General features: G+C 38.4%; 1 protein-coding gene across 3 annotated transcripts; it reads left to right on the top strand.

The window, feature by feature from the left end:
• Nucleotides 1-342: 342 nt before the first annotated feature.
• On the top strand, nucleotides 343-65,675 carry SLC39A12 (solute carrier family 39 member 12). 3 transcript variants are annotated; one of them, XM_087815865.1, is made up of 12 exons: nucleotides 343-603; nucleotides 7,887-8,168; nucleotides 14,669-14,876; nucleotides 21,138-21,313; nucleotides 24,680-24,851; nucleotides 28,749-28,921; nucleotides 32,031-32,183; nucleotides 34,358-34,468; nucleotides 36,661-36,727; nucleotides 40,640-40,798; nucleotides 42,700-42,887; nucleotides 65,547-65,675. In XM_087815865.1, the coding sequence occupies exons 1-12, from the start codon at nucleotides 343-345 to the stop codon at nucleotides 65,673-65,675; spliced, it is 2,079 nt and encodes a 692-aa protein (XP_087671991.1). The 3 variants fall into 3 exon arrangements, with proteins under 3 accessions (XP_087671991.1, XP_087671992.1, XP_087671993.1); XM_087815866.1 differs by having other exon boundaries at nucleotides 34,361-34,468; XM_087815867.1 differs by lacking the exon at nucleotides 34,358-34,468.
• Nucleotides 65,676-122,958: the final 57,283 nt, after the last annotated feature.

Below are 122,958 nucleotides of genomic sequence, written 5' to 3' on the forward strand. Positions count from 1 at the left end.
CTTATTTTCTTAATTTTTGACTCTAGGTTTAGTTCAGAGAGAGGCACTATAACAAAATTCTTGACTTTCCTACAGTTTGAAAGTCTACAACCACGATAGTTTCCTGGTGTTTGGGGTCAGAAATGACCTACAGACCCGGCCCCCCGTTGTTCAGAAACAGCTTGTCATTGCAAATCAGCTTAGCCACCCAATTAATGAATCTTTTCAAACATGTTGTAGGCATAATAATTAAAGCCTTATTTTGCCCTTCGAAACAGAAATTCCTCTGGTTACAAGTTCACACCGTGAACACTAACCCACCTACGCCATCAAAGACTGACTCCAGGTAAAAAAAGAGTGGAAATGTGCTTTTGGACAAGGCTCTCAGTATTCTGGCTGCCACTGTTCCTTCTCTTCAGCCTTGTTCCCTCTACTGAGACAGAAAATCCCTCCACCCAGGACAGCAGCGGCACTTGGAGTCCTGGCCAACTGACAGAAGTACTCCGAGTTCTCTCTGCTGGCGACCACCCACCCCTGAACCACTCAAGAAGCCTCATCAAAACATTGTTGGAGAAAACTGGCTGCCCAAGGAGGACAAATGGAATGCAAGGAGGCTGCAGTCTGGTTAGTGCCATAGAATGGGATCAGGTACCAGGGCATGTGCAAAAGGGAGCAATGGATTCCCTAGCCCCTTCTGTAAATTACAGTCAACGGGAACCTTCCAGAAACCAAGTGCGCAGTGCACTGTAACGTAATACTCCCCCCCATTTGGGAGACAAAAAGTCATTCAGCGTTCTGCCTAGAGCATTTAAAGACAGGGAGACTTTTCTTTTTTATTAAAATGGCAATGTTTATGTAAGCATTTCTAGAATCCTCCAGCAGGCTGGGAAGTATTGGTTTGTGAGTGTGTTCAGTTCTCTGTTCTTTCTGATTTACTAATCCCTTTTGTGAGTTTGCAGTGAACTTGTACATCATTGGTTAGATAGATGCTCTCTGTCTCATGTTGAATTTTTAAGTACTTTTTCCTGGATATAAATTAGCATTTTCTAATATTTTGCATGGTGGGTAATGAACTGGATAATCATCTTCTTAAAAATACAGAATCTGAGCTGGGGAATAGAAGTACCATGTATGAAGCTAAAATGAGGCCTAGGGCACCTGAGGTCCAATTCCCAGCCTTCTCTTAGTCTAGCAAGTGACTCAAACCCTGGATTTACACCAGTGTGACCGGGGCAGATTTCACAAAATACCCCTGTGGGGTTTCCTCTTCTAGAGATTGAGATTGAATTTGCATATGATGGAATTTTAAAGAATTTCTGCAGGCTACTTTAATGTAAAATCAGCATTAGTGTGAGCTCAAAATGTCCCTACTAGGGTAGGTGGGTGGAGTGGTGGAGGAATTGACAGGAGCAAGACCCATGTCTTAAAATAACCACGAACAAAAACATGAATCACCATTCCTTTCCTGACTGATGAGATTCTTCCAAATGAACTGGCAAATAAATAAATAAGTGAAGATGCCAAACAATCAATAAGAGAAGCAAATAACTGCCCCCCAAAGTAAATTTTGGCAGACTTTCTCAATCCTACTTGGTTCTTGGGGAAATATTTCTGCCAAGTGCTTTGCTTTTCATGACAGAACAGTCTTGCTCATAGAATTTTTCTCTGCTCTGTGCAAACAATAAATAATTCGATAATTATACTATTCCCAAGGGCTCCCAGAGAAAACATGTGTTCTAATAGGCAACTCATCTGTGATGACATTAATTTATATATATAGCAACATAAGACTTCCCACTGGAAATAAGTAGGAGTCATATCTTATTAAATTCCTCTGAGACTTTGCTTCAGGGAAATGTTCTCTAATGATGACATGCCTTATTAAGGCTGGTTGAATATTAGTTTAGCTAGGGGGAATGTCAACATGCAAAATCATTTTGCACTTTTTGGTTCCTGTGACATTATTGAGAGTTTGGCTAAGTTAGCTTCCGTTTGAATTAGTTCCATTTCTAGGAAGTAAAACACTGTCTCTAATAGTTCTGCTCTCTTGCTGCTGCTATTTCTCTTTGGATGAGACTGAGGTTAAAAAAAAAAAGATGAATTTCAGATTAATCTTCTCAGGGGGCTACAGTTCATTTGAAGGAGCCACGAAATCTCCCCGTGTCATTCTTAATAAGTCAGGGAGAAACAGTGTCTGTTGATTTCACAAACATCCACATCCTGGTGCAAATCACAGGAATCAGTTGTCATTGAATTTTTTTTGTCTTTTTAGGGAGTTTGTCCACTGAGAGGAAACATTCATATTAGAAATTTTGTGCTAAAAAAAAAAGGCAAAAGGGTGAGTTTATTTTCCCAAATATCTGAAAAAAGAGGAAAGGGGGGAGGAAAACAGTGTTCCCAATTTTACTTCAGGCCTAGGTACAGATTGAATACTTTTAAAAGAGAAACTGAAGCATTTGAGAGCACTGTGCATTTAAAAATGAATTTATTCAAGCTGCAGCCTTTGAAAATGGATAGTCTTGCCTGATTGTGGCTTTTTCTTTTTTTAATGAGAAGGGTCAGAATGGAGTTTTGATGAATTTAATGAGGGATTAAGTAACTCCAAAAGAATAAGTTCCACTTCAGTAATAATGAAAACCGTGACCCTACATGGGTTCCAGGTGCAGCGAAGGGAAAGGAACCTGGTGGTGTCTGAGCCAGCCAGCAATGATCTGGCACCTTCCAGCTGTCGGGACGTGCAGAACCTCAGCTTTCTCACCTGTAGGACCAGGGACCAAGGTGGTGTTTCCTTCCTCGGGCTGCTTTCTGTGGGGACCACATGGCCATGTAGGAAGGAGCTTGGACACAGGATCTCAGGCTTTCCCTGCCCCCTGACATTTCCTGTACCTCATGGAAATGTCCCATCCCCCTGTCCCAGGGACACTGGAGCAGTGTTTGTGGGTTACCTACAGTGCTGCTGAGAAATGAGACATGCCTCAACACCCCTCTCCTGCTGGTCCCCGGCCCCCCTCAACTGTCCCTGGAGCTTGGAGTTTCTAACCAAAATCTCCAGGCTATTCTCAGACCAATTCAGGGAACAGATTCTTTACGGATCTGCATTTAACTCACACCCCTCCCTCCATTTATCTAACTGTCGAGTGAAAAGTGTGAAAAGCATCAAGCTTTATCTTGTTTACCTAACAAGTTTATCTTAATTCTTCTCAGTTAAGACTTTTCTTTTTGGCAGTGAGAAATGCCACTAAATCTAGAACAGGCCCACACAAAGCTGGTGCCTGCCATCAGCTGACATCCTTTCTGATCTCTGTTTGGGAGGAATAAAGAGAAATACAACTTCCCTCTTGTATTTTATAGTCAATTGTTAGCATCGCCCTACCCCTCTAAAAAACACCACCTTATAAAAATCTAAGAATTTAAAAGAGGTTAGTAGGTTTAGTCATAATTCCAAATCAAATTCTAAATATCTTTCAGCCTAAAACCCTTAAAGTTGATCCTGCAGGTCTGACAACTGCTTTGTTCATGTAGAAGAAGAAAGATTTCATGTAGCTTTTCGTCACCGAGGCTTTACCTGGAAGACATAAACAATGAACGAAGCTGAGTTAGGGGAAGGCAGTCTGATTGGGCTCCGGAGTGCTACAGAAGATAAGTGCCCAATATCTGAGTAGTCCATTTAGCTTAGTAAGGAGGGCTTCTCACATTTTAAACAGTCTTTTCCCAAAGTTTGGGCAATTTTTAAAACTAATTCCCAGAATCTGTTACCCCCTTACACCTTACGCCTCCACCTGATAACATTAAAAGAAAAATCAATGGATTATTCCTGAAGGAATTCATTCTCCTTTAACAGAGTTATTTCACTGGAGTCAGAGCTTTGGACAGATCTTGATGCCTATGGGGTGCCAGTGTTTGCAAAATTTTACTAAACATCCTTTACAAAACTCAACTGAGCCACTGAAAAAATGTAACAGCTAAAACTTGTGGTGATGAACTGACAATTCCAGTCCCCCCACAACTCCCCTCCCCACAGTGTTTTTTGTCACATCCATGCTCAGAAGGAAATTCACATTTTCTTTTCTTTTTTTATAGTACATTTTAATGTTCTCCAACGCCAATCTTTTATTATTTATTTTTAAATATATCTTCACTGATTTCAGAGAGAGAGAGAGAGGGAGAGAGAGGGATAGAAACATCAATGATAAGAGAGTCATTGATTGGCTGCCTCCTGCACACCCCCAACTGGGGATCGAGCCCACAACCCGGGCATGTGCCCTGACCGGGAATCGAACCGGGATCTCCTGGATCCTAGGTCGATGCTCAACCACTAAGATACCCCGGCCAGGCTGGAAATTCACATTTTCTTACGTTAGCTCTTCTGATGCTCCCTACGACTCCTTTCCTCAAGCCATTACCTTCTGAATTAAGGGAACTTGTTTAAGATTCAAATATCACAAAAGAGCACAACGTTTTCAGCCCATAGTTATTTGATTCAAAGTCAAGCTTCCTTTCAGCGGGCTTAAAAAAGGGGTAGGCGACATCTGTTTATTCAAGATGACCAAAAGCTCTAGTCTGACAAAATGAGCTGCTTCCACAGCTATTTAAAACTTTTAGGTCATAAACAGATTTACTTTCCAAGTTGTATGCTTTTTATAAACCATTTCTGGAGTGAACGTCTGCAGGGTTATAGACCTTACCCTATTCTCTGCTGCCCCAGGTCACACCCCTCCTATTCCAGCCCTGTAAATACACAAAGCAAGAGCACTGAGGAGGAGCTCAAGTGGACAGGGCCTCAGGCACCTCGGCTGGGATGATGGATGGACACACACACTGTGTGCTGCCAACCAGGCCCTGGCCACATGGGCATGGTCTGAGGGCCTCCTGGAGGTCCTGTTCCTCATGCTCTGGATGTTCTTCATCCTACCTACCCGGCCCTGAACAGCCTGAACAGCACTTGGAAGTCTATGAACATGACCTCATTCAACCCTCCGGTTGTAAATTATTCTCATTAATAGAAATTAGAGCTTTACCAATCTGCTAGCCATTTCATTGACCAAATTTCTTCCTACTAAACAGGAGGGAGAGAAAATTATTGGGTGAGGGGCTGCATAGCAAGTAGGTAGGTGGTGGGTCCACAGCTTATCTTCTCCATGGCACAAAACAATGGAATAAAATCTATCATCAGCAGAGCAGGAATTAAGATTGGTCAGGTGCTATTAGCTGTGTGGCTTTAGGTATGTTACTTACCCTCTCTTACACTTAGTTTTTACATATGTTGTAGGTATACCTCCCTCAGATGGAAAACATAATTTATACTTGATTCTGTGTAGTATCCTTGCATACTGCATATAAATGTACCCACTAATTCATTATGCATTAAGTAACTGGGGAATTGGTATTCTAAGTGCTTTACTCTATGCAGAAATATTTGGTGGATTTTTACATAGACTGTGGGGATTTTGGTTTGGTTTGTTTTTTTTTGTTTAAAATAATGAAATGAAGTCCCCACCATCCAAAAAAGTAATACCTGACACCTTTTCCAGAACCAATTAGACTTATACACTGAGCAGTGCCTAGATACATAAGTGCTTAGCACTGCCTTGGACACATGGCTTCTAATAACTGGTAGCTAATACCATCAATAGTTTGGTTTCAGGTTATTTGGTAAAAAGAATGTCTTTATTACACCTGTTTCCACTGATTCACCTCCGTGGGTCTTGGTGTGATCCGTGCCAACAGCAACCAACCCATGGACTGTTCTCGTGGCCTACATCAGGAAGAGAACCACCGTGCGGTTTCAGTGATGAAGCTTAATATTCATCTGAAGAGTTGGTCTTGTTGGGAAGCCTGTCCCTCTGTTTGCTGAGTTCTAGTCCCTTGCAGTTGAGCTGGGGAGAGAGTGGAGTCTGTGGCTAGTGAAGGTGTGATTAATGCTTTCCTTTGGAGATGGCTGACATGTTTCTTTGTGACTCAGACACTTTATATCAGATGTTACCAGTGGGAGGCACAGCAGGCATGGGATTAGAACCACCCAAACTGCCACCTCAGAGAATAGTTTAAAAGATATTGTAGTAGCCTGGTCAGAGTGGCTCAGTTGGTTGAGTGTCGTCTTGTGCACCGAAAGGTTGCCAGTTCAGTCCCCAGTTGGGGCACATATGGAAGGCAACCAATTGATGTTTCTTTCTCACATCGATGTCCCCCCCCCACTCTCTCTCTTCCCCTTCCTCTCTCTAAGCATGTCCTCTGGCAAGGATTTTAAAAATATATATTGTAGTAATATGATACTGTAATTATAGTGAGGGAGTGGGCAGAATGGGTGAAGGTGGTCAATGGTACAACCTTCCAGTTATAAGTCTTGGGGATATAATGTGGTGATCACTGTGCAATATATACAAATATTGAAACATTATTGTTATATACCTGAAACTAATATGTTATATGTCAATTATACCTCAATTAAAAAAAAGATATAATAAACTGTCCCACAGTGGGGCAAATTCCTCTGGGGCTCAGGCCTTGTATCCCTTGATGCCTTCAGTCTGAGGCTGGTGCCCTGTAATGGGCTGCTTCTGGGATCTTGGGGGAATTCTCAGGAGCTCCCCAACTGTCTCAGGAAAGGCAGCCCCTGTCTTGCTGGGAAAGCTTCCCCTCAACAACCTCTAGGTCTATCTTTTTCCTCAATGTTCCGTCACATTACCCCAAAAACCTTTTGCCAGATTAAATGAGCCAGGTGTCTATGTATAGGCCATGAAATGAATAAAGCATCATGGAAACATTTTTAGCAATACTCTTAGGTAGGATAAAAGGCAGATGGCATTCATAAATTCCATTTTCACCTTCTAAGTGCCAGGCATTGTGCTAGATGCTGAGGCTGAACTGTGCACAAAGCAGACAAAGTCCAGACTTAACGCAACAATTGCCATCAAGGGGAAAGGGGGGAAAAACAAGAAGATAATGTAATTTTAGAATCCTAGTGCTATGAAGAAAATAAAAAATGCTGTGTGCCAGGTTTGCCACCAGCTGCATGTGGCTCTTGGGCACTTGATATGTGGCTCATTTGTATTGTCATATACTGGTCACTTCAGAATACATGTCAAAGACTTAGCATGATAAAAGAATGCCAAATAGCTCATTAATAATTTAAAAAAAATTTTAGTTACATGTTGAAATGACTCAGTTACACATAGAAATTTCAATAAAATATATTACGAAAATTAATTTTACCAGTTCCCTTTTACTTTTTAAAATGTGGCTACTAGAAAATTTGAAATGACGTGTGTGGCTCATATCTGTGGCTTGCATTCTGTTTCTATTGAACAGCGCTGTGCTGGAGAACACAGGATTGCCGAGGGGTTTTCAGCTTCGGACAGTGTGTGCTGGAGACATCTATGAGAGGGTGGAACTTTAAGCTGAGACCAGAGAAGCGAGGGGAACAAGACAACCTGAGAGATGGTGGGAAAGAGCTTGGTGAATTGACAGAAAAATCACAGAGGCAGAAGCTTGGTGAGAAAGGTAGAGAGAAGTTAATATAAGGTAGGGGAAGTAAGATAGGCAGGAGCCAGACAGACGAAGGAGAAAATTATAAGGAGCTTGGGTTTCATCCTAAATGCAATGGGGCATTGTTTTCAAAGGCAAAGAGCTTGTTTAATTCAAGGTATCAAATGGACAACTTGTGGCACTGTAGCTGGAGAGAGAGAGACTACTCTTAGGGAATAAGGACTTTCTGGGGGGGACATCATCGTTACATAAACATCCAACCATGAGTTTCTTCTTTGGATCTGACTATTGGGCCTTCCCACTTTCCCCTCCTACTGATACAGTTATAAACAGTGGAAACTGTGGTCATTAGTGTCCTGGGACTATTTGTTAACCTTTGTTTCTGTTTTTGTCTTTGGTTTTTGCCCTTTTTTTTTGCCCAGTGCTTTGAACCAGATGCCCTGTTGCTAATAGCTGGAGGAGATTTCGAAGACCAGCTCAGAGAGGAAGTGGTCCAGAGAGTTTCCCTTCTTCTCCTCTATTATATTATTCACAGGGAGGAGGTCTGCTCTTCAAAGCTCAGCATGAGAAATAAGGAGTATGCATTTTACCTGCACAGCCTCCTAAGCCTCAGGCAGGATGAAGACTCCCACTTCCTTTCACAGAACGAGACAGAAGATATCTTGGCTCTCACCAGGCAGTACTTTGACACTTCTCAAAGCCAGGTAAGAAAGGCAAAATCTCTAATGGACTCTGCCACTAAGATGCAGTCTCAGAGCCTTATTTTTCATTAATTATTTGTTGTTAAGACATTCAAGGACCTCTAAGAGAGGTAAGTATTTGTGTGTTTTTAGACATGGATGTTAAGACATGGACATCATTTAAAAATCTGAGTCTAAAATGGGAAATGTAGTGATAATTATTATAAGATGAATTTGAGCCAGAAGTTGGGTGGGTGGGTGGGTGGGTGCGTGGGTTGGCAAGCCAGGTGACAGGGCAAATCTCTTCTCCTGAGCCCCCACATTGAGCACGGAAGTAAGTGTGACTTACTGCTTTGGATCAATCTCTAGGGACTGACCCTTAGTGGTCAGGGAACTGTGTCTATTTACCTTGCTTTCTGGCCAGGGAAGGAGAAGGCAGACCAGTTTGAGAGAGATAAATTTATTAGTGAATTTACCAAAGAAGCAGCTTGTAAAAAGCATGATTCATGACAGTCAGCACAGACGGTATGTCTTTTGTGACTTTCAATTTGCGCTGCCTACGTTCGGGGATCCCTTCAAGAGCTTTTCTTCATTCACAGTTCCTACTGTTAGGAAACGGGCCCCTGGTCTCTTTCTGCCTTCATTACTATCCCAGCAAAAGCTGGCCTTCCAATTACCTTTCTTCTTTCCTCTTTGCAGTGTGAGGTTTCAGTAGATAAAGTTCTCTGATCATAACAAAGATTTTCAAAAACATTTTTTCTGAAAAATCTAGCTGAGAAGCTACCACGACATTTTGAAGAGTGTGAGGAAACGTGTTTGTCTCTTGAAATACTCATTGACATGTGTCTTAGCCTGTTTGAGCTGCTATAACAAAAATGTCATAAACTGGGTGGGTTATATACAACAAAAACTGTGAGGAATCACAATTTTTGATGGTGGTAAGTCCAAGATCAAGGAGCTGGGCAGATTCAGTGTCTGGTGAGGAATTCTTCCTGGTTTACAGATGCCATCTTCACATTGTATCCTCACATAATGGAAGGGGCAGGAAGCTCTCTGGGTACTTTTTAGAAGGGCACTAATCTCATTCATGAGGGCTCCACCCTCGTGACCTAATCACCTCCCAAATGCCTCAACTCCTAATACCATCACATTGGGGATTAGGATTTCAACATATGAATTTTGGGGAGACACAAACATTCAGACTGCGGCAACATATATAAGTGAATTTAATTTTTGGCCTCAATTCTGTCTTTTAGGATCCCAAAGGTATCAGTGCAATCATGCTGCAGTTTAATGTCCAGCAAATATGTCTCCAATTTGCTGTAAATAAGTTTAATTTCTCTTGTTACTGGCAGAACAAAAGGAAAAAAATTTTACTAAGGACTTTGTGAACATCACTTCAGTAACAAATTTCATGAATCTCAAAATTTGACCATATATATATATATATACTTTTATTTCTAATCGAGAAAATAGGGTTTCTTCATATAATTCAGTTTTGGGCTTTTTGCTTGTTTGTTTGTTTATTTGTTTTTTGCTTTAATAAGGAGGTGTTCCTACATATTATTTCTTCACTGCAACATCTGATTGATTCAGATTAGCCACTAAGATTTTAGTCATCCAATCTGTTACAGCCTTTTGATGCAGATTAAATGGAAATGGAAGCCCTGCACTTCAAAAGCAGGCGATGTGTGTATATTTAATATAGATTTCCGGTTTTTCCAACACTTATTGCATATACCTGGGCTTCCAAGTGTTAGTGAGATTAACCATTCCTGGAGCAGAATAAAATAATTCAATATTATGTGTAGACCTACTTTATCCCTCTATTCAGTCAAGAAGAATTGAACTCTTGTTGAGTCATAATCCTTTGCTAGGCCTTAGACCAATTATGTCCTGTAGGAAACCACTGTTTCCAGTTCCCAGGAAGGGTTCTTTAGCCCATTCTCCTGGGCTGGGATTCCTTTAGGAAGTCAGTTAATTCAGACTTTAACAGGAGGCCTGTTGGCACTTCACTGCAGGAAGCTGCTCTCTCCAACTAGAGGGTGTGAGGTCACAGAAGGTGCTGGCAGACGAGGCTCACCACTACTAGCATATCCAGCTTTTGACCTGCACAGAACTCAACTTCCATAGGTCAAGCCACTAATAGCTGCTCCAGGTGTGTTTTAACCAGCTCCCCAAGAGAAACAACTTTACATCATAGCACTCTAATCCAGCCATCCTCTGCAGTAGCCCAGAGGGTAAAGGTCTCTCCCCTTCTTCATTCTCTTTTGTCCAACTACTCAGTTTTACCTTCCAGACTCAATCTTTTAATGCTCACACCTCTCTCTGTTCTTCCCATGGTTTGCCTTTTCCATGGTAGATGAACAAGGATCGAACCAGTTCTCCACTAGCCCTGCCTCTTATATGGGGGATGGGCAACATGACCACATCCTAAGCAATGGTGGTTGGAATTCTTTCTCCCCAATGTCACTTTGAGACTGTTAGTCTTTACAACCTCTGTGAAAAAAGCACACCTTATGAGGTTCATACTATCTGTTATTTCAGCTTATTGTTTTAATCCATGGAACTTCTGGCTTCTTCAAATTTATCAGAAGTTTGGTTACTGACTCATCCTTTCTGTTTGCTCTCCACCACAGTGATGAATATGCTCTTGCCAAGCTCAGCAATTACAAACTTAAAAAAAACAGATAGCACTTTTCACTCTTTGTCCTGTGTCACAAGAATGCAACATAGACACAATAATCTTCTCTTGATTCCTCTTTTGATGAACCTACATCTCCTTCTCCTTATAACTGAGCTTCTTGAGAGAACTATCTGTCTGTCTTCTCTCTCATTCTTTATTCCCATACATTTTATTTTATTTTATTTTTTTTAATCCTTATCTGAGGATACCCTTTTCCATTGCTTTTCAGAGTGGAAGGGAGAGAGAGAGAGAGAGAGGAGAGAAACATTGATGTGAGAGAGACTCATCAATTGGTTGCCTCCTGTACACGCCCTGGTCAGGGCTGGGGATGGAGCCTGTAACCGAGGTGCCCTTGGCTGGAATCGAACCTGGAATCTGTGGGCTTACACTCCGACCACTGAGGCAAACTGGCCAGGGCTATTCCCATACATTTTGTTTCTCAACAATCTATGTTCTGCTTTTTGCTCTCACTTTTGTCCCATCCTGCCTCCATGAAACTTTGTTTGTTTGTTTGTTTGTTTCTTTCTTCTTCTTCTTATTTTATTTTTTACTGTTGACAATATTACAGATATCCCCCATTTTTGACAGACCCATGCAAAAAATGGAACTAGACCACAACTTACACCATACACAAGAATAAACTCAAAAAGGATAAAAGACTTAAATATAAATCATGAAAGCATAAAAATCCTAGAAGAAACCATAGACAATAAAATCACAGACATCTCACTGATTTTCTACGATACATCTCCTAGGGCAAGAGAAACAAAGGAAAAAATAAACAAATGAGACTACATCAAACTAAAAAGCTTCTGCACAGCAAAAAAGAAACCATCCATGACACTTTCATTCATTGATTTCTATCATCCCATATTTCATGTTTTCTTTTTTTTGTATTTCCATCAACCCATATCTCCTGGTTTTCTTCTCACTTGTCAAATATCAAGTTCCTCTGGAAGATACGCTTGATTTGCCATCCTTTAAATCTTGGTGTCCTCCACGGCCCCACCTTCAGTTTTTCCTCTACTCACTCTGCATACTCTTGCTGAATGATATGCTCTTGTGGACTCATGCACAACTAAATACTAATTGCTTTCAATTCTGCTGTTGGCCCAGATTCTTCTTTTGAGCCATAGACTCATATATGCACCAAGCTGGGAGAAATCTCCATTTGGATATCTCCCTGGCAGTTGAAACTCATTGTTAAAATCTAAGGCTTATTTTTATCCCTGAACCTGTCCTTTTTTGATGTTGCTTATGTAGCTCTTGAAACAGTCTCTACTTTGGTTTCTATAACACTGCACAGTGCTTGTTTTCTTTTTCTCTTCCTCTCTCTGGTCCATATTTTCACCTATATAGTTTCTAATTTCTCTGTGCAGCTTTTAAGCATTAGTTTGCTCTAAGGCCTGATCTCAGATTCCTATTATTCCATATGCTTTCTCCAGGCTAGGGCAACCATACATAGAGAGGATTCACAAGAGTGTATCTCCATTCCAATCCTCTCCTCTGGATTCCAGACCCATGTATCCTACATAGCATCTTTTTTTTTTTTAAAGGATATTGTAAAGGTACTTCACACTTAACATATCCAAAATTAAAGTCATAAATGAACCTGCTCCATATGTTTCTCAATTAGAAATTTCTTTTTCTAAATTTCTTTTCCTTTCATGTCTAATCCATCTCCATGTCCTATTGCTGTTACTTCCTGAAGATCTCCTTAACCTGTTGGCTTTTCTCCATTACCATTATTGCCATCTTCTACCTGGACCATTGCAATAGCCTTCTAACTGTACTAGTAGTTATCAATTTGAGACTGTATCTAATATTTATATTCTCCACCATGTAGCCTGAGTGGACTTATCAAAATACAAATCCAATTATGTAACCCCCTTTCCCATCCCTTGCTAAAAATCCCCCTTTGGCTTCTTATTGATTTTAGGGTAAGGGGCAAACTCTGTTACCTGCCAAGAGACCAGCTTTCAGCATGTTCACCTCACTCTACCTGCTCTAACTACTACCCTCCTTCCAGCCTGTCATGTTTGCCATCATCCCTCCTGCCACAGAAGCTTTGTCCACACTGTCACTTTTGTCTAGAACATTCCTTTCTCCCACTCCTTCAGGTCTGTCTGTGTGTCACAATCTCAAAGAAGCCTTCCTTGATCTGTCCGACTAGGTCAAATAGTTGTCTGTTTTTACCCTCCTTGTACCATGTGCCTCTCCTTCAAAGCTATTGCCACAGCTGTCATATTTGATTACATTGTTATTTTATTAGCAATACTAAACTTTAAGCTCTAGGGCAGGGAAAGCTTTTGGTTTTGGTCACCATTACATTTCCAATACCTAGAAAAGTAGCAGACCTATATTGGGTATTTAGGAAAAATTTGGGGGATAGCGGATAGAATTACCATTATATAGTTGTCAAAACCAGGGACATGAGTCATTAACTATGCACTCCTTCCAATTTTCTCCAAGTTCTTTAGTCTACCTTCATAATATTCCTCAGGTGCATCTCCTTTTTTTTCATCTCTAGCTCTACTATCTTAGATCAAGAAATATCTTGGACTAATCAATAACTTCTTAGCTAGACTTCCTGCACTTAAATTCTACCACTGTCTATCTATTCACTACTTTGCCACCAGAGTAATATTTCTATAAAATACCTTATTGTATTATTTTTTTGTTTATATCCTTCAGTGGTTCCTCTGAAGTCTTCAGGGGAAATTTTTTCATAGCATTAAATATAAGGCCTTTCTTGATCTGGGTCTTGTCACCTTCTCTAGCCTACTATCAGGTGGACTCCTAGACTCTGGGAACAACAATAATAGTAGCTGAGATTCGCTGACTGTGTCCTAAATGGCAACTACTATCTTGTTTTGCATGCACTATCTCACCTAACCTTAATGTTGGATGCCTTTTCCCTTTTTACAGATAATGAATAGGAAGGTTAGCAAGGATAATCATTTTGCCCCAGTTTACCCAGTTAGAAATAGCAGAGATAGTATTTAAGCTGTATCTGCCTGTCCCAAGTCCTATGCTATGGAACTTGCTTTGATGATATAAAAGTCCCATCATCATCCTGGGTTTCATTCTATTTCTACGTATTGAAGAGCATAGGCTGTGGAGTCAGATCTGAGTGCAAACTGGAACTCCGCCTATTATTGGTCAGGTGATCTGTGAAAAAGAGTTTTGGGAGAATGAAAAGACAGTGTGTATGTAATAGACTTAGCATAGTGTCTGGCGCATGGTAGGCACTCAATAAATTCTTAAGTAAATGAACAGGACTGTTATTGGAATGCAAGGTAAAATTCAAGCCCTTCAGGTGCTCATATCTTAAATGAGGAAAATTGCTGTATACATGGAAAAGGTCCTACATCCTATGTCCGATGACCTATGGTAGTTCAAAGAACACAGACACTATGCTACCTTTGATTTGTGATCGGCACACATTGAGCTCGAGACTAAAGGCAAGTGTGAAAGGGGATGTGCTCTGTGATGGTACAAGGCAGCAGAGCCAGTGCGAAGTCAAGGTCGAGAAGATAGATTTGAAAGTCATTACTGCAGACTCTACTTGAAGCTGGAGAGAAACAGTCCACCAAATGAAAGGATGTAGGCAGAAGACACATCTTTATGGGAGTAATAAGAAACACTAGATAAACAAGTATTTTATAAATAGAGGTATAACCCCGACTAGAGAACAATGGTAGCCATATTTCCACAAACAATTTAATCCTGTTTTAGATGAAGAACTATTCCTTGTCCTTGGGGAAATCCTAGAGACCTTTCAATCAAAATAACTTCAGAGGTTAAAGTGTTCTTCTTACTTTGTATCTGTTTTCAGTGTATGGAAACCAAAATGCTACAGAAAAGGTCTGGAATACGAAGCAGTGATGGTGCTGATGAAAATACACTTCCTCAGTTGGCAGCAACGATCATTGCTTTGTCTCTTCAAGGTGTTTGTCTGGGGCAAAGAAACTTACCTTCCCCGGACTATTTTACCGAATATATTTTCAGTTCCTTGAATAGTACGAATACTCTTCACCTATCAGGTAAGGATGTTTTTCATGAATTTAACTCCAAGTCACACCTATTAAATAAATTGTGCCAAAAGAAAGACTGGCGCTTTTCTATGACTAAATTTGTTTAAATACATTTTATACACCATTTTATCTTAGCGTGTAGTTAGATAGCTCCAGTGGCCCTCTTAAGGCAAACATACTATGATGGTATTTATGTGATGCTGGAGCAAAAACACAGACTCTGTCCATGTCAGTGATGATGAAGTCATGGATGTAGAGCCAAAGGGAGGGTTTTTAATGGTCTACCACAGTACTAGCTGAACACTTTCCTATTTAGTACATAGTGCTAAGCCAGAGGTGGTAAAATATTGTGTAGTATGATTAAATACTAGGCCAAATGGTGCAAAAGCATTGGTAGAAGTCTGCTTGTAACCATACAAGTAAGTCATTTAATTTTAAATAAAAGTAATATGAAATATCTATTTTGGCTACATTCATGACTGCCAGATATTTGGGGCTCCAAGATGAAATGGGATGCCAAGAATAGAATCAGAATATCTGTTTTGCACATTTCTTTGTTCTTGACAAGACATTAAAAGTGAAATGACTTATTTTTTTTAATCTGCGTCAAAATGCCCAACTTTGCACACCAAGGAATCCTGGCGTGTTGCATAATAGCTGGTCTTGCTGCCAACACACTTCCCCTTGGGAAGTCACAACATAAAGGGAGATATGAATTTACCAAGGGACCAGCAATACCCTCATGATCTGGATAAGGCTCCCAGTTCTGAAAGAAGGGATTAAGAGCAGGTAGCCATAGAATTCAGTGTCAACATTTCTCTGGACATGTTTGCACAACAAATTGAATGACAGATATGTTTTTCTACAATTTATTTGTATTTTCTGTTAAGACGAAAGTTTAAACTGTTACCTAGCTGTTATAACTAGGAAAGAAGCCAGGGAAAGGCATGTTATCCTGAGGATAATTTTGATAAGGGAACTAGAAGTTGAGAAATTTTAGCAGTAGATTTTCCATTTCAGGGGAAGGCATGCAATGATTCCACTTTTCAAGTAATGTAAAAATCTATGTGACTGGAAGGCATGAACACTAAGAAATTGGAAGAGACATCAGATCACAATACAAAATGCAGTTAGAGGCAAGCCACGCTGTAAGGTCAAGGCCAGTTGTTTAGATATCAGTCATCATGAATCCTGGTTAAAAACATAAATAATTGTTTGTAAAAGATGTTCAAAATTTGGGCAGAAATCAACTTTTTTTCCCCTAATCCCTTAACCTTTTTCAACCATCCTCCCAACCCTCCTCCCATCTGGCAACCATCAAAATGTTCTCTGTATCTATGAGTTGGTTTCTGTTTTGTTTGTTCATTTATTTTTTAAGATTCAGTTGTTGATACATATGTATTTATTGCCATTTTATTGTTCATATTTTTAACCTTTTTTCTTCTTCTTAAAGAAGACACTTCAACATTTTGGGTAATACTGGTTTGGTGGTGATGAACTCCTTTAGCTTTTTCTTGTCTGGGAAGCTTATATGTGTACATTGATTCTAAATGATAGCTTTTCTTGGTAATCTTGGTTGTAGGTTCTTGCTTTTTATCACTTTGAATATTTCTTGCCACTCCCTTCTGGCCAAAATTTTCTGTTGAAAAATCAGCTGCCAGTCTTATGGGAACTCCCTTGTAATACCTAACAATTTTCTCTTGCTGCTTTAAGATTCTCTCTTTGTCTTTAACCTTTTGCATTTCAATTATGATGTGTCTTGGTGTGGGCATCTTTGGATTCATCTTGTTTGGGACTCTCTGTGCTTCCTGAACTTGTATGTCTATTTTCTTCACAGATTAGGGAAGTTTTCTGTTATTATTTTTTCAAATATCTTTTCTTTCTTTTTTTAAAAATTGAATTTATTATTGGGGTGACATTGGTTAATAAAACTATATAGGTTTTAGATGTACAATTTTATAATGCATCATCTGTATATTGTATACTGTATTGTTTATTCACCACCCCCAAAATCAGCCATTTTTACATTTGAGAATTCAATTCCACTTCAGAGTTCTATTACATCTCAGTGCAATTAGATACCTATCCCAAGAACCATGAAGCATTTGAGCTATAGCTCCACTGCAACTGATTGCATTTTGGGTGGGAAAAAAAGAAGTATGCTAGTTATACGTGTTTAAAATTTTTTTTTATTATAAAGATTCTGAAATATAAACAAAAGTAGAAACAATAATATAACAAACCCCCATGTGGACAGTATCTAGCCTCAAAAATTACCAGTTGGATAATCTTATATTTGTCTCTACCCTCTCTCATTACTTGATTATTTTGAAGCAAATAATCAATCTTAAATATTTCTATATGAATCTTTATAAAAAAAAGAATTTTTAAAGAACACGTTGTTATCAATATCACACTAATGATTCCTTAATATCATAAAAATTTCCATTAATGTAGACATTTTCCTGATTTAAACTTTTAGTTTGTTTGTTTCTTTTTGAATCAGGATCTAAATAAGTTCTGTAAAATGCAAATTTTATATATGTCTCTTCAGTTTCTTATTAGGAATCATGCCTTCCTCTTTCCAACACCACCCACACCTCTATTTTGTTGCAAATTTTTTTGTTACAATAAAAGAGGTCGTTTATCCAGTCTGGATTTTGCTGATTGCATTTCTAGTCACTTAATATGTATTTCTATGCTCTGTGTTTCATGTATATTAGTTGTTATATGTAGAGGCTTGATTGATTTTAGGTTGTGTATTTATTTGGAGGTACTGTCTCATAGTAAGTACTATCCACCAGAAGGTACATAACATTAGTTGTCTTTCTTAAAGTTATAAGGTGTTAATGATCATTGCCTAGATTGATTAATTATTTAGGATTTATAAAACCGTGATTTAATTCTCTCATTTCTTCATTGATTAGTATAATAATTCTATAATGGAAAAAGTTCCATTCATCACAATTTCATTTTATTGAGGTTCTTAAAGTAAGGATAAATTTATCCTTTAATTTACCACTGTTCAAAATAATAGCATAGTTTCCTTACATCCTTCAAAGGAGAACAATGAATATTTTTTATATCATTATGATTTTATATCTGTTAATTCTTGTCATTATTACCCTAATTGGTGCTCAAATGGTCCCCTCTTTGATCAGTGGGATTTTATTCAAGTTCACTCCTAAGTCCTTTTAACAAAACCCTTAAAAAAGCATTTTATAACTTCTTTGTGTTCCAGTATAAGATATCCCAGTTTACCTGGCACATTTCCTGCCTAGACATAGAATCAGTTGTTTCTCCAAATATTTTTTAAATCTTCATATAAACAAATTAAACTTTTCTCTTTTTGCTTTTGGATTTTGTTATAGTTAAGAAAGTTTCCCACATTTCCAGATAATAGAGGAAGTCACCCATGTTTTCTTCTAGTACTTATACGTTTTCATTTATGATACATTTTGGATTAATTCTGGTGAATGTTGTAAGGAAGAGAGGCAGGTTATTTTTATTATGTGACTATTCATTTTTCCTTATACGTCTATTGTACATGCAGTGAAAATTATTTCCTCCACTTATTTGAGATGCCACTTTTATATAATGCAGTAATAAATTCAATCGGGTCTCTTTCTGTTTCCTATTTTGTTCTGTTGCTCCACTTTATTCACGTGGCAATACCACACTGTTTTACTTATAGTGGCTTTATACTTATTTTAATGTATGGTAGAGCTAGCTGTCTTCATTGCTCTTCTTTTGGATATTCCTGGCTTGTTTGTTTTTCCTAACAAACATCATTAAACTTTCAAGCTATGGAAGAAAAACCTCATGATAGAAGAAAAATTATAGAATAATTTAGGGAGAAATCACATTTATAAGATGTTGCATCTTTTTATCCAAGAATATAGTATGTCTTTCCATTTGTTCATGTCTACATGTATCTACATGTGTGTTTTTGTGGAGTGTTTTATTATTTTCCTCGCATAGGTTTTAGACATTTCCTGCTACAATTATACTTAGGCATTTAACTTTCTCTTTGGCTCCCTTAAATGGAGTCCTCTCTTTCATTATATCTTCTAACTGATTTTTGTTTGTATATATGAAAGTTATTGATTTTTGTAGATTAATTTTATAACCTGTCCCATGATTAAATCTTTTATTTATTTTTACATTTTTTAGGGTTTTCAGATATATAATCATATCATCTCAAAATAAATATAATTTTGCCTCTTCATTTTCAATTATTGTATCTCTATTTGATTTCTCATTTAATTTCATTAGTTAATAATCCCAATATAATGGTAAATAGCACTAGAGATGGTCTAAATTCTTATCATGTTTCTGACTTTAAAAGAAAAGCTTGTAGTGTTTTCTCATTGAGTTTAGAGAACGAATGAGAAAAGGTAATAAATTTAGAGTCTTTTATATTAACCCATATATTTACATTTCCAATGTTCTTCATTTATTCTTGTGGACTCAACTTGTCATTTTGGGTCATTTCTTTTCACCTAAAAGTGTTAATTCATATTTAGTGTTTATTGTAAGGCACTAATTGTACTCATTAATTGTTTACCTGGGAGTGATTTTATTTCACCTTCAGTTTTAAGGTATTGTTTTGCTGAATATAAAGTTCTTGATTGAGAGGGTTTTTTTCTTCCAGCACTTAGAATATGAGTCCACTGCATTCTGAACTCCATTGTTTGGATGGGAAGTCAGCTACTAATTGTACTGATGCTCCCTTATATAGGATGGTCATTTTTTGTTTGTTTGTTACCATTTTCAAGATTTATGATTGTTTTTGTCTTTCAGTAGTTTGACTATAACATGTGTGGGTTGTTTTGTATTTATACTACTTTTGAACATGTAAACAAAGGTTTTACATCAGATTTGGAAAGTTTTTAGTGATTATTTCCTTCAATATTTTTCTACTTCTTTTTCTTTCTCCTCTCTTGTACCACTGTGTGTGTGTGTGTATATATATATATATATATATATATATATGCACCCACACACACATGCACACATATACATATATATACATATATACATATGTGTGTGTGTATATATATATGTTAGTATACTTGCTGTCGTCCCACAGGTCTTTAAGACTTGTTCTTTTTTTAAAAAATAATTTTTTCTTCTGTTCTTCAGAGTGAATTATTTCTATTAATTTGTCTTCATGTTCAATGGTTCTTTCTTCTACCATCTCAAATATGCTGTGAGTTACTCCAGTGAATTTTTTATTTCCATTATTGTATTCTCCAACTCCAGAATTTCCATTTGGACTTTTACATAATTTTTATCTCCTTATTGAAATTTGATATTTGTTGATTTATCGTTGTCATAATTTTATTTAATTCTTTAAATACAATTTCCTTTAGTTCTTTGAACATACTTATAATAGATACTTTGAGTCTTTGTTAAATTCAATATCTAGGAACACTCACAAATGTATTTATTGACTTTTTCCCCCCTGACTCCGGGTCACACTTTCCCATTTCTTTACAAGACTCATAATTTTCTGTTGATAACTGGTCATTTAAAATAAAATATTGTAGTAACATTAGTTTGCAGGTTTTTTTCCACCATTGATAGTAACACTTAGGAAAATAGCAGAGATATTTTATTTACAAGTAAAAAGATGGATAAATTCAAAGAAATTCACCATTATATGTAATAATTCTCTGTATCAATGAATTTGTACAAGCCGACAGCTGTACCAAGGGAAACTTAACTGTAATCTATGAACTGACAACCATACCACAGTAGCATTATAAAAGAAGTTCTATTGTGTCTCTACAGTCTCAACATTTTTTCATTTCCTTTCCCTTTTCTGCATAAACACCTAAGAGAAAAAAAATTGATTCATTTAAGTACATTAAAGCTTTTAATCTACTAAAGAGATGTAGTGTTTCAGGGGAATAAAATTTCTAAGGATTAGGCCAGTTTCATCTTTTGTTTACATTTTCAGAGGGAACACCTAAAGAAAGAATTAGTTGGCCCAATGGAAGGCATTCCATTGGTGGAACTGCTTATTTCATCTTCCCCAGGAGATATATATGGTGGGAACATCCTCATAAGATTGGTTCAGCCCCAAAGCTTAGCCAAGGTCTTGTGAAGTATCAATGTTATTTATTACTGTTCAGAATAAAATATTTTTTTCATTAGAATCAAACTTAATAAAATATCTATGCCGTGGCCATGTGAAATTGTGATTATTTGGAAATTGACCTGTCTTTATTCTATGTGACACCAGACTTTGTATGAAATTTCTAGAACTAGACCAACTCCTCAACACCCTCTGGACCCAAGGTACCTGTATCAGAAAAGATAAAGTCCATCAACTTCAAAGGAAAAAAAACCCCAATATAACAATTAATGATTGGAGTTACCCTAATCTATCTGTATCCATGAACCAAGAGTTAGATGATGGTCCAGTTTCCTGGGATCAGGTATTGTCATTCTTCTTCTTCTACCATCATTTGCTACTGTCAAAGGAAGCCCAGCTGTGAAAGTTATATACAAGTTGTAGAAAACTTAAAGGATAATGTGTATTTTTCTTAAATGTAAAAATATTTTATTTCCACAGAGTAGTCATGTTTTTTCCCTTCTACCAGTGGATCTCTGTGAACATAAACATGAAGCCAAGTTATTTACTCTTTCCTCCCTTGGATCTATATTGAATGCATGAAAAATTAATTCAATGTACATGTATTAAGACTTTACTATGTGCCACACACTATTGTGGGCATTGTAGGTATTGAACAAAAATAGGCACAGCTCCTATGGAACTTACATAATAGGCATTACATAAATACAATGATGAATGAATGCTTTAAACTTAGATGAGATTAATTGACATTAGCATATAAAGAGATTACTTTGGGCTGTGAGCAACAGAAAAATATTTGTATAGTAGGTAGCACTGAAGTGGTTTTTGAGAAAAGGTGTTATATGATCTTGTAAAAATATCCATATTTCTTAAAGTTGTATTCCAAAATACATTCACTAGGATACCTTGATGCTTCTTAAAATGGGTGCTATGGTCAAATGAGTTTGGGAAATACTGGAGACACACATGGTACTGTCTTGGGAAGTTCTTTAGTAAATAAAATTCTTTATTCTTTTTAATCTAGCATTCCTTAAACTTTACCATAGAATCCTTCTTGGCCCTAATCATTTAAAATCATAAAAAAATTGATGTTCTATGATAACGGCTTACATTTATTGAGTACTTACTATGTATTAGACACTGTGCTATTGCACTTGCATTGCCTCATTTAATTATTACAACGATATGAGGTTAGGTTATATTATTCCATCTTACAGATGAGGAAATGGAGGTATGGAGCTAGTAAGCAATTGCTTAAGTCCACAGAAACAGGATATATACATAGGTTGCCTGATAGCATATTCAGTGCCCTTAACAATTATATCTATTGTTTAGAAAATGTGGATTTAAATAAATAAAAACTATTTTTGTTATTTGTATCTTAGATAAACAGGTATTCTTATTGAGCACAATCTGTATCTTAAAAAAGTAAAATTCTTCACATATTCCTAACATTGCTAAATGCTGTTCCCATAAATTATAAATACATGATTGGGCAGTATCATATATTTCTACTTTTATATACTTTTAAAAATAAATTTCTGTTACTTCTTTACTTTTCTTTTAAAAGGCATCTATTTAAATTGATTCTCTTAATGCTTATTGTGTTCAGCTGAAGGTAGCAAGAGTTGATGCTTATATTTATCCTTGTTTGTGAAAGTCTCTTTAAAAGCTTCTTGAGAGCCAGGATTATTTTTTAAAATTTAGAGATTACCTACTTAAGCCGTGAATTTTCTAAGAACAGTAATAATCATTTTCTGTGAAGACTATACAAAATAAACAAAACAACCTCTTCTACAATTCTTCTCTACCTCAACATACCACTTTCCTTGTGAATCTTGGTGAGACCCTAAAATGGGAGACTAGATCTGAGGATCCTTCCTACCTTATTTAGACCAGTGGTTCTCAAAGTGTTGTCCCTGGCTCAGCAGCATCAGCATCACCTGGCAACTTCTTAGAAATGCCAGTTCTCAGGCCCTACCCCAGGATCTACTGAATCTTAAATTCTGAGAATGGAGTCCAGCACTGTGTCTTTTAATAAGCCCTCCAAGGGATTCTCAAAACTAAAGTTCAGGAACCATTGCTTTAGAATGTTTGTAAAGATACTATAGAAGTCTGATATCAACTCAAGTATACATATATATTAAAGTTTATGTAAAGGAATAAAGAAATTTTAAATGTTCATTGTCTAAGCAATCTAAATATTTCTATGATTTTCTTTTTAATTAAAAATATATTGTGTGTAAAATGTTATGTAATGCATTGCCTTTAAGGGCATCCTTGTTAGTGATTTCAGAAGAAATATAAAACAATGACCTAAATAGAACAAAAACAGCAAATAAAGATCAAGGGCACATAAGCTTATAATAGGTAATGCTCTACGAGAAGGTATTCTAAAACTAGAACTATTCAATGTCTTGACAATGAACTGGGGAAAGATACATGGCATTCTGTTCATGTTTCTCTCTCCACCCTTTTACTTACCAGTCAGACATTTTCCAATGATAATTATTATGGGGGATTCATCATCAAAAGCTTGTTGCTAGTTTCTCTTATTGTCAGTATTTTAATGACATAATTATATTCCATTAGTAACAAATGATACAAAAGAGAATAGTCTTTGGTGCTTTTTATTTTGATACGGAAAAAAATCACAAGTTTAGTTTTCTGTCGTTGCTTTTTGTAGCAGATACCTTTTGGGGTTCTTGCCCAGTTCCTTGCTAGGAAACACTTTCCCCATCCATAGGAGTGAGGACAGCAGCCGTGTTTAAGTGACACAATCTTGTGGGCAAAAATGATTGAACCCGGTGTATGTCTGACCCAAAAGAGCCCATCGGTGGCTTTGCTGAAGCCATTAGAGCTCTATCAGGATTTGCAGAATCAACTCAATCTTGGGTTTTTGGAGGTCATTTCAGAGCTGGGGCTATATGTCCATGTGTTTCCTAAAAGAGAGAAGGCCAGACTGTGAAAGGTAGTAGATATATGCAAAGGGGAACAGAAAGGAGAAGATGATTGACCCCGAAAAGACAAGCCTTTTAAATCACTGATCAAAAGAAAATACCTTATTGATTGTAACTAAAGATCACAAAGACATTGTACTGGGGTCTTATTTCAATAGAAGACACCCATCTGTGCTAGTGGAACTCTATGTACCATTCTCATCCACATATTAAAACTTTTAATATAATTTTTTTTTATATATCTTTATTGATTTCAGGCAGAGGAAAGGAGAGGGAGAGAGATAGAAACATCAATGATGAGAGAGTCATTGATCAAGCACACAACCCGGGCACATGCCCTGACTGGGAATCGAACCCCAATTGCCTGAATCCTAGGTCTGTGCTCAACTGCTGAGCCACACTCGGCTGGGCTTAATATAATTTTTGATACACAAAATCAACCCTTAACACTTTTGAGACGGACAAATGCCTTGCAGCAATTTTTAGAGACCTGTTTATTTGTAATCCTTACCTCTTATAAATAGGCCTATACAATATAAAAATTGCAAATATTTAATATCAGTAGGCAAAAACAGTGATTTCAGTTGTTTTTGTGGATAAGAGATGTCAATTGGCAAATGCTGTGTCAACTAGCTGGTATGTACATGCTAAATGATATGGCTTCATGTGTCCATTTTAGCCAGAATGGGAATTGATGGTGAGTTCATGTGCTGAGGTGAGTAACAATGTATGTTTTTCCTATACAGACTTGCTTCTCTGCTGGGCAACTGGTGGAGATATTTCTACAGAACAGCCTTTCACCTATTTCTAAGGAAGATTTTAAGCATATGAGTCCAGGAATCATTCAACAATTGCTCAGCTGCTCTTGCCAGCTGCCCAAGGACCAACAAGCAAACCTGCCTCCTACTGCCCTGGAGAGTAAGATCTGATTTTTCCCTCAGAAAGTGAATGTCCCAATGGATATAATAATAACTGTGAACACAGGGTACTTACTATAAACCAGGCACTGCTCTTAGCATTTTACATTTATCAATTTATTTAATCCTCACAACAATGCTATGAGCTAGATATTACCCCTATAATACAGATGAGGAAACTGAGGCACATAGAGATTAAGTGACTTGCCCAAGGACACACCTCTGGTAAGTGATGGAGTTGGATTCAAACCCAGGAGTCATTGTTTTTAACCACCGTGCTGTGCTAGGTTTCAATGAATATTTATATCTTGTAAATAACGTATATAAATTGATTTGGTCCCCTTTATAAGACATAGTTATAGAACAACTTAAAAGTGCATAGTTGAGAGGTGACCTGGTATGACAGAAGGAACACATGTAATGTTGGACTAGAAACACAGAACTGAGTCATGGCTTCTGTCCCCAGCCAACTCTGTGATCTTTAGCAATCTCTTTAGTTCCCTGAGCCCATCTCTTCTGTACAGTGGGAAAGCGTGATATCCTACAGGGCTTGCCATTCTTTCACACATCATGGCACATGTGAAAAAACAAAGGCACACTGGGGTAAACCAAAGAGGCTGCTCTGGAATGGTGGTGGCCAGTGCAGGCAGGTACCAGCCTCTCAGGCATGACTGGCACCCCCAAAGTGCACTCACCTGCATCCCACTGGATCAGTGCAGTAGGTGAGCTCTACTGTAAGTCTTAAGAGGGTACCTGTGAGGTTCAAATGGGATAATGTATGCAAAACTGTGTTTTGCAATTTAAAGCTCTGTATATTTAAAAGAAAGCAATGGTTGCCTAAGAACATCCAGGATGGATAAAATAATTGACATGCACCCTTTAGAATATTACCGTTGATCTGAAGGCCTTATACATGTTTTTTCAGTTACCTTTTCTACCTTCGAGATGGTCTGCAGTGCCTACAATAGCTGAATTGTTCGGTTACTCACTTCTAACTCACAGTGGATTCTGCAGCATCAAGAGACTCATTTGAAGATTTTAGGGGAACAAAAACATGCCAAGCCTAAATAGCTAAAACTCCACACTTACTGAGAGGGAGAGAGCTTTATTAAAAGTGAGCAGCTAAATAATTCAGCACCTCGTGGTCACTGACGACTCAAAAAATGGACTAGGCAGACAGACCATGGCACCGAGGAGCTTCCACGAGCACATTTATATTCCCACCACGTGGCGCGGTGTTTGGTGCGCACAGGCCACTGGGGAATGGGTTTATGAACTGAAGATTTGTGGAATAGTTTTTATCTTTCTAATGACCTTCTAGACCCTTCTATGGAATAGTCTTCCTAAGAAAAATTCAAACAAATCACACTCACTAAAGAACATTACTGTCCTCAATTTAAACGTTGCTTTATGTAACTAAAGGGTGAGGCTTGTATTGGCCTTTTGAAATTACAGAAACATAAGATGAAGAGGAGAGGACACAGGGAGATGGCATCAAGAAAACAGTGTTCGGTGTGGTGAAACTCAATCTCTAAGCATCACCTCCAATTCAGTTTCCAGGAAAAAGCATTATGACCACATATAAATCAAGTTTCAGACTATGCAAACTACCTGCTTGGGAATGGCTTAGAATTTAATTATTATGCTCTTTTTTTATTAAATTTATTGGGGTGATGTTGGTTAATAGGTCATATGGGTTTCAAATGTACATTTCTATGATACATGATCTGTATATTGCATTGTGTGCCCACCACTCAAAGTCAAACCATCTTGTTATGTTAAGTTCTATTGTAACCATGAGAAACACTTACACAGCACCTGCAAGTCGCCTGACTCCAATCAAGATGCCAAGGGAACTGGGGTAAGTTAGTCAGCAGAGTCCGATGGCCACAAAAGTCAGAGATTTTATGGTTTTCAGGCTGTCCTTGTCATATGGAAGCAGGTGAAGGCTGACTCACAGAGGACCTAAAACCATCCATAAGCTCTAAAGTTAGGAAATGTTCCTCCTCCTCTAATACCATGCTGTAGCTGCCCTCAGGGCAAAGGGGGAGGGGAAGGATCACAGAACTTGAAACTGCCTTTTGCCTTGGAAATGTCAGAGCCTAAGTTGTTCTTGTGAGTTCTTGTCATTTTCTGAACTTTTGTAGTGACCCTAAAAATGTGGCAACTTTGAACTTTATGAGGCACCCTGGTGCTCATATTAAACTTCAATAGTCTATGTATTACATGAGAAGAGTGCCATTCTCACACAGAATCTATTTGTCAAAGAATAGGGGATATGAAACTTGGTTAAATATCTCCAGGATTTTTTTATAACATAGGTATTTTTACTAAATTAGAACAGAATAAAACTTCTAGGCAGGTGCATGACCATTCCAAAGCATTTTATTATTTTTTAAACTTTAATTGTGGTTTTAAAAAAAACACATAGAATTTATCATCTTAATTATCCTTAAATGCAGTATTTACAGTTCAGTAGTATTAAGTATTTCACATTGTTGTGCAACAGATTTCTAGAACTTTTTCATCTTACAAAACTGAAACTCTGTATCTGTTGAATACCAACCACTTGATCGTGGATTCCTAGCAGAGGAAGGGTGGTGATGAGAGTGACAAAATTGAAGTTTAACCGTTTTTTGGCCTTCTCTGAATTCACCACCAACTCTATTTTAATATTAGACTCCTATATAATTTAGACTTTATAATTCAATAAAGGTCATAATTATAATTAGAACTTATAATTCAGTAAAGGTCATTTTAAAATCACAAGCCTAATACCATGTTATTAGCTAGAATCATTAATATGATTTAACGTAGAGGGCGAACGTTCCAGAAAAGTGCAGAATAATAAGAATAAACTATTTTCTGTGATAGCTAACTTTACGATGATAGTTTCTTAAAACCTACAATGGACTTTAAGTAGTATGATAACTCCATTGACTGATTTGACTTATTTACCTGTATGTAGTCACTAAAGGAAATGACAGCTTCATTTTGTAATTACCTTCCTTCAGTGTTTACACACCATTTGCCGTGACTTATTAGTAATTTCTAAATAAGTAGAAAACAGAGTATTTGTTTGGAATATCTGCAGCCAAAAGCAAATGGTCGCTTGAATAACACTTTATCTCCAAATCATTTCTATTTGGCTCTGAAAGCCATTTTTTTCTCTCTGCTATTTTCTTTCCTTTCCTTCTCTATTTCTTCTCCCCTCATACATATTTGTGTTTTTTTGAATAATTTAAAAATCGTACTTTCTGAATATTTTTTTAAAAAATCTAGAAGCTAGGAACATGGAATAAATTTAGAGGTTATAAAATATTATTGCAATCATCCCAAATGTAGTTTGTCCAAATTTATTATCAGCCGTTACACATTCATTGATCAGTTTTTACCAACACAGTCATTCATTTCAGTCCTTGAGAATAATAAACACTTTAGACATTACAAATAATTTTGACAACTCCTGGAAGAAAATACTCGTTTTGTACACAAACAGGCCTGCACGGGCCCAAGCCGTGTTGCTCCCGTCCTAACACTGCCGCCTTGCCTTCAAAAGGTTTAAATGCGATTAGGTGCAAATCATGACCACCATCTGGCTACGGAGGCTGTAGTTCAAAGTGAGAGAGATTCCTTTCTTGGGGGTGGGAGGCAGGCTGGGTCCTTGTTTGCCAAGTGATTTTTAAATAAGAGGTCATCGGGGTAACTTTAAAGTAGCAGGGCTATTTGGTGAAAACCTTTTCATTCTTAAAAATGAAAACCTTTCACCCAGCATAGCACATAAAACGATTTCCTATCCCTCCCAGCTGCCTGTAAGACAGATTCTTCTGGCATTTGCACGAGCTGAGGCCCTGAGGGAGGGTGCTGAGCCCTGACCGGTTTCGCTTCCCCCTCCTAGAATACGGCTACAGCACCGTGGCCGTGGCCCTGCTCACGCTGGGCTCCATGCTCGGCACAACGCTGATCCTGTTCCACAGCTGCGAGGAGAAATACAGGCTCATTTTACAGCTCTTCGTGGGCCTGGCTGTTGGCACGCTCTCTGGCGATGCTCTGCTCCACCTGATCCCTCAGGTAAGCGCCTTCCTTCCATTTCAAAGGGAGCGTGTCCAGTTTCTCTTTACGTTTAGCTGTTCGAGGTGTTGATGCAAAATTTCACAGCAACTTGGATGAGCGGATACAGTGGCCAGTGTTTTCCTTGGACATGAATATTATTTCTCCAAAGCGCTTGTAGGAGAGAAGAGATGATCCATTGGTATGTTCACCGCATGTTATTCTTATTTTTGAAATTTAAAAAAAGGTGACCAGATGTAGATTCCTACTAAGAAAAATTCAGGAAGCACTGACTAATTACCTATAAATAAAAATGAATGGGCTGTAAGACATTGCACTGGCTTTTCTCCAGTGCCTCCAAAACTCATCTGTTTCATGCTCTGCCCTTCTCTGCTGTCTTGGGCCCGGAAAGATTGCACCTCCTCTTGCTGGCCCGATTGTTGTTGGGTTCAGCCAACGTGAGGCACACAGAGAAGTGAGGAGAGGAGGCGTGAGTGGCAGGGATAATTCTTCCTGCCCCCTCCCGGCTCTGGTGCTTGCTCTAGAACAGCGATTTTCAACCAGTGTGCTGCAATAATTTTTAAAACATGGCAATACCTATTAGTCAGGGGCACTGGCCTCTTTCCCCCTAGATTGTTAAATAAAAAAGTGACAACAGCCCGGCCGGGCATGGCTCAGTGGTTGAGCATCGACCTAGGATCCAAGAGATCGGGGTTCGATTCTCCGTCAGGGCACACGCCTGGGTTGTGGGCTCCATCCCCAGTAGGGGGCGTGCAGGAGGCAGCCGATCAATGACTCTCATCATTGATGTTTCTACCTCTCTCTCCCCCTCCTTCCTTCTCTCTGAAATCTATAAAGATATGTTTAAAACAAAAAACAAAAAATTTAAAAAGTGATGACAGCCAACACAACAACAGCCATCTAGTGTGAGTGAATCAAAATCAAAAGTATACCTATTTTTTGTCAGATGGTCAAAAAATATATTTTTGTGTGTACCAAAGAATTTAGGTAATGAGTTTATCTGTGCCATGAGATGAAAAAGGTAGCAAGTCACCACTCTAGAAGCAGCTGATAACCTGTAGTCCTAGAGCTCCCATGGAGGCCTCCTCCCCAGCTCCACCGCCCACTGAGCTTCATTAACGTTATTTCCAACCTTTGTCCTTTCAGCCCTGAGTGCTAATGGTTTCCTGGAGCGGCTAGTTTCTGGGTGTCTTATTATTCTATATCCACACCTTGACTTTGCCTATACCTCTGTAATAGCACCCTCATTAACCTCCCTTCATTTGAATCATCTTGCCCAACTAAGACCGTCTAGATTTCCCTTAAGAAAAATGTAAACACCAGGAAGTTGGCTCTTTGTCAGGACCTGAGATGCAAAAGAATTCAGGCAGAAGGATCTTCAGATGAAGGTGTCTATTTCCTCTGAAATTTCTTATGATGGACTAATGATCCACCCTCTCACAAAGTCTGAGATGTTAAAATTTTCCACACTCTGGCAATTTCCTACAGGGTCACTGTTGTTGCTTAGAGGCTCAATAATTATTAGATGTTCTGAAAATTGCAAAATGAGCATTGGAGAAATGAAACAAACCATTATTAGTTTTAATTTCCCCTGTAATCTAATTTTCTGGAAATATTTCAGGGCTTATTGGCTTGAGGTGGTGGCCGAGGCCTTTTCTAGGTCACCGCAGTGGCTGCAGAGCTGTTCACTCCCAGGATCCTGGGAAACAGCAAAAGGACCTTAAGGCTTCCTGGGTCTTCCCAGATGGGGGATGGCAAAGCTCCAGGCAGCAGCGGTGGATTTGGGGTGGGTGAGACTGTCAACTAGCTCGGCAAAGACAAGTCACAGAGGAGAGCTTAAAAGATTAGCTGGATTTCATGAAATTTGGGGGTCAGTTTTACTTGAGGAAAGAGGAGAGGACAGAAGTTATTGGAAAGAGGAAGATGCAATAGAAGGATGGTGGAAAGCTAGAAAAATCAGTGAGGTTCCTGAATGTGATCTATGACAAGTGTTGCAGGGAAATGACAAAAAAATGCCACTGTCATTATTTCCTTTTTTAAATAGCTGTATTTATTCAACCTAAAGATCTACATTTTATTCCGAGATTGTGGTTTTTATCCTGTTTTGTGATATCACAATATTCTCTATATTATGAAATAATGGTAATTACAAATATTAGGTAGGTATCCTTTAATGTCTCTACCAAAAGAAAAAGTTGACTAACGTATGTTGGTTTTTAGTTATGTCCATAAACTCAGTGTATGTACTCATTCATTATCTTGTGTGTAAATATATTTTTGCACACATAAATATCTATATACATATACATATGAACACATATATATACAATATATAGAGATATAATTTCCTTTTCCTCTTTTTAATGGTCAGTAACATCCTAAATGTGGGAACCACTGAGCCATTTCTTAAATTGCCGCCTTCTGGGGAAAGAATATGATATGTAATGATTACTAGCCCACAAGAAATTATGAGGTCAACCAGTGGGATGAGTCAACCAATGGGATGAGTCAACTAGAGGAAAACTCCTAATGCTTTTCTTATATACTTTTCTGTCCCAGGTTGCTGACAGTATTGCTGGGCATATAGTATTCACTCAATGGAAAATGTCTTTGAGGCAGATTTCTTACTTCTCTGAACATTTGTTAAAAGTATTCTTTAATTGCAATGGGGCATGGGGAAAATAAAGCCCAGATGAAATGTATCTTTATATTTGTTCTGGATATAAAATACATTGGCTTGCTATAAGGCATTGCTGTGCAGAGACTTGAACTCCTGGGAAAAAATTCAGCTAAAGGATGGAGAGAGTATAAAAATTTAGGCCACTTACTGAAATAAGCTTAGGCTTTATTCTATTCATAAGCAGAAACTACTCAAAGCTCTCCCTTCTTTTCTCTTGTACGCATTTTATTTGGTCATGATTAAATCCTACAGTGGAAGTATTTATACATCTAAAAGCAAACTGGGTTTTGAATGATTTCAGGAGTTGTCATGGGGTGCCCCAGAATGAAAGTTGATTATATTCAAATCTAGACCTACTAATTAGTATCTATATCATCAAAAGTTATTTCTTTATGTTTCTTTCTTATTTTATTTATTTATTTTTTTTAGGTTCTTGGTTTACATAAGCAGGAAGCCTCAGAGTCTGGACATTTCCATGAAAGCAAAGGACACATTTGGAAACTGTTGGGGCTAATTGGAGGCATCCATGGATTTTTCTTGATAGAAAAATGTTTTATTCTGCTTGTATCACCAAGTGCCAAGGTATAATTTAAATTTTATATATCCTTTTCTTTAGGGCTTCATAATATTCATCTTTTATTGCAAAAGTACCTATTTAAAAGTAACTGACGTTTTCATGAAGGGATGAAGGGTTGTCTGTGTAAGCGATGAGGCTGATTTCCATAATACACAGGTCATTCTGACTGGCAGCTTCCCTGTAAGTTTTGTTATTAATCTTTGAAACGTCTCTTGTTGGCCTGTTGATGTACTTGTTCCAATGTGCTATTTGACCTTCATGGCAAGTTTAGAAACTAGAGTCTATTTCATGTCAGTGTTTTGAATGGCTTTCCTAGCCAAAAAACAAGCAAACAAACAAAAATTTTGAAAATTCACGAAATTACCCATTATTTTCTACCTTAAGGACATTTAAAAGTATCAAAAACAAGCAGCTCAGGAATGGTATTTGTAAGAAATCTTTTTTTTTTTAGCTTGAATCATTGCTTTCATTTGGGCCTGTATCTGATCAATTTCTACATATATGATGAAACCTAAAACATAGTGTAGTTAATTTATGATTTTGTTTTTTCACCTTGCACATTATACTATTAGAAAAGTGTTGAACTGTTTGGTGGGATGGTTAAAAAGGTAAACACTTATGGAAGATTCCAGGAGGTTAAACTAAAGCAAGGTTTTTTTTTACAAAGTTTTGATGCTCTGCGGTCTTTTATGGTTCTGTCTTATCCCTGACTGTGCTCAGGTCAAACTTTAGTAGTCTTTTAAAATATCAGCAATTCTTCATTATCATTCCAAAGTTTACTCAAAAATTATACTTTATGCATCAAAAAAGGATGGTTTTGTGGATGGATAGACAGCTGCTAGATGGCTGGATGTGTCATAAAAATAGATATAGCAAAATGTCAATGGCAGGAACAGGAAGTGGACATAAGTGTTGATATTACAGTTCTTTCAGTTTTTGTGTATATTTGAAATTTTTTATAATAATTAGATTTTAAACAGAATTCTGTAAAAAAATTCCTGTTTTAATGAAGCAATGTTGTTTTTTGGCCTAGGGCCCAAGCTAGGATGTAATTAAAAATTGAGAATTCAAGCTTCAATCACATTACCTACTATAGAAGTTTGGGACATTAATCTCAAAGGGGTTCTAATCTTAATAAGCATGAGAAAACAATAATAGATGACCACTTATACACAGTACATTAGCATTTCCAGACTGGGAAAACTAAATTACAAAACCAACATATCAACCTGTGTGTAATATTGAGAAATTTAACCAGGATGGAAATTAGTGAAATAAATTCTGAACATCTGAAACTGTAGAGTTTATTCAGATTATCCTTGTATTTGTCATGGGACTTAAAATGAGTTTTAAGAACATAATTTCAAGATTCATGATATTGCATAAAATAAAAGAAATGCACATGTTTTAGAAGCTACTAGTGCTTCTAAAATCTGGAGATTTTTATTTGGTAGCTTTAGGGTATAATACAATTTCAATTATCACCCTTTTGTTATCTCCATTAGAAAAAAATCAAAATTTGATTTTGTAGTAAATAAAAATGACATTACAAAAGCCACCACTTTTTGAGTCTTTTAAAATTCTTGAAGTTGCATTCTTAAAGCATTCGGAACATGCATGAAGCAGTCCTGTGCTTCTCCAAGGTAAGGCCCTTTAACAAGCATTTATCACAGTGAGATTCTCCCATTACTCTTTTTGTGCCACTCACCACTTTGACCAATAAGCAAAATGTTAAACAGAACCGTGGAATTGACAAAGGCTGCACTTGCATTCTTCCAGCTTCAGCACGAATTTTATTTTTATTTGTTTACTTATTTATATTTATATTTTATTTTTTTATCACCATTTATCCCCTCTATGCCCTCTTCCACCTCCACCATGCCCCTCACCCTCCACCCCCACCGCCCACAATCACCACACTATTGCCCATGTCCATGAGTTCTCTTTTTTGCTGCTGTTCTTGTTTTTTTGATCCATTCCAATGGCTCCCCCACCAAGCAGAGCTGTCTGCCTGCTCTCTATGAGTCTGTCTCTATTTTGCTCGGCAGTTCAGTTTGTTCATTAAATTCCACATATGAGTGAAATCATATGGCACTTGTCTTTGACTGGCTCATTTCATTGAGCATAATTTTCTCCAGGTCCATCCATTCAGCACTAATTTTAAACTATCCTCATACAGCAGGGAGCGTCATTGGTTAAAGGGCATGTGGGACATTCCCATCATCTTGCGCTCAACTCTGAATTAAGCGACCAGTCGGGCAGAGGCAAGTCTGCTTCAACTATCCAGTTGGTAGGTTACTGATCTGAACTATTTTACTGGTTTGATTACCTTCCTTCCTTGACCCCTTGATTTCTAGATAAAAATCAGTAGGATAGATATAGAATCCACTCTTGACTTGCCTATATTCTTGACCATGATAAATAGTTTGAAAAACTTTGCCAAGCACATGAAAGCTGTTTTAAACTGTAAAAAGCATTTTCCATAGATTCAAATCTTTGCTATCTGCACCACTTTGAATCAAGTATGGATTAGATTGACTTAAGATACAGCTTAATCATTTTGTTTACAAGTTTTCATAAACCTGTTGACCTTTATTTAGTTTTCCACTCTGAAAACTAAGCCATGCATGGCTAGGTGGATGCAAATAAGTGTTAAGGAATTACTACATCTAGGAGTGGGGTGCTCATTTCACAATGCAGGAGAGAACTGATTCTGCCCAATGAGGTGTCTCATTTTAAGTGCCTTCTGTTATATTGAATTTTCCATGACAAAATTGCCAGATGAATTATCAAAACACAACCTCCAATCAGGCTCAGAACAGTATTCCCGTTCTAATTCTCAAAGTAACAAGTAAAGGGACAGGCAAAATATGAAAGTAATATATAATAGACAGAAAACTTGCCTCCTATAACCATGGCCTCGGGGAAGGGGTTTACAGTTCAAGGACAGATTCCTAACTGAGTAGAGATAAGTAAGCTATTTCTGAGACATTAACACAGCAAAATAGAAGTCAGGCAGTGGATTGCAGATCTAGATCTAATTCAGAAATAGGAACAAAAAAGTTCCTTTAAAAGCCTTATCATGTTTATTGCTTAGATATTTCACATGTGGTAGGAAAAAAGATAACTTCAGGCTGAGATTAGTTTTAAAATCACCCTGATGCTGACTCCATTCCTTCTGTTTGATTGAAGGGTCCAGAACCCCAACATGTGTATAAGAGAATTTCTGATGCTAACTTAATGACTTTGGTTGTATTTGAATATGCTGGCTCATTAATAATATATTCACATTCCTTTTATTTAAGCTGCAATATCAAGCCTAAGCAAATGGAAATAATATTAACTTTAAGAACCATTCAGTTCAATTTTTCAGGCAGGAGGGGAACTCATAATTCTTTCCAATCAACAAGGAATTATGGATATTTTCTTCTAAAGTCCTTTACAGAGTATGACATTATATAGCTTTTTGGAGAAAAAAATCCTAGAATATCTACCTCTTTTAATCCTGTGTCCTTCAGGTCTTCTCTCAGCATCCTTTTCCAAAATATTGCCTATCATTACATTTTTTAAATACTTGCTATTATTTAACATGTGAACTTTGAGTTTACTTTCTGTTTTACATTTTAAAAAATGTTTATGTTTCACATTAAATTTGTCTCAAAGTCCCCATAACTTTGGATGATAAAATTATATAAATGTGCTTTTAAAATAACATGTTTAAAAGGCAGATAAAAGAATTCTTTTCACATAATAAAATAAGAATCTGAGGCATAGAGAGGGGAAGTGACTTTCCAGAAGTTGAACCATGAGTCCATCTCTGAAATAAAATCATGTAATTTTAACTCATTTTATAGATGTCAATTTCAAAATCTCACTTCCTAGTCATTTGAAAGGATGAGAAAAGTTTAAAATTTGATTATATTTGTCTTTTCTGATTCTGTTAATCTTCCTTCTTAATTAGCAAGATTCTTTTACTGACCAGTAAAGCAAGAAAGTCAGAATATTATGCCACGATGAGTGCAATGAGGTGTGTGTCGGCATGGGTTAGTTCTCCATCCACAAAACACGATCTGCTTAAAGATCAGAAGATGAATTCTAGATCTACAATCAGAAGAGCTAATTAGGTCAAGCATCAAGAATCTTTTTTTTTTCCTACAATTTTTGGGTTTCATAAAGGCTTACATAATTTAGGAGTCTGAATTACAGACTGTCTTCGTAGCTTCTAGCACTCCATGGAAGACTCTGATCTATGTGAGTGCTATTTTCATCTAAATGCAGATAGTGCCAAAAGCTTGCTCACAGACTCTCATCCATACCTTCTATGTTTGTCAATGAAATTCAGACATTCTAACATGCATTTAATTCTAGAGTATTAAGATATCTTTTAAAAATCAACATAACTCTTCAGATGTTTCATTTTTCCATAAAATGATGACCATTGCTTATCTTTTATCATTTCTTTTTTTTTTTCATTTAAAATAGAAAGGCCCAGAAGATTCCCAGGCAGCTGAAATTCCTATAGGCAGTATGACAGCCTCCAACAAAAAACGTGAGTACTCAAAGAAAATAAAAGAGAAAGAACTCATGGCCCCAGACAACAGTGTGGTGACTGGGGGCTAGGGGAGGTGGAAGAGGGTATTGGGGGGCTAAATGGTAATGGGGAAAAATAAATTTAAAAAAGGGTCCTACCCAGCAATACACAAACTACTGATATATGCAAAAAAGAAAAAGAAAATGGGAGTACTAATTTTAAAAACTTAAACATTAAATGTAGAAAGTGCCATAGAAAAACATTATGTCTGCTTTAAATAAATGTTATACATTTCATATTGGTTACATATTTTATTATTAAAGTCTTTGCAATGGAATTTTTAATAAAAACTTATTCCTATCTGCTTTCAAACATACTACACATTAATATCAACTTCACTCCATTCTTTAAAAATGCTGTTTTCTCTAATTGCTTAGAACTAATCTTCTAAAAACTTCAATTAGTGTAAATACACATGCGGTTATCAGAGCTCCTTTAAAACCATGTGTACACGATGATCGAGTCTTTCAATTCTGTGAAGTTCGAAAACATCAGTTTGTTGTTGTTTTGCCTTCTATCACTGTCTACTAAAAACTGATCGCAGATGTCCATCTCATTTGTGATGCTGTCATTTAAGGTGGAGTTTGTATCAGTGACCTCATCCCTCACATCTTACTCTATAACTCCCTAATTTTCAACCCACCCTCTTCTTTCTGTGACTTTCTCTATTTCTGAATTTAATTTACCAACTTTGGATAGGAATTTATTTCTTTTTGCTTATGTTTGTGAATAATTTTTAGAATTTTTGGGGTCTGTTTTGGTTTTTATCAGTTGCTCCTAAATCTTTGCCCCATTTTTCTTATTTATATTACCCTTTTGTGGCACACTTCTCAGTGTTTTAATCTTAAACAGCTGTGGTTAGTGATTCCCATTCTATCATAATAAGTTAGCTACCCAATAATAGAAATAGTTACCATTCGTTGAGCAATTATTATACACCAAGCACAGTGCTAAAAACTAGACAAGGGTTATCTCATTTAATCCTCCTACAGTTTAATAAAATAAGAATAATTATTATCCAAATATACAAGTGAAGAAACCAATTGTTAGAGAGAATAAGTCACCGCCCAAGATTACATAGCTCATAAGCTCCGGCATTGAGGCACTAAGGAAATGCTAATGCACCAACAATTTCTTTGTGATCATTCGTTAATGCATCCATGTGTTTTCTCATATTTTCATTCATTCATTCAAGAACTGTTTGAAGACATGCCATGTTTTAGGCACTGATTCATAAGAGAATAAAGATAAGAACAGTCTTTATCTCTAGTTTACAATGTGGTTGGGGGTGTATACTAATAAAAACAAACATGATTGTACTCATTATATTCTAAATGTGTTAGATATATTAATTCCTGGAACTTGTTTATCTGATTCAAAATATATAATTACATAGTGTGTCCAATTCTGCTTTCAGGACATTGTTAGTGTAATTTTTTCTTCTAAACCTTCAGTTCCAGGAGATATTTTAGAATGCCTAGTACTTAGTAGGCCTACAATAGACATTTGCTAGTTTTTGTTTTTGAAAGGAAGCAAGAGGCACAAAGGATCTGCTCAGTCAAATTAAGAGCAAGGAGCAGATACTAGATCAGGGAATAATGATGGTCTTATTCAAATATTTTGTAGGCCTCATATCTTGCCACTTCAGATATCAAGCTTGGCATACAGAATAATGAACAAACTCAAATTCGATTACTCAACTGCCCTTTTGCCAGGGACATTGAATTAGCTTCAAATATTTGATTACTTGTTTCATATTACCTCATTGGTGGAGTCCAGCTTGTGTTCCAAAAGACAGGATGTGAAAATCCTATCCACAGTCTGATTTAAATAAACAAAAAGCAAAATGATATAAGGTCCAGCCCATGTTCCACCATGGAAAATCTCTGGTAAGTCAGAAATGTGGAACTCAATATGACTGCCAGGTACATAAAAAAGGTAAATATTAATGATAATTCTGTAATGAGTACATTAAATTACCAGTGAACGCTTGTTATACCTTCTGCTGAGTAATGTTTAAATTATCTTAAACAATATGCACAACGTGTTCCTTGTGGCTTACATGCAAAAGTGTGTATTTGCCTTGTGGCTTGTTACATGTCCATGATTTGCCATTTAGAAACCCATAATGAGAGATAATGAAATAACAGAAAACAAAAATAGGCCGCACTGTTTCTTAGCAGAATATAAATTGGGTAAAAATTTTCCACTTGAATATATGTAGGCATGTGAAATTACAACTTATTTGCATGCTGAAAATTTGTCCAAGGTATTACTTAAAATTATTTCATTTTATTATATTTTCACAAAGAAGAGCTTTATTTCTGAAAAGGAGCAGGAACAGCTGAGGACCTGGTAGCATTATTAGCTTCTGAGAGCTTCCAGGCAAAGCCAACAAGACCTCCCTGAATTTAATAATTTGAGATGTAGTCTGTGTTTTTATGACTATTGTTTGGAATCTTCTCATTTTTAATAAAAAATAAAATGAATTAGTAAACTACAAGAAGGATATAAGTCAGTCTCACAGTGATAGGTCTAAATAAAAAATGATTGTTAGGAGAAAAATGCATGGAAAACCTTTGCAACACAGTCAAAACACCTATCTCCTGGCTGATAGTCTGGGCTGTATCTTCTATTCACTTGACTTAAGTTACTTATTTCATGGTGTGGCACATGAAATGAGTCAAATTTCTATTTCCCCAAATAAAATAGCAAACCATATCATAATACAGTCCCCCTATAGTCTTAGTGCACAAAACAGAAACCAGGAGGCAACCCCTTCCTAGTTTTATCGAGTGTTCAATTATTAGATGTGTTCAATTCCAACAGCAACAACAGCTATTGCTTATACCTGTCACTCAGTAGAGAGCAACAGAGTAATTATTGATGTTTTAGGCTATGGCAATTGATTGTAATGGCTTTTCTCATCAAATGGTATACCTAGGTCACTTACTGTCAGGGTAAGTATTATTTCTGAAATACGTTTTGTGTAGCCATTCAACTCCATAATTGCTTATACTAACATATGTTCTTAGGTTTTTGGAAACAGAAATTCCATGTGGTAAAAACTTGAACCCAGTTATGGTCTAAATTATTTCATTAATTAAATCCATTATTATCTAAAGTAGTTCACTGACTCTTCACCAATCAGATTGTGTATATTATGTAATAGACTCCCGTGAAAACAGCTTCTCTTTATTTTGTTCAAGGTCCAGCTGGTCTAGTACTGAGAGTTATTTTTAGAAAGATAAGAATATTAAGTAATTGTTTCAGAGCTGACTTTGGGATCGGCAGAGTCTGTTGTGGTCACAAATGGCAAGTGAATGAGGCACTTTGTCAGGGTGATTCACAACAACCAGACAGGGAAACACAGTGATCACACAATAGCAGAAAGTGTATCCTGCAGGTTGACCCTAGGGATAGTCTGACTCAGAGGGGCCAGTTTTGGAAAACAGACTCCATTTTAATGACATTCTTCAGGGAGGTTCTTAAATTATCTTAAAATGCTTTACAAAAGACACACATGGAAAGGTCATGGCTGATATTTTGGGAGAGTATAACAATATTATTTCTCTTTTCTTTTGGCGGGGGTGGGGCACAGCTGGACAAGGTGATAGAATAGTGAATGCCAGTGCACAGTTTATCTCATTATTAGTGAGACCCATTTAGGAAAGTGACCACATATCCAAGCACCATATTTACATCTGCAGTCCTCACTTATCTTGAAAACTGAAACAAAGTGGGGTTACTTAATCTGATGCAATTTAAGAATGTCAGAGGTGGATGGGAAAGTTGGTTGTGTTTGACGGATCCCATGAACGATGGAGTGATCTTTTAACGCTTTCACACCTTCATTTAATTTTTTTTTAGGCAAATCCATTAGCTCGTTAGCAATAATGATACTGGTAGGGGACTGCCTGCATAATTTTGCAGATGGCCTCGTGATAGGAGCAGCCTTCTCGTCTTCATCTGAGTCTGGAGTAACCACAACAATTGCTATCTTGTGTCATGAAATCCCACATGAAATGGGTGAGTTTAACAGTAGATTCTCTGTTTCCTGCTGAGAAAATCATATTTCTAGCGATAGTTTCCTAGGCTTCACTTCCAAAATATGATGAAAAGATGAATACTTTTCTTTCATAATTTATTTTTTTTTTAAACCAGAAAAGAACAAAAAAATCCTGTACTTTGGGATAGAATTCAACTGGACTCTACATTTCCCAGGGCCAGAAGTGACTCTGGATTCTGGAGAATTCTATATGGGAGAAAGTCATTCCCAGAAACTTCCTTTTAAGGAACTTTGGCAAGAATTTTAAAATCTGCATAGTAAATGTGGGAAAAAACATTAAGAGGGGATCTTTAACCAGTATGTCAGCAACCAGGCCAATGAGACAAAATAACATTTAAATGAAAGGCAAACCATGGTTTCATCAACCAGATTTATACAAGACATCTAAAGCCAATTGCAAAATTGGTATGACAAGCATATGGTAACAGATACACGTAAGACTCTTTTTCTGGATAATGTTAATAGCCCTGTAATTCAAATCCTGCTGCCCAGGAACCAAGTGAGATAGAATATATGTTAATGAAACAGACCCAGAAACAGCAGAGGCTGGCTCCAGGCGCACATGTACCCCAGAGAGAGGACCCCGGGCTGTCACTCTTTCTGTTCCCATTTTCAGACCTTCATTGCAATCCTGTCCTCTTGTGTTTAGTGTTAGAAGTCCTGTTGCCCATTCCTCATTGACCCATCTCTCCTGAAGCAGTTTATCCAAGGTCCTTCCTGAATCATTGAAACATGCTTGGTCTGGGTGTCCTATCCTATGGTCCTGCTTTAAGCTGCTATAACAAAACCACAGGAGAGTGTGACAGTCCGTGGCAGGTGAGCAAAAATGTTCTAAGACCTGTTCATAGGACCAATTATATAGTGGAACTAGGAAACTCAGTCCCCAGGCTGTCTTGATTGAATTTCAGCCTTGTCTTAATCCCCAAAACCAAGAAATAGAACCTCTCAGATGAACAGGTCATTCTTCTCTTAGAGGGAAGGAGAGATGTGAAGTCTTTCAAATCATTAAGGCCTTAAAACATTTTCTAAAGGAAAAAATTTGTTTTCCTAATCAACTTTGGCAGTGATTTTAAAATCTCATATTAAGTGGTTTTCTCTTTTCCCAAAGCAGTTCCTACATAAGTAAATAATAAAAGCCCACATAATGTTTACTACCTTGTGATTTTGCTTGGCAAGTTTCCAGGCAAAAAGATTTAGAAAACCTCAGCCAGCAAGTGCTTTATTTATTATTTATTATTTATTTATTTATTTATTTATTTATTTATTTATTTATTATTTATTGCATATATGTTCTTTGGGTATTCTCTTCAGTTTCTTTCATCCTGTCCACTCCACCCACCTCCCCTCTGACATCTGTCAGACTGTACCATATATGCACAACTGATTCTATTTTGTTTGTCAGTTTATTTTGTTCATTAGATTCCACATATAAGTGAGATCATATGGTACTTGTCTTTCCTGACTGGCTTATTTCACTTAGCATAATACTCTCCAGGTCCATCCATGCTGTCTCAAAAGGCAAGAGTTCCTTTCTTTTGCTTTCTTTTGCATTTATCTAAGCTGAAAATTCCACAGGATGACAGGATGTTAGAAACTAAAGACTATGTCACAGTTCTCTCTCTACTATCCTCGGGAACAGTAAAAGGAAAAGAACTCTTGAAATGTAATTTCCTAATTGCATAATGAGTTAGCTATGAATCTTAGAGAAATATAGGAAAATGGTTTCTTAACTGATCATTCAGCTTAACTTATAAAGTTGATCCTGGTTGCTGACATTTGAAACAACCTTATAACACATTACTCTACCAAAGCCGTCATCAGTTAATCAATAATTGTATTTTCTTTTTTTCTTAAATTTCAGGGGACTTTGCTGTGCTCCTAAGCTCTGGACTTCCTATTAAAATTGCCATCCTGATGAATTTTATAAGTGCTCTAACTGCCTTCATAGGACTGTACATTGGGCTCTCAGTATCAACTGATCCTTGTGTTCAAAATTGGATCTTGACAGTTACTGCTGGGATGTTCTTATATTTGTCCTTGGTGGAAATGGTAAGCTTTGTGGGTTTTCCATTATGTTTTTCTAAACACTGAAAATGTAAAGTAGATAAAAAGCAATAAAATGGAAGAATAGGTGGGGAGAGGAAAAGAATATAGATAACAACATAAAAGACTAAAGATTCTGTGAAATCCAAGAAAGTAAGTTGTAGGCAGAAGAAACATAAGTTGAGACACAGAAAATATTGACCTTCTTTTAGTGAACTGAATTGGAGTGAATGAAACCCTTATAATTGTAAAAAAGAGGTCATCAGTTGATTCTGCTTTGTCTCTGTAAATGACACCTATACTTCGATCTGAAAAATGAAAAATTCAGTTAAACAGACAGGTATTTTTTAAAACATTGGAAAATAGTTCAGATGAATTTGTTGTTGCATTAAATGGCTGTTTGACTTAATTAACCAACTGTACTTTCAAAAATAATGATTTCATCTTTCAGTTTTCATTTCCAGAGGGTTATCATATGGTGAAACAAGGAAGATTGTTATAGTGTGGGTCTCTAAAATCTCAGCATATATTTCCTAAAGGGTCCTTGCTGACACCAATGGTAACTTTGTCATCAGTTTTCATCCTCTATAATCTTATGGAAAAATTAAACCTGGGAAATTTTACCTTCTTTTGCCTTCTAAATTCTGGTCTTCAGTAGATAAAACAGTCTTTTTTAAGGTCACTTTCTATTAAACTTAAATATCTTTAGGTGAAGGTCATAATAATGACCCCTTCTCATGGGTTAGAATAAAGTAAGTAAAAATTACATAAGTTATTAAAAGAAATATTTAAGACTGAGAAACAATAGAACACCAATCTGAGTGAAAGTAAAATATGCGTTTACATGTATCCTCAAGCAGAAAAATAAAATAAACTATCTTGAAGATAATATATGGAACAGGACCATTGGGATGGACTAATGAGGTGGCAGAATCCAGGTACTGTCCTGGAAGTAAATAAAGAGAAATGTCCCATAAGGAAAAAAAATCTAGACGGCAGGAACCCTTGCTGATAGAATCAGAATAAAAGTTCATTCTTGAAGTAAAACTCAATAAGAGAATTCTTCAAGTTAGTTAGTAGCACCATTTTAAATTCCATTGTAAACACTTCTGACTGCCCAGTTGTTTTTCTGAATTCTCATAAGATTCAAATAGATGAGAAAAACACCAAAATGTACTTCAGGGTTTAGACGTGTTCTTACACGTTATTTATGGTTCTCGGGAAAGTTCCTTATCTTGATAGTGAAGAGAGCTAAAATTGGGGCAAATTCTACCCCTCCCCCCTTTCTGAACACCAGCCTCCAACCCTCAGTCAATGTACATGATCCTTTGATCCTTCCAGCTTGAGAACTCTGGATTTCTAGCCTTTGGCACTTCAAAAGCACAGTGTCACTCATCACTGAATGTTGAGAGGTACCTTTTGTTTACAACATCTCTGTATCAGTCCTCACATTCACTCTTGAGTCTCCTGATTTTTAGTTCTCTAATTTTTCTAATTTCTTTTCTCTTTATAAGTCAGTTGGGAGCAGTTACTGTATTCTTTTGAAGTTTTTTTTTTCACACTGTCTAAACCTCTCTTCAAGTGTGATGGATGTGTATGTATGTAGTTAATCTTTTTTCTTTGTTAAGGAGACTACTCTCCCAAGATTGACCTGAGCAGATTGTCAAAAGCCATTTGTCATGTAGAACCCTGAGCTAAATATGTCATTTTCCCCTCAATGTTTCTCCTCTTGATTTTGTAAGGGTAAGAAATTGCTTGTAAGACAGCAGTGTGCCTGATATCCTATCATATTCCAACTAGAATAAATCTTGACCTTATTTCAAATTATTATTGGCCCAGGAAAAACCAGCATTCTGGCAAAAAGGACAGGAAATAAAATACTCTGAGCTTCCTGAGGCTACTTCCTATAATGCAGGTCGCTTGCTCTCACGGCCTTTTGCATAACTTCTAAACAAATTCGACTCTTTCACAAGGCAGCAAATTTAACCGTTGCTGTACTCTGGGCTGTGCCAAAGAAAATAGTCTTTTGCATTTAAAGGAAAGACAACAAGGTTTCACGACTCTGTAAATAGCAAAGAAAATAAATGACAACAACTAAAGGGTAAGGGGAAATTCTTTCATACACGGGTTATTTACTAAACTCTGGAAATTTACCAGCGGGGTTAATGTGGAAAGGTTAGCTAGATTTTTGCTTTCCTTGTTTGTTTCAAAGAAATTGGGTGTGTTATTTCAAAGCCCTAAAAGAGTAAGAACTTGGGGCAAAAATGGAGCTATTAGCAATGAAGTCAACAAGGAAGAAAATCTTCTGGAAACCTGCCAGCCTCAATTCTCCGAAGCTGTATTGCCTCATCCAAGCACACTAACTTCTAGTTGCATTGAATGGTTTCTAAAGGAAGTTAAGGATGAATGTAGCTCTGGGTGGCCAGAGGAAATTCATTCTCTGTTATAAAGATCAGTATCTTAGACTGGGTTTTCCCCAAGCAGAGGCTAAGACAAAGGCTTGAGGGAAGGCAATTCATTTGGGAGGTGATCCCAGGGAGCAGGACTACAGGGCAGATCAAGTGAAGCAAAACAGGATGAAAAGTCAATAAAACAATGTGGTGTTCTTTTTAAATTGACCACCGCTCTGGGGGATCCATTGCATAGGACTTTCTGAAGGGGCTCCTGTCCCCATTGTTCAAAGCTGGCCCCACAGGCATTACCCCACACTCTCAGGTTATTCATGCTGGAGTGCCCAGGGAGTTCTCATGGCCATGCCAAGCCATCACATCAGAGAGGCCCAGGGCAGGAGAAGGAGGAGTGTGGTGTGGGCCTGGAGCAAGGCTCTATGCAAAACAAATCAGTGCCTTCTTGGAAATGATCCCTGAAAGTGTCGCTATGGTTAGAGAGGGGGCTGAGAGAATATAAAAGAGCACAAGAGTGATGTCCATTAACAGTTGACCCCTTCCACCACTCAGGTACTCTCACGGTCTCCTTTACTGCTAAGTCACATCCATCTCAAAGTTCCTTCACGGTGGTAGCCAGCCAAAATGCCACGAAGACTCAATACAAAATAGTTAGTGGGACACGCTCCAAACCCTGCTGGCATTTAATATTCATCATCCCTCTCCTCCAGCACCCAGTCATGAGTCCCCTCATCTCCAAGCAACACTTTGACTGACCTGGATTTCTTTCCTCATAGGGCAACCTAGGCTTCACTTGAGAGATCTGCTTTGACCTTGTCAGGCTGTGTTTCCTGTAGCTGCATGCTCAGCACTGTCAATAGGCTTGGAAGCACCAAGAGACGCTTCAGGGAACCCCCAGGTTTCTGGATATGTTCCTTGCTCACTCCATTGTGTAACAATAACCCTAAATCCCATGGCATATAACTTTGAGATAGATGCGACTTAGTAGTAAAGGAGAACATGAGAGTATCTGAGTGGTGGAAGGGGTCAACTGTTAGTGGTGGAAGGGGTCAACCAGTGGCAATAACTCCTACCAATGTTGTAACTTTTCTCTGTTGGTTGATCCTTTGATACGAGGAGCTCAAAGAACCAGGTAGTGTTGTACCCGACTTTCGTGAGACTAATTCACACAGAGACCAAATTGATTGTTTGGAGATTTATTAGCCAGCGACTGCGAGCGGGCTCCTGCCCAAAACAAAACTCGCAGCCCTGAACAGTCTTCACAGGGAGAATATAAAGGCAAAAACTACATTCTGTTTGGCTAAGGGAGGGCCAGTTGGGGACTAGCAAAGTGGTATACAGAAACTAAGATAAGCGTTAATCAACCTTCTTGGTTAACTATTCCCTGAAATGTTTTACAAAATTTCCAAAGAGCCAGGGAAGGGGAAGAGGTCATTGTTTCTACCAAATTTTGTTGCCCTTGCTTATCTTCAAAGTAGAAATTGTAAAGGTAGAAAATGGGAGTGCTAAAATGGGAGTGCTATACTTCAGTAGTAGTAACAGCTTCAACTTCAGTGGAAATATTCTCTGGTGTCTTCTCTTCAAGATAAAGGTGGTCCGATAGTGCTAAAGTTGAGGTGAACAGGAAGCACAAATTCCACAAAGAGAAAAACTGGCAGTGATCGGCTACCATTGCTTCACGATTTTCTCTACTCTGCTCTTATCTCTTATTTCCTTCCTTCTACTCACTTTGTATTTAATTTTCTGTTTATTTCTGCTTTATGTGATGGAATGATATATCATTGATTTTAAATCTTTCTTCTTTATTAATCTAAGCATTTAAAGTTATAAAATTTCCTCTAGCACTGCTTTAGCTGAATTCCATATATTTTAATATGTTGTGTTTTCAATACTGACTATTTTGAAATACTTTTAAATTACCCATGTAATTTTTTGAGCCATATGTTATATAGAAGTATGTTGCTTAATTTATCAATATTTGAAACTTTTCTAAATACATTTTAGCTATTGACTTTAATCCCTTCATAGTTAGAGAATATATTCTGTATTTCGTTTTTGAAATATTTCAGACTTTTTTTTATGGCCCAGCATATGATCTATCCTGGTGAGTGGCTCCTTGTGCATTTGAAAAGTACATGAATGCAGCAGTTGTTTGGTATGGCGTTCTGTGAATGTCAAGCTGGTTGATAGCTGTATTCATATTTTCAAATTCTGTACTGATTTTTTCTCCACTTGTTCTGGTAATTATTGAGGAAGTTATGTAAAAATATAAACCTATATTCATGGGTTTGCCTATTTTGTTCTTAGTTCTATCAATTTTGTTTCATGCAATTGAATTTCTGTTATTAGATGCATGCATATTTAGGATTGTTATATCTTGATGAATCCTTACTTTTATCATGCTAAAAGGTCCCTCTTTATCTCTGGTATAACTGCTTGTCTTGAAGTCTTCTTTGTCTGGTGTTAATATAGTCACATCTGCTTTCCTGCCCACTGTTTGCACAGGATATCTTTTCCATCCTTTTGTCTTTTACATATCTGTGAAGAGTAAGATAAAATATTTGACGTGTCATTTGACAAAAGCCTCTGATACAATCAGTAATCCATGTGATGGATAGGTTAGTATCCATTTGTCTTGTTTATCCAATCTTAGTTATATCTCAATCTTAGTTATAACAAGATCTTTTGGTTCACTGTCTTTCATAGTCCCAAGTTTGCTACAAAGATTTCACGAGATGTGTTCTCTATATATATAATGACCCACCCCTAACCCAAAGATAGACACATCCTAACCTTGGGAATTTGTGAATATATTATCTTACATTTACGCAGGGACTTGCAAATGTGATTAAGGCTTAGGACCTTGAGATGGGGAGATTATCCTGGATTATCTGTGGTCCAAATCTAATCACATGAGTACTTAACAGTGGAAAAATCTTCTCCATCTGGGGTCAGAGAAAGAGATGTGCTAACAGAAGCAGGGTCAGAGAGATTCGACATTGCTGACTTTAAAGATAGAGGAAGGGATCCAGGAGACGAGGAATGTGGGCAGCCTCTAGAAGCTGGAAAAGGCAAGGAAACAGATTCTCTCCATGGATCCAGATGGAGAGCAGCCCTGTTGACACCTTGATTTTAGTCTGGTGACCCTATAAGATATTTATAAGATAATAAATTTGTGTTGTTTTAAGCCACCATGTTAATGGTACTTTGCTAACAGCAGCTATAAAAGATGACTGTATCCCTGTACTACTAACTTTGGTCTAGGTGTACTTGGAAACAGAGGCAGCTATGTAGGAGCACCTCATTCTGAGAACCGAAGTTCCTTATAAGAAAATTCTCAGACTGAAAGTCAAGAGGATTTCTCAGCTCCACCTTCTCTAATGTTTACAAAAGTTCTCAAACGGGAGGAAAAGACAAGCTCTGAAAGTCCTGTTTTCTTCAGCAGTTTGGATGAGAGAGACTTTGTTTTTAACGAATGTGATTTACTATTTAAAGAATAAATTAATTTATTAAAAATATAAATAGGTTGTGCCAAGGAAAGGTTTATTTTGGATCTGAAACAAATTACAAATCTTTAGGCAATTTTCCTAAGGTTTTAGAGCTCGTGAAACTGTTTCCATAGCAACAGGCCCATGGCAACTTCAAGGAGCTATCACTATGAATGTAACAGAAGATGTCCCTAGAATTGGGGGAACTGGACAACTGCCCAGGATCCAATGCGTTAATAACACCCAAGCTGACAGTGGAGGAGCTGTAACTCAGAGAGGAAGGTAGTGGAGAAGGAAGCGCCTCACCAACTCAGACCAGAACAAAATAGGACAAACCAGAGTTCAGGTGCCCACTCTGTGTACGGCAAGACAGATCAGTTAAGAATATTATTCCCAGCCTCCGCCACTACACAGTTCTCCCAATGTCTTCCCCTTTCCTTCTGTACATTCTGTACATTTTGGGGGGATGTCCTTTTAAAAATCATCTTCCTTGTTAAGACTATTATTAACATTCCTACAATCTTGATTTCACTTATATAATAATAGGGGAGGATGCAGTAAGACTGAAGAACAATTTTCTTATCTACCCTCTTCTGGAAAGTGTCTCCTCCAAGTAAAATCTCAGCCAGACTTTGCCTGGAACATTTTCCAATTTCCAGATAATTTTTCTTGTATGAAAGGTAGTGTAAAGAGTATTTTGAATTTGAACTTAAGATCCTCTGCTTTTAAAATATACAAACACACAAAAATAAGATTTGAATATTGAGCCCAGTCAATAAATAGGACTATAAATAGTCCACGTGAAAAGCATCCATTGGCTTCTTTACCATTGTTTTAGTTCAGTGAATGTAACAGCTTCAAGATAGTGAACTGGGTGAAAAGAACATAAATTGGCTGACAAAACAGTTACCTTTCTAGCTAGACTTCGCCTTGTAATCACCCAACTATAAAATTAAACTAAAATAGAATGTATTCTTTTAAGATATTGATCCTATTCCCTCCCCATAATTTTTTGTCTTACAATTTAGTGTTTGATTGAGTCTTTCTTTCTCAGAGAAATCCAGATAAGTCCAGTCCAATTCAGCCAATAATCTATGATCACCAAGTTGGCTCTGGTAAATAAGTCCTTTCTCCATCCAAAAAACTTGTAAGCTATCCTTTCTTTGTAGTTTTTGAAAGGGGATATTTTGTTTGAAAAATACATGTAAAATGACCTTGATGTACATATTTGCTTTCAACGTATATTGTATTTAAAATCAGTGAATGCAACTGACACCATTTTAAGTACTCTTGATGTGGGGAAAAAAAAAAGACATCTAAAAACCACTTCAGGCAGCAAAATTAATATAATTTTACATTCACAATTATTTCTTCACAAGAGCAAGAAGGATGAATCATTCATACCAACAATTTTGGAAGATTTCTATTCTCTTTCTCTAAAAGTCAAATTCTACACTTAGATATTTTCTACTGAGCAAATGATTAATAGACACACTTTGGATGAATGCTGAGCTCTGTAATTTGACAAAAAATGACCACCTGAAATGTTTGTATTTTTCTGCTACTTAGGTATCTTTTCTTCTAGCTAGTTTGCTAAATCACACGTGTGCATGTATACACACAAACAAACATATATCTTCCAAAGTAATACATTTCTTAGGAAAATACTCAAGCTAGCTGATGACTCTCTTTGCTGAACTAAACAAGTAAAAATGTTTCTAACTGAATTGCTTTCCCTAAGGAAAATATAGTGAGGTGAAATGTTAAGTATAACTGAAAAGCAGGTAACATTTTTGTCTCTCCTAATTGTCTCTCTCATAGCTCAACTTTCAAAAAAGAAAATTTCATTTACCTTCTGCTGCAAACTTCTCCATGAATTCCCTTAGAAAGATACCATTGGGAATTTAGAAGCCTATAATATCCTGTACTTAAATACTTAACAAAATATCTAATGATGAATTTTAATAAGTAACTTTAAAATACGCTTCTAGTTTGGCAATTCCAGATACATTGAGAGATGTGGCCTTTGATTTCTTGCTTGATAAGAAAAATTAAGACTGCTGTATTAAGCTGCTCTCTGAACACAGCTGCTAATTTAAAAAGACCTAAATTCAAAATAGGTCCTACCTGTGTCAACAGGAACAAATCTCCCAATTTCAGGGTATTGTTGAGTCAATACTTCAATCTGTGTTGAGGGTCTTACTATTAATAATAAAATATGATACTAAAAGAAAACACACTCTAACATCCCCCTTTACATTGCTGTCACAAGCAATAACCAAGGTCTATGTATGGATTTTTTTTTTCTTTTTTGCAAGTGTATGTCCAGTAATTTCAACACCATTTATTGAAAAGGTTATCTTTGTTCCATTTTATCATTTCTGCATCTTTGTCAAAGATCTGCTGACTATTCTGTTCCATTGATATGTTTGTCGTTCTTTCACCAATACCACACTGTTGATTACTGTAGCTTTACAGTAAGTCTTGAAGTTGGGTAGTGTTAATTTTCCAATTTTGTTCCCCTTCAATATTAAGTTGGCTATTCGGGGTCTTTTGCATCTCTGTGTAAACTTTAGAATCAGCTTTTCAATATCCATAGACAAACCTTCATGATTTTGATTGGTATGACTTGAATCTATGGAAGAATTGACATCTTGATCATATTGTGTCATATCCATGAACATGGAACTTATCTCCGTTTATTTAGTTTTTCCTTCATAGCTTTCATTACAGTTTTATAGTTTTCTTCATATAGATCTTAAATCTATTTTGTTAGGTTAATATCTGTCTTTTATTTTTTGCTGCTAACGTAAATGGTAATGCTTTTTTTTTACTTTTATTGTTCAACATACTATAGATGTACCCTTTTTTCTCCATTGACCCCTTCCACCCCTCACCCACTCTCCTCCCCAGGCCTTCACCACACTATTGTCTGTGTCCATGGGTTATGCATATATTCATATAAGTTCTTTGGTTAATGTCTCCCCACCCACCCACCCCCACCTTCCCTCTGAGATTCCTCAGTCTGGTTCATGCTTCCATACCACTGAAATTATTTTTTTTTATCAGTTTATTAAGTTCTTTAGATTCCACATATATATAAGTGAGATCATGTGATGTTTGTCTTTCTCTGCCTGGCTTATTTCACTTAACATAATATTCTCCAGGTCCATACATACTGTCCCACAGGGTACATGACCTTCTTCTTTACAGCTGCATAGTATTCCATGGTATAAATGTCCCACACCTTTTTATCCACTCATTAAATGATGGGCACTAAGAAATTTTTTATATATTTAGGTGGTCCTATATTGGGTGCATATATATTTAGAAAGGTTATTTCCTCCTGCTGGATGGATCCCTTTAGTATTATGTAGTGATCATCTTTGTCTCTTGTTATGGTGTTTATTTTGAAGTCTATTTTGTCAGAAATAACTATTGCTACTCCAGCTTTTTTTCATTTCCATTTGCATGGAATATTTTTTTCCTTCCCTTCATTTTCAGCCTGTGTGAATCTCTTGCAGACAGCATATATATGGGTCCTGTTTTCTTATCCATTCAGCTACCCTATGTCTTTTGATTGGGCCATTTATTCCATTTACATTTAAGGTTACTATTGATATCAACTTATTTAATGCCATTTTCCCCCTTTATGCTGATGTGCTTTTCTCTCACTATTCCTTCTTTTTCTTAAAGCAGTCCTTTTAGCATTTCTTGCATTGCTGGTTTAGTGGTACTGAACTCCTTTAGCCTTCTTTTGTCTGGGAAGCTCTTTATTTCACCTTCAATTTTAGTTGATAGCCTTGCTGGATAAAGCAATCTTGGTTGCAGGTTCTTGCTTTTCATTACTTTGAGAACTTCATGCCACTCCCTTCTGGCCTGAAGAGTTTCTGTTGAGAGATCTGATGTCAGCCTTATGGGGGTTCCCTTGTAGGTCACTGCTTGTCTCTTTCTTGCAACCCTTAATATTCTCTCTTTGTCTTTAACATTTCCCATTTTAACTGTGATGTGTCTCGGAGTGGGTCTCTTTTGGTTCTTGTTTGGAACCCTCTGTGCTTCCTGAACTTGTGGGGCTTTCTCCTTCACCATCTTAGGCAAGTGTTCTGTCGTTATTTCCTCCACCAGGTTCTCTATCCTTTACTCACTTTCCTCCCCCTCTGGTACCCCTATGATGCAAATGTTGTTTTACTTTATGTTGTCTCAAAGTTCCCTTAAACTGTCCTCATGCTTTTTAAGTGTTTTTTTTCTTTTTGCTGCTCTGATTCTTTTTTTCTACTTTATCTTCTAATTCACTTATTCTATCTTCTGCTTTATTGAGCCTGCTTTTAATTCCTTCCAGCGTATTCTTAATATCAGATATAGTATTCTTCATTTCTGCCTGGTTCTTATTTATCATATTTAGCTTCTTTTTATGTTTTCACTAAATTCCTGGACTTTCTCATTAAGTGTCATGTGGTTCTCATTAATTTCCTTGAGTATCTTTATAACCGTTACTCTGAACTCTATTTCTGATAACTTGCTTAGCTCCATCTCATCAAGGGCTTTTTCTACCAATTTTTCCTTTTCATTAGTTTGGGGGTTGTTTCTTTGTCTCCTCATTTTAGTAACTCAGTGTTTGTGTCTACATATTAGATATATTTGCTGTCTCCCAGTCTTGTGGGGTGGGATTTTTGTAGTGTATATCCAGTGGGGCCCAGAGGTGTTTTCCTTATACTTCTGAGCTATTTGCTCTAGGTTTGTTCCTTTTGTGGGTTCTTTGGACTGACCTGTTGTGATTGGGTTTAGATTGTTGTTGACTCATTTTTGGGAGGACTCTCCTCTCAGGTTGGCTAACTGAGAGCCTCAGCCACAACCACGTTGTGTGAGCTGTTGTACAGGTGCTGATAGTGCAAAACAAAACACAACCAAACTGCCAGCAAACAAACAGTAACTTACAAAATATCCTGACAATCACAATGAAAAACATCCCAAGAGAAAGTAGAATTGGGAGAGTGAAGCAAGAACACAAATGCTAAAGAAAAGAGAGAGAGAAAAAAGGATATTATTGCTAATAGTAATAAAAATAATAAAATAAAATTAAAAGTATGAAACAGAGAAGCTACTGGGAGATAAAAAAAAAAAAAGGGCAGAGAAAAGATTCTGAAAGGAAAGAAGGGTAAGCAAAAAATTAAAGGTAGAGAGTAGGAATAGGAAAATGGTTGAAAAATGAAAAATAAAGAGAAAGACACAAACAAACAAAAAGACAGGAAGACAGAGAATAAAAGGGGAGAAGAAAAAACAAAAAAAGAATGCTATGCCAATGGACCAAAAAGAGAGAGAATTAAAGCAAGGGCAGGGAGGGAGGGCAATAAGAGATGTGGAGGAAACAATAGAGAAAAGCAATAAACTTATTGGTTATAATGGTAATATCCCAGCAAGAAAGCAGAGAATATCAATAAAATCTTGATAATAGAGCAGGAAAAAAAAAGGCAAAAAAACACACAAGCAAAGCAAGACAAAACAAAATTTTAAAAAATTAATTAAAAAATTAAAAAAACAATTAAAAAATTTAAAAAGAAAATGTTTTTCTTTTCTCTTTTTTCTTTAAAAAAAGGTCAATCAAGTGAGTTTCACCTGGGCAGCTTATTTTGTGTGAGGCTCACTGTTTTGTATGCTGATTTTGGGTCTCCTGGGAGGTATTTGTGTGTCAGCCAATGTCAGGAGCTGCCTACGTTTGGCTCTGGTGTCCTTAGGTAGCTGGCCGGTCTGAGGCTCTCTGTGACCACCTCCACTTGTCAGCTATTTTGCCTCCCCCTTGTGGTTGCCTGGTCTAACTCTGGAGTCTTCTAAAGAGTCTTTAGGGTGCAGGCTGGCTAGTGTAACTCGGGATGTCACTCTCAGTACTTGGAGGTTTCACTGTCAAGCACTCACTGTGGGGAAGTTAGTCTCTGCTCCACCGCCAGCTCCTCAGTCCCTACCCTGTCCTCTGATTCTAGTTCCCCAGGCTCTGGCCTGCTGCAGCTTCAGATTGATTTCAGCCTGTTGCCTTTTCTGTATGGGCCATTTCAGCAGCCTGGGCTCAGTGGGTTTGATTAAAAAAACATTTTGGTGAGCCCTCTGCCTGCCCAGCCCCCAGCAGGGGTTTTCATTGTTTCCTCCAGTTCCCAAACCACAGTCCCTGAGAGTCTTATTCTTGTAAAGTCCTCCTGTGAGCTGCTCTTCCTTCCCCCTCAGGACTGTGCCCTGGGGGGTGTCTGGGGCCTCAGTTAGCGGGACCTGCCCCTTTCCTGTTGGGGGCGGGGCTCCCGGCTGCAGGAGAGGCCGGCGGGCTCCGCCCCTCCCTGCTCAGCTCTGGTTGGCTGGTTGCACCAGGCCCGCCCCTCAGACCGTCTACTGTGCAGACCCCAATCCCGGCCTCCACTGGTCTATGTCCCCCATGCAGGCCGGGAAGTGGACACCTGTTCAGGAATCAGAACTAAGAAACACACAGAGGAGCAAAGAGGCAGATCACCCGCCCTGTGCGATCCCGGCACCCCCGTGCCTCGGGATAAGTAGTAGGGTTCACAGTCAGCCCCACACAGGTCCCCGCACAGCCGATCTCAGTAAAGCTGGGCAGCTCCTTGTGTGCTGTCCCGGCTCGCTTCAGGGCGGGTCAGGTTCACCCACTGGCAGCTCTGGTGGCTGGAGACCCCATCTGTCCTGCTGGCGACTCCGGTCCCTCTCTGGCAGCAGGAGGGCTCTCTTCCCCTTCCCTGTGCCACAGGGCTCCCTGCTCGAAATATGTCCACTCAGGTGTGTTTCTCTGGTTTTGCCAAGCTGGTTACGCAGTGTATTAGCAGTAAATCGAGTTTGTGGCTGGGAGCCGGGGCGCTCTGCTGCTTCTCACAGTCTCGCCATCTTCCCTCCCCCAAATGGTAATGTCTTTAATTTAAATTTCACTTGTTTATTTGTGGTAGTTAGACAAGTAATTGACTTTTGTATATTAACCTTGTGTCTTGATATAAGCACTTAATAGTTCCAGAAGCTTTTTTCTTGATTCTTTCAGATTTTCTACATAGAGATGATGTCAAATGCAAATAAATACAGTTTTATTTCTTCTTTCCCAGTCTGTATACTTTTTATTTCCCTTTCTTCTCTTTTTAGTCTCTTTCTGTATTCCTTTCCTTTCTCTTATCCCCTCCCCTCCCTTCCCCTCCCCTCCCCTCCCCTCCCCTCCCCTCCCCTCCCCTCCCCTCCCCTCCCCTTCCCTTCCCTTCCCTTCCCTTCCCTTCCCTTCCCTTCCCTTCCCTTCCCTTCCCTTCCCTTCCCTTCCCTTCCCTTCCCTTCCCTTCCCTTCCCTTCCCTTCCCCTCTTTTTATGAATTCAAGGAAGTTTCTCTCTGTTCCTAGTTTTCTGGGAGTTTTTATCATGATGTGTGTTGAATTTTGTCAATGCTTTTTATGCACTTATTGATATGATCATGTGATTTTTTTTCTTCTTTAGCTTGTTGATATTGTGGTCTAGATTATATAATTGATTTTTGAATGCTAAATCAGCCTTGTATACCTGGGGAAAATCCCACTCATTTGTGATATATTTTTAATACATTTTAAAATTTGATTTCCTACTATTTTGTTGAATTTTTAGCACCTCTGTTCATGAAAGATATTGGTCTGTAGTTTTATTTTCTTGTAATATCTTTGTCTAGTTTTGGTATTAAGACGAAGCTGGCCTCTGCCTGGCTGGGCGTAGATCAGTGGTTGAGCATCAACCTAGGATCCAGGAGATTGCAGTTCGATTCCTGGTCAGGACACATGTCCAGGTTGTGGGCTCGATCCCCAGCCAGGAGTGTGCAGGAGGCAGCCAGTCAGTGACTCTCTCATCACTGATGTTTCTCTCTCTCTCTCCCTCTCTCTGAAATCAATAAAGATATATTTAAAAAATAATGAGATGCTGGCCTCATAGAATGAGTTAGAAAGTATTTTCTCTGCTTCTGTTTTCTGAAAGATTATAGAAAATTGGCATAATTTCTTCCATAAATGTTTGTTAGGATTTACTGGTGAAACCATCTGTGCCTGGTGCCCTCTGTTTTGAAAGGTTATTCAATTTATTTTTTTAGATATAGGCCTGTTCAGATTGTCTGCTCATTCTTGTGTGAGTTTTTGGAGATTGTGTCCTTCAAGGAATTGGTGCATTTTTATCTAGGTTATCAAATTTGTGCACAAAGTTCTTTATAATGTTTCTATGTTATGCTTTTATTGTCCATGGAAATTGTGATGTCCCTGCTTTCATTCTGATATAAGTAACTTGTGTCTTCTGTCTTTTTTCCTTGGTTAGCCTGGGTAGAGGCTTATTGATTTTATTGATCTTTTCACAGAATCAGGTTTTGATTTTGTTAGTTTTTTAAATTGATTTACTGTTTTCAATTTTGTTAATTTCTGCTTTAATTTTTTTTTTTTTTCTTCTCCTCACTTTGGATTTAACTTTCTATTCTTCTAGTTTCCTGAGGTGGAAGCTTAGATGATTGATTTTTAGATCTTTCTTCATTTCTACTATTTCCCTCTAAGACTACTTTTGCTGCATCCCCCAAACTTTGATACTTGCATCTTCATCTTCATTTAGTTCAAAATATTTTTAAATTTATCTTGAATTTTCTTCTTTGATCCTTGTATTATTTAGAACTATGTTGTTTAATCTCTATGTAGTTTAATTCCATTGTTATCTGAGAGAAGACATTATAAAATTTCTATTCTTTTTAAAAAATGTATATCTTTATTGATTTCAGAGAGAGGAAGGGAGAGAGAGAGAGAGAGAGAGAGAGAGAGAAATAGAAACATTAATGATGAGAGAGTCACTGATCAGCTGCCTCTTGCCTGCCCCTGACTGGGGATCGAGCCCACAACCTGGACATGTGCCCTGACCGGGAATCCAACCAAGATCTCCTGGATCCTAGGCCAACGCTCAACTGCTGAGCCATGCCTGGCCGGGCGAAAGTGTTTTTTAATTAGTGTAGACTATTGACATTTAGAGTGATTATTGATATAGTTGGATAAATATTTACCATATTTGTTACTGTTTTCTAATTTTGCCTTTGTTCTTTGTTGCTAATTTTATCTTCCACACCTTTTCTGCCTTGTTTTAATTGAGCATTATATTATTCCATTTTGACTCCTTTCTTAGTATATTTCCCTTTTTAATTTTTTAAGTGGTTGCCTTAGCGTTTGCAACATACATACAACTAATGCAATGTCACTTTCACATAACACTATACTGTTTCATGGATAATATAAGACCCCGTAATAAAAAATATTCTAATTCATCCTTTCCGTTCCTTGTGTCATTGCTGTCATTCATTTCACTCCACATAAATGCGTGCACACACACAAGCATATGTAGTCAAATGCATTGTTGTTATTATTTTGAACAAATTTGTTAGATCAAGTAAGAGTAAGAAAATACTTATTCATTTTCTGATGTCCTTCTTTCTTTATGTACATCCCAGTTTCTGACCTATATTATTTTTCCCTCTCTGAAGAACTTCTTTTAACATTTTTTGCAAGGATGGTCCACTGGCAACAAATTCCCTCAATTTTTGTTTGTCTGAAAATGTCTGTATTCCTCTTCATTTCTGCAGGATAATTTTGGGTGTACAGACTTCCAGGTTGGTGATTTCCCTCTCTCAACACTTCAAATATTTCACTTCAGTCCCCTTGCTTTCATAGTTTCAGAGGAGAATTTAGATGTAATTGTTATCCTTGCTCCTCTATAGGTAAGACTTTTTTTCCCCTCTGGCTTATTTCAAGATTTTAAAAAAATCTTTTATTTTCTGAAGTTTGAAAATGATTTGCCTATATACAGTGGTTTGGCATTTATCCTGCTTGATGTTTTCTGAGTTTTCTGGATCTGCAGTTTGGTGTCTGACATTAATTTGGGAGAAATTCTGCTCTAGTAAGTTGTGTTCTCTGTATCTGCCTGTCTTTCCAGCATTTGGGCCAGCAGTTTCCCTGTGACCTCACTTCTCTGACATATCTAAAAATGGTTGTTGATCTTTCAGTTTGCCCAGCTTTTTACTTGTTGTTAGGACACACTGGCAGAATTCTAATCTCCTTACATGCCACACCTGAAACTATAAGACTTTGATATTCAACTTTTAAGTGTACAGCCTGCACATGCAAACAGGTCATTGCAGATTTGCAACCAAATGGTGACTTTCACTAACAAGTTCCCATTTTGTTCTCAGCTGTGTGTCTTTTGCAAGGACAAAATTAAGCCAATTACAAGTGTAACAGAGTTAGAGCCGCCCACGGAATGTGTGCTCCTAATTAAGCATAATTAGGATGTCCTACAAAATAAGTTTAGGTTATTTTCATCATATTTTTGGGGGGACAAGCATGGTTCTTCTTATCAAATGCAAATATATACCTGACTCCTTGTGCACAGTGGACTTTAGGGTCCCTCAGAAAAGAAGGTGGCATAAGTCAGTTGTCAAGTGAGCTTCACGAATAAGAAAATCATTTCTCTTGAAAGCTGATGATGCCAAAAGCTACACTTTCCTAAGAGAAAAAAAAATATTTGAATTACAATTTTATCTTCATAAGAGACATCACCAAATGTCTTCAATAAGTCAATATTGAATGTCTGTATTTGAATTGTAAATTTTTAATCATGAAGTCTTTGAAATTTTTTGTGTCTCTTAGAAGCATTGAATGCTGATTTCTTTTTTAGTATGTACATTTATGAACTATACTGAAGGTAAATGTTGAAATATCCAGTAATAGGTGTTTAATGGCACCAATAATAAGCCAGTTTCAGATTACAGGTGCAAATAAACAGAGAAGAGTGTGGCAGAAGAGTCTGAAGCTAAGACGTACAAGGAGAGACAAAAATCTTAGTTCCAGAAGATGTTTTACAGACGATTCTTCTCTGTGATGAGTCCTCTCTAGTATATAATTATTATATAGTACATGATGTTAATTAATATTCACCCACTTTCTTTCCTGATGTGTGCTAACATTCTCTGTGAGCATTCATTTTTAAGCTTCAGCTTGACTGGGAATACAGTTATGGGGACCGACTCAAGCTTAAACATGTACTTAATATCACTTTCTAAAATGTTCAGAAATCCTAATTAGCAGTTAACCTCCATAACTACATCTCAGCTAGTTAATAGAACTTGTAGGAACTATTATCTGTAGACAAGTTTCAGTCAATATGTGAACTTTATGCATCTCAGGAAATTTCTTTTTTCTGCCTGATTCAAAATGGAAGAAAAGAATTTAATGGCATGTTAAAAGGTTGCATTTTAGATTAAAAAAATTTCCAGAAAATTAAAACTCCTTGACTATCATGTCTTGGTGTCCACTGATTTGAGCTGGGAAACTTGCTAAGCATGGAGGTAAAAAAGGAGGTTACTGGCAGAAATCTCAAGAACATTTCTCTTAGCTCTATCCTGTTTTGCTGACATTTCTTCTCTTTTTCCTTTCTGACCTTTTACATTAATGTCAATATACTCTATCCATCATTTCACCCCCTCTAGTCTTAGGCTATAAATCAATATCTGTAAAATTGTTTAATAAAGGAATTTAATTGCCCTGGAGGGAAAGGAAACTTTTCTGTCTCGAAAGCAAAGGGAAAATGGTGACACTTAAACTCCCATAGGGAATTTTTTATAAAAAGAGTAAAAACAAAATATCTACACTTAAAGTTAACTCATCTGGACTTTTATTTTCCTTCAAAATTTACTGACTGAAATGTAAACAATATATATGGTGGATTCAAAACAAATGAAATACTATAATCAGATGTGGTTTGAGCTTTGGCATTTTATATTTGTATCGTTTGGAAAGATTTTCTGTAGGGCTCGCTGGTATTTTGGTATGAACCCAAGAGATATTATGGTTCATATGTTCATCCATAATCACCTAAAAGAAAGCCAAGTATTGTCTCAAAATCAAGCTAAGCTGGATTTTCTTACCAAACCTATTTATGTATGGACATGGAAAGCTCAGATAGACCACCCAAGGTAAGAGTAAAGCTTCAATATCAAGATGAGAATCTCCTTAAAGTTTTTTTAAAATGTTAATTTTCATTGTTTGTCTGCTTCTACAGGCTTACAATGTTAGTCTTTCATTATAGCTCTTGTGGAGTGCATATCGTCTGCCTTGAAAACAGAACCAGTAATGTGACCTTTTATGACAAAGGCAGCATAATTTCTATATATTGTATTACATATTTTCAAGACATACAGTGACTATTTTATGCTTAATTGGACATTTTTAGTGTTTGCATTTTTCAATTTTTTTTCCTAATTAAGTAGAAATGTATTGGTCAAAATAGACAGAGGTGAATTCACATATAGAGCTGGTCTTTGTAAGTCTTTGTATGTCCTCTATAGTAATGAGGTTACCTGGCTTCTTTCTTAGTTCTGACATCACATCTATGTGACTTTGGATAAGTCATTTTCCTCCCTGAGCCAATGTTTCCTCATAACTATACCAAGTTAGTAATTTTACCTCTTTTAGGATTATGAGAAGAAAATGAGGGGGGGGGGGGGATATAAGAAAGGGCATGATGAAATGAATGTAAATGAAAGTAAGCATTGCATTAGACCTTCAGCCATTGAATTCTGAAGGACCTTGAGAGGAATATGAGCTGCCGGAAGGCACACCTGAATGGATGTGAAGTTATCATAGAGCCCATTATTTGGGGTAGAAAAAAAAAGCAGGGAACCTGTTGCAAAACTCCACAGAAGATATTGTATTTCATGTGAATGGTGGTTCTTGGAGTTGTAATACTCATGATGCTTTTTGTGGGTGATGCCATCTACATACTCAGAGTAAAGGATTATTGGTTTTGCCACTTGGACTGGGGCCATTGGCAGAGACTGGAAGATCTTATAAACACATATATTCAGATCTATCATTTCACTACAAGCAAACAGCAGGCCTATAAGCTTAGGCTAGAGAGGTAAATAGTAGATCAAAGAATTTAACAAAATATTGTGGCATTTTGGGATTTATTCAGGATAGAAGCTGATTGAGATTTGCAGGAATTCTCTAGACACTAATTCTATCTCTGAGGTTTTTGTATCTAATTTTTTTGGCTATTAAATATATCCTAATCAAGACCTATTTCTTCCCACCCTAATATCCTGAGTTTAATTTTGAGGTAGAGAAGGGAATAAAAAAAGAGAGCTCACTAAATATAGGTTCATTAAAACATTAATGGTTTGAAAATTCATCGCAAGTTCTATCTATTGAACCAGAACCATTTCCACCACCATGCTTATACCTTGTCTGAAGTATTTTTCTCCATGACAACTCACTCAAAACAATCATGATCCATATTTTATAACTATTTTGCCAAGAAAATCTTTCCAGAAAATAGAACAAATACTTGTACTATTTTGTCAAAGAACAACAGCTAGGTGGCACTAGAGACAGTGGAGGTAAAATGAGCTGCTAATTCAGCCTCATCTTATAGATGAATATGAATTATTTTGTGTGAAAAATAAGAAGAGGGAACTATAAAATGTATAATTCCAATATTTGGAAATAAAGTTAAAGTTGGAGCCCTTACTTGACCTGAGATGGCATAATTGTGTCTCACAGATACCATCTGAGCTACAAATGACCAGAACAGAAAGAAAGCGGCTGTCTATGTTGTCTGGCCTGGGAATAAACTGTTGAAAACTGCTTACTAAGTATTGAGAATCAGAGATATTGGGGAACTCCAATGATATATTTTGTTAATCTCTCAAAAATACTACCACCCTGGCCTGGGAGCACAGCTGGTTAGAGCATCATCCCAACATGCCAAGGCTGCAGGGTCGCTCCCCAGTTTGGGCACATACAAGAATCAACCAACGACTGCATGAATAAGTGGAACACCAAACCTATGTTTCTCTCTCTCTCCCTTCCTCTCTCTAAAATCAATTAAAAAATCCTATCAGTGGCAAGCTCTTTGAGAACAAATACACTCTATGGACTTTCAAAATGTCATTTAAAATTTTAATAGATAATGAACCATACAGGATTTCTCTAAAGCAGCCCGGGCAATTAACCTCATGTTTAAAGATGGAGGCCTACAAGATACACCTAAAAATAATAATAATAAATAAATAATTACAGCAGAAAAACACCAAAAGGACATATAATCGAAGGCTATCCACCCAGCAGAGTAGTTCTAGGTCTTGTTTTTTTCTTTTAGTCCGCTGCTCCATGCTGGGGTATGAGATAGCAGGTTACAGTAATCCCATTCCTCCTTCCATTGGTTGAGCTAATTAAAATGTAGGACTATCCACCTGAAGCACACCCAAACAGAACTTTCAGGGTGCTCCTGTACATGCATTAGAAAACACGTCAACCTGCTTAATAGTGCCATAAATCTAAAACCTTTGCATATTTTATATGTTTAAACTTTTTCTTGCTAGATAAAGTAATCCAGTCATTCTCAACCACCAGAGGTGATTTTTACCACCCCCCCCCCCCCCCACACACACACACATACCCACAAGGGACATTTGTCAACATCTGGATACACTTTCGGTTGTCACAAATTGGGGCAGAGGGACAACTGATATCTAGTGGGTAGAAGCCAGGGATGCTGCTAAACATTCCACAACACACAGGAGAGTCTCCACAACAAAGAATTATTCAGCCCAAAATGTCACTAATGCCGAGGTTAAGTCTCTTGGCCTGAGCCTATTCTTCAATAGAAATGACTATGATGTGAGAGAGATACACTCACTCTGAACTTCTCAGGGTGGGGGATTCAAAAGGATGTGAAATAAAAGCATGTTGAGGCACTTCACAGAGATGCTTGAGTGAACATCTCCCTTTAAATGGCATTGTGGCATTTCACAAATATAAAACGGTGGTCACTTGTCTCTCTGAGAATAAAATATAGCCTTAGGAGATGATAATGTGATTGTTCTAAAGGTCAGGAAAACCTTGGGTCATCTCTTTGAAAAGAAAGAAATACATGTTTTGTAATAACCAGTGTGTTTAGTGGATTCATAAATGTAATAGAACAGTCAAAAATAATACCTTCCATCTATTATCTATTTCACATTTAAGCATTTTTTGAAAACAAAAGTAAGAGGAGTTGGGTTTGCTTTCAGTTGATAACTGTCACTTTAGGACTTCTAGCAACACTAAGATCCTTGTAACCACAATCAAACCGCTTCATTTATCTTACTTTTAAAAATTTCGGTAAGACAGACAAAAAAGGCTAGACCTGGAGAATATTATGCTAAGTGAAATAAGCCAGGCAGAGAAAGACAAACATCGCATGATCTCACTTATATGTAGAATCTAAAACACTTAATAAACTGATGAGCAGAATAGATTCAATGACATGGAAGCACAGGTCAGACTGACAAATGTCAGAGGGAAGGAGGGGGTAGGAGGGAGAGGTTAACCAAAGGATTTATACGCATATATGCACAACCCAAGGACACAGGCAATGGTGTGGTGAGGGACAGGGAAGGAGAGTGGGGCAGGGTGGAAGGGGTCAATGGGGGGAAAAAAAGGGGGAAAAAAGGCTAAAGGAGTTTATCACCACCAAACCAGCAGTGCAGGAAATGTTAAAGGGACTGCTGTAATAAAAAGAAGAAATAGAGAGAGAAACATAGGCATAAAGAATTAAAATGGCAATAAATAAGGACCTATCAATAATAACTTCAAGGACGTTAAGGGAGAGATCAACAGCAATACAGTCATAGTCAGGGACTTGAACACCCCACTGACCTCACTGGATAGATCTTCCAGACAAACAGCCAACACAGAAACAGTGACTCTAAATGGCACACTACATCAGATGGATTTAGTTGATATTTACAGAACATTTCACCCCAAAGCTGCAGAATATACATTCCGCTCAACTATACATGGTCATGCTCAAAGATAGACCACATGTTAGGACACAAAACCAGTCTCTACAAGTTCAAGAAGATTGAAATCATATTAAGCATCTCGGATCAAAATGGCATGAAATTAGAAATGAAGTACAGTAAAAATACTCAAAAACATTCAAACACGTGGAGGCTAAATAGCATGTTATTAAACAATGAATGGGTTACCTATAAGATCAAGAAAGAAAGCAAAAACTTCCTGGAAAAAAATTGAACACACAACAACCTAAATCTATGGGACACAGCAAAAGCAGTCCTAAGAGGGAAGTTCATAGCGCCACAGGCCTACCTCAAAAAGCAAGAAAAATTTTTAGTAAACTATCTAACCCTACAACTCAAAGAATTAGAAAGCTCCCCTGTGAAGCCGTCCGGACCAAGGCCTTTGTTTGCTGGGAGTTTTTTTGTTACTGCTTTGATTTCATCAGTTGTTATTAGCCTATTGAGCTTTTCTGATTCTTCCTGATTCAGTTTTACATGAGCTCACTCATATGTGGAATCTAATAAACAAAATAATCTGAGGAACAAAATAGATCCAGAGACATAGAAGCATGGAACAGTCTGAGGGATCTCAGTGGGAAGGTGGGGGTGGGGAGAGATGAATCAAAGAACTTACATGCTTATATGCATGACCCATGGACACAGACAATAGTGTGGTGAAGGCCCTGGGGGGGGGGGGGGCGGATTAATGGGGGGGAAAAGGGGGTATCTGTAATACTTTCAACAATAAAGGTAAATTTAAAAAACTTTTCAGTAAGAGTAGGTATTAAGCGTTTTGCAATTGTTTGGGGAATTTTAAAGGTTATTAAGTTCTGAATAACAGAGTCTCTCATGTTTTCCCACCAAACTTTTCCCAGCAGTGAATATATCTGGATCTTATTCTGGTTTTTTATTCTTTTTTTAGCTTCCTGAAATGACTCATGTTCAAACACGGCGACCCTGGTTGATGTTTCTCCTGCAGAATTTTGGACTGACCCTAGGTTGGCTTTCTCTGTTACTCTTGGCTATATATGAACAAAATATTAAAATATAAGTGAAGAGTCTAAAAATCCTTCAAAAATGAATTTATGGCCTCACTTTTGTTTCTTTTGTTGTACTCTAGAGTGACTTGTAAATTAAGTATTTTTGCCTTAGGTGATGTGTCTGTCTTTTAGTTTATTAACTTATTAACTTTATAATGCAGTTTTGTGTTTGTAGTATATACATGTCAGGTTGTCATTAATAAAAATTTTGTGTTCAGTGTCCAATGCCATCATAGAAATCATACCTTTTTTAGTTATTAGTAAATTCTAAATTAATGTTGGTAAATTTTCAAAAATATCATCTCCCTAATAAAGAATGTTTGTAATATTTGAAGCGAATGGATGCCTTTTGGGATAAAAATCGCTGCAGCTTCCTTGATGTCATTTTTTTTCCCCCTGTGAGATTATAACCATAAGCAAACTAAATTCCAAATAAATGTAATAAAATTTAGTTTTAATGTGACGGTTTGTATTACCTTGTGTTTCTGGATGTCAGATTCTGAATCAACTCTCACAAAACCAATATAGTATCTTTCACCTGGAAGCATTTCCCACTGGCTCATAAATGCTCATAAATAAGCAGCCCTGGGAAGCCTGAGGACGCTATGCCAGCATTTTTCTATATAATCACCAAGTGAAATCTGTTCTAGGCAAGGAGAACTGGAAACAAAAGATAAAGTTCAAAAATTTTAAAAATAACAAAGCTTAAGTCAGGCGGTAGATTAATGCGTCAGCTCACACAGATTTAACAGAGCACATTTATGAGAATAATATTACTGACAAGTGAGATGTATTTTATACTCTTTCTGAGAAAACAGACCCCTAAACCTTATTTCAGTAGGCTAGTTCATGAAATGTACAAGCAACATAACTAATAACCCAGCAAAATTATTAAAATAGAAAATAGCCCTGGCTTTAGTCATTTTTCTTGGAAAATAGATGCCTAATATTTTTCTTACTTTTTTCATGATATATCTTGATAAGGGAAAAAACCCATTTTACTGCCCGAGTGACTCATGGCGCTCAATCAAATATGTCTCTGCTACCTCTTACTCACCAGTAGGTGGTTATCTTGGCCAAGTCCCACCCAAACCCAGTCTTTTTCAACCACCTTTTTTCGATGTCAAAATGAGGTGATTTTTTTCAGTTGTTTGTAGAGCTTGATTCTAGGGGGCCTCATGATAAGTGCAATAGTCCTCAAACATTGGCATACATTAGGATTAACTGACGGATTTATTAAAATACAGACTGTTGGGGTGCCCCCTGACAGATTCTGATTCTATAAGTCCTGGGGAAAGGGGGCCGAGGCCTTGATTTTGAACAACTTGCCGGTGGTACTAATGCTGTCGCTGCTGGTGGGGCACCCCCTGAGCTCTGCGGGTGCCGTAGAAGTCAGGCACGCCTCGCTTCACAAAAGAGCATGACTGCAACTCTGTGCGGAGGGGCTGTGTGATTTTGATTAAGTTGATTAACACGCTACAAAACTCATGCTAGACCTGAGTTCGTAGTTTGGAAGCTCCTTCTCTTGGCCCATCCAGGAGTTCCTGGATGCAGAGTAGTACACGGATATTTGCCTGGAAAGGTAAGCAGACCTGACACATGGAGTTTGCCCTTCTTTTGTTAGAAAATAACTTGTAGCCAAACAAAAACCCCTTTGTACATGTCCGCACGGTGTGGAGGTTGCAAAAAGTAGCTCCTGGCACCCTGTGTGTTTGGGTTTCTATGAACAAGTTGTGATTTTAACATTACGCCTTAATTTAAGTCAATTTAATTAGAAAAGCTCTAATGATGACTCTGTTCCATGTTCCAGTTTAGAGTAGTTTGGGGCTAGCTAAATTAAAATTTGTGATGTGAGCTACTCACTTCATAACTTTCAAGTTAGAGTGAGTTTAATTTGCCTCTCACGGGGAGGTTGTGAGCTGGTTGCAGAGGGGCTTGAAGGCAGCTGGCTGTGAGAAGGATTTGGAGGAACATTCTCAGTAAATACTCTGCAAGCCAGTCACCAGTGTGCCCTGGTTGTAGGCAGAGACCGGGCCATCAGAGGTCATCTGCAGAGGTCATCCTAAAAATAGGGTGATATAGTAGCTCCCAAGGGCACCTCTCTCTGCTCCCAACTCCTCCCCCACGCTGCCTTAAAACTGACTCTTTGCTAATCCACACCAGGTGGATTAATGTGTTTATCCAGGCCAGCAATCCAATAGCCTGAGCTGAACCTCCAGCCAACCAACGACCTTAGAATTGCTAGAAATCCTCTTTTCCTCAAAATTGAGTGGCAATAATAAAAATATTATGGCAACGATTTGCCTCCTAAATATGGACAGAGTCTAAATTTGGGATGGGTGAACATCGTCATTCCGAAGTTAAATCATCTAAATTGTGTATTACTCACTGAGCTTTGGGGTAAATGGTGTTTTCCTTGAAACTAGATTTCCCAATAATGATAGAGTATTTCTGTCTACTAGGACTAAATTTAGGATTCTACTGTATTTCTACTTGGTGATTGATTTTTATTTAGTCACTGAACTAGAAATGGTCCTGGAGAAAAATCAAAGAGCAAATCACACAGGAATCTTATTTGACCAGCCATCACCCACTGACAGAGCCATCTTTAGGGAAGGGAATTGCACCATGTCGCTGTGTGCTGAGCCCTGGGCCTGGGACGATGGTTCCACTACTGTGCTGACCATGGCCTGCGTGTTATATAAATGAGCCCATAAATTACGGCCCATACAGCCCCTCTGCCACCCCTCCCAAAACCCAGACTTTGGAGGTAAGAGTATGCCTCTCTCTGCTAGACACAGCTCTCAGATTACCGCACATTTACAACTTTCTTCTTCAAAGCTGGGGTGAAAAGCTGGAGTACGAGGCTGTTAATCACTGGGGTAGACTTGAGGCTCCTGTGAGATCATTAGGAACTCAGGCTCTACACTGGAATGTTGGTTGGGATCCCAGTGATGCCACCTCATAGCCTAACTTCTTCTCATGTGAAATGAGGCTAAAAATAGACTCTACCTCATAGGATTGTGGTGAGGTCAATATGGGATAGGTGCTCGTGAAGCCCATGGCACAATGCCTGGAAAATCCTGATGGCTCAAGAAATATTAAATCATCATCATCGTTAGTATCCCATCCCTTTTAAATCGAAGTTTCACAGTTTACCTCTCAGGGCTGTACCTTGGGTCAAGGAAATGTCTTCTCTTGGTGGAGAATGGATGTCAAGCCTTTTTCTGTAACTGTAATCCTATCCTGAGGCCTCCAAGCCAACCCCCACTGGTCCTTCAAAGCTGTCCTTAAAGTATTTTCACCTTGACTCATTTCCAGAGCCAGGGAGTCTGGTGGGGGTGGCTCTGGCTTACCCCACTCTGCCCATCTCCTGGGGAAGTCTTCCTCCATGTGCCATAATGCTTACACTCAGTGTAAGCCCCTCTCTCTTACTCTTTGTCTCTCATAATGAGCAAAGACCTATTATGTTCCACTCTGATCACACTTCTAAAGATGTGGAGGTTGAATAATGAAACCTTATGGAGATGAACCTGTCGGAGGTCATGTTTATTGTTACAATTTGATTTCAACTCAGAGCGAAAAGTAGTTCAATCGGTTTGCCTTGTTGCCAATGCGCCCACTGAGGGAATGAGACCAGCTCTGAAAAGCGTTCAGCCCCATCAGACTAAACAGGATGTGTGCCCACCGGAGGCCTGACCTGTTTAGACAGGCAGATGCCCTCCAGCTTGCAGCACACACAGCCTTCCCTGGGAAATCTGCACAACAAGGGCGCCATGGAGACCAGTGCTCCATCTCACCTGGGGCTGCACATGCCTGCACTAGCAACCTATTCCCTCCAGTGTGGGGGATGGGCCTCACGTTGTCATGCTATTACTTCCATAGGCACCTCTCAAACCCAATTGAAATGTAGGAAGTTTGAGAAGCTAGACACTTTCCAAAATCAAAATGACCCTACCCCACGTGCCGTTGCTTCTTTGAAGGCATCTGGAATGTATTTCACATCCTCCCACTGTACTTGCCTCCCCTGCCCTGCTTCCCACAATGTTCTTGTCTCAAAGACAGAGTCCCTGTCATACAGACCCCACCCCACACACACTTCTTACTTAGCTTTGCAAAGCCTCTTGTTTCTCAGAAGCTTCCTTTCATTGTATAATAACTCCCTCCAACAAGGCTCTTCATCTTTTTCGTCCAGAGAGTGCTTTGTCCAGCTGGAACCCACCTGGACTGCCATCCATTCCCATCTGTACCATTGGCTTCCCTCCTAATTGTGGAAAGTATCTAGGATTTCTGGTTTATGGATTAGGTGTATCTCATGATCTCAGCATTTCCCTTCAATATCAAGCTATGCAGAGTGCTCATAGACTTAGCCCACAACATCGCAAAGTGCTGTGCTAGACCAGTGTTGGAGAGTTAATTCAACTCTAATTTTATAGTGGTGATATAATAGCAAATATTTTCATAGCGCTATGTGTCAGCTACATTAAAAGTACTTTATGAGTCATTTAATTCTGTTAAGAACCCTGAGAATGTGTGTCTTCATCACTGTTTTACAGATGAATGTACTAAGGCCCAGAGAAGTCAGTTAACTTGCCCAAGGCTGGCTCCAGAATCTGTGATCTTAATCCCTATATCACACAGCCTCTACAGAGAGGAAACTGGTTCGGGGAGTATAAATGGTTACCCAAGCTCTTATCTGTGTAAAGGAGTTGACATTGGACTTAACCCAGATCTATGACTTCTAGTCCAGCAATCATTACAGTCTTTGCAACCCTCCCTGGTCCTGCCCAATCAAAGCTTCTCACCTATAAGGTCTCAGTCATTTGTGGTTGCTTTTACTATTCCAGTTTACATTAATTTCTCCCCATGAGGATCTAGAATATATTCAGCAAATTTTTAAAGTTGAGACATAATTGACATATAATATTATATTAGTGTCAGGTGTACAACATAATGATCTGATTTTTGTATATATTGTGAAATTCTCACCACAGCAAGTCTAGTTAATATCCATCACTTTACATAGATACAATTTTTTTCTTGTAATAAGAACTTTTAAATATAAAACACAGTATTATTAACTATAGTCACCATGCGGCTATACATTACATCTCCTGACTTCTTTATTTTATAACTAGAAGTTTGTACCTTTTGACCACCTTCACCCATTTCTTCCCACCCCACCCCACCCCTCCTTTGGCAGCTCTCACTCTGTTCTCTATATCCATGAGTTCAATTTTGTTGTTGTTTGGGGACCACATATAAGTGAGATCATAGAGTATTTGTCTTTTTCTCTCTGACTTATTTAACTTAGCATAATGGCCTCAAGATACATCCATGTTGTTGTAAGTGGCAAGATTTCCTTCTTTATATGGCTGAGTAATACTACATTATACATATACTATATTATATTACATTACTATATACATGTGTATGTTTATAATAGTTGATTCTTGAACAACACAGGGTTTAGGGGCACTGACCCCCATGCAGTTGAAAATTTGCATATAACCTTTGACTCCTCCAAAACTTAACTACAATTGTCCCTCAGTATCCACAGTTTTTGGTTCTAGGACTCCCTGCAGATACCAGAATCCATGGATGCCCAAGCGCCTTACATAAAATGGTATAGAACAATCCATACAGTTGGTCCTCCCCATTCATAGATCCCAACCTGGGATCAAAAATACATTTTTCAATCCACAGTTGCTTGAATCTATGGATAAAAAACCCAGGGAAACAGAGGGCTGACTGTATATTTATTGAAAAGAAATCCAAGTATAAGTGGACCCACACAGCTCAAACCCATGTTGTTCAAGGGTCAACTATATACCACCTTTTCTTTATTCATCCCTCAGTGGACACTTCGGTTACTTCTGTGTCTTGGCTATTGTAAATAATGCTGCAGTGAATATAGGAGTACAGATACCTTTTCAAGTTAGCATTGCATTTGCTTTGAATAAATACCCAGAAGTGGAATAGCTAAATCATATGCTAGTTCTATTTTTAATTTTTTGAGAAACCTTCATATTATTTTCGATAGGGGCTGCACCAATTACATTTCCACCAACAATGCACCAGAGTTCCCTTTTCTCCACATGCTCACCAACACTTGTTATTTCTTGTCTTTTTATAATAACCATTCTAACAGATGTGAGATGCTAACTCATTGTGGTTTTGATTTACATTTCCCTGCTGATTAGTAATGCTAAGCATCTTGTCATGTACCTGTTGGCCATTTAGATGTCTTCTTTGGAAAAATGTATATATAGTTTCTCTGCCCATTATTTAATTGGATTGTTTGGGTAATTTTTTTTTTTTTTTTTGCTATTGAGTTGTATGTGTTCTTCATATATTTTGGATATTAACCCCTTATCAGATTCTGATTTGCAAAAATTTCCTCCCATTTCTTAAGTTGCTTTTTCATTATGTTAATGGTTTCTTTTACTGTGCAGAAGCTTTTTAGTTTGATGTAGCCCCACTTGTTTATTTTTGCTTTTATTACCTTTGCTTTTGGTGTCAAATCTAAAAATTCATTACCAAGATAGATGTCAAGGAGCTTACCCACTATGTTTTCATCCAGAGGTTTTTTGATTTCAGGTCCTATGTCCAAGTATTTAATCTATTTTGAGTTCATTTTTTATGTATTGTGTAAAATAGTGGTCTAGTTTCATTCTTTTGCACGTGGCTGCCCAGTTTTCTCAACACTATTTATTGAAAAGACTGTTCTTTCCCCATTATATATTCTTAGCTCTTTTGTCACAAATTAATTGACCATATATGCATGGGTTTATTTCTGGGCTCTCTTCCTGTTTCATTGATCTATGTGTCTATTTTTATGCCAATCATACTGTTTTGGTTACTATAGCTTTGTAATATAGTTTAATGTCAGGTAGCATGCTGCTTTCCACTTTGTTCTTCTTTCTCAATATTGCTTTAGCTATTTGGGGTCTACTATGGTTCCAGAAAAATGTTAGGATTGTTTGTTCTATTTCTGTGAAAAATATCATTGGGATTTTGATAGAAATTACGAGAGAGAAAGTGACTTTAGGACCCTCCTACATCACTGTCTTGAACCAGAACTCGTTTATTTATCTTGGACTTTTGACCAATATGGTGAGCAACTGCAAAATATTAGACATGCAAGGCCACCTCACGTAATTATGGATAAAGAAACTCTCTTATGTAAATTTTTAAACGCATTGATTTTTTTTTAAATTTTATTTTTGTATAAAATATTGCAGATGTCCCTTTTTCTCTCCAATGACCTGTTCCACCCCGTCCCACCCTCTTCCCTACCCCTCCCCCCATCACTGTCCATGTCCTTTGGTTGTGCACATGTGCATATAAATTTTTTGCTTAATCTCTCTCCCTCCACCCACCCGCCCTCCTCCATCCCTCTGACATTCGTCAGTCTGATCTATGCTTCCATGTCATTGAATCTATTCTGTTCATCTGTTCATTACTTTAGATTCCACATATAAGAGAGATCATGTGATGTTTTTCTTTCTCTGCCTGGCTTATTTCACTTAGCATAATTTTCTCCAGGTCCTTCCATACTGTCCAAAGAGTACAAGACCCTTCTTCTTTACAGCTGCATAGTATTCCATGGTGTGAATGTCCCACAGCTTTTTTATCCACTCATCTACTGATGGGCACTTGGGTTGTTTCCAGATCTTAGCTATTGTAAATTTCGTTGCTATGAACATAGGGGTGCATATATTCGTTTGATTAGTGTTTCAGGATTCTTAGGATATATTCCTAGAAGTGGGATCATTGGGTCAAAAGGCAGCTCTATTTTCAATTTTTTGAGGAACCTCCATACTGTTTTCCATAGTGGCTGCACCAGTCTGCATTCCCACCAGCAGTGTACTAGGGTTCCCCTTTCTCCACACCCTTGCCAGCAGGAGTCATTTGTTGACTTGTTGATGGCAGCCATTCTGACAAGTGTGAAGTGATACCTCTTTGTGGTTTTAATATGCATCTCTCTGATGATTAGCAACATTTAGCATTTTCTCATGTGTCTCTTGGCCATCTGTATGTCCTCTTTGGAGAAGTGTCTATTCAGGTCCTTTGCCCATTTCTTAAATGGGTTGTTTGTCTTCCTCTTGCTGAGTAATATGAGTTCTTTGTACACTTTGGAAATTAGCCGCTTATCCTTGGCGAATATGTTTTCCCAGACCATGGGTTTCCTTTGTATTTTGAGGCAGTTTTCTTTTGCTGTGCAGAAGCATTTAGTTTGATGTAGTCCCATATGTTTATTTTTTTTCTTGTTTCTCTTCCCCTAGGAGATGTATCCGTGAAAATTCCACTATGTGGAATGTCTGTGACTTTACTGCCTATGTTTTCTCCAGGACTTTTATGGTTTCGTGACTTACATTTAAGTCTTTTATCCATTTTGAGTTTATTTTTGTGTATGGTGCAAGTTGGTGGTCTAGTTTCATTTTTTTGCATGTATCTGTCCAATTTCCCCAGCACCACTTATTGAAGACACTGTCTTTACTCCATTGGATGCTCTTGCCTCGTTTGTTGAATATTAACTGACCATAATGGCGTGGGTCAATTTCTGGGGTCTCTATTCTGTTCCGTTGCTCTATATGCCTGTTGTTGTACCAATACCAGGCCATTTTGATTACAGTGGCTTTGCAATACAGTTTGAAATTCAGTAATGTGATCACTCCCACTCTGTTCTTTTTTCTCAAGATGACTGCAGCTATTCGGGGTCTTTTTTGGTTCCATATAAATTTTTGAAATGTTTGTTCTAGGTCTGTGAAATATGCTGTTGGTATTTAAATAGGAATTGCATTGAATTTATAAATTGCTTTGGGTAGTATGGACATTTTAATGATATTAATTCTTCCAATCCATGAGCATGGTATATTCTTCCACTTGTTTAAATCTTCCTCTATTTCTTTTTTCAGTGTCACATAGTTTTCCGAGCACAGGTCTTTTACAACCTTGGTTAAGTTTATTCCTAGGTATCTTATTTTTTTAGTTGCAATGGTAAATGGTATTGTTTTTGTAGTTTCTCTCTCTGAAAGTTCATTATTGGTGTATAAGAATGCCATTGATTTCAAGATGCTGATTTTTGTATCCAGCTACATTGCCAAATTTTTTAAGAAATCTAGTAGTACATTTGATGGAGTCTTTAGGGTTTTCGATGTACAATATCATGTCATCTGCAAATAATGACAGTTTTACTTCCTCCTTTCCAATTTGGATACCTTTTATGTTTTCTTCCTGTCTGATGGCTATGGCGAGGACTTCCAGTACTATGTTGAATAAGAGTGGTGAAAGTGGACATCCCTGTCTTGTTCCGGTTTTTAATGGAAATGGTTTTAGGTTTTGCCCATTGAGTATGTAGGTCTGTCATATATGGCCTTTATTAGGTTGAGGTATGATCCCTCTGTTCCCACTTTGCTGAGAGTTTTTATCAGAAATGGGTGCTGGATTTTGTCAAATGCTTTTTCTGCATCTATTGATATGATCATATGATTTTTGTCCTTCATTTTGTTTATGTGATGTATCACATTTATTGACTTGCGGATGTTGTACCAGCCTTACATCCCTGGAATAAATCCCACTTGGTCATGATGTATGGTCTTTTTAATGTATTGCTTTATCCGGTTTGCTAGTATTTTAGTGAGGATTTTAGCATCTATGTTCATCAGAAATATTGGCCTGTAATTTTCTTTCTTTGTAGGGTCTTAATCTGGTTTTGGGATTAGGATGATGCTGGCCTCATAAAAAGAGTTTGGGAGTCTTCCCTCCTTTTGAATTTTCTGGAATAGTTTGAATAGAATAGGTGATAATTCTTTTTTGAATGTTTGGTAAAACTCACCTGTAAATCAATCTGGTCCAGGGCTTTTGTTTGCTGGGAGTTTTTTGATTACTGCTTCAATTCATTAGTTGTTATCAGCCTATTCAGGTTTTCTGCCTCTTCTTGATTCAGCTTTGGAAGGTTGTATGCTTCTAAAAATTTGTCCATTTCCTCCATGTTGTCCAATTTGTTGGCATATAGTTTCTCATAGTATTTTCTTACAGTCCTTTGTATTTCTGTTGGGTCAGTTGTTATATTGTCTCTTTCATTTCTGATTTTATTTACTTGGGTCCTCTCTCTTTGTTTCTTAGTGAGTCTGGCTAAAGGTGCATCAATCTTATTTATCTTTTCAAAGAACCAGCTCTTGGTTTCATTGACTTTTTGTATTGTCTTTTTAGTCTATATATCATTAATTTCTGCTCTGATTTTTATTATTTCCTTCCTTCTACTTCCTTGGGGCTTTTCTTGCTGTTCTCATTCTAGTTCTCTTAGTTGTTGTGTTAGATGGTTCATTAGATCTTTTTCTTGTTTCTTGAGATAGGCCTGTAATGCTATGAATTTTCCTCTCAGGACTGCTTTCACCGTGTCCCATAGATTTTGGGTTGTTGTCTGTTCATTTTCGTTACTTTCCATGAAGTGTTTGATTTCTTCCTTGATCTCATTGGTAACCCATTCATTGTTTAATAGCATGCTATTTAGCCTCAATGTGTTTGAATATTTTTGAGTTTTTCCAGTTTCATGGCATTGTGATCCAAGAAGATGGTTGGTATGATTTCAGTCTTCTTATATTTGTAGAGACTTGCCTTGTGCCCTAACATGTGGTCTATTTTTGAGAATGTTCCATGTGCACTTGAGAAGAATGTGTATTCTGCTGCTTTGGGGTGAAATGTTCTGTAAATGTCAATTAAATCCATTAGGTCTAGTGAGTCACTTAAGGTTTGTGTTTCCCTGTTGATATTTTGTCTTGATGATCTGTCCAATGCTGTCTGCTATGGTTGTGTTGCTGTCAATCTACCCATTGAAGTCCCCCAAGAAATTTTTTATATATTTAGGTGCTCCATATTGGGTGCATAAATGTTTATAAGGGTTATTTCCTCCTGTTGGATTGATCCCTTTAGTATTATATAGTGACCATCTTTGTCTCTTGTTATGGTCTTTATTTTGAGGTGTATTTTGTCAGAAATAAGAATTGCTACTCCAGCTTTCTTTTCCTTTCCATTTGCATGGAATATTTTACTCCATCCCTTCACTTTTAGCCTGTGTTAGTCTTTTGCTCTCAGGTGGGTCTCTTGTAGACAGCATACATTTGGGTCCTGTTTTCTTATCCATTCAGCTACCCTATGTCTTTTGATTGGGCCATTTATTCCATTTACATTTAAGGTTACTATTGATATCAACTTATTTAATGCCATTTTTCCCCTTTATGCTGATGTGCCTTTCTCTCACTATTCCTTCTTTTTCTTAAAGCAGTCCTTTTAGCATTTCTTGCAATGCTGGTTTAGCTTTTTTTTTTTTTTTTTGTCTGGGAAGCTCTTTATTTCACCCTCAGTTTTAAATGACAGCCTTGCTGGATAAAGCGATCTTGGTTGCAGGTTCTTGCTTTTCATTACTTTGAGAACTTCATGCCACCCCCTTCTGGCCTGAAGAGTTTCTGTTGAGAAATCAGCTGTCAGCCTTATGGGGGTTCCCTTGTAGGTCACTGCTTGACTCTCTCTTGTAGCCCTTAATATTTTCTTTTTGTCCTTGACATTTGCCATTTTAACTATGATGTGTTTTGGAGAGGGTCTCTGGGTCCCTCTTGTTTGGAACCCTCCATGCTTCCTGAACTTGTGTGGCTTTCTCCCTCACCAGCCTAGGAAAGTGTTATGTCATTATTTCCTCCACCAAGTTCTCTATCCCTTGCTCTCTTTCCTCTCCCTTTGGCACTCCTATAATGCAAATGTTGTTTTGCTTCATATTGTCCCAAAGCTCCCTTAGAATGACCTCATGCTTTTTAAGTGTTTTTTCTTTTTGCTGCTCTGATTGAGTGATTTTTTTCTACCTTGTCTTCTAAGTCACTTATTCTATCCTCTGCTTCATTGAGCCTACTTTTAATTCCTTCCAGTGTTTTCTTGATATCAGATACAGCATTCTTTATCTCTGAGTTTTGTTTATGGTATGTAGCTCTTTTTTCATGTTTTCCCTAAAGCCCTCTATCTTATCCTCTATTGCCTTGTTTTTCTTTTTAAGTTCCTTGAACATCTTCATCATCAATACTCTGAACTCTATTTCTCATAATTTGCTTAACTCAATCTCATCAAAGACTTCTTCTGGCGATGTTTCCTTTCCTTTAATTTGACGGTTGTTTCTTTGTCTCCCCATTTTGGTAGGTCTTAGTGTTTGTATCTATATATTTGATAGATTTGCTGTCTCCCAGTCTTGTGGGATGAGATTTTGTCTTGTGGGTCCAATGGAGCCCAGAGGTATGTTTTCCTTACACTTCTGAGCTCTTTGCTCTAGGCATGTCCCTCTTGTGGGTGTCCCTTTTGTGGTTTCTTTATGTTCTCCTGTTGTGGTTGGGTCTAGATTGTCGTTGATCAGTCCTTGAGAGGACTCTCCTCTCAGGTTGGCAAACTGTGTCTCAGCCCCAACCTCATCGTGTAAGCTGTTGTACGGGTGCTGGCAAGACAGGACAATACACAACTTAACTTCCAGGAAACAAGGGGTATCTTACAAAATATCTTGACAGTCACAATGAAAACAACCCATGTGAAAATAGAACTGGGAGAGTGAAGGGAGAACACACATACACAAAAAAGCTTACAAAAAGAAAGAGGAAGAAAAGTAACGCTTAGAGAGAGAGAGAGAGAGAGAGAGATGTATAATGTTGTTAATAGTGGTGAAAATTTAGAAAATAATAATAAACCAAAATGTAAAATATAGAGAAGCTACTGGGAGATAACATAAGCAGAGAAAAGATTCTGAAAGAAGGGCCAGCAAAAATTAAGGGAGAGAATAGGAATAGGATAATAGTTGAAAATGAGAAAACAAAAATACAATAAAGAGAATAAGAGAAACTAACAATCAAACAAAAAGACAGGAAGATAGAAGGGAGGATAACAAGAGAACGAAAGAAAAGTAGAAAAAGAAAAAAGAAAAAGAAAAAAAAAGTTATGCCAATGGACCGAGAGGGGAGAGAGAGATATAGCCCAGGCAGGGAGGGAGTCTGGTAAGAGATTTGGGGGAAGCTATAGAGGAAAGCAGTAAACTTGGTTATAATGATAAAGTCTGTCTTTAAGCAAGGATATCAAGGAAGCCTTGATAGTAGAAGCAAGGATAAAACAAAACAAAGCAAATAACCAAAACAAAACTAAAAACGAGCTAAGCAAGACAAAATTCTTTTATAAAAAAGAGAAAAAAATTTAGTTAAAAAATGTTTTAAAAATGTATATGTTCAAAAAAATTATAACATTTAAAAACGAAGAAAAAACAAATTTTCTCCCCTTTCTCCTCTTCCTAAGGAAAAAAGAGAAAAATAAATGACCACACAAACAAAAAACAAACAAAAAAACCCCCCCAAAACAAAAAAACCAATACCCAAACAAAACAAAATAAAAAAGCAGAAGTAAAAAAGGTAGTCAATCAGGTGAGTTTCTTCTGGGATACTTATGTTGTCTGAGGCTCACTGTTTTGTGTGCTGATTTCCGTTCTTCTGGGAGGTGCTTGTGTATCATCCAATGTGAGGAGCCATCTAGGTTTGGCTCTGGTGTCCTTAGGTAGATGGTTGATCTGAGTCTCTCCGTGGGCCACCTCCTCTTGTCAGCTATTTTGCAACCTTGTATTTGCCTGGTCTTACTGCAGAGTCTTCTGTAGAGTATTTAGGGTGCAGGGTGGCTAGTGTAGCCCAGGGTATCACTCCCTTAGAGGTTTTGCTGTCAGGTGCTCACTCTGCGGGGGTTAGTCTCTGCTCCACCTCGAGCTCCTCAGTCCCTACCCTGTCCTCTGACTCTAGTTCCCCAGGCTCTGTCCTGCTGCAGCTTCAGATTGATTTCAGCCTGTTGCCTTTTCTGTATGGGCCGTTTCAGCAGCCTGGGCTCAATGGGTTCGATTAAAGACACATTCTGGTGAGCCCTTTGCCTGCCCAGCCCCCAGCAGGGGTTTTCATTGTTTCCTCCAGTTCCCAAACCACAGTCCCTGAGAGTCTTATTCTTGTAAAGTCCTCCTGTGAGCTGCTCTCCCTTCCCCCTCAGGACTGTGCCCTGCGGGGGTGTCTGGGGCCTCAGTGAGCGGACCCGCCCCTTTCCTGTTGGGGGCGGTGCTCCCGGCTGCAGGAGAGGCCGGCGGGCTCCGCCCCTCCCTGCTCAGCTCTGGTTGGCTGGTCGCACCAGGCCCGCCCCTCAGACCATCTACTGTGCAGACCCCAGTCCCAGCCTCCGCTGGTCTGTCTGCGCAGTGCATGCCGGGAAGGTGGGAGCCAGTTCCTCTATCAAACTTGCAAAGGCACAAAGCAGCACACAGGCAGAAAGTCTGCCCCGCAAGGTCCCGCAGTCTGTACGCCAAGGCACCCAGCGGGAGGGGACCCAAAGTCAGCTCCACGCAGCTCCCCGCCCCACTGGTCCCGGCAAAGCTGGGGCAGCTCCACGGGCCACCACGGGGTCCCTCAGGGCTGGTGACAGATCCCAGCCTCCTGGCACCGGGAGCTCAGGGCAGGAGGCTCCTCCCCTCCCCCGCACCCCACAGATTCAGCGCTTTCTGGGGCTCAACACGATGCCCCACAGGGAGGCAGAGGGTCCCCCTGTGCGGCTGCTCAGCGCAGTCCTGTGGTCCCTCACCACTCGGGTGCCACACACTTTGGGACAGCCTTCCCTATGCTTAGCACCCTGAGCATTAGACGCAGGTCGAAGCTGCCACTAGAAGGTTTGTTTCGCTAGGAAGGAGGCAGCCGCCATTAGAGGCTTCGTTTCCTAGGAAGGTGCCATTCCCTCCAGGACTCACCGCTCCCCTGGGTCCCTCTGCCCTGTGGCGGGGCGCTCCTTCCCCTCTCGTCGCTCCAGGTGTGGGGTCCCCGCTTTTGGATGCCGTCCGCACTCCCGAGTGGAGGGAGCTTTGCAGCCTCCAGGCCTCGGGGCTCGGAGCCCAGCACAGGCTTCAGGGGGGCTCCCCCTTTCCTACGCCCCCCTCTTACCGGACTCCGTGATGTGTCTTCAGCGCTCCCCACTCGCGCTCCGTCCACTCAGGTATGTGTCTCTGGTTTTTCCAAGCTGGCTCCGTAGGGTTTTAGGAGGAAATCGAGTCCGTGGCTGGGAGCGGGGGCGCTGCTGCTTCTCGCAGGGCCGCCACCTTCCTTCCCCCCCCAAACGCACTGATCTTTTAAAAATGTGAAGGGAAATCCCTGGCTATCAGGCCAACCTAAAAGATGGATGCTCCGGTGGCTACTAAGTCACCGAGCTCAGCTGCCACAAAAAAAAAAAAAAAAGATGGGAGTAGATGACAGAAATTGCCTGATTTTTTTTCTCTAGATAGTATTCTATGATAGCATGACCTGTGATGAACCCAGGTAATGAGTTCAATACTAGGACCATATGTGCAGAGTTCATGGAAGGAAGTTTTAAATTTTTTTTTTTTAAGAAATGAGGGCAGGGGCATATTCCAGAAATAATGTTTTAATAATAATAGTAAGAGCTCTTATTTGTTAAACTTCATTATGCAAAATGCTTGCTTATTGCTTTACCTTTACTATTGCTCTTGTCACTTAAGTTCCATTTTAAACCATTTTAGATATGAGCGATGTGAATTAGAAAGTTTCAGTAACTGGTCAGACCGCACAGTTAGAACATGGCAGAGCCACTGTGATCCCATGGCCCTGGGACTTTCCCAGCACACACACTGCCTCAGACCAGAGTCAAAGGAATGGAAAGACATTACCAGAGGACAATCTAAAGTACTATGCAGGAACCACCTTTCTAACATACTGATTTTTAACAGTGAAACGGCTGCTTTGGAATGAGGCAGTCCCCCAGCCAGGGAAAGCTGTTAATAAAACGCAGTGGAGCTAGATGACCTCTAAGACCCCTACCAGCCTGGCACTGACGCCTGTGCAAAGGCCTTTTGCTGGGAGGAGTGGAGAATGACAATGTATTGTGTTGCAAAGACTCAAACTTTGTACTACATACAACTCAGGAAGGAGAAGCACTTTCCCATCTATTTTTGGAGCTGTTTTGGGTTTGCCAACTATATCTGGGTGTTCTTTTCTCACAAAGCCAGGTCACTATCACAGCAATCAGCAAAAGTTTTCAAGTTAACTCTTTCGTTGTCTAGCTTTTAGAACCAGACTTTTTGTTCTAGCTGGGGAAAATGCTATCTCATTTATTTTTTATTCTTAGAACTTAGCATACTGCCTAGGAAGTGCTAAATAATAATTTTTAAAAATGGACTGTTGAAAAAAGATCAGATCATGTCAGTCCCCTATTCAAAATATTTTTGTTTCTCCCTGTTGCCTCCAGGAAATTGTCTGAGTTACTTAACATGAAATACTCTCTGTGATTTGTCCCCTTTTCTACGTCTCCTTTTGCATGTTCTTCCCCTCCTTCATTGTGTGTTATGTTCCAACCAAATCAGCCTGCTTGTATATTTTCCTTGTACTCTTGCTGTTTCTCACCTCCACATATCTGCGAGGTGGTTCTCTCTGTCTGGCATGTGCCAGGTGTGACTTTCTCTACAAGCTCTTCCTTGACACTCCACGGTCTCACCAAACCCAGTAGGATTATGACACCACCTTTCACCCTCCCATTGAGTCTCTTTCATGGCACCTGGAGCTCTGTGGTGTATGACCATTTGGACAGACCTCTTTCCCAACAGACACTAATCTCCTTGAGGAGAGATACTACATTTTGTTTATCATGATATTGTCAGAACCATAATCTTTCAGATACGGAGGGAGATTTATACATTTTATCACAGGAAAAAGATTTAAGGGTGAAGGGATTAGAAATATTGCCTGATAACCCAAGTCCCTGGTGCATAGAAAGCATTTGATGAACAACTGAATCAAACAAAGTGCTTTAACAACTGACATTGCTAGTTATTTGATCCATATGATTTTAAATTCTTTCAAAGTCTACCTGAACACAAATGGAAAACCACAAAGTGTGCCCGATTGCACTGTCCTTACAAATAAGGAGCAGATCTAATTTACCTAAATAACAGTGAAAGATAGAAACCATCTCTGTTTGCTTCACACAAGCTGATTGTCTGGTGGCTTCACAGACTCATTCGTTTATTCATGCATTATTTATTTATTGAATTTATTGGGGTTACATCAGTTAATAAAAAGATTCATTTGTTTTTGATTCCCTGAGGTGTACCTAGAAATATGGCATTACATTGTTTTAAAGAGCTGTTCATGGGGAGAAATGTTAACCCTTGGTAGATTCTGCAAATCTTTAGGCTGCAAAGAACTACTTTGTGCAAGTGTTTAGTGAAAGGGCATATAATTCTTATTCAGGGTTGTTTAAATGCAAGCCTTTGGGGGGACTTGGGTTATCAGGCGATATTTCTACTCCCTTCACCCTTAAATCTTTTTCCTGTGATAAAATGTATAAATCTCCCTCCGTATCTGAAACCTGTTGAGTAAAAGAGAAGTGACTAATCCAATGAAATTCCAGACTAACCTTTTGGATGGAATCACAAGATATTTGACATATTTACTCATAGTTGTACAAGGATTAGTCTGGAGGTTTTGTGAATTAGTAAAATATATTTTAGATACTTTTCTAATAGTGTCACAAGGTGATTAAAAACTATTAGCCTTGTTGTGAATGTTGTTTGTGTCCTAACCCCCAATGTGATGGTATTTGGAGGTGAAACCTTTGGAAGACGATTAGGTCATGAGCGTGCAGCCATCATGAATGGAACAAGAGCCCTTATAAAAAGGACTCCAGAGAGCTCTCTCACATTCTGCCTTGCAAGTTTGATATGATACATGTAAGCAACCCAACATAGTTCCTGGCATGGAACAAGCATTGAATATATGATAGCTATCATTATCTTGTTATTTGTTAATAATGTTTCTATCAGCCCAGTTATAAGAAAATAAGTAAAGCTAAAATTGATTCAAAAGCAATAATAATAACACGAACAAGATTTGCCAAGCATTTTCTATATTTTAGGCACTGTTTTATAAATAATTATACAGATAATTATTTATATATATTTATATCACAACAACCTTTACTACCTATTTAAATTTCACTATAGGAATCAAGAGTAAATACTTATTAAGTAGTTCAAATAGTTTCTGCCATATATTAAGTGCTATGTGTGTTTATTAAAATAATAAAGATAAATACCATTATTTCCCCCATTTGTCATGTAGGGAAACTGACAGAAATTAAGTGACTACACCAAAGTTACACAGCCAGAAAGAGGTGAAGCTGGAACCCAACCCTGTCAGGCCGGTTCCTGCAGCCCTCACGCTGAAGTTCCAGGGCAAACTGGACCGGTGTTGCCCACAGAGTCAAAGGCTGTGCCCATGATGGAAATGAAGAGAGTGATTCATGCATGGAGTTAGCATGCATGTTCCCTCCTTCCCTCATTTCCTCCCATAATAATTTCTTCCAACTCCTGAACATCCAGTTCTCTCTCTTCATCTGCTTGGGTGGTCCTTTGTCTCTCAGAACACAGCTCAAACACACAGATCCCTTTTCTCTTTCTGATCACAAAGGGACCTTGAAAAGTCACCGTTCTCTCTCAAGAGACCTACAGTTTAAAAGAGCCCATTTCTATCCACACTGCAGGGTGCAGGTCAAACCAGATCAGAAGGGGGCTCTGTGAGTTTTCCTACAACGTTTCTAATTCCCCCTTTGGACAAATCTGTATATTCTCTGCCCAGAGTTCCAGAAAGCACATTCCTGACAATGCGCATTTGTTACATAATTACACAGGAGAAGAGTGGGGACATATGTTACCTTTTAGCTGCTTGCATCCAAACCGCCAGGGGAGCGACAGAATGTACACGCATCATGACTGCAACCATTTGCCTTTTCTTCTGAATGACCTGCGTTGCGTGTGTTTGCACAGAAAGCCTCATTTGTATTCTGAGTCTGTTATTTTGATCTACACGATAAGAAAATCACTATTCTTTGAATCCACAGCTTGAGGGGCCTGCTTTGCTTTTCAAGTACGATAGGTTCTTAAACACAAGCGAGATGAAAAACATATTGCGTATCCCTTGGGGACTATTTAAAATGTAAAATATAAATATTTCTACTTTGAATGTACTTAACTTAGCCAGCCAGGATCTGGTTTCTGTCTGCTCAGTCATCACACTGACATTGTGTTTGCTAGTCCTTCATTTCGCTGAGTCGAAATGAGCTCGAGAAGCGAAAATCAGCACTTCAGCCTTTTCTGCCGAGCAGGGCGCACGGAGGTTGCCAAGTCCGCCTTGATCACATAATGCCTTTCAGATAAGGTTAACTCCGCAGTAGGCCCTGCCTCGTGTTAGTGTTTTATGGTGACAGATATGCTGGCTCAGGGTCTCCTGCTGCAATGAATCTGTTGTGAGGAAAAGAGAACAGGACAGTCAACCAGCCAGGGAGGCCACACTTCACCTTGCTGGGTGCTGGCCTGGGGTTTGAGGCCTTTGCCTCTTCAGGGCCAACTCATAACCAACCACCCTGCTCCTTTTCACCCCTGCCCCCAGCCTGGGTGTCCCAGTGAATTTCTAAATCTAGAGGAAGACCTAAGGGAGGGGCGACATCTTCCTTCTGGCATCTCCCTACTTCACCAAGCTTAACTGCTTACTTCAAGTAAGACTGTGAAGATTGTTCCTGTCTCACAGTTTTCAGAAATCTAGCATGTCCCTTCTTCCCGCCCTATAAGTGAGAACTCAGGGCATTTAGGGACAGGGGACCAGGGAGTGCGGCCTCTCTGATTCTGTTCTGCCAGTGGAGTGTTAGATCCTGATGACTGTGGTTCTGAGCGGGTGAGATTTTACATATGTTCTTTTTGCAGGTTTCCTTTTGTTATGAGAAAATTAAACAATAAAAGAAACTTCATTGGGTGAAAGAAAAATATGTCTTTGTTAAGACAAGAAATACTGAGTGCCCTAGGGACAGCACCTGAGGAAAAACTGGCCACTGAGTCTTCCAGCTGTGGCACCCTTCCCTCAAGCAATCTCATGAGAAGCCACACCTGAAACTAGCATTTTCTGGTTAAAGGAGAGGGTTGGGAGCCCTGGAGCATTGAGGAATGGCACCTCTAGTTCACACCTGAATCCTTGAGGAGCAGAGGTGGGAAAACGTCTGGATTCCAGGGGACCATGTGGCCTGGGGCTCTGGCTCCAGGTCTGCTATAACCTCCAGGAATGGTGCTGAGCAGATCAGTTCATATTTGCAGGCTTTTTTCCTCACCTGTAAATGAGTGTCCAGGTGAGGATAGTGTGTAGTGATCAATCCACTTGTCACAGAGCCTCCTGGTTAATTGTTTGCAGGGGAACATTGGGGTTTGGTACAGAGAAGTCATCGTCGGAGCTTCTCTTATTTCCCTTCCTCTCCTCCCAGCTCTTGCATTATTTTGAATCAACCAGAGAGGAGATTCTGTCCGGATTCTCACCCCATCCCCAATGTCTTAGTCCTTTCCAGCTGCTATAACAAAAGTAGAAGCTTATAAACAACAGAAGTAGCAGTTTATAAGCAGTGGTGGCTTATAAACAACAGAAATTTACTCCTCACAGTTTTGGGGGTTGGAATTCTGAGATTGGGGTGGCAGCACAATTGGGTTCTGGAAAGGGCCCTTTTCCTAGTTGCAGAAAATACACAGACTTCTCACTGTGTCCCCACATAGCAGAAGGGGTCAGGTTGCTCTCTGGGGTCCTTTTTATAAGGGCACTAATCCCATTCATGAGGGCTCCATTCTCATGACCCAGTTACCTCCCTATAGGCCCTCTCTCCTAACACCATCACATTGAGGGTTATGCTTTCAATATATGAATTTGAGGGAGATGCAAGCATTCAGTCCATTACATCCAGCAGCGCCATATATTGTGTGTCAGCCAACCTCAGGCATTTAGTCTCTTCTCTCCTCTCTAGGATCTCCAGCAACCTTTCAGATTTAAAGTTCTGTAATTTATCTTCTCTTTCCTATACTTCTTTCATTTTCCTTTTCATCTTTCATTTTAAAAACAAGCAATTATGTATACTAGAGACCGTGATGCCTCATGATTTGCAAGAGCTGGGAGAGGTAGCTGGAGTCTAAAGCAGTGGACACAGATAAAGTAGGGAATTCGCAGCCAGCTTTGCACAAGGCTGAAGGACATTGCTGCTTTAGGAATACCAGAAGCCATTATCCTGGGCTAGGGCCGTTATTTATTCCAGGCTCCTGCCTCACTGAGGCTCTCTGGTCCTCAGTGTCCTCATCTATAATGTAAGGAGGCTGGATTTGCAGATCACCAAAATGCCTTCTAACTCTCACCTCCTTTTGTGATGCTGCTCCATTTGCCTCTTAAAATGGGCTTGAGCTGGAGCTAATTGCAGCACCTAGAGAAGCAAAGCTTTGAGGAATGAAACTCAAAGTCCTGCACAGGCTTCTCTGGTACTGCTTGACTCAAACTAAAGCAAAACAGCATGAATAAGAGACATACTTTCAGTGAGAAAGATTGCCCTTGGCCCTTTTTTGTTCCTCATTAAATTGTATCAGAAATTCAAGAAAATTACAGAAATTTTAACTTGGAAATTTTATTTTATAAAAATCACCTACAGTATAGACATTGACATTTTTGGCTTTTCTGTTTCAGGGTTATCTCAGTTTTATGATTATTACATAGTTGGGAGACAGTTTGTCCTATTCCTTATTTTATCATGAACATCTTTCCAAATTTCCAGTCTCCATAATAATCATTTTAATATTTGCAAAATATTCCTTCCACTACTATAATGGCTTTAGATTTTTTCCCAGCTTTTTGCTGCTATAAATACTGCTACAGTGAACATCTTCATACTAATGGATCTGCCCATTAACATTTCTAACTCCTCAGGTATTATGACCTTTACTCCTGGGAGCAGCACCCTGTTGGCCTAGCAGATCCCCAGCATATGTTTTCCAGATAGCGTTGGTGCTAATGAGATCAGAGACCCTGAGGTCAGCTGGTCACTTTCTACCTGTATCACTCTGGGTAGTGTCTATAGCATGAGCTTCCCCATCTATAAAACAGAACAATTGTCAGGGTTAAGTGAAATAATATATGTGACTATGCATAGCACAAAGTTAGACATGTAGTGATACTTATAATACTACTGCTCTGCCTCCCAGGTAGCTATTATTTATGGTGTTTTCTATCTAACTGAAAACCTGGAAAGAGATTATGAATATAATGCTACATTTACTTTGCTAAAATTTTGTTGGCGTGTAATGTTAATTCGATCTGTACATGTACTGAACTTCCATTTTGATAGACACTGAGCCTTTTGTTGTGTAGAGTTTAAAATGCATGATCCTAGTTCCCAAGAGATTTGCCATATTTTAGGAGAAATAAAACAAATGTGCAAATAGCTATCATTGTGGTACAAGGTCTGCTGAGTGATATAGAAGGAGGATGGACTGCAATCAGGCTGCAGAGGAGCAAAAGGGAACTTCTAGCCAGAGATTCAGTTCTCACTTGGCCCCTGTAAGTGCACCTCCCTCCCCAACTGCATAAGCCCTACTCTCATGGCTCTTATTCCATGATTCTATCCTCTGGTTTCTACAGCTTGTTTAATGGGCTTTTGTGTTCCTGCTCTCCACTTAAACTTCTTGGGTTAGCAATCCACTTTTCAACCATTTTTCTCAAGACCTGGCCCCTGGCTTCACACACCATATAAACATAGATTATAGGAAATCGCCTGGATAGCCAGGCCCCGCATTCTTAGCCATGCCCCAATTCAGATCTGCCAGGCAGCATGTTCAGGAAGTACATTTTGGTATAGATTGGTCTGTTCTTTTCAAATGAAAGGTATTTCAAAAAGTAGAAGGAATATCTAAATGGTAGGAATGGGCCAAACAAAGGTGCAAAAACAGGAAATTGTCACAGATCTCGGGAATGCTAAATAATTACCCTGGAATATAGATGTACAAAGAAGTGAGTCATAGATGATAATTCTGGAATAGATAAATTGAGGTAAAATTGTGGAGGCTGCCCTGCTGGGTGTGGCTCAGTGGTTGAGCATCGACCTATGATCCAGGAGATTGTGGTTCCATTCCCGGTCAGGGCACATGCCCGGGTTGTGGGTTTCAGGCTCGATCCCCAGCAGGGGTGGGGGTGAGGGGGTGCAGGAGGCAGCCGATCAATGACTCTCTCATCATTGATATTTCTATCTCTCTCTCCCTCTCCCTTCCTCTCTTTGAAATCAATAAAGATATATTTTTTAAAAAATTGTGGAGGCTGCAGAAATGTCACTTAATAGTTTTAAATTTCATAGGCATGGTGGTATGAAGCTATAGAGATTTCTAAGCCAAACATGCTCAAGCTTCCCTGACAAGGTCTTTTCTGTGTAGGAAGGCTTATAATACCATGACTGTGCACCAAGCCTCTGTTGGGCCCCTTTATGGCCCTCTGTTACCCCAGATGTCACCTCATGGCACTTGCTTCAGCTGCATGAGTACTTTGTCACTTTCTGGCCTGAGACTTCTGTGATGCTGCAGCCAGGACAAGAGGGAAGACTCCTAGTAGACACTCGGTCCTGTCAGGCCCAGATGTTCAAGCACGTTAATCCACAGGGCAACCAGTTCCCAGTGGGGGGGACCGTGGGTGATAAGTGCTATCCTCCTGAGGCACATTCTGCACAGCTCTTATGAGTGTCCAGCAGGACTGAGCCCAGAATGTACTATGGAATTGCTGCCTTAATTTTCTGTTTTATTTTCTGCATTCTGCTCCTCCTATTCCTTGGGATCCTTTCCCCAAATAAATACCTTTGAGAAATGCCTTGTTGCAGGGTCTGTTTTCCCATGACAAGCTAGGCTAAGGCCCATGGGACCTGTGTCTCTGCCCTAGAGCAAGGGTGATAAGAAGGTTCCAAACTGCATTTCCAGTTCATTAATCTATTGAACTGGGTGGGGTTGTTTCTGTTGTTTTGTTTTCCAAATTCTTTTTTTCTTTAGTAAAATATATTTAACATAAAATTTGCCACTTTAAGCGTTTTTAAATGTGCAATTCAGTGGCATTAATTACATTCACAGTTTTGTGCTACCATCATCAATAACACTTGGAAATTTTTTCATCACCCAAACAGAAACTCTGTAGCTATCAAGCAATAACTCTCCACAGTCCCCACCCCCAGTAACCTCTGATCTGCTCTCTGTCTCTATGAATTTGTCTAGTCTAGATGTTTCATGTAAGTGGAATCACACAATATTTGTCCTTTTGTGTCTGGCTTATTTGACTTCATATAATGTTGACAAGGTTCTCCAAGTTGTAGCCTGTATCAGAATTTCCTTCCTTTTTATGGCTGAATAATATTTCTGTTGCATATATATACCACATTTTGTTTTATCCACCCAACCTTTGTTGATGAACACTTGGGCACCCTCAACCTTTTTAACTATTGTGAATAATGCTGCAGCGAATATTGCTATACAAGAACTTGATTGAATCACCATCTTAATTCCTTTGGGTATATACACCTAGGAGTGGAATTGCTGAGTAATACAGTAATTCTAGGTTAGCTTTTTGACCAACCACCAGTTTTCCATAGCTGCTGCACCGTTCACATTTCTACCAACAATGTATGAATGTTTCTATTTCTCTCCATCCTCACCAACACTTGTTATTTTCTGTTATTTATTTATTATTATTATAGCCATTCTATTGGGCATAAAATGTTTATCTCCTTGTGGTTTTGATTTGCATTTCCCTACTGACTAAAGTTGCTGAGCATCTTTTCGTGTGTTTATTGGTCATTCGTATATCTTCTTTGTAGAAATATCTGTTCAAGTCCTTTGCCTTAAAAGAATGGATTGTTTGTGGTTTTATTGTTGAGATTTAGTTTTTTATGTATGCTGAAAATATGATATACCATATATATGATTTGCAAATATTTCCCCCCATTCTGTCAGTTGTCTTTTCACTTTCTTGATAATGTCTTTTGATGGACAAAAGTTTTAAATTTGGAAGTCAAATTTATCTGTTTTATCTAGTTGCTTGTGCTTTTGGTGTAATACCTAAGAGTCCATTGCCAAGTTCAAGGTTATGAAAATTTACAACTATGTTTTCTTGAGTCTTTTTTTTTTTTTTTGAGACTTAGTATGTCTCAGACAGTTCCCATATATAGTCTTATTTAATCCTTGCAGAAAACCTATGTGATATTATTGTCCCCTTTTGATCGATGAAGAAATTTAAGTTCAAAATAGTAATTTGCCCCAAATTGTGCAACTAGTAAAATCATAGGGCAGGAATTTGAACTAGTGTTTCCAAACTCCTGAAAGATACTAATTTGGAGTTTCAGGAGTTAGATATCATTATTTATAGAATTTCTTAGGAATCCCAAGTCATGTGATTCATAAAATACTTTCAACATTCTTTATACACTTTACTCATTATTATATATATCTACATATTTTGTTTAATAAATAAGAAATATTAAAATTAGTAGTATTTATTAAACTATAGTAAATGTTTTGACACTGGAAAATGCCAGCAAACAGTATTGGCTGATATTCAAATAACTTAATATTTGAATCTCCTAGCAAGGTTAATGGAACTACAAAAAATCTCATTGGGAAATTGCCACTTCCAGGATTTATTTGCTTTTGAAACTTGTTATTTCTTAGAACATCATTGAGAGTATTTCAATAAGGCATATAATGTGTATAAACTTATTAACATTTATTTTATATGTCATAATGATTCACTGTTTTAGCAGATAGAGCCAGAAATACACACTTATAACATGGCAATAACTATGAGCAAGGCTGACAGATTAGATAGTGAATACTCTTCTCCTATTTTGATTGTTAAGCTTTTATTCTTGCTAGAGAAATATATTATTATTTCCATTTCCCCAATTTCTCAAATGATTTTTCCCAGGATTTAGGAAAACAGAAATTTTCCGAGAAGTGCCAAGAAATAATTTCTTCATGAAAACACTAATTAAAACCAGATCTGGGTTTTCCCCCTTAAAACTCATGTTCTTCCCACTATTATATCTGACAGCCTCCTACAAGAGACTAAAAAGGAAGAGGGAAAGGAAAGAAAACCATTAGATTTTATTACTAGGAGGTTTCAGTAAAACATCTTGAGACAGATTGTTAGATTATTAGTTCCCTATTGATGCTATAACAAATTACTACAAACTTAGTGACTTAAATTGATGCAGATTTATTTTTTTTACAGTTCTGGAAGTCAAAACTCCAAAATCAGTTTCACTGGGCTAAAGTCAAAGTGTTGGTAGGACTGGTTCCTTCTGAAGGCTCTGAGGCTTTCTTGTGTTTTTCAGCTACTAGTAATTGCCTATATTCCTTGTCTTGTGGCCCCTTCCTGATCTTCAAAATACATCACTCCAATCTCTGCTTTCATCATCATTATGTTACCTTTTTCCCTCACTCTAACTCTTCCTTCTAAGTCCCTCTTTTAAGGACTGTTGTGATTATATTGGGGCCTTTGTATAATCCAGGATAATATCCCTCATCTTTAAAGATCTTAAAAATTACACTTGCAAAGTCCCTTTTTTGCCGTACAAGGTAACATTTACAGGTCCCAGGGAATAGGATAAGAACTTAACTCAGGGGCCGTTGTTCAGCCTTCCACACTGGGCATTGTGGTCTAGTGTTCAGGTAAGAATAAAAGGGAAATAAGAATGTACAGGACCAGACAATAGGTGAACCACTCAAGGCAGGTACTGAAGAATGTGTCCAGGTGCCAGTAAAGCTTCATCTCACTAGATCAAATTCAAGGTCTAACAGAACTCAGTAGGATGCTATCCTGATCAAAGTCAAGAGCTGGAGAGAGTTCTAAGCTCAATGACAAGTAGCTTAACATGGAAGGGAAAGAGGCAGCGATCCAGATGGCTGATGCTCTGACGTTTAAGTGGGCAGCCATCATTGAAAGTCAGTCAGTACAATCAGAGCTCCTGCTTAGGCTCTGATTTGGAGGGAGGTCTAGTCTCTTGTAAGAAAAACAGACAAGAATCAGGTATGGCTTCAGGGCCGTCAGGATAACCAGAGGAACCAGCTTGTGTCTGCACTAAGAATTCTGAATGTGGGGGAAATGAGAAAGCATAGTTCTCATTACCTGCAATGTGTTAGGAGAGTGTAGGTTTTGGAAATTTTATTATTTCAAGCTGACATGTGTCATGTATGGGTCAGGTGAGCTGTGACTCAAGAAAAACATGAGAGTCTCTATAGTTAGAATTAAGAATAAGCTCAGGCAAATCAAATCTGCAGAAAAAAAGATTTCGTTTTCCTTAAGGTTACTGAGCATTTGCACCTTGTATGTATGTGATTGTGTGTGTATGGGTGCATGTGAATTTTAGAAATAATATATTTTACTTACCCACTCTCCCAAGTGATATACAGAAAGATTGCCTATAAGTTCCTAATACCAAAAATACTCCTCCTATGGGTTTGTGTGAGGATTTCTTCAAATGTAAGCCTGAAATGAGATTCCTGGTCATAGTGTGTGCATAAGTGCCTGGTCACTCTCCAGAATGACAGCATCAGTCTATATTTCCTCCAGCAGTGCATGATGTTTCAGATATCCCCACTCCCTGTCAACATTTGGCATTTCCTAACTTTCTAGTTTTGCCAGTCAATTTATTAGGTGATATCTCCTTGTTTTAATTTGCATTTCTCTGACTACTGTTGAGTTTCATCATTGTTTCTTGTGCCTTATAGTCATATGACCTCTGCTATAAATTGCCTCTTTGTATCCTTTGTTGACTTTTCAATTGAAATTGTTTTTTTCCCCAGTTGATATTAAAACTGAACCAAAAAAAAAAAAAAAAATGGAGGTTCAGCTGCCTGCCGCAAGGAAAGCCAAACTGTAAGGCAGGTGCTGGTGTAAAAGGAAAGAGGTTTTATTCAGGGGCCACATAACCTGGGAGAATGACTGATTCCCATCTCAAGGACCAATCTCCTTTTGTCCAGACTTTCTTTCTTCTCAAACCGGGTTCTTATAGGGATAGGGAGTGGAACACTTTTTTTTTTCCTACCCGATTATCTTGCTAGCTTTTGGTGCACTTAGGTTTCTATCCATTCATCTTTCTGGCTTTTGGAGAGCTCAGTGTAAGAACCTCCCCTCGCACCATCTTGGCCAATAGGGGAGACTCCCTAGCATTCTCTGACTGTCTAAGGTAACAATGTCTCTTGTATTCTCAGATATTATTGATTTTAGGCATTACAGATAACTTTTCCATTCTGTCAGTTTAGTAATTTTGTTCATGATGTTCTTTGTTGAACAGACACCTTAATTTTGATGCACTCAGACTCATCAAGTTTAGCTTCATTGTTTGCACTTTTAAGGTTTTGTTTAAGAATTTTTCCCACTGCAAGTCATAAAAATGTTCCTCTATATTTTCTAATAACTTAAGGTCTTTAATCTACTTGAAGTTCACCTATCTGGTGCTAGATAGTAATTCAGGTTTATTTTTCTTCTGATAGCAGTCCAGTTTTCCCAATACTAGCTATGAAATATCTGTTTTATCCCCATTGGTTTCTGGTGCCACTTTGCTATATATTAAATTCCCCTATATACATGGATCTACTTCTGACCTCTATTTTCTGTTCTATTGGTTCATTTTGCTGCCAGGCCATATAGTTTTTATTACTGTGACTATAGTAAGTCTTAATAATTGATATGTTTCCTCATAGATTTTCTTTTAAGAATACTTTCAAAGGCCTTCATGTTTTTTTCTTTTAAAAATTAAGATATGATTTACATACCATAAAATGTACCCTTCTAAAGTGTACAATACTGTGATTTTTAGTATACTTGTCACCACCACCACTTTCTAATCAGAACCTTTTTATTACCCCAAAAGAAGCTATATACTTCCTAGCAGTGACTCCCAATTCTCCTTCCCCAAACCTCTAGCAAAGACTAATCTACTTTCTATGATTTACTTGTTCTGAATATTTCACTTAAATGGAATCATATAATTTGTGATCTTTTGTGACTGTTTCTCTCTCTAAGCATAATGTTTTCAAGGTTCATCCATGTTCTTGTATGTATCAGCAGTATTTAATATTTTTATTTCCAAATAATATTCCACCCTATGGATATACCACATTTTGTCTATCCACTCATCAGTTGATAGATATTTGAGTTGTTTCCTTTTTTCACTGTCACGAATAAGGCTGCTATAAACATATGTGTACATGTTTTTGGGTGAACATAGTTTTCAATTCTCTTGGGCATATATCTAAGAGTCAAATTGTTGAGCCATATGGTCACTCCATGTTTAAATTTTCAAGGAACTCCCAAACTGTTTTCCACAGAGGATACACAATTTTGCATTCCCACCAGCAATGCATGAGGGTTCCAGTTTCTATGCATCCTTTCTTATTGTTGGTCTTTTTGATTATAGCCATTCTAGTGAGTATAAAGTGGTACCTCATTTTGGTTTTGATTTCTATTTCCCCGATGACTAATGATGTAGAGCATCTTCCCATGTACTTACTGGTCATTTGAATAATTTCTTTGGAAAAATGTCTATTCAAATACTTTGTTTATCTTTTAACTGTGTTACTTGTCTTTTTATTGTTCAGTTGTAAGAGTTCTTTATATATTCTGGATACTTGACCCTTATCAGATATATGAATTGTGAATATTTTGTCCCATTCTTGTAGTCTCTATTTTCACTTTCCTGATGGGTCCTTTGAAGTGTTTCCCATGTAATTTAGTAGCAACCCTGCTTTTTCATTGTTCAGTCCCCAAAGTTCGGAGTCATCCTTGAGTCTTCTCTTTCTCTCTTAACCTACATCCAATCTGTCAGGAAGTCCTGTTGCTCTACCTTAACATTGTCACCAAACTCTAACCCCTTCTCACTTTATCCACTGTTAACTCCAAAAGCACTTTTATCTTTTATCTGGATTGTTGCTTAGACTCCTACCTCTATTCCCTGCTTCTACACCAACCTTCAAATTGTCTTTTTTCAATATAGTACCAGAATTACCCAGTTACAGTCTCTCTCAAATTGTATCACTCCTCTGATCAAATCCTCCCCAAATCCCTCAGAGTAAAAGCCAAACTCCTTGCAGTGTCTTAGGATACCTACAAAGTCTGCCCCAATCTATGAACACTTCTTACACATACTCTCATTCAGCTCTGCTCCACCACACTGGCTCCTTATCAACTCCCACCTCCGGGCCTTTGTGCTTGCTGTTCCCTTTATTGTGATGCATTCCACAGATCCATAAGAGTCTAATTTTTCAAGTGTTTGCTTAAATGCCATCTTTCAGTGAAGACTTTCCTGATTATCTAGAAAGCACACTTTACCCTTATTACCACCACCATGGCCCTCCCTTTCCTGGTACCCTGGTTAATTTTTTCCATAGTTTGTCACCTTCTAATTACCATATGCTATGCTTATTTTTGTTTTTGTAGATATCTCTCCACTCCCACTTTAGAAAGTAAGTTCCACGAGGGCAGGGATTTCAAAAGACATCAAGAAGCACGAGAACCTTAGGACCTTTTGAAACTTTTCTGTTTTTGGAAATCAGTACAGCAGAAATTCAAAGTATTTGTTTTTCCTGCTTCCCACGGATTTGGGTCTTTCCTTCTCTGTGCAGGGCTGTTTGGTCACATCCAAGGCTCTAAGGTCTCTACCAGGTTCACATGTTTTTATTTATTTGCTTTTTAAAATCACAAAAGGAATATATATTTTGAGTAAGAAAAGAAATCATTGGATCCTTAGACATAGGCTCCTCTCCTTTTCTCTTTAGGCAATTTTTTATTGCAGCCTGGCTTCCTTTCTCCACCTACAGCATTCAACTGCTCCCAGCAGCTCCTAGCACTCACAAGAACAGAGATTGAGGGGCCCCAGAGCTTAAACTTTATTAACATCAGGATAAATTGGCCTCTGGTGTTCAGCCCTCCTGCTTCCTTTATTGAGATTATTCCCTCTCTCATTCATACTTTTCTATTACTGACTTTTTATTTGTTAGTATAGCATACATACAGAAGCACACAAATCATAAGAGCACAGCTCAATGAATTTTCACAAGGTGAACACATCTGTACAACCCGCACTTAAGTCAAGAAACCAGACCCTACTTAGAGGATGCCCTCCACTCCCACCCATGGATTTGTTTCATTTTAGCTGATAAAAGAGGCCAAGGCAAGAAACAAACAAGTGGACAATGGAATAATACATGTTTAGTTTGAAAACAATCTTCTATCTTTTTCAAAAATGAGTTTTCCCTGAAATATGAGCTTGATATTCCTGAATTTTCATAATGACCACCTACTAGACAATTTATAGCAGCATTTTAGCTTTTGTCTCTTTTTAAAAAATAAACATAATGTTTTATTAAATGGAAGCTAATTTTGAATATATGTGACCAGTCTGTCTTTTGATACTGTAAGTGGATGGCTCCCAGGACAAGAAGTACAGCACGGCGCCAGCTGACCTTACTCTGAGATAACAACACTAAAATCTTGTCACCCCCTGCTCTCAAAAGCCTTGCCTGGAATCCAGGCTCTCCTTACAGTAAGCAAAGCAGATAAATATCTATGCCCCAGAAATACTGAGAAAAACCTCTAGCTCAAAATAGTCCTCCTGAAGTCGCTGATTTCCCCTTTAATTTCGTAAGCCTGAGCTTTATTCCTTTCCCTTAATGTTTGCTCTCCTTGGCAAAGGCACATACCCCTAGAAAGACATCATTTATGGCACTATTCGTATTCAACAAGTTCCACATCCTTTCCTGGCCTAGTGCTTTTTGGGGTAGAGTAGAAAGAATGATATTCTGGGGAGAAAGGAAGCAGGCTGGGGAAAGTGGCATTTGTGAGAATCGGGGTGCTTTAGTGGTTAAGAGACTACGCATGGGAGACAGACATGCTTTCAAATCTTAGCTCTGCCACTGTACAACCTGTGCACGCTTTGGGTCATTGCAGTCAACTTCCCTAAGAATGAGGCACATTGCCTACAACATAGTACTGCCGTCCTGAGACTTTGATATGGGAGTTATCACAGTAACAGTGTGGTAAGCATTAAGTGAAATAATATATTTGTGGTAGGCAGAATAATGGTCCCCACAAAAGAAGCCCACATCCTAATCCCAGGAATCGGTGATTACAGCACCTTATATGTCAAAAGGGACTTTGCAGATTGACTACACTTAAGGACCTTGTGATGGGGAGATAGCAAAACAGAATTAAGATTGCAGATGGAATTAAGGGTACAAATCAGCTGAATTAAAATAGGGAGATTAGCCCGGCTGGCATGGCTCAGTGGTTGAGCATCGACCTAGGATCCAAGAGATCACAGTTTGATTCCCGGTCAGGGCACATGCCCGGGTTGTGCGCTCGATCACCAGCCGGGGGTGTGCAGGAGGCAGCCAATCAATGACTCTCTCATTATTGATGTTTCTGTGTCTCTCTTTCCCTCTCCCTTCCTCTGTCTGAAATCAATAAAAACATATTTTTTTAAAATAGGGAGATTATCCTGAATTATCTGTGTGGGTCCAGTGTAATCAGAAGGATCCTTAAAAGTAGAAGAGGGAAGCAGAAGAGAAGGTCAGAGTGGTGCAAAGTGCTATGAAAAGAATTTGACCCACTGTTGCTGTCTTTGAAATGAAGGAAGAGGCAATGAGCCAAGGAATCCTGGCAGCAGGAAACTTAAACTAGCAAAAGACATATTAGCAAGAAAAAAGACAGAATTTTTATTAACTTTATGTGCATGGGAGTTCAGAGGAAAGAAGTGAAACTCCAAGTGGATAGATCAGGGGCTTATAAGCCCTTTTAACAAAAGAAGGTGGGGCTGGACTTCAAAGGGCAATAAACTGTGGAGAAGCAACTAGGAAATGTATGGGAGAACCAATGGGAGAGAAGGGTTATTTAGTAAGGTCCATTTACTCAGATTCATCTCAGTATTGATTTCCCTGTCTCTGATGATATGAGTTGCTCTTCTTTTTTTGATATGGGCTAGAGCTGGGAAGGGAGTGGGGGGAGCACCTTCGCAAAAGAAAATGTATGCCCTTCTTTTAAGCAGAGAATGGACGGACAGAGAACTGCTCATGCATCTGTAGGCTCTGAATTGTCTTCATCTCAAAATATTCTTTAGGCCAAGTGGCATGTTGGGGGACAGCATATTCTGATTCCCCTCAATGACTTTCTAAGGTTTTGATGTGTGAAGATCAGCAAAAATTGAAGAAAGAACCCATTTATTCATTTACTTAATACATTTTTATTGGGGGCTACTGGTGTGATAGGCACTTGGCCAGGAGCTAAAAATAGACAGATGAGGCATATTTTTTTCCTCTTAATGTCTTTCAAGCAAGTAGGAAAGAAATATGGAAGAAAATGAGTGAAATGCTATGCCATAGGTGCTGCATGACACAAAGGAATGTTACAGATGAATTGTCTGGTTTGTCTGAGAACAATATATAATACTGAAGAGTATGAATGTTGCAGTTATTATCCATGGCTCCTGACAAGCTCTGAGTGCAACCTGAAATCAGGCTCACTCTGTGACTCAGTAATGACTACCCGCAAACAGCACACTCAGTTAGCAAATTAGAATTCACTGGATGCCATGTTAAACAAGCAATTCATTTTGAGAGGTTGCTTTGGTTGAAAGACATGTCTTTGAAAGTTCTACCAGTTGCTTATTTTCTTCAAAAAGAAAGTAAGCCAACAAAAATGATAGTAATTATACTCATAGCTCATAATATATCACTAAAAATATATAAAATTTGGGATTGGGGGACTCAGTGGAATTTCCAAAGACCGTCTGAAATAAACTAATGCACTAATGCCCTAATGCACTAATGTGTATGCTGAGTACCTGGGTCTGACTTCTAACCTAGACTGGGAAGCCTTTTGAAAAAATGGTTTTGATTGAGTTTTATGTAGTGACATCTGTCCCCTGTGTGAAAATGAATTAGCCAACTTCGTTTAGCTATTTCTATGCCTCTGGTTAATCTTTTTCTTAGAAGTTATCCAATAGCTTGCATGCACATTCTCACAATAACTCAAACTTATGTAATAGGGTTTCCTCAACTAGCTACATGCATCTAAAAATCTGCTCTTGTTTTTCTAAAGGCCTAATATCTTCCCACATACCTATTACAGTCTAATCTCAAATCTGTTACAAATAAACTTTACCTTTCTTCAGCTATCAATCCCAGGCAGGATCTCTTCAAATTAAACCAGTTGCCCAGAGCAACAGTGAAGTGCTACATATTTCGAGGAACTCAGCATGACTCTTTGAAGTAAACAGGGGTAATTCTTTCTTTCTTTTTTTTAGACTACATTGTGCCAACAGAAAAAATTCAAACCTTGGTGTGACAGTAATATAAATATGTTGACCTTCAATCACAATCTGATTCAACTGCTGCTAATGTCAGAAGAAAGTTTCTTTTGTGTGAAAATTCTTTCTATGTCTTTGAACAGACTGGAGTGTGTGCAGGCAATCGGGGTGGCTGTGCAGGTGGCCCTGCTAGGCGATGACAGCTGTAAATGCCATTTATTTTGAAAGCCAAGCTGCTCACTCCTGTTTGCAGGGAACATAGCAATTATTTGAAATTACTTTTCAAAATCTTATCTCTGACTTCATCTGTTTCTCTTTTAAAGGCTAAGTTCATATAAATTCTTTGGTTAATCTCCCCTCCATCCCATAACTCAAGGACACAGACAATGGTGTGGTGAGGGACTGAGGAGGGGGGTGTGGGGCAGGGTGGAAGGGTTCAATGGGGAGAAAAAGGGACATCTGTAATATTTTGAAAAGTAAAAATAAATAAATAAGAACAAAATAAGTAAATAAGTAAAGGCTAAGTTCATTTTAGCTTGTACAATTTACAGAAGCATTTCCAGAATTAATTTGTGTCTGGTGCCATTTTTTTTCTGGGTGTTTCGTCAGGTGGCTCTGTGATTCTTTCTGAGCATCTAGTCCACTCTCCCACCCACCCGCATTTTAAAGACCAGGAAACAGATGCCTGCAGAATGCGGGCCTCCAGTTCCCACAGTTACTAGAAGAAGACCCAAGGCTTCTAATTACAAATCCCACTTGAAGTGGAACTAAGTTTTCCTTCTAGAGAGTTTTGTTTAATAGTTGCACACTAAAACTTGTTGCCACGTAACATAGTTCTGATTAGATCCTTAAAACCTAAATATACATCCATTACGTGCTTTGCACTTAAGACCACTGTTTACTCCTTTCTCAGTCTTCCACCTCAAATGAGCCAGGAGGGGGGTTGAGCCTTCCTTATGTTAAAAAGAGACAACAAGCTCCGCTGGAATCACTTATGTTAAGCCCATGTCACCGAACTGAAATGTAATACCTAACAGTTATAGTTTCAGCCTCTCCCAGGAATGGAATCTTAAGTCAGTCAATCTGGAATTACCTGGTCATCTGCCTGATAGACCCTGCCTTCCCCCAAAGAACAGTGACCCTGCCACCAACAGCCCACTCTTTGCTAGTAGCTCCCTTGTCCCTCCCTATGCCTATGAAAGTCTTTCATTTTGTACAGCTCCTCAGAGCTCCTTTCTGTCTGCTGGATGGGATGCTGGCCGATCCATGAATCTTTAAATGTACTCAGCTGAATTTTGTTTTTTAACATTTCCTTCCTTTCCTCAAAGTCCTCCCATCTTTCTCTTCCTTCTGTTACAGTCCTTTGGCCCTTTCACTTTCCACCTCAACTATGCACTGGCTACTGAAATGTAACTGCCTCCAGCCTTCCCATCACCCCCCCCCCCAGTTCATCCTAAATAGAATCAGTGAGAAATAACCTGACCATGTTGATTCTTGGGTTAAAAAATGATAAATGGCTCCCCATACAGAAAACGGGGGTCCACAGATCTGGAATGATTTAGTAACACCTTTTCAGGGATCTATTAATTTCTCTAAGAATATTTTTAAATTTTTGTGTCTTCATTTTGATGATGAGGTGCACAATTAAAGTAAATATTGAATCATCTGCATACTTATAACTGTGTTGACAGGCAATTTTAGCATCTGCACTTGTTTCTGTGTTTACTTATCCCCTGTAGAACCAGTTAAAAAAACTGATGCCGTTTTTCTTAAACTGTGATTAGAGCTATAAGGGAACATGGACTGAGGGAAACAGGGGAACAAGTTTTTTACAGAGGCCGCTGAGACACAAAGTGGCCATTTTCAAAATTGAGCCGTGTTTTACAGATTTTTGGAAGATTGAATATAATTATCCCCAACGGTAGGAGATTCTTTTTAAATCATCTCCCCTGTTAAAAGCCCCAGTCAGATGGGTGTTAGATACATTTGCAATGTGAAATACAACATGGGTCTGTGTGCTTTATCCCATTACTTGGTTAGTTTTCTGAAGGTTCCATAAGGCTGGGAGTTTGTCAAGAACTTTGCGATCAGTGGTTCAGGAGTGCAAAGCTTTTTTTTTTTTTTAATTAAATGTATTCAGGTGACATTGGTTAATAAGATCATATAAGCCTCAAGTGCACACTTCTATTATGCATGATCTGTATATTGCATTGTGTGCCCACCACCCGGAGGATTGCAAAGCTTTATTAAATGTTTCCCCACTGCTGCTCCTCACTGCTTCCTCCCACTCTTGTTATCTGTTCTCAGAGTCTGGTGACTAAGTTTCTTGAATTATAAGGCACACTTTTCAGCAGAACAGTCACCCTCCTCTGTTTTCTGGCTCCTTGTGGCTGTATTTCAGCTCTGGGTCACTATGTTTTTTCTTTCATTTCCTTCTGGTTTTAAGATATCTGATTTTTTTTTCCATTGTCTCTTCCTAGGAGCACTTCAAACTTTGGATGGGGGGGGGGGGGCTTTGATGGCTTGTTTATCCTTTAGCTGGAATATCCTACTCATTTGTTATTTCCTTTGTTCTTCCCTCTCCACTTTGCATGCCTTTCAATTCCCCTTCCTCTTCTCCCTCTCACACTCTAAAGTCTGATAAATCATGTAGATCACTTTTGACTCCTAATTTCTATCCTATGTAACAACACCTTAAAAAATAAAAGCAAATGTGAAACCTGTGAACTGTGTCAAGTACTTTGCTATTAACTTTCCCACGCTATCTGCTGACACGTCTAAGAAATCCATCTCTGCCATTCAGGCAAAAGAGGGATTTCTTGCTTTCTTCCTGCAGATCAGCTTCATTTCTCTCAAAAAACTAACACCTTATGTATTTGATGCCTCACAATGTCAGCCATGGGAGCAAGACTAACCACACTCATTCTGGCTGGAATGCAAAGTGCTAGAGGATGGCGTGTTGGCTTCGCCTCAACCAGGTGTCCACACTGGGACTAATCAACTGGGCCCAGGGACAGGGGCATGCTTTTCTTTTTAATGTGGGAGCTTCCATATGAACCCAGGCGAGGACAAGCAGTGGAGAGGAAGGAAAGAGGGGTTACCAGGAGAATCGTCTTAGATACCCATTTCATATACGTCATGGTATATGAAACAGCAACATCAAGGGGTCAATACTATTCCTACTTTACAAATAAGGAAAGGCTCTTGGAGAAGTTAAGACACGCAGATGACAAATGATTGGTCAGATAGGCTTCTGAATCAAACTCACCCATTTCCACCACGACATAATACACAACAGTGGTTGGTTGGAGATGAACACTGAGTTTCTTTAGTAAAGGAATTCTTAACCAATTGTCATCCAATATTACACACAGAACTTCACTAAAAGTCACCGTTTACTGATTGTTTTGGTTAGAGCTACAAAGGACCTTAGGACATGATCCTCTCATCTGAAAATCCTGCCAGAATCCCAGCTGCCTTTAATATCCACATAAACAGCCTTACATCCTACACCTAAGCTCTCAGTTCTTGGACCACGTGAATTCCAATAACAGCCTCGTTTTCTCACTTTCCACTCTCATCACCATACCCCAGCCATCATCTCACTCAGACTGCTCCTTTATAAAATCGTAAATCAGGCCTCGTGCTCTCTGACCACTTCTCACTCCAGCTCTCTCAGGCATCCTGCTGCACCTGCCATTGTCTCCTTGAGCTTTCGGAGGCCTTTTCTGCACCCCTCCTGCCTCAATGTCCTCACGTCCTCTCTTATCTCCCCACTCAGCTAAGAACGAAGGCTTCTTTGTGTCAAATACTCAACACTTTCCTCCAGCCCTTCTTCCATGATCTTCACATCATGACTGTGCACCGTTTCCCTGACTGCTACCAACAAGAATTGTTTGTGTTCTCCATTCTTTCCTACCCTCTGGGGGGGGGGGGGGGGATCACATAAAGTACAGATTGGCACTACTGAGCCTCCATTCCCGGGGTGTCATGCTCCCATTCTCCACAGTGCCTATTTCAAGACTACTGCTCTTCTCAATCCTTTTACTCCATAGCTCCCTCCCCGCTCTCAGCAGGTGACCTCACCTTCTACTTCTGAAGGAAAATAGAAGCATTTTTGTGACAATTTTTATGACAATCTCACCTTCCAACCTAAAAACCTATATCTCCATGATCTTTATTAAACCTCTCTCTCTCCCTTCTGGGACCACCTCCCCTCCTTCCCAGAGAGCAAAACCTACCAATTGTCTTCTCCTCCTGAATCTTTCTATTCTATAACTTCTTTCCACTGTGATTGAAAAGTAGTTCTACCCATAAAACAAAACAAAGAAACATATTCTTTTCTTTAGACCATTCCTGATTTCCCACCAATAGAATAGGAACTCCTTGAAGAGAAAGATTATATTTTCCCAGCATAATTCCTGCCCTTATTAGAAATGCTTATTAATAAATATGTGATTAAATAAGTAAAGAAATAAATAAATGCACTAGTTCAAATGTTTCAGTTGATAGGTAAGGAAACTGAGGTCAGTTTATTATCCTGGCTTATAAAATGACAAACCAGGTTTAACTGGATATTTGTAAATCATACGTGTTTAATGTTCCTAGCACTTTACTTAGTGAACTGATATTAACATAGATATTCAAACACAATATATATAACATGATTTGAACTTAGTTTGGGGTCCTTTTGAGATATACATTCTTGGAGTTGCTAAAGAATGACATTTTTCTTGCATGGATAGAGTAAGATGATTTGGGATTTAATAGAGTAAACCAATTTCTAACACATAGCGGTCCTTAAAAAAAGACTACTGTCAACACAGCAGCCAGAACCTTTTAAAATCTGACAGTGTCAGATTCTGACACTCCTCTGCACAAAACTCTCCAAACCTTCCCATCTCACTCAGAATAAAAACGCAAGCCCTGATCATCTCGTCCAAGGCTCTCCAGGATCTGACCTTCCCTCTTGAACCCAATCTCTCCATTCTTCATATCCCCTGAACATGCCAGACTTGCTCCCTCCAGGGCCTCTGTCCTTTCTCACACCCCAGGGAGCCACACAGCACACTCCCTCACCTTCTTTTGCTCAACTGTCACCTTCTCAGTGGACTTTAGGAGGCTCTGTATTAGAGCTTGACTTAAAGAATGACTTCTCTGCTTATAGGAAACAATCGGGAATGATGTCTTCTTGTGGTGGTCAGGCGAAAGATGGATACCTCCAGGGGCCTTGGAAAATTTTAACGCAGCCAGGCTTTGCTGTGCATTGGCTCCACACACACCCCTTCCGCCTCCTAAAGCTACTTGTGAGGAAGCCAGTGTGCTGGTGCTTCTCTTGTGCCAGTCAAAGCCTCATGGGCCAGCCCCCTCCCAGACATTCCTTATCCAAAAATGCCTTCCATCTTGTTCTCTGCCATCCCCACCCTCCCATCATAAACTGATTTTCCTAAGAGCAACAGGATTTGCTGAGTGTATTAAATCTATGGACACTGTAGGTAAAAAGTAGGTAATGTTGATTCCTTGCTCATCTTAAAAGATGAGCTTATGAATCCAAACAGACATTGAATTGGTAGATGGTATAAGGAAGCTATTTTTGACTGAAGAGAACCTTTAGGGACCTGGGCCTCCTTCTGGACACAGTTTGATCTGTGACAAAATAGCAGCAGCAAGTGGGGTGGATACCTTACTTTCGAGATTTGGTCAAAGCCTGATGTGTGAGGAATTGCTTTTAAAAGTGCCATAAAAGGCAAGTCATTGAAATACTGAGCTTATAATAGCAATAGGTGCCAAATAATGTTATTCAGTTTCACATTTCACATAAATATTTTTTCAACTGTCATTTTTTTGTAAAACCAATACCATAGCATTTGAGCGGGCCCGAGTCCTGCATTGCTTTTGGCTGAAACTGCTCATTAGTTTCCCAGTGTAGAGTTTGATGATCATGGCCTTAAGACTATGTTCTGTTTTTAAAGGAAATGTCTAACCATGGAGCAGGACAACTTATCACAGGCACTTAATTTAATGTGCAAACCCAGCTGTTACTTTCTCCGGAAATTTTAGTAACGATGAAGGAAGGTGAAGTGGCAGAATTGGACCCTGAACTCTGATTCATGGGCCACAACTGTTTTCAGAAGAAAGACCTCTGATTGGCTGAAAAGAGAGCTGAACACATGGTGGACAACCCCAGACCTGAAGCCAGAATTCACAGAGCACTTCAAACAAACACGACCCAGCCTCATCCTTGAGCTGTCGCTTGCTGGCCAGCGGCCAGGGGAAGATATGTGGAACTCCTGGGAAGTGTGCCCAACACAAGAGTTCAAAGCTCCCTTTCTGAACACATTCTGAGTACCAGTAGATAAAAGGCCATCATCATTTTCGAAAAGACTGAGGGAGCTTTACTTAGTGGCCTGATCTCCAAGTATTTCAGAATGTGCTGGTCTCCTTGTACTTATTATCCATGTCTACTGCCTTTAATCATCAGCTTTGCCCAGGCTGCATTTTGGAGGTGGTCTTAACAAAATATAATAGGGTTAGAAATTACAGAGCAGTTAGAACCAAGGTTTTACGTAGAAAGGAGCAATTGTATATAAACTCCCATAACATAATTGTCCCCCAAATGATAGGATTCTGACTTGGCATATAAGCAGATTTCAGATGACTGTTGAAATGCATGAAGTTGGGAGGGAGAAAACTAACATTTATTCATTCAGATTTAACTTGTTATCTCAAGAGATTCCCTAACTTGCCGTTATTCTTTAAAGATGAGCAAAATACAATAATGGTCTATTATCAGTCAATGTTCAGTTTTAAATTTTTATGAGCAGCATTGGTGTAATATGTGAGAGAATCAGAGTGATTCCTTGTGAAGAAATGAGGATTCAGGGAACATAAAATGGTATCTGAAAGCTTTGTCCTTCAATAGGTATTGTGTAAGCTCCGTGAGGGAAAGGGCTATGTCTTCTTGGATGGTTTCCCTAGAGCCTTAGCAGTGTGTGACAGGTTGTACGTGCTCAGGAAGTGATTGTTGGTTGAATGAATGAATGAATGAATGAATGAATGAATGAATGAACGAACGAACAAATGAGCAAAATAAAACACCGGGGATTTGCGTTTTATAAGATGTAATATTTTAGATTTCATCAGAGAAAATCCTTGCACTATTTTACAACATTATTGAAAAGGCTACACGTGTGGGAAAATAAATCACTTGGAGGAGAAACTGTCTGTAATTCTGGGAGAGGTTAGAACTGGTTGTGGGTTGAGGAGAGACATAGAATGGGAAACACAATATAGTGTGAGTGAAAGCCCATTAGGTCACATAGGAAGTGAGAAGTTGGATAAGTTGGGAGCTGTTACATGGTGCCTTTTGCTAGTTGGGGAATTATTGAGATCTCCTAAGTAAAAACAACTGGGATAAGGTGACTATAATTTCATTGCTAGCTCCTGGCAAATATACATGGGGGAGGGGCATACATTAGGGTTTAGGTCAACATCTCTTTGAGTTTCAAGGCCCTAGCTAAGAGTTCCCCTAGAATCCCCCACTAGTGTCCTGATCCTGAGCAGGTTTGTGCCATGCATTCTCACCTACTCTTTTCTCACCATGACTGTTTGAACTGAAAACACAAACTGTTTCAGCCATTCTGGGAAGACCTTAATCAGGCAGCCTGGCTTGGGCCTCCGTCTAGCAGGTGCTCCATTTAGGTGCTGCCCAAATATCCTATCTGCCACTTCATGGAGCTGGTGCCTACTTCATTGTCATTGTTTACCAGTTGTGTCTCCCTTGGGTGCCTCATCACCCAGGCTTAGTGAGCTGGTGGTACCTGGAACTCACCTTGTACTTTTTAGGGAGAATATGAACCTGAAAATTGTGCATTGCCAGGGCCTACCCATCCCATGGGGGAGGAAACTGTGAGGAGGACAGTGGGTCTGGGAGGGTGCTGACTAAATGGTTTGAGAAGTAGTTATAAAGGGAAATTTATTAAAGTGTTTCATACTGACATCCCTGAGATTTGGATCAGTGGTATCAAAATCATTTTCATATATTGTTACATTTGACCAACAGTGGAAGCACCTTTTAAATTTCTATTTATGTTTTTTCCCATTTATGCCACACAGAAGGCATTTATTCACTTTTCAAAGACTTTCTGTCCTCTGTTAATATTCCAACTTTAATCAGTGAGTCCATTGGTATGCATTAATTGTCTACTCTGAGCTCAGCACTGTGCTGGATGCTGTATGGACCATTCTATATGCCAAATCTTGACACTCAGTCCCTTCAAAGAGATTACCATCTCACTAGGAAAACGGAAATAATATAGGGGGACCCGAAGTGCTGTAGGAATTCAGAGAAGAGGGACATCTGTGAGAGATGGGCCAGTTTGGGAAGGCTTCCTGGGGAGTTGGATCTTGGGCATGTTGGGATGAGAAGGAGCTGGAACAAGAATGAAACTGGTGCCTTGGGGAGGAGAGCTCAGCAATCTAGGCAGGTGCTGTGTGTGTCTTGGGGAGAGATATCAAGAGTTGTCCTGTGTTGACTCCCGGAGCCCAGGGAGAAGTTGCTGTAGCAAATCAGGCATATAGAGAGTAGGGCTTGGACTAGGGTGACAATGACAGTGCACAGTATGTCAAGCCATTGAAAAGAAACTAAATAGAAAATCCTGTATGTTTATTGACTGAATACAAGAACTTTTATTATTACTTCTTGTATATACTTCTTCCTACAATTTTATGCTCCAAAGATTCTGTGACAGTTTTCTGAATCCTTAGTACTTTTAAGAGTACATCCCTTTTGACCAATCTGCTAGCTCTAGCATATAATAGAAAATAGAATGAGCATATATGACCTACAGTCATAAAACCTGTATTCCAGCACAGGCTTAGTTGTGTGACTTTCGATAAGCCAGTTAACTTTTTCGAGTTAACTTCTTTGAAAATAATAGCTTTTTTAGTTATTATTATTAAAGTATAGTTGACTTTTCTTCATTTTCAAATTGAAGATAAGAATGTAAGAAATCCCCCTAAGGTAAGTTTTGGGAATTAAATGTAGGTGAGAATTTCTAGGACATAGGACCCCTTTCCTTTCTTTCTTCAGAAAGCTCATGAAACCTGTAGAACCCCTGGAACATTTAGTCCCAAATTATAGACCATAGGTTGCCAAATGCCTGCACAGACTGTTCAGGAGGCATTTGCCCTTCAAGTTGCAAAGCCATCATCCTAGTCCTTACACAGTCTGTACACATACCTCTCCCCAGTCTTACTCTACACACTTAATTTTTCTTCCTGCCCCCTTCCCCACTTCAATAGATGTTAGAGTTTGCAGCATAACAAAGAAAAAAAAAAAAAAAAAAACCCAAACAAACACACACAAAGAAACAAGGTGTTATCAGTGATTCTTCTTACCAGGCTTTGATTTGGCCCTCTAGTCAAGAATGTCTCTGTACTAGAGAACAGACTGAGGGTGGCCAGAGGGCAGGGATTTGCGGGGCTGGGTGAAAAGGTGAAGGGGTTGAGAAATACAGATTGGTAGTTATACAATAGTCATGGGGATATAAAGTACAACAGAGGGTATATAGTGAATAATATTGTAATAACTACATATGGTGGCATTTGGGTATTGGAAATACCAGGGGGACCACTTTGTAAAGTATATGATTGTCTAGCCACTATGCTGTATACCTGAAACTAATATAAAATAATATTGATTGTCAGCTGAAATTGAAAATTTTTTATAAAAAAGAATATCTCTCTATTGGCTACAATTATCTTGTAAACAAATTCATCTTTTCCTAAGTGAATTTTACTTTTTATTTTTTGCAAAAACACAAATGTTAATTTCTGTAATAACAAGGTTGAGTGTTTAGCTTATTACGTTTTGGAAATACATCAAAAAGCAATGGTTTAAAGTACAAGAAATGTTGTGTTTGAATTCACTTTTAAGCCTTCTGACTGTCATCATTTCAAATTATCAGCCAGGTTCATGTCTAACCCTGACCCACCCATAGGGTAGTTGAGATGAGAGGAGAAGGTGTCTTTTTTCACATTAACAAAGAGTCAGTTCTTAGTAAGAACAGCGCACCCTCCATAACACTTGAAAAAGTCGGGAGCCAGATCAGATCTTGATGTGGGAAGCTGAGGCCTAGGGTATAGGAGGAAGGCACCTGAGTTCAATGTACTCTTCTGGTTTTGTTCACTTAAGTTGTGAAAGAACAGAATTTTATTGAAGGCACACTGTGCGCTAAGCGTCAGATAGTCTCAAAGAGCCTATGTGCTGTGTAGCAGAAGAAAAATGTTTCTTATTGTCAAAGCTGACAGAGTTTGGACAGACTGCCCTGGAGGGACAGAATACTGCTTCAGTAGAAAAATGGTCTTTATATGAGAAAACACCTATCAGGCCTTTAGAGTCTATGAATAAGTTTTAGAGCTTGCCCCAATGCGAAAGGGAAGAGGGGGGAAATGTGCTGATCGAGAGAAAGGTGGAGGTTGGTGAGGATGACCTTTCTCGGAGGAGAAAGGTGACCAGGGAGAAAGTCTCTTTGCTACCGATGACTGGGGGGTCAAAGTAAAGTGATGCCTCTTATCGAAGTAAAGTAATTGCAAATTACCTCCTGCTTTTCTGTGTTGTGCTATTGTCCATTATTGCCCCAGTTTTTAATAATGCTAAACTTCAATAAAAATGTTAAAAATAACTTTTTTCTAGAACAACAAAAAAAAATAGATATCAAGGAAACTTATGAAAGATTTTCGTAATGAGAGAAAAAGTTACTGAGTGTCCAGGGCGCCCTTCTTTCTTCCCTCCAGTTTTCATTGCCTATGAGCTGTTTTTCAGCTAGACTCGCAGCAGCAGTGAGGCCGCTGATTCTTGCCCCAGCAAAGTGCAAATTGTGTGGGCATGCAGCTGATTGTTTCCACGTGGTCTCAATCACTTTTGCTTTGATCTGTAAATTTTTTTCAGCATATGTGTGTGTGTTTAAATTCTCATTTGAAGCAGTGGCAACATCCTACTGCTTCCCTTATTAATTAATAAATTAAATCAAATCTTTGGCATGTGTTCATTTTATATTTATATGAGCATCACGATATAATCTTTTAAAAGTTATATTCTTTTTTTACAGTTTTAATTTTTTTTCAATTACAGTTTACATTCCATGTTACTTTGTATTAGTTACAGGTGTAGAACATAAAAAATATCCTCTAACAAAGGAAAGGGGGGGAGAAGGAATAGAAGAGGGGAGACGGGGGCCCCACTCTGAGAAATCTGTGCAAACTGAACAGCAGGAAGAGGTAAGTAAGCAAGGACTGAGAATATATTAGGGGTTAGGATTCATAAGAGGACATTCCCCCTCCACCTGGAGATTCCACAGGATTGTTGGGAGTAGTACGTGCTAGAGTTTTCATACAGAAATTGTATCTTAAGACATTTTATTTGAATATTAAAATAAATTAAGACCCCAGAAAGGTAGAAAACCTGGATACTAATCAGTAGCACAGTTAAACATAATTATAACACAATGTGATAACTGTCAGATTGAAGACATATACAAGTTGCCTGAAATCCTAGCAAAGGCCCCTAAATCTGCTGGTTATATCACCCATAGTTTTATTTAGATTTCCATTAGTATTTGAAAATTAAACCAATTTTTCAGAAATAAATCATAAATGTTTACATCTATATCTATCTTTTTTTATCTACCCAACTACTATCCATCCATCCATCTAATCCATCTATCCATCATCTAGTTACATCATCTATTTATTATCTATCTTATCTATCATCTATCTACCTACCGACCTACCTGGCCATCTACCTAGCAGGTCTTTTCTTCTCAGAATAACTTCCTCCATATATTGAAGGACAGATGAATAATTGCTTTCCAGGTAGAGCCCAACATCGTCAGAGTAGCTGAGAATCCCTTACTTGCCTAATATGAAAAGATTCTTTTTGAAATACAATAACAATGTCATTCCTATCTCAAAAAAGGGAAAGATGTGCCCTCCCTTCCAATGAAATGTTTCAACTGAAGAGACACTTATGAAAAAGGAGAGGAGGGTAGTTTGGTCTTCCACGGAGTTCCAGCCCTCCAAGAAGTGTCAGTGAGGGCAGAAGTAGAGGAGTAGGTGTATTGTATTGCTCTGCACCAGAAATCTTATGTCTTTTCTCAGACTCTGAGCTACTACCTACTTTCTCTGTGCAGGCCTCTCTCAATTTTCACTGGGAATTACCACCCCAAAGTGACTTTACCCTAGAAGCACACTGATGGAGCCCTTACTGGAGGGATCTCAGCCACAAATACTAAAATCAGAGGTGCCCTTGTGGTCACGTAAATATAACAGTAAATATGAAGTCAAACAGATGTGTCTTTTTATTCTAGCTCCATGACTGTGTAGACTGCAATAAGCTCCTAATTTCCCTAGAGATGTCTCATATATGCAATTCTGAAATAACAATGCCAACCTTGAAGGTTTATTGATACATGATGATAGATGATGATAGATGATAGATAGATGATAGATGATAGATAGATGATGATAGATAGATAGATAGATGATAGATAGATAGATAGATGATAGATAGATAGATGATAGATAGATAGATAGATAGATGATAGATAGATAGATAGATGATAGATAGATAGATAGATAGATAGATAGATAGATAGATAGATAGATAGATAGATAGATAGATAGATAGATAGATGATAGATAGATAGATAGATGATAGATGATAGATAGATAGGTGATAGATGATAGATAGATGATAGATAGATGATGATAGATAGATTAGATAGATAGATAGATAGATAGATAGATAGATAGATAGATAGATGGATAGATGATAGATGGATAGGTGATAGATAGATAGATAGATAGATAGATAGATAGATAGATAGATAGATCGATAGATGATAGATAGATAGATCGATAGATGATAGATATAGATGATAGATAGATAGATAGATAGATAGATAGATAGATAGATAGATGATAGATAGATAGATAGATAGATAGATGATAGATAGATAGATGATAGATTAGATCAATAGATGATAGATAGATAGATAGATAGATAGATAGATAGATAGATAGATAGATGATAGATAGATAGATAGATGATAGATAGATAGATAGATAGATAGATAGATAGATAGATAGATAGATAGATAGATGATAGATAGATAGATGATAGATAGATAGATAGATAGATAGATAGATAGATAGATAGATAGATAGATATAGAAATAATAAACAGAACTTGGCATATGGTGGACTTTCAGTGTGACTTTCACTGTCTCCTATACAGCTAGCTCAGAATGATCTAGATCTGAGATCCTACAAAGGGATTTTAGAAAAAGGAAAGATAAGAACAATAATTTTTTTAGGGACATAACAAAAGAAAGAAAGGATTTGGGGTGTGGGTTTTCCTGCCTTTCTATAACTAGGTTTGTATCAGTCCAGAGACAAATTTGTGGTTCTCAGAGGCAACGGACTTGGTTTCCTCCTCTCTGACTTCCTTTGGTCCTGTTGCAGTAACAAAAGCATCCTGATTCATCAATAGTCTGCCTCCACTGGTTACTGAGCAGCTCTTGGGCAAGAGTGCCAGGCTGCTGGAACTCTGACCTTTGAGCATCTATGTGAAAGAATCACAAATGAAGTCAGAGTAAGTGCAGTCTTTTGTACTCACACTTCAACACCAGTACAGGCTGAATTGGTTCATGGCAGGTAAACTCAGCCTCCAGACTCTGTCACCCCATAACTAGTCATCGATTTGACTCCTACCCACAAAATTGCCTTTAGCAGGCAATAATGCCTCCTCCTAACAGTTGAAGATGACTCAGGTGTGTTGTTGGCCCCTGATTGTTTTCCTGGTATTTTGACTTACATAGCATAGTGCCATGGCCCTGGTGACGTTCCTTTTGGCATCATAGCACCATCTGTAACCATACGGCTATTTCAGACAATGATGTCAAACCAAGGCTAGGAAAAGGGCTTCCTGAATGTCCCTAAGAAGGTCACATCTTAAAAGGATTTTCAGGCATGACCAAGAGCACTCGGTATTTTGATTCCATTCACCCTTCACCTCAACATTTCTTGAGAGGCCAGCCTCCCTCCCTCCACGTGAGGGGTAAGAAGTGGCTGAGCAGACTGTGCTGGGGGGCCCCTGCTCGTGCATAGCGACATGATCTGACTTCGCGCACTATTCATTATGTTACAGCCTGAGTGATTCGTGGCTATGAGACTATGCTAAATGAGGTTGTTTTAAAAAGAAAAAACAAGTAAAAGGAAGGGAAAGCCAGGTTTCTGTGAGACTAGGTCTTTCAAAAGCAAGGTAGGTCAAAGCCCAAGACTGGAGGCTTTCTTGCAGTAGAACAAAGACCACAAAATTCGCTCTGACCTTGTTCAAGAGATGACAGTCCTTTTCCTATGCCCTGCTGGTGAATATTTTAAATCACTGAGATTTAAACAGTTGCCATGGGCAACATATTTCACAAACTATTAAATTCTGGAAGGAGGTAAAGATTGCAGAAAATCACATAATTGCTCTTCTTTGCAAAATAGGAGTATTGTCTTCACATCTGTCTTGCAGGAATAGTAGTGCTTTTTTATTCTCATAAAATATTTTGAGCTCCCCAGAGAGAGTAGTTCTGGAAATACAAGAAGATTATTATCTTTTTAACATGTTAGCAAAATACCCCTTTTATTTTATTTTATTATTTTATTTTATTTTATTATTTTATTTTATTTTATTTTATTATTTTATTTTATTTTATTTTATTTTATTTTATTTTATTTTATTTTATTTTATTTTATTATTTTATTTTATTCAACCGTGTTTGCCCATGTGGATTCTCTCAGGCTTTAAAGTCTTACTCTCTTGGTTTTGATCAACTCCCTTTAAGTGAACTTTGAGGTTTATTGTACTTTGTGAAAAATCAAAACTGGGTTCCTAATATGACTGCTATTTTATTCCAGCTGACAAACGGAAGCAGAAATGGTAGTTGTGCCCACTAAGTGTTGTCCCTGGAGCTCATGTGAGCCATGCAGAATTCTTGCAGCTTTACCAGTTTCTTAGAGGCCCTGGAGAGCCACACTCTGCTCCATCCTTAAATAAATAGGGTTTCTGTTGTACTAGCCAAGTGCATCCTCAGGGTACAAAGTAAATAGGAACAACACAGAGAACTGCGCCATCTGTCTTTCTCTAGCAGGATTTCCATTAGAAAGTGCCCAGGTTCCTTCAGAGAAGAGAGTGTGAGCAGGATCTTGTATTTCATTGGTGCGCCAGAACCTTGAAGATAAACTGCTGTTCCCTTTCAAAGGTGACTAAATTGTCTTATTTTCACTCTGGAGCAACTACACCGGTCCATAGGAATATTTCCTTCACCAGACATGGGGTCCCTGCGTATTTCTCTGGGTGTTTAATTGTTGAAACTTACAGGTAACACTGTGATAAATTATGATAATAATAATTGCATTATAATCATAATAGCCACCACGTGCTGAGAACTCTACAGCGCAATGAGAAACACGTGGTGCTTATTACCTCATTAACTCTCACAATAACTTGGGAAGCCAGTGTTATCCCCATTTTACAGATTAGGAAACAAAGCCTCAGCGAGGAAGTAGCTTGCCCGGGACACACATCCAGAAACTGGCAGAACTGGAGGCTATTTATGCAAATAATAAGGTGTTGTGGTTTGTCTTGTTAAATTTGCAGTAATCCCACATAAATGGACAGAGTAAAATGTCTATGTTTTCTGCGTGCTAGTCTCTTTCTGATCAACTGCAGGCCCACAAGTCAGGAGAACATTGACACTCATCTGTGTCCTACTACTTTGCCTCATTGATACATGAAGGTCCAGCTGACCTGGTGGTGTATTGATTAGTTCAAGCATTTACAATTGTTTCTTTTATGAGTCTTCTGATTTTACTCACCCTGAAGCCCCTGATCAAATCTACTTCCTGCACAAATCCTTTCTCACTTAATATCCATCTGCTTTTCTTTACAGCAGCTCGATAGTCCTTTATTCCTAGAATGTGAAACGTGGATGGTCGGGGAGACATGAGTTCTGCAAAATGCACAAACATTCTTGGTAGTTTTAGTTTTATGTTGTTTATTAGAGAAAACCTAACTAGCACATAAACCTGTGATTTCACAAATATTGTTTTTGACAAAGATAAATTTGTCAATGAAAAATACTGAATAAATAACAGTAGGGTGGAAAATATGGTATGTAACTTCCGAAGTTAGAAAGATGTTGGGAAATATAATATACTGTGATACATTATTAAGTTTTATTACCTTGTCTAATTATTAGTATGTGTAAGTTTTCTTTTACAGATGAGAGCATTATCGTTATTAACAGCTACTGAATACTTACCATGTGTGCACTCCTATGCTAAACATGTATATACACCATCTCAATTCCTTCTTTTAATAACTCTGTGAGATAGGTACTATGATAAGCCCATTTTATAGAAAAGGAAACTGAGAGTTAATAGAGGTTAGGAAACCTGCTCAGGGGCACACAGTTAGTAAACAGTTGAGTTAGGATTAAAATCCAGGTTCATCTAGTGCCATAACTCATCTTATCACTGAATATATGTCCTTTATTTACGGGTTTTCCTCAAGGTTAGACATTGTTGGCAGATACTGCGGTATTGCAAATTATTGCTGGAGTATCTTGACTTTTCAATAAAGGTTTAAAAATCTACAACTTCTCAGAAGCAGGGATGGAGTTTTTAAAAGGAAAAACATTTTTCTATTTTAGAATGTACCAGGAACTGGACTAACATTATGGCCTTTTCCGTAACAAGCAAAATATGTGTAATTGCTAAGATAATTCTTTGTATCTTCAGTTATTTTTTTGAGAGACTGCTGATTGGGCACAGATAAACCTTCCAACCACTCTTTGCTCCAACTTACACACATACACACAAAACTCACACACACACTGCACACACGCACGCACACACACATACTCAGATACACAAATTTTTTTCTTAGATGTCAAGCCAAAGTTCTGTTCCAGGCGACCTTATTTGGGTATAGCTGACTTTGGGGGGGGCATCATTAATTTTGGGGACATTAGCTGATTTTGTGGAATACCTTCACTCTGCCAACTTTTCCATTCCATTGCTTGAACTAAGACTATTAATTCTCTCTACACTAAACAAAAAGTTCAGAACATCACCCTGTTAAATTCTGTGTTGGTTAAAAAAAAAGAAACAAAACTCCTAAAGCCAGATTGACTTCATTTCAAATCCTATTAGTTTTTAATAGAGAAAATTCTCCTTTATATTTTATTGATGAAGTCTTGAGATTGATTTGGATTTTGGGTACATGGAATTCTTAATTATTAAAGTAGGTTCATGATGGTGATTATGGGAAGAAAATGCCATCCTCTTTCCCCCAAGTCATTGCCTTATTCAATTTTAATCTGAAACTGGAGTGCTGAGTTCCTCTGGGGCTCTGGGGCAGAAAGTAAATGGCCTAAACCCTCTGGCCCTAGATGTATGTGTTGGTCAGGGTTCTCCGGGAGAGGGGGCAATCTAATCCAGTCCACCAACCAGCAGGCTTGGACTCAAAAAGAGCCAATATTTCAGTTCAACCCTGAAGGCAGAAAAAAACTGATGTCCCAGTTTAAAGGCAGTCAGACAGGAGTTCCCCCTCTTACTCATGGGAGGGTTAGCCTTTGTGTCCTATTCAGGCTTTCAACTGGTTAGAGGAGCCCACCCACGTTAGAGAGAGCAATCTGCTCTGCTCTCAGTCTACCAATTCAAAAATTAATCTCATTCCAAACACCCTCACGGACACACCCAGAATAATGTTTCACCAAATATCTGTGCATCCATCAAGTTGACATATAAAATTAACTATCACAGTATATTCTCAATATTGTGGTGAAGCAATTTTAGAATCCACATCTCCTAATTCTTAGCCTCCAAGGTTGCAGAATTTCCCTAAGACTTAACAAGTTCTAAGCTCCTTTTAGGTACTTTCCAAATGCTAGTCCCTTATTAAGGAATCAATAAATGTTGGTAAAATTTTTTTTAAGTGCCAAGGACAATAAAATCTTGAGGGAGGAAGAAGTTTCTAATGGACTCCATCAGCTCAACTTCTATTTTCTGTAAACTCATTATAGGTGTTAAGAAACTAGACAGAGGTCCTTGAAGACAGGAAAAAAATGGGACTAGTAGAGTACATAACATATTGTAGATAAGTAATAAATGTTTATTGTATTGAGGGTAATAAGCAGTGCTCCAAAAGGTACATTGTCTCCAACATCTCAGATTTTTAATCATTTCCATAGTTATTAAAATTAAATGGTAAAAAAGAAAAAAAGCATAATCATCAGGAGTTATTGTAAATTAATAATACTAAAATAATAATTGCAGTCATGTGGTTGCTTTCAGATGACCTTTGGTACTCTGTTCCAAACAGGATGGTCAAAATACTTCCACATGTCCTAGAAAATGAATGGGCATATATGGTTTTGAGGATGAACTATAGCAATGATTTGTATTTTCTCCCCCGTTGCCAAAAATTGTTAACGCTTTCTGGTGTTCATGGCAGAGAAAAGAAATGCCCTTTGTCTTTCCCCTTGTCAGATACACACTCAATCATTCAGAATTGTTTGAAGCAACTTGCTCTATTTTTGGCCCTGTTTTCATGAGCGTGGAATCTCTCTTTAGAACCTGGGCAATGCTTTCTGTTGAAGAGCCACGTTGCAATATGTTAATTCATGATGGCCCTTTGTACGTGCATCTTATGGTTCTGAGGGACCCAAATCACTTTGGGAAAGCGATGCCCTCTCCTTGATTTGGGCAACAGCCAGAAACTGGGATTCCTTCTTTCTTGAACATCCTACTGGATATATGACACCAAGTGTCAAAACTATTTTTTTAAGAAAAATGAGTGAGTAGTACATATTCTGTACAGGCAAATGACAATAACCTGGCATTTTACATGTCAACAACCTCTTGCTCTCTCAGTGTCTTATAAAAAGTCCTCAGTGAAACTAGCAGTGTTCTAATCGGTCATACTGCCCTCTGCTGGCCTGGCCTGTACTTGCTCACATAGAAAATGAAAAATTCTCTAAGATGTTAGGAAGGAAAATTTCAGAATCCTCCTCCGGATTTGACCATTGATTACAGCTTTTACAATGTTATACACAAGTCTATACAAAAAATTCCATTTAATCAATATTTGTGGAGTATTTACTCTTCACCAGGCAATATAGGCACTGAGGATATAACACAACAAATCATGTTCTAAAGAAGTTTCCAGTCTAGCAGGAGGAAGGGTCTGGTAAACTTGTAATTAGAGAAAAGGCTAAAGTGCCCAAATTTGATAATGAAAATGTTGGTAGTCTTCCTGACTGTGACTACAGATCCCACTTGTTTTGCTGGTATGAGAAAAAGACCATATCCTGGTCTTGATGCATTTACCAAAAATATTTGCTGTAGTAGACACCAGATTTCCTTTCGGTGCAGGCCTAGACCATTGTTTCGAAGATTAATGCTTAAGGATGCCTGTCCAACAATTTGGACATGTAGATATCATGTGGTGAATTTTTAGGCTTAATGTTTCAGCCCTTAGTTACAGAGAGGTTATATATCATTGAGATGTGTCCAGAACAGCAACACAGCTTTTGATGCATCTGTATTATGTGCCTTTTGACCAATATTCCTTGCTTGAACAAGCCATATCAGCAATATGACTTGGTTGGTTAAAGCTTAAAAATAATCATTTGCAATAATATCAAAAGCATGGTCATAATTTAACCCAAAGATCTTTGAGGTAAGTCTAGGAATACAGGTGATGTGAGGTCAGAGTAAGGTTGAGACTGAGAAAGTAAGCAAAGGTCTGAGATGGTGCCTGAGAGAGGAGCCTTTGTCTTTAACTAGAACTGTACTTTGCAGGTTAGGAGCTGCAAGTCAGCATCCCAGGGGGCCACTGTTTCTTTCTGGTTATTTGACTTTTCTGAAGTTAGAATAATTGCCATTCAGTGGAATCTTGGGCCAAAGGCATTGGTTAACTGAGTCAAAGAGATTTTAGTTTTCCACTCAACTGAGCTTGTTCTATGATAATAGAATTCAGTTAAAGAAAACTTCAATTAAAAACCTAGAAACTGTGAAACCATTTAAAGCAAGACTAAAGGAATATAGTTGCTTAGGCATCTTTTTTCACTAATAACCAACTTGCAGTAATCATTGCTTAGTTGAAAGTATTTTCCTCTTATACTGCAGTAGAATATACCTATCGAACTCACCCTGATATTTTTGTTTTTGATTTTATGTTTTATTTTATTTTGCCTTGGCGTGTGGTTTCAGGATCTCTGTAACTATCTTGTAATAAAATCTTCACATTGGAATTTTCCACTCGATTCTGGATTTTTCTTAAGTAAAAAATTCAGTAACTTCAAACATAATAAGAGGAAGCATTAATGAGCCTGCTTAACATGCTTAATTAGTTCTCTGAGTTCTAAAATATTCTAGTATGTTCCATGACATTCCTTTTTTCTTTCTTACTATATCCAATAAATAAAAATATGAGGGAAAGGGCAAACTTTAGAAACAGTACATTTGTGGTAATTTAGTTTAAAGTATTTATTTTATCATTTATTTCTATTACAGAGAAAGATTTATACTAAGATATACATTAATACTCCTTTTGCTATTTCTCAGTAACAGAGCTTGCATATTAGGAGGATCTGCTGTTGCAGGAGAGGCTGAGACTGAGAAATAAGACTTGCTCTGTGGAGAAGTCATGCTTCGTTAACAGATCTACCATAACCAACCAAAGCTTCTCACTGGCTTCTAGCAAGTAGTGTACAGCAGGTGAGGAAATGTTTGTTGAATGAAGAGTTGAACAGGTGAGTAAATCTGTTCCTGTCCCTTTATAACCAAGGTCTATTCCTTGTCCAACATCACACAATGATTTATCGAATGAACTCAGAAATGAAGCCCAGTTTCCTGACCTCCAGCAAATGTGCCTCCCATTCCACCACCTACCCCCGTTGATAGGAAGAAATGTCACTCAGCATTCATCTGCTTTCACGATCCGACTGGAGTGCAAGGCATCTTTCTTTTCCATTTTCCCTCTTTCTTTTTAATTTTTAGAAGTAAACTTTTATTATCTGTTGTGGTTTAGGAGGAAAGTAAAAAGTGGGAAAGGTGGACGTTAAGAGAGTGGGGCATTTAAAAATTAGTGAAGCTATATAAATCTATTTCTTAGATTGGTTTATATTTAACAAGCAACTGAAATATAGCATACCATATATTCTATACCATAAAAAGTAGAGCTATTTTTAGACTACTTGTGATCCGGAAAATATAGAGGTTTTATAATGCCTGGCCTTCCCACCAGTTTGTTTCACCCATGAAGGTGGTGATAGGAACAAATTTAGTATATTCAAGGATACCCATAAATCCACTGCTCAATTTAGTCTTGAAAGGTAAAATCTTATAAATAGAGTGCAGTTTGGTGCTGAAAAAAAATCTCAGAATCTTTAATAACAGATGAGGTTAAATTGCTCTTAATTTATTTAAACTGAAAAATGACCTTCTAAAAACAGACAGACCCTGGGACCAGTAAAGAACATATCTGAAGGCTCCACTATCAGAAATAGCCAGCATAACACAGGACCTGGGATCCTTTTTTGGACATGTAGTGAGGACTCAAGAGCAGGTACTCGGACATTTTCTGATAAAGTAAAAATGACTAAACATTTATCTGGATTAGGACTTTAACAAGGGGAGGAGAGGAAGCCAGGAATGACCTACAGGATAGGAATGAAGACCAGCTTTCTTTTTCAAGTGCTTTTCAAATCTGTGTATTTCTCTGTCTCTGATAAAATAAATAAATATTCTCCAACACTTGGGGTTATTTATATTACTATGGCCCCTTTGTAATCTACTCATGTTTTAAAATCTCTTTTATTACACCCAGGTTTGTTCTTAATTAGGATCCTTGCCTTTCTCTATCACTGTGAATTTTAATTTTTGTTTTAGATGCTCTAACATTTTGAGTAAGAAAACATATTAAGCGAGACTCCTTCGTCTTTTTTCATCCAGTGGAATATGGGAAACACAGCAACTCACTGAGGTGCAATTCAAAGCAGGAATCCGGTCAGATTTATATCCCAGCTTGGCCACTTGCCCAGATCTTTGACCTTTGATCATTACTTAGATGTTTGAGACTAAGTTTTTGTATATTTAATAGAAATTTTTAAACCCACATAGAGTTGTTATGAGCATTAGATGAGCTAATCTATATAAAACCTTAGTTCAGTAACTGGTCCTTAACAAATGTTTGTTGTTGTTGTTATTATTATTGTTATTATTATTATTGTTTCCTTTTCTCTACAAAGGATCTGACACACTCTGGAGTTAGCTTAAGTGTTAAGAAGGTATTGGCTGAGCAGGCAAAAGTGCAAAGTGTTCTGTCATAGCCTTTAGTGTTCAGACGCTTGACCTCATTCTATCATAAAAGGAAGGAAGTGTGTGTGTGTGTGTGTGTGTGTGTGTGTGTGTGTGTGTGTGTGTGTGAAAGAATGAGAGAGAGAGGAGGGAGAGAAATAATCTTGAAACTTCTCTTTGTTTTCAGGATACAACTTCTGGATATTCCTTAGTTTTTACTGTTATCTCTATCTTTTTGCTGGCTTCATTTTTTTCCGCCCACCCCTCTTCAGTCTGTCCTTGGGTCTCTTGCTTCTTTCTCCACACTGTCCCTGGATGATCACATCTATCCATGCCCATTGTTTCAACACTCACATGTCTAATGATAACACCAAAATCTCTATTTACCGCTCTCCTGAGCTTTAGCTTTGTATTCCAGTGGCTAGTTAGGCATATCCCTTAGTCTTTCCAAAGTCAACATTTAAAATCTAGACACATTAGTTTACGCCCCTCTTGGATGCAAACATGTTCCTCCTGAGTTCCTTTCACTGGCCAGTAGGGTCATCAGCTACCCCAAACCTCTAGCTTATTAACCTCAGAATCATACTGAATCTTCTAAGTCAACTCAGCTATCAAATCTTCTTCTAAATCAACTCTCTTCTTTTT

Source organism: Miniopterus natalensis, chromosome 1 (genome assembly GCF_054644295.1).
Source record: "Miniopterus natalensis isolate mMinNat1 chromosome 1, mMinNat1.hap1, whole genome shotgun sequence".
NCBI lineage: Eukaryota > Metazoa > Chordata > Mammalia > Chiroptera > Miniopteridae > Miniopterus > Miniopterus natalensis.

What these genes read in the sequence shown, in the direction of transcription:
- SLC39A12 (XM_087815865.1), top strand. Translation starts at nt 343, where the DNA reads ATGTGCTTTTGGACAAGGCTCTCAGTATTCTGGCTGCCACTGTTCCTT. An exon ending in GTCCAGTTTCCTGGGATCAG is followed by an intron (nt 21,314 to 24,679) that starts GTATTGTCATTC and finishes TTTCCTATACAG; the next exon opens with ACTTGCTTCTCTGCTGGGCA. An exon ending in TGAAATCCCACATGAAATGG is followed by an intron (nt 40,799 to 42,699) that starts GTGAGTTTAACA and finishes CTTAAATTTCAG; the next exon opens with GGGACTTTGCTGTGCTCCTA.